Source organism: Hermetia illucens, chromosome 2 (genome assembly GCF_905115235.1).
Source record: "Hermetia illucens chromosome 2, iHerIll2.2.curated.20191125, whole genome shotgun sequence".
Lineage (NCBI taxonomy): Eukaryota > Metazoa > Arthropoda > Insecta > Diptera > Stratiomyidae > Hermetia > Hermetia illucens.
In genome coordinates, this window is record NC_051850.1 from 150431827 (window position 1) to 150576005 (window position 144179).

Genomic DNA, 144179 nt, shown 5'->3' on the forward strand with positions numbered 1-144179 from the left:
CTCAGCTATCCGGACGCACCATTGATCATGATTAATCTGGTACATCTGGTTCATAAATTTTCGGTTTCTCCAAAAAAACACATGTAAAGTTTTGGGTTCAATTCTTACTCTTTTAGCGAAGTCGAACGATGTTCTAGTTCGGACTGGTAAATTCGCGCTGCATTACGGCGATCGACATAGACCTGACTTATGACACTTTACCTATAATTACGTAATTGCGGAATGCCTGGGTGCATCTAAAAATCCCTTCGCCCCTATATTCTACACTATATACATATACTACAATTGATGCAAAAAAAATTGATTCCTTGGACCCAAACCGTGGGATGACTCCCTTAATAGGCGTGAGGTCTTAAGTGGAAATTATATGTACATATATCAAGAAAAATATAAAAATAAGCTACTTTGTTCAAATACATATTATGCCATTATAAATCCAGAATCCAGAATAAGGAACTTGATTTAGGATTCAGTTTTAAACACGAGGAAAGTCAGAAGACAACGAACGTACTTATCACGCCAATGGGGAAATAAATAACATTCAAATACCATTACAAATAGGGTAAGGGGCAAAGCATCCTGATTCATTCAGTGCACCTGTTGGGAAGGTAATCTGTCGGATTATAGGGTACAATGTGATAGCAATTAGACGTTTGAGTTGGTTCTGTTTAGTTACTGCTCTCAAGTGCTTTCAGAGGAATTAGATTCCGGAGCAGACATATCACTTTATGACTTACAAATAGACATTTATCAGGATTATCCATTATCAATTTGTATTAAATTAGAATTTAGACGAACGTGGAGAGATGTGTTGTCTGGAACGTGAGAAATTATCGTCAAAGATGTTTGTAACATTGCGAATGAGAAAGTGTAATATAATTTGGAAAGCAGAAGCAATCCTGGTAGTCGGATCTTATTATTTCATTGCGATAATAACGTCCATGTATGCGTGTATATAATGGTAAGTATTGAAATCAACCCTTAATGTCTGACTCACAGCAGTCAATGTGACGATTATTTGTGTTATAAAATCTCATTGTAAACTCTCATTGTATACTCTCTAGAGTCAAACTCTCTTTTTGACTGAATGTCGACGTTATAAACAAAAAGCAATGGAATTTTCATAAAAAGGAAAGAAATTGAGAGGAGCATCCCCTGTTCCTTCCTCAATACAATACTTTCGAGATGACGAGACCCTCCAAGAAACCTTTTGATTTTAAGTTACAACCACTCTTCTGTATTGTAAATATGTTGTTATTTTGCTTCAATTTCAATTTTGTCGTTTCTATCCAGGTTTTCTAATACAATCTAAATAAAATAAAATAGAATACAATTGATTATTTCCTGAGACGGGATATATTATTTATTTGTATATACCTATTTCGGGCGCAAATTGTGCCCTTTTTCAGCACCTGATCAACTAAGATATCAATTCCTAACTTTTAGGAATGTCGAATTGGTGGACTTCGGCCCAAAACGGGGGTGTCTGGACCTCCTTACGAAGGCAGGCCTAGACCGGATACCAGTTGTTGGGTCGTTGATGATGATGATCTTATAATTGTTAACAGATTACCTAATTGGAGATCGTGCTCGCATTACTGTTGCCGAGTGTCTTACTTGCGACCTCTCTTAGCAGCTTCGATTACACGTTGCCCATGTTGTGGTTCCATCTGTTCCCTTTCCTTCCCCTCTTAGGATCGATAAGCTCTCTTACGCGTCCAACTTCCTATTGTTCCCGCATGCTGCTCATGCTGCTATCATTGATTTCAGCTTTGTGCTTTTCTTATTCTTTCTCCTGGCTGTTTCCGATTCTCTCTCGTGCTCTCTCCAGCGTACCAAAACCAGTCTTTTAATTTGACCCATATGGCACTTCTCACAATCAGGACATGTAACTTTATACGATCCACTGAATCATCCCAACCTGCTTTTGAGCTGGTAAATCATACTTATGGCACCATGTCGATGTTTAGCTCTTTCATTGTTTTTATTAGCTTTGATGAAGCCGGTGAGTGTGTGACCTCTATTCTTCTTTTCCCTTCCAAGTTATTCATCATCATCAACGGCGCAACAACCGGTATCCGGTCTAGGCCTGCCGTAATAAGGAACTCCAGACATCCCGGTTTCGCGCCGAGGTCCACCAATTCGATATCCCTAAAAGCTGTCTGGCGTCCTGGCCCACGCCATCGCTCCATCTTAGGCAGGGTCTGCCTCGTCTTCTTTTCCTACCATAGATATTGCCCTTATAGACTTTCCGGGTGGGATCATCTTCATCCATACGGATTAAGTGACCCGCCCACCGTAACCTATTGAGCCAGATTTTATCGACAACCGGACGGTCATGGTATCGCTCATAGATTTCGTCATTGTGTAGGCTACGGAATCGTCCATCCTCATGTAGGGGGCCAAAAATTCTTCGGAGGATTCTTCTCTCGAACGCGGCCAAGAGTTCGCAATTTTTCTTGCTAAGAACCCAAGTTTCCGAGGAATACATGAGGACTGGCAAGATCATAGTCTTGTACAGTAAGAGCTTTGACCCTATGGTGAGACGTTTCGAGCGGAACAGTCTTTGTAAGCTGAAATAGGCTCTGTTGGCTGACAACAACCGTGCGCGGATTTCATCATCGTAGTTGTTATCGGTTGTGACTTTCGACCCTAGATAGGAGAAATTGTCAACGGTCTCAAAGTTGTATTCTCCTATCCTTATTCTTCTTCGTGTTTGTGTTTGACCAGTGCAGTTTGATGTTGTTGGTTGATTCGTCTTCGGTGCTGACGTTGCCACCATATATTTCCAAGTTATTAACGAGGTTTATTTCCGCTTGAGCCTTTCAATAATCGACGGTTGGAAGCCATTCTTCACTCCGGTGTCATACTCCTTTTCTTTCCTAAATCTTTCAGCATTGAGGGGCACGGTGAACAACCAGTGGATTATGGCATGGAAAGGGGCCATTTTATGTAAATAGGCGTGATTCGAATTTTCTGGTATCGTTCATTGCGTGTGTATAGGCTTCATGTAAATATCAATAGAGATCCCCCGAAACAACGGCGGCTTGATACGCTAGATGGGGATTTAAAAGCTTCAAGATTCCATCCAGATCAGGCATTTGATAGAACCAAATGGTGAAATCGATCGCGACGAGCCGACTCCGCTTTTGAACGGGACAAATGTTGAAAAAAAAAGAAGATCCTTAAATCAAGAAACGGAATTTCTCGATTGTCCTCTATCTCAACGGTAAATCTAAATTTCCGATGTACCTTATTCAGGACCTAAAGCATCTTCTCTATTTTGTCTTCATGGACAATGACGAAAATGTCCTCCACATATCTCGACCAAATCTTTGGGAGCAGGTCTTTGGAATGTAGATCATTTTCAATTTGTCCATGGATATGTCACGCAGCAAAGATGATACGGGATACCCCATTGCTACCCCTCTGGTTCCTTTGTAGAATTTCCCTCTGAATGTCAGGTAGCTCTCTGGCATGCATACCCCCGGAAATTTCATGAGCATTCCTGTTTCTCTTTTCCAAACCAGGCTCGATGATCTTCATCCATATGGATTAAGTGACCCACCCACCCCTATTGAGCAGGATTTTATCCACAACCGTGGTCGAGGTATCGCTTATAGATTTCGTCGTTGTGTAGACTACGAAATCGTCCATCCTCATGTAGGGAGCCAAACCTTCTTTGGAGGATTCTTCTCTCAAACGCGGCCAAGACTTCGCAATTTTGTCTTGCTAAGAACCCAAGTATCCGAGGTATACATGAGGACCGGCAAGATCATTGTCTTGTACAGTAAGAGCTTTGACCCCATGGTGAGACGTTTCGAGCGAAACAGTTTTTGTAAGTTGAAATAGGCTCTGTTGGCTGCCGACAACCGTGCGGGGATTTCATGGCTTATCCTCTTTTGTTGCCGAAATTATCCCCTGCTGCATCTCCTCATCGATCTGATTCTTGGCTCCCACAAAGGTACTGCCGTGATCACTGTATATTTGCGAACATAATCCTTTCCTTGCCGTAAATCGTTTGAATGCTGCCAGAAATGCTTGGCCCGAGAAATCACTGACCAATTCATTACCATGCAAGCAAACACGGAGACGTATCTTTTCAATATAGTCGTGGATCGGCCCTTTTCGCCAAATGACGCCAGTGTCCGTATCCTGTATAGGTTTGTCCCTTGTCGGTCTATAAAGCTCTCGTTGGAAGTTCCTATGACACGGCTGGATATTAATCATCGGAAACATTTTCTCGATATCGGATGTAATTGCGTATCGAAATTTGCTCCATCTTAGCAGTGTATGCGCTAGGTCGCCTTGCAATTTGTGGAAAGTTGTTTAAGCTGGAACCACTCGAAGTTTTTGCAGAAGCATCGTAAACTGGCCGTATCTTGGTGGTCGTGCTTTCCATCTTAATTACAGGATGATGCGGAAGGTAGTACACGTCTCTGTCTTCTCCAACAAAAGGTATCGGTCGCCTCATGTGACCAAGGTCGATGTACTCTTGCATCCTTCCTTTAATTGAACATCCTTCTCGAGTCGTTTTTTCGGGTTGTTTTAGACGCATTAGTGCCCTGTTCCTTGAATTCCCTAGTGACACTACCTTAGGGTCGTCCTTGAATGGTAACGTGACCGCGTATGTGCCATCTGCGTCACGCTGGACCGTGCTTTCGTAAATCACCTCGTATTCGTTCGCAACCGCTACATCATCCTGATCTGCCCCTGTTTCGAAGAATCGTTGGAGCGCCATATGAAACTCCGTTGTTGATATATTAGATATCAGTGTCGTGACTGCAGGTGACTCTATGGGGACTTTGCCCGAGAGAACCCAACCTAATTTCGTCTTTTGGCCCATCAATGGATCTCCTTTCTTTATTTTTGGCTCGATTATCTCTTCAAACACTTCAGCTCCCAGTGCCAGATCAATGCCTGCCTTAACGTTATATTCCGGGTCTGCAAGTTGTAGCTTCCTCATCCATCCGTTTTCGATAATATCTTCATTCGGCAGTAAGGTTGTTAGTGCTGGTAGCACATAAGCCTCAATCACCAGCTCAAAGTTGGACACAAAATTTCGCATTATCTTGAGCTCGACGGTTTTCCGGACAGTCGCCGCATGAACACCACCGATGCCCGATACTGACGCCAATACATTTCTCTTCTTCAAAGCTAACTTGTTTGCTGCCGCCAACGCGATGGAGGATGTCTGGGAACCAGGATCGATCAAAGCCCGAAGTACCGAAATCTTGCCAGTTGGCCCCCTCGCCAATACTAGGACGGTTGCAAGCAATATTGATACCGTGCTTGATTTTCCCTTCGGCTGACAGGCAGAATTCGTACTTACTGCTTTTTTAAGGTGTAGCATGGTATGGTGGTTTTTATTGCACTCCAAACATCGCACTTACTCTTACACTTTCGTGAATCATTATGTGATTGACAGTTTCGACATACCTTGGACCGCCTTACGAAGTCGTTCCTATCCTCGACGGACAGCTTCCTGAACTCGTTACATGAAAACATCGCGTGTTTTCCTTTGCAATATGTGCAACCACCTTTCGTTTGGGCCGCAAAGGCTTTTTTCTCCGGGGGCTGACTTGGTGAAGATTGGGCTTGGATGGACAGAAACAGCTTATACCTCTTCAGGAGCAAATCGCATAACTTACTCACAGGAGGTAACTCCTTGCAACCATCGATGTAGGGTAGGTAGGTAGGTATCAGTGGCCGCTCCGAGGAGCCCAATTAGCGCCGTTTTAATGCCACAAACTCCTAAGACTGTGACTATTGTTATGCAGAGTCCAGCCGGCTCGGATCTTCAGAGTCAGCCCGTAGCATTCACGAAGGAAACCAGCTTTCAAACCCCGGAGCTAGAAATCTCTCTGAGGTCCCCAAAGAAGGGTTTACCCAGTGTCCACAGCCTGACTGTAGCCAGAGCTGGGCAATCGCAGAGAAAGTGCATGAGTGTTTTCCTTCCTTCTCCGCAGCTTCGGCAATGCGAGTTGTATGGTATGCCGAATCTAGCAGAATGGTCCCCTATAGGCCAGTGCCCCGTGCAGACCGCCGTAATCTTGAATGCATTTGCACGCGTCTGGCACAAGAGCTATCGTGATCGGGCTATGTTATAAGCGGGCCAAATTCTCCTTAACTTGGCACAGCTTGTAAGACTTCGCCATATCAGGCCCGTGGCTGCTAGGTAGTACGAGTAGACTTGCCCCCGACACCCGCGAGTGGAACACTGACTGTATTTGCCGAGGGACTGCCAAGATCAGAGCCTTACGTGGCCAATCCGTCAGCCCGCTCATTCCCCTCAATGTACCTATGCCCGGGGTCCCAGAAGAGAGTGACCTTGAGCGTGCCGCCCAGACGGTTAAGCACGGCTCTGCACTGCCCCACCAGCCGGGAAGATGTCGTCGTTGAGTACAAGGCCCTGATGGCCGCTTGGCTGTAGGTCAGAATGGCTATATTACGCTTGGGGCTTGAATCACGCTCCAGCCATCGACAGACTTCCAATATCACCAGTACTTCCGCCTGGAATACACTGGCGAAACCTGGGAGACCATACGACTTGGATACACTGTGTGTATTCGAGAAAACCCCCGCGCCGACTCCGTAGGCCATCTTTGATCCATCCGTAAAGAATGCTGGGTCATAGTCTTGCAACACGCCGCCGGTCTTCCAATTTGCCCTGGTTGGAGGGTCCACAGCAAAGTTTCTCGTAAAGTTCAGCTTGCGTGTAACATAGTCCGTGAGAGATGCCCAGATTTTCCGCGATATTTCATCTAGGATGTTGCTGTGGCCGTAGGACTTCGCTATCCAGCATCCGGACTCACGTAGTCTGACAGCACTGCACGCCGCAACATATTTAATGTGGTGGTGTAGGGGGAGGAGATGCAGGAGTACATTGAGAGCATCCGTCGGGCAGGACTGCAGAGCCCCAGTAGCACCTGCACACGCGGTTCTTTGAATCCTATTAAGCTTCGTTCTATTGTATTTTTTCTTCAAAGTCTGCCACCATACAATAGAGCCATACGTCAGGATCGAACACACTACAACGGTGTACATCCTGAGAACCATCCTCGGCTGGAAACCCCATTTCTTTGCAAAGGTTCTCTTGCAGACATAGAAGGCTATACAGGCCTTCTTAACCCTGAGTTCTATGTACAATCTTTCTTTCGCATTATAATACGGATTATACTTGGGTCCCAATGAGCAGTCGTGTACCCCAAGTTATTAAACTCAACCAAGCAGTTCCGTATCGTCACTATCAAACAAATTGTGCAACGCAGGCTGTTGCGCAATAATTTGCTGATATATGGGCCCGTTTGATGCGTTGCGCAAATGTTTGATAAATTTCAAACATGTTTGAAATCTTTTGCGCAACGGAGCCGTTTGCGCAACGCGTTGTGTAGTGTATGGGCATATTGTGCTTTGTTGCACAATATTTGTCAGATGACGGCTAAAATATAATTTTCGAGAAGGCAGAATTTTCAACCTTGTCTCCGGAGGGGGTGAAAAGTTTATGGAGGAGGAAGGGGATGGTGCCTCCTGTTCAAACCCGGTCAAAACTCAATGCGCTCATCATAACCTTATAAGGTTATGGCCATTCAAAATGGGGTTCCTTTTACATCAGCATGGCCAACTCGAATTTTCAAACCTATCCCATAAGAAGGACATAATGAGGAGGATAGGTAGAGGAAAGAAAAGTTCTCTTTTTCTAACCCCGTTAAAGGACAGTGGCGGTCATAATCCCTTTAAAAGATAGGGTTTAATTTTGAGCCCTATTCCCGGAGTGATAAAGGATGTCCTCTCTCTCAAATTCCCTCCGTCTAATGGGGGGTATTTTGGTATCATCAGTTGAGTCTGCTTCCCATACCCCCGGAGAGTAAGAGTGTAAAAAGGATATATAGAAGGAAAAAGAATGTCCCTTCTTTCTACTTCTGTCAAAGTTATGGCACCCCGAAAAGGGCTTTTTTAGAATCATAAATAAGGTCGAGTAATTATCGTCCCAATGTGGAAGGGGGGCTACAGAGGGGGTCATCCCCACCATTCTACCCCTCTCGATAACAATACAGAGAAATGCAATACCATTTTAATGGCATGTTACTCGTTCCGTTTCCAACTCGTAACTAATGTTTCCTTTCCTTCCTTTCCTTGATGATGCCACAAAAGAACGGAATTTGGATCGACACTAATTTCGGGAGGTGCTCTGAAACCCCGCATGTTTGCCTCTCCTCTGTGTACGTGCCGGCAGCCGGGATCGACGTTAATCCTGCAATGGTAAAATTATCCACATGTAATCCATCATGAGTGGCACCTGATGTGTCGGATGGTATCCCAGTCTGACCACCATCTTCTTTTTCCGTCATCAATCTGCTGCCAATCTGGGCTTGATCGCTCTCGATCAATGCCTTGATCGCCCCAAACTTCGCCACCATCTCCTCCTGCACGCCAAAATACGGGTCGTCTGGCTTGAGGAGACCGAGCAGCTTCCGATGATTCGCCCTGAACATCGTGATCAGGGCTTGAAGTTTCTCGATACTCGGCTGATCTCCGAGATGCTCCATCCTTCCTGTAATTTCTTTCCAGCACCTCCACCTATATAGCAATATTCGTCTGAGAAAGTTTGATTAAGGAATCGGGGATTGGATCAACACGGATTTTATAGTAATTATATCCGGCTCGACGGACCAATTATTGAGAAAACTTTTCTTTTGTACCGCTCCGGTATCTGAGATAAGTTTTCGGGTAGGATAATATTACTCCCAATGGTTGTAGGAGGAAATATTGTTGGGTAAGGGAGAGTGCAAATAGAAATACGAACTAAAATGTTCGTCTGAATTATTTATTCACACTGTCTTAGTACAGTTCACTAAATGCTATTTATACTTAATAAATGGCCTGCGTTTCATTAAAGTCTTACATTGCAATATTTACATTACATTACAAGGTAGCTAATCGTGTCGATTGACGATTTATTGACCTATGTTATTATTTTCCGAATTGAGCCACTAAGCAATCAGGTCGATGTCCATATGACCGTAAAATATTCTAATAATGACTAATTATTACGTTATGAGTTCGTTCATGCAATTTTTCTTGACTTTAACATATACATGTAGAAGGAGTTTATGTTTGTTGTATTGAAAAGATACTTTCTTACTTGACAACTTTCGGATATTATGTTTCTTAGAGAATATGAGATGTCTTAAGGTATAATTTAGCATCAATTGTGATGCCGATCTGTTGAACATGATTCAACAACCACTAAAACTGATCTATTAATATAAATATACAGGACGAATCAATGCATATCCTTTCTACGCATATTCCTAAGATCCTCAAAAGTAAATTTCCATATACCTTGCGTTTTCATAAGCACTACCCCATGCAAAAATAAATTTATAGCCACAACCCTGCTTCCCATTTCACATCCAGGACATCTTTGAATTTTTTATTCAACCTGTAAATGATGTCAATATTGAACCTTGCTTCCCTATGCATCAGGTGAATTACTACTTTCAAGGTGCAAAGCTTCATGTTTATATAATGGATAAAACAAATTCATAATAAACATGGAAATTTTCATGTAAATATCCTGAAGTTCATGGGATAAATGTTCAAAGTTGACATGTATGCATAAATTCAGTTACTTTCTGCTCATCATCGAGAAAGTAGGAATTACCGTCATTGATGATGAATATCAATAGCCAGGAAAGCAGTTCTATAATTCCAGCAGTGAGTATCACCCCCAGCGGTATGAATGATTCCGGTAGTCCGGGTGAAATATCAATTTACCTTCAGATTGTAAACGCTAAAATACACTCTTATTTTCTTTTGTGGTCCACATCAGGAACTAAGCAATAAAAACAAGTTGGGAAACCGGAAGCTGGACGCTTCAGGTACGAAAGGTTTTGTGTATTTCTTAGTACGTAGCACGTAATATACCCATATATTATTTGAGAGTATCCACTTTCGGGTGATATTGACATTCATAGTCTTCAATTTTCAAAGAATCAACAACTTTGACATATTATAACTTCGTTAGTAATATTGCGATTTCCACCAAACTTGGTAAGATCATGGTCTACATTATAGACTACATTATTTCAAAATTTCGGATAAACTTAAGGGGGGTTTCCAGCCAATTAAAAAAAAAATATAGTGATATACTATTATTAACTTTATTTGAATAGATATCGTTTTGGGAGGTATTTTTGAACCTAGGCACCATATAATGGCAGCGGCCTGATTTTTTTCAGATTTTTCGGTTTGGTAGTTTCTGAGAATGGCCCTCTTAAAGAAGTGATCACTTTCAACCCCCGCACTCCCCACGTTTCCAGCAAATCTCAAAATTAAGGCCGACTTCGAAAAGTACTAATCGAGACCTTTGATTTGATACCCAACATGACTATATTCTGTGAAAAGAATTTCAAAATCTCAACGTTGGAGGATATCAGTCACTGCATGTCTGCGGGTCCACAGTTCCCACCTTCTCACCAAATTTCGTGCCAATCGGTATAGCCGTTTCTGAGAAAAGGGCTTGTAACAGACAGACATTGAACCGATTTTTTGTAAACAAAACCTTAAAAAGGACCAACAACGTCCGGGCAGACTCGTGGGAGCGCGCGTACGCGCGGACCGGGCGGCCTTGGTTCAATCACGTATGGGGATTTTTTTCTTCTATTTTTTTTTCTTTTATATTCAAAAAATAATAAAAAATTGTTTGAATTTAACTGAACCAACACGGCGGGACACTTAAGCTTCAAATAGGATCTGTTTTTAGCTGGTTTATGACTGCTGATCGAAATAGAAACAGGTTGAAGTTTGGCTCTTCCCCTTTATTCATTTCTCTCGCTGAATGCTGAATTGGACATTCAAGACGCTCACACTGAATGCGAGTAGAAAGTGCAATTATTGTGTGGACCAATCCACAAAAGTGTAATTTCCAAGCAGGAGCGCGTAGCTTGCTGACAGTACGTTTGCCTCGCGTCACGTGCAATGTGAGGTCGACTCTCATATTATATAACAAATAAAATGTGTTTTAATTTCCAGTTAATCGGTTGAGAAGTGAAGCCCGAGTTCCATCTCCAATTAAAGCGGATAAGTTTGTAGTTATAAACTTATTATAATTTCACTTTTTTGAGTTAAATTACTGCAAACAGTGGAGGAAGCAGAGGACTCCGGTGGGCTTCCCACTAGCAAAATGTCCAGTGGAGAGTCCCCATTGTTACCTTTTAGCGCGAGTGATCCTTTCACTTAATCCGTATGAATGAGGATGATCCCACCAGGAAAGTCTATAAAGGCAATATCTATGGTAGAAAAAGAAGACGCGGCAGACCCTGCCTAAGATGGAGCGATGGCGTAGGTCAGGATGCCAGACAGCTTTTAGGGATATCGAATCGGTGGACCTCGGCGTAAAACCGGGATGTCTGGAGTTCCTTATTAAGGACCAGATACCGGTTTTTGCGCCATTGATGATGATGATCCTTTCCGCAAAATTACTGCGATCACCGCCAGCGAATTCGGCAGAAAAACGCATGTTATGCCATAAGAGTAGCAGCAGTGTAGTTACTGTATTTAAGAGGATTTAATTTAATGGAGTACGTTAACCAACCTAATAATGTACACCACGCGATTAAAGATCAGGTGCGTTCAATCAGGGCAACATACTTCAAGGCCAAAGAGGACGTGAAAGCACGTGCAGAAAAAAACAGTGCCGATAAACCAACAAAAAGCGATAGTTGCCGTAGCAACCCAAACCACGCAGAAGACACTTCTTCCCAAAAAGCTCTTTGCAAAGTGAGAAGGATATCTCGGAAATTCGGAACAAACGACTAAGAAACCCAAATGAAGAAATGCAATCTCCCCAACGAACAGCGAAAAGGAAAAAAGAGAAACAGATGCCGGCGCAACCTAGGAACGACGGAACCTTATCTGGGCATGCGGGAAAGGCCACTAACGGCACCGAAGACACTTGGACTAAGGTAGGACCTAAGAAGAAGCTGCAGAAAAAAGTCAGGCCGGACGCGCTGATAATAACAAAAACCAGTGAGTTGACGTACGTGGATATCTTACGCAAGGTTAAAGCAGATACATCGTTGGCGGATCAGAGTGTAAATGTCACGCGAATAAGACGGAGGCGAAGACCTACGGGAGAAAATTGAAGTATCACTAGGTGCGGCTACGGCGGTCAAAATAAGTAAAGATTCGGTGGTGATCAAATGAAAGGATTTGGATGAAGTCACCACAAAATCTGAGATCTGCGAGGCCTTTCAAACCCAATTAGGATTACAATCAGTGAATGAGTATAATGTGCTATGACTTAGAAAAGCGTACGGTGACACGCAGATAGCATCGATAAGTCTTCCTATTGAAGCAGTGGAAAAAGCGATTACAGTGGGCAAAGTACGTATTGGATGGGTGGTCTGTCGGTTAGGGGAACAGAGTCCAGTGCATAAATGCTATTAGTGCTGGCAGGTTGGTCACATAACGAAAGCGTGAACTAGCTCGCAAGACAAATCAAATCTGTGCCGAAAATGTAGAGAACAAGGCCATTTTGCAAAGGACTGCAACGGAATGCCCAAATGCGTATTCTGGGTGGAAGCAAAAAATAGTGACAACGCCCACATTGCAGGAAGCAGTAAATGCCCAGTGTTCAGAAAGGCGTTCATAAATAAGGTCAAATGAAGTTTATGCAACTCAATCTGAATCACTGTCGAGCGGCCCAGGACCTACTTTCGCAAAGCATATTCGAACACAACATCGACGTTGCCATTGTATCCGAACAATATGAAAATCTGCATGGCGGAGTATGGATAGCAGACAAAACCAGTAAGGCGCGATATGGAGCTGCGGAAACCAAGCTATAGTAGATGCGAAAAAACATCCAGAGGACGGGTTCACCCGTGCCAAGATTGGAGGGATATACATCTATAACTGTTCACGTCATTGCTGGAGAAACTATCCTCCAATTCAAGTCGCTACAATCCCAAAGTAATAGCCGGCGACTTCAACGCATGGGCAGAAGAATGGGGTAGCAGAGAAATCAACGCAAGAGGACGAATATTGCTGGAGACATTCTCACGCTTGAACGTGATACTTGCCAACTCTGGGAGAGCCAACACATTCCGGAGGGGAGAATTGCAATTGGTGGGTGTCCTCACCTTCGTCAGTGATACTCTAATCAGAGACTTGCAGTGGCGTGTCAGCGAGGAGTATACACATAGCGATCATTAGGCTATCATCGCAAAGGAATAATATGAAGCCATTACAACGAATAACGATGAGCTGGATAACTAAGAAATTCGACGCAGAAATGTTCAAGGAGTTCAAGGAGTCTTTTGGAAGATACATTGCTATCGGGAAGCGCACAAAACAAAGTTTCACAGGTCGTGGAAAAATTGCAGCAGGCATGCGATGCCGCTATGCCTTGACGTCGCACTTTCCGAAGACGAAATCCTAATTTTTGGTACAATTCCCAAATTGAGGAATGCCGGAAAAAGTGCCTCAAAGCTAGGAGACGCTCCCAGCGCAGAAGAAACCGACCTGAGTTCGAGGAGTTACATGTGCAGTATCAAAATGCGAGAAACAAATTACAAGTGGTTATCGCAAAGAGCAAATCCGAACATTTCAAGCGGATGTGTACTGAAGCTGACTTTGACCCATGGGGTGGCAAATATAGTTCGGTGATGTCATCACTAAAAAGGGAGCGCTCCCCACCGATTACTTGTCCAGAGTTGTTGCAGAATATAGTGAACACTCTATTCCCAGTAGATGTGGATTGTACAAGTCTGCCTGCAGTACATTTAAATCCCGACAAAGTTCCAATAGTGGTAAATGAGGAGGTTCTAGACGCAGCAAAAAAATTGACTGAAAAAAAGACTCCAGGACCGGATGGAGTCCCTAATATTGCCAGATATGTTTGCAAAAGTTTTCATGGCATGCCTTAGGGAAAGAGTATTCCCCGAGCAATGGAAGCTACAAAAGCTAATACTCATTCCGAAGGTAGGTGAACCATTGGGTGACCCCTCCTCATATAGACCGATATGTCTGGTCAATACCATTGGCAAACTAATTGAACGAGTAATATATAACAGATTGCTCGCTGTTGCGGAAAAGGAAGGAGGCCTTTCCGACAAACAATTCGGATTTCGTAAGGCGAAATCAACTGTCGACACAATCAGCATGTGGACTAGCTTGGCTCAGGCTACAATAGAAGAAGGAAAATGCTGCGCAGTAATAACCCTCGACGTACAAAATGCGTTCAATAGTGCGAAATGGAAAAACATCATCGAGGCACTCGACAAGATACAGGCCCCGAAGTAGATTGTACGCATTGTGGTTGAGTTTCTCCTTGGGTGAAGACTTTTCTGCGATTCGGACGATGGGCTAGAACTATTCCCGACAACTTGCGGAATGCCACGGGTTTCTGTCCTGGGTCCCTTGCTGTAGTTAGTTATGTATGATGGAGTGTTGACGCTACGCCTACCGGAAAACGTGACAACTATTGGCTTCGCCGATGATATCGGAATAACAGTGGTTTCAAAGCATCAAGACGAGATCGAGATCTATGCAAATGAAATGATATGGGAGATGAATTCCTGGTTGATAAATTCTGGCCTTTCACTTGCTGAACATAAAATAGAAGTAGTTCTCATTACCAAGAGAACAAAGAACACAGCTGTGAAAATTAAAGTTGGCGAAAAAAACAATTTACTCCCAAGCATCGCTCAAATACTTGGGAGTAATTATTGACAGAAGACTCAACTTCAAAGACACATTGAGTATGCCGCAACTAAAGCGTCTTCCATCGCTGCAACAATCTGGAGGATACTACCGAACATTGGTGGGCCAAGACAAAGTCGACGTCTTCTGCTCTCTAGGGTAGTTAGCTCTGTGCTACTCTACGCGGCTCCAGTTTGGGCAACTGTTCTGAATAACAAAGTGAACTGCCGAAAATTGGGAATGGCACATCGGCTTAGTGCACTCCGGGTATACAGTTTGTATCGGACAACATCAGGAGAAGCAGCATATGTACTAGCAGGGATGCTTCCCATAGACTTTTTGGCGAATGAACGCCGGCGACTTTACGACAAAACGTATGCACCTGGAGAGTCTAACGCATTTCGCCAGCAGCTGGCACGGTGGGAATCTATCGAAGTTTGGCAAAAGTGATGGGATGAGTCACAAACTGGTCGTTGGACATACCGCATTATTCCGAATATTCGGAGATGGTTTGAACGAAACCATGGGGAATTAAGCTACGAGTTAACACAATTCTTAAGTGGACATGGTGGTTATCGTACTTATTTACATCGATTTGGTCACGACGAATCACCATGCTGCCCAAGATGTGGTAACGTAGCTGAAAATGCGGAGCATGTCCTATTTGATTGCCCGAAGTTCACCGGGCACCGAACAAGAATGGAAGCGGTCGCAGACAGGCGTTTAACACCCGAAAACATTGTGGTTTTAGTGAGTAGAAGTCTCACATAACTGCGTGGCAGGAGCCAGCAGTAGGTTTTAAACCTTTCCCCCTTCCAACGCCGAAAAAAAAAGACAGACAGACAGACGGACAGGCAGACAGTAAACCGACTTTAATAAAGTTTTGTGTTTACACAAAACCTTAAAAAAGAATCTAAATAACCAGACAAAATATATTTGTAAACATTGTAAACAATAGCTTTACTTTGGACTTTCTGTGTTGTCTGACGGAGCTTACCTAATCCGAAAGCAACAACTTTATAATTATATAAACATAGTACTTCGAACCATTTAGATAAGCGCTAATCACAAGCAACTTAAGGAGGTCATCCCGTGGGAAGGCCGTTTTTTGGGCTTTTTTAGAATTTTTTCGTGAAGAACTGGATAAAGATTCAAACATGAATTTTTCACCATAGAGTTAGTAATATCTTGAGCGTACATAGTAATTTTTTCAACCCGATCGCATGGTTCATTATTGAAATTCAGAGCAATTTATACACCCACCTCCGAAAAAGGGGGTTTTTCTGCTGCCACGCTAGATGGCGCTGCGATGATGTTAAAGGAAAAAAGTAAACGGCATTTTAAAATACAGACTTAACTACAGACCGCAAACTAGGATTATTAAAAAATATTAAAAGGAAAATTTTTGGCAGCGCTTTGAACTTTTTTTTGTGAATTTTCGTGTTTTTTCATGGCTTCTTCAATGAATAAAAAAAAACTACTGAATGAATCGCAATTATCCTAGTTTGCGGACCGTAGAAATATGTTCTGAATAAGTCCTGAAAATTTCAAAGAATTTCGTTGGATAGATTTTGGATTATGGTAGCAGCCGATTTTCAATATGCAGTTTCGAGAAAAACGCATTTAAAAAGTAGAATGCGTTTTTTAGCCATAAAACTTTAACTGACCATTAATCTATTATACCTAGTCCATAAACCTTAGGTGTCTTCAAGAAACACATGTACAGCCTTGGCTTCAATTCTTGTCCTTTTAGCGAACTCATTTGAACGTCATTACGGCGATCGACATAAATCTGGAATGTGAGTTATCGCGAGTCTAACACTATAATTTCCGAACGACTCCCAATATCAATAAATCACTTTTCCCATATATTCTACACTATATCTAGACACAAATTATGAAAAGAAAAAAATTCTATTCCGCGAATCCGACACACGGGATGACCCCCTTAAAGTGCTGCTTTCGAAACATATACGAGTATGATAGTCAACTCTATGCCATAATTGTACTGCGCAAGCGTAAACTATAGTTGCCGACCTTCAAATTGAACTAACAACTTTAATCAAGTACTCTCATTATACGATTATCTAACTTTTCTAAGCAGATCCAGATAAAGCAGAGGGGACGGGACATCCAAATGGTAGCAATCATTGCTTATCTCTGCAGAACACATACATACACTTCAATCTTTCTATGAGACTTAGACCGTTAATCTACTATGGAGTTTAGTATCTTCAAATCCATCGAACCTAACGTTAGTGCCTAATCACAATGCAACTAGATTTTCGTTCGTTGTTTTTCATATTTTACGTTTACGGATCAGTGGGCTGTGCTAATATTTTGTATCTGGCAGGGGTTGCGTCTCCTAGTCACGGACTATGGTAAGTATTCCAATGGTAAGGTCGTTACTGAACGACCTTGTTATGATATGAAAACTTCAAGCTGTGAAAAATTGGGGGAAAAATTGGAAAATTCCAATAAAGCTTTTGTTGCTAGAATTGATAGTGATGGGCGAGGTGTTGGAGCCCTACGTGTGATATGTGTAAATTAAGTTGGTTTCTAGTAGTAAAAGGTTCAAGGTGTTACAGTGTACAAATACCTCCCACAATCACCATCTTCGGCTGCGAACTGTTCTATGTGATAGTTCATTTCACGGTACAATCGTTGAAATCAATCTTAAGCACAGAAAGTTGGGGCGATACGTTCGTGAGTCGGCAGTTTTTTTTGCGTATTTTTTTTTACTAATTTCATATAACATAGTCTCAAGAACTATTCCTTAAAGTCGAAACTCGCAATTTTTTTTTTGAAATTTTTTTCTTATGAAGAGAAGTCAGCAGATTTCGTACAAGTCACAAAACACGATCTTATTCATGTGAATTAAATTTGTGGCACCACGCTTTTCGGATACTTTTTGTGATTGATGGGCCGGATTCGACTGATTGATTCTTTTTCTGCTTCATTCTGTAGACCTGTCTTTAAATTGCATTTCCACTTCATAAGTTTTTATATTTCGAATGATCACAAACATCTTCTGAAATTTTGGGCGCGTTACTTTGAAAACACGTTTTTCAAAACTTCTCATTTTTCTCAGGAACTGCTACAGTGGTCAAAAAAAGGTTACCAACAAGGATAAAAAAAATTAAAGCGGGGGTAAAAGAATGAGAAAAATAGGTTGAGTATGCCCAAATTCGGTGACATAGTAAAGGAGCACAACTGAATACACGGGCACAGGATAAAAGAAAAAAATGAAAATCAAAATAACACAGTAATAGGAAAATGAAAACAAAGTCTAAATTCACAATCAAACAAGTCGGAACACCGCAACCTCACGCTCCGAGTATAAAGGTTTTGTGTTCATCTTATGTAAGAACTTCAACGCACATTTTTCTATCCGTATATAGCGAAAAACCAAACATACTCCTTCATCATCATGATCATCAACGGCGCAACATCCGGTATCCGGTCTAGGCCTGCCTTAATAAGGAACTCCAGACATCCCGGTTTTTTGCCGAAGTCCACCAATTCGATATCCCTAAAAGCTGTCTGGCGTCCTCACCGACACCATCGCTCCATCTTATGCAGGGTCTGCCTCGTCTTCTTTTTCTACCATAGATATTGCCCTTGTAAACTTTTCGAGCTGGATCATCCTTATCCATACGGATTAAGTGACTCGCCCACCGTAACCTATTGAGCCGGATTTTATCCACAACTTGACGGTCATGGTATCGCTCATAGATTTCGTCGTATGTATGCCATGGAATCGTCCATCCTCATGTAAGGTGCCAAAAATTCTTCGGAGAATTCTTCTCTCGAACGCGGCCAAGAGTTCGCAAGTTTTCTTGGTAAAAACCCAAGCATCCGAGGAATACATGAGGACTGGCAAGATCATAGTCTTGTACAGTAAGAGCTTTGACCCAATAGTAAGACATTTCCAGCGAAACAGTTTTTGTAAGCTGAAATAGGCTCTGTTGGCTGACAACAACCTTGCGCGGATTTCATCATCGTAGTTGTTATCGGTTGTGATTTTCGACCCTAGATAGGAGAAATAATCAACGGTCTCAAAGTTGTATTCTCCTATCCTTATTCTTGTTCGTGTTTGTGTTTGACCAGTGCGGTTTGATATTGTTGGTTGATTCGTCTTCGGTGCTGACGTCGCCACCATATATTTTGTCTTGCCTTCATTGATGTGCAGCCCAAGATCTTGCGCCACTAGCCGCCTGCTCGATCAGGATGAAGGCAGTTTGTACGTCTCGGGTGGTTCTTCCAATGATGTCGATATCATCAGCATAGGCCAGTAGTTGGGTGGACTTAAAGAGAATCGCACCTTTTGCATTTACATCAGCATCACGGATCACTTTCTCGAGAGCCAGATTAAAGAGGACGCAGGATAGGGCATCCCCTTGTCGTAGACCGTTGTTGATGTCGAATGGTCTTGAGAGTAATCCTGCCGCTTTTATCTAGAATCGTGCATTAGTGAGGGTCAGCCTAGTCAGTCTTATCAATTTCGTCGGGATACCGAATTCTCTCATGGCCGTATACAGTTCCTATGCTATCATAGGCGGCTTTAAAGTCGATGAATAGATGGTGCAACTGTTGCCCATATTCCAACAGTTTTTCCATCGCTTCCCGCACAGAGAAAATCTGATCTGTTGCTGATTTGCCCGGAGTGAGGCCTCTTTGGTATGGGCCAATGATGTTCTGGACGTATGGGGCAATCCGGCCTAGCAAGATAGCGGGCAATATCTTATAGATGGTACTCAGCAATGTGATACCTCTATAATTACTGCACTGTGTGATATTTCCCCTTTTACGTATGAGACAGATAATGCCTCGTTACCAATCGGTATTGATTCTCTGTCCCACACCTTGAACACAAGTTAAAGAACCACTTGGTGTAACAGGTGGCGTCTATATTTAAGTAATTTGGCTGTTATTCTATCGGCTCCTGGCGACTTATGATTTCTAAGCCAACGAATTGTACGGACTGTTTCTCCAATACTTGGTGGTGGTAGTATTTGTCCGCCGTCTTCAGTTGGCCGGACCTCCAACTTGCCGATGTTCTGGTTGTTCAGTAGCTCATCAAAGTACTCAACCCATCGCTCCAGTATGCCCATTCCGCCCCCGAAAAATCGGGGCTCTGTGGAAACCCTGTTCACTTAAGACCGAGCAGATGGAGCGCATTGTAAGGGCACTCTTCCCTGCGCGTCCCGTATGGGATGACGACGTCGGCGCGGAGAGCGCAAAGGACTGGAGTTGGAACAGGCAGTCCTCCCCTTGAAAAGCAAGAAGGCACCAGGACCAGATGGTATTCCAGCAGAGGTATACAAACTGATATTCCAACACCGGCCAGACCTGCTGCTCGGCGCATCTAACGCTTGCCTGAAAGAGGGCATTTTCCCTGCTCATTGGAAGGTTGCGACGCTTGCGTTGATCCATAATCCACTATGTATGGTTTACACCGCTGGAAAGTGACGAAAAGCTCATCAGACGTAGAATCGCAGAAGCGATACGCGCTGCCGAAGATTTATCTCCCCGGCAGTTTGGTTTTAGAGTAGGGAGAGTCACAGTTGATGCTGTCGTGGATGCCATTCAACGAGCGAAGGCACATAGCCGCCGAACTCAACGGGTGGTACTCCTCGTAACACTTGATGTCAGAAACGCCTTTAATTCCGTAAAATGGAAAGACATTCTAGGCACACTAGACAATACTTTCAACGTACCGAACTATCTCTTACGGATATCGAGGGACTATCTGAGGAACCGCTCCCTGCTCTATGAAACACTAGAGGGTCAAAGGTGGATGGAGGTTACGTCGGGGGTAGCACACGGATCCATCTTAGGGCCGGATATCTGGAACACTACCTGTGACAGTCTACTTAAAATTAACATGCCAGAAGAGTCGCGCCTGGTCGACTTTGCAGATGATGTCGCAGCGCTTGTTGCTGGACGCACTGTCGAACAGGCGCAAAGCAGACTCGGCATATTGATGCAACGGGTAAGCGGATGGATGACTACTCATGGTTTCAACCTTGCGCTGGAAAAAACCGAAATAGTCATCCTGACTGAAAGGAGAATTCCAACGCTGCGTTCCATATCGCTCGGCGAGTCGATAATCGAGACAAAATCAGCGGTAAAGTACCTCGGGTTGTCTCTTGACTCAAAGATGAGCTTTTCTGAGCAAATCAAAGCAGCAGCGAACATTGGCAAACATTGGGGGTCCTACGTCTAGCAGGCGACGTCTCCTGATGAGTTCAACAGAGTCTCTCCTGCTCTACGGCGCAGAGGTATGGGCTGGCGCCCTAAACAAGGAGGTATATCGTAAACGTCTCGAGCGAGTACAGAGCCGGGGAGCATGGCGAGTGGTGTCTGCGTACCGCACTGTCTCTGAACCAGCCGTGATAGTGATCGCGGAAGTGATCCCCGTTGCCCTTCTTGCTAAGGAGCGTCAAGCCATATACAAGCGCAAGGGAGATGACCCAAGGGAGGTAGTTGCCCGTGAAGAACGGTAACGCACTCTAGACGAGTGGCAGTTCTCGTGGCAAAATGAAACTAGAGGCAGATGGACTACGCGGCTCATCAGCAACTTGGGTGCGTCGCTGAATCGGAAGCACGGTGAGACTGACTATTTCCTTACCCGATTTTTAAGTGGGCATGAAAGTTTCCAGTCTTACCTGTACAAGATTGGAAAGGCGCGTTCTCCGAATTGTGTGTTTTGCAATGGAGTTGTGGACGACGCCCACCACACATTTTTTTCTTCTGGAAGGTGGAATGGGGTTCGTCAGCAGCTCTATTTAAACACAGGCGATCTCTCTCCAGAAAACGACTGCTGACGGGTGGAACCGTGTTGCCCATTACGTTCGGCCCTTCTCGTTGCTAAGAAGATAGAACTCGATCGGTGGAGGAGCCGGACGGCAGGGCGTTCTTTGAACTGACAGTTCCCTCCCTCCTCTCCCCTCCCGTTGGTAAAAGGAATTCCCTGATTTGAAGGGGAGGGAGTCCAGCACTGTGTGCGTAAACGCATTCACCTACCCCACCCAAAAAAAAAATATGCCCATTCTTTCGGAAATCAGATTTCCCTCTTTGATTCGTCAGGATGAGCATCAAGGTGTATATTATGACTTGTGTATGACTTGTTGATAGAACTTGCGCGCCTAGTGCGGTTGCTCCCTGTACTTTTCTAGTTCACAGACTTGTTGGTTCTCCCAAACTTTCTTTTTCCGTCTGTGAAATCGCTTCTCCGCTCGATGGAGTTCGTGATAAGCCTCTGCGCGTGCCCGCGTTCTTTAAGAAAGCAACATTAGTCGGTATGCAGCATTCTTCCGTTCAGTTGCTAACTTACATTCATCGTCAAACCAACCGTTCCGACTTTTTCTGCCGCTGTGGCCAAGTATCTTTGTGGCCGTATCAATCAACATTTTTCAGGTGGTTGTGAAGATCTTTTGTTGATGCTTCATCTCCAGGACCTTTGTTGACTGCAGTTATTGCGACATCCATTTCCCTCTTATAGGTGTCGCGGAGGGCTGTGTTGTGGATTGCTTCAGTATTCTCTCTCACCTGATTGTCAGAGGGGATTGCTGCCGGTGTCGTAGTTCGAGCTCGGAGCACCATGCCAACGAGATAGTGGTCCGAGTCTATATTGCTTCCCCTATATGTTCTGACTGTTGTTGTTTGGTTGAAAGTGGTCTCGTCTGGAGAGGCCCACGTATGTTTCTGAACCGCTTTCCACGCGAACCAGGTACTTCCAACAACCATTTTGTGCGATACTGCTAATTGAATAATCCCCAGTTCGTTACCATTGGTATCCCTATGTAAGCTATGGGAGCCGATGTATCGCCTAAATACGGGCTCCTTCCCTACTTGGCTGCTGAAATCTCAAACGCATACGCTTGAGGATAACTTTTACGGATGACTTGAATTCCACATTTCCCTAAGTCGAATCTCATCAACTATGTCCAACAGATTCCTTGATATCATTTAAGCTCATCAAGTGTGTCAGCTCATACTCGGCACGAAGGCCAATCTTGATTCCAAAACCATGCCGTTTATAATCATTCAGTTACCATTAAAGGGAGTTCAGTGCACACAAAACCAAAAAGAACTCATTGAATCCTCTGGAAGATACGTCTCCGTATACAACTAGACTCTGAGAACTTGAAACCCTCAGATGGGAAAGTAAACCCTCGCGTAATCGGTATAGCAACTAAACAGTGTTCGTTGACTGTTCTACAACTACCGAATCCATAACATGTGGCTCTTTGCAATCCCTTGATCCAACTCGACAGTTTTTCTGTTCCTCGGTTAGAATGTTGTTGATCTGAAGGTGGATATTGAATATCTCGCTGATGATAGACCTGTGTGGAGAGTGGGAAAGTAATCAGTCTTGTATTTACGAAGTCTTGTACCGTATCCTTCTTAGTTAAACGCATGATAAGCAATGGAAAAACTCCAGTCTCCTTGTTCCGTGCTTTCGGTTTCGGTCATGGATCTTTTTGTTTGGATTCGTGCTTATCCTGCTCTTGTAGATTCTCATTTTCATACAAAAGGACATTATACTAATGATAAAACTTCTTCAATTTCTTTTCAGGAATTTCAAATTAATAGAAGCGCTGGCATCTCAAGGCCACAACCTGACCGTTCTTTCAGTGGACAAATCAAAAAAGCCAATCAAAAATGCCCACATAATGGACATGCAAGAAATCTACTCAATGGTTTATGGCAACGAAAAATATGACATTGATGAATTCATAGGAATGGACGTTTTTAGTGAAATCCATTCAAGTTTTGAATTTATGTATACTTTTTGCAACGCAATCGGTAAAACCGATGGTTTTCAAACCCTACTCAACTACCCTGATGACTTCAAATTTGATTTGGTTATCCAGGATTTCACCATCGTTAGCTGTTTGGCTGGTTTTCTACACAAATTCAACTATCCTCCGCTGATAAATGTGTCACCGTACAAATATATCATTCCGCATGCAGAAACCATTGGAGGACACTTCTATTCGTCTTATATCCCTCGCGCAACATCACCCTTCAATGTGAATATGACACTCATGCAGCGAACGAAGAATCTAATAGCAGAGACCTACGAAATGATGTAAGTATTTATTAAATACAAAGAATAGTTGTAGTATTGTAGGCACTGACAAAATTATACTGTGGATCTGAGAGGCCTCTTTGGCTCTCAACAACAGTGAGTAATCTATTGTAGATTACTCACTCTAGCAACGCCCAAAAGACAAATTGTTATGTAGGAGGTTGGCTCACGGCTGTCGCTTACATGATGCTAGAAATATCCCCTCGGGCATGCACGCTTCAAACAACTCAGCGAACATGTCCGGTCTGGATTTCACGCCAAGCTTGAGGGCCCTATTCGACACGACATCCAGACCCGGAGCTCTGTTATCTCCTATCCTAGTGCACATCTCCACTAGCTCATCACTGGTGACGCGGTATTCCCATCACTTTCAGAGGTCGCTGTCAGTGCCCTCCTCTTACGAGGGTAATGAACGCTAGATAGTTTTTAACAAGACGTAATCACGTAATCTGCGGAGATGAACGGCCTCTGAATGGCCTCATCACGATTCTATAGGCGCTTCCCCACGGGTTAACGTTCGCTTCCATACAGAGCTCCTTAAAGCATTCCCTCTTGCTCCGTTGGATAGCGAGCTTATGGGTTTTGCGGGCTTCCTTATAGGTGCCCTCTTTTTGCCCTTAGTCGATTCTACCTACCACCCTTTGAGCGGCTCTTCTGGTTCGGTGACAGGCTGATCGAAGGCTGGCTAATTCAGTATTCCACCAGTAGTTTGGTCATCTACTGGGGAATGCGTATTAAGTCTGCGATCGAGGTTACCCCCCCCTTTCTGAAAGGTGTTTACATAACCTTCGTTAGCCAGAATTATATCCAACTTTGCAAAGCGTCTAATAGACTGCGACCCCTTGCATTTGTCTCTCTGCTACCCCACTCACGGGCCCAAGCATTGAAGTCACCCCTTGCATCGGGACCAAGACTGTGAAGCATCTCCTCAAATTCGGACAGTGTCAGACTTGGTAGGGCGTTACAGCTGTACACATATACCCCGTTTATTTTTGCCCACACAAAGCCGCTGGCTGTCCGACTTCCAATACATTGTATGGCTTGTTGACCACATGCCCATATCGCTGCTCCACCAGTCGAATCGGTAACCTATACGCTACCGTGATGCTTTCTATAGGATTTGCTAATGATGGCAATTTCCACCTTGGATTCGTATGTGGTCTGCTCGAGTAAATCTTGAGCGACCCTGCAATGATTGAGGTTTATTTGAATAAACCTAATTTTTTCATAGAAGTCAGCGCCTTCCTAAATTCTGGGCATTTAGCATTTCCGGCATTTAGCCTTCCTTCACACAATAAGCATCTGAGGTCCCTATTGTAATATGGCAATATGACCATTTTCCCCACACCCCCTGCGTCGCAATAACCCATCCTATTCGAACCTTCCCGGCCTTTTGCGCTGCATCCACTGGTAATCGCAATGTGGTCTTTTCAATGGACTCCTCGCCAAGTTCCTCCAACTTTAACTGTTCCAACAAGACAGTGCAAATTTCTCCTTTAGATGTCACTTCATCGAGATCCTTGCACTGTATGTATACCTCATGTTTTTGGGTCCGTACTGTGACATTCTCCATACGTGAGTTCTTAACATAAGTTCAGAAATCGTCAGTTTTTCCCAAGCTGGATTTTTTCAGCTCAAACATGAGGTCACCATCCTGGGTCCTTTAAATCTTGCTGACATTTTCGTCTAGATCTTTTAGGTCAGGGTCAATTATCCGTATCTCCGCGTAGGACAAATTTCCCTTGCTGGAGATCTGGGCGAATTCGAATTTTTGCCTTTTTCTTCGTCCTATTCTACCGTTTTCATCCCCCTTGGATTTTGCCGATTCCATTGCCGGAGCTCGCACTTGTGGGACCTGGTTTCTTTCTTCGATGCTTTTAGTTCCGTTTTGCATGGCCGTTTCCCTCTTATATGCTTGATGATTTCCCAGAGGATCAACATCTTTTTCCCGTACTCTCTTCTTTGATGGCAGGTTTATTGTAATACGATTAGGTGTCGCTTAGGTCGCCTATGATACCGTTGGGGAAGCAGATTTCGACTTGTCCTTGGAGTTTTGTTCTTCCTGCTGTGATTTGTTGTAGAGCACTCTAATAACTCTCACCAACTCAACTAATTTGCACCAACCTGCGTGAAGGGTGATTCGTCTGGATCGGGGCTCTGACCTCCATGAGTCCTAACCGGATTACTACTTTTAAATATTCCTTCACATTTGGCGTTCATTGACCTTCCCTCCGTATTGTCTTTTTTGATGTTTGGCATTGGCGGAGATCTCAAAGTTAGCGAACTTCTTCTGAATGGGTCCTTTTCCTGGTCCTGGAGTACCTCCTGCTGTCTCTCTTCTTGAATATGTGGGGTCGGTGTCGTTGCCGTTTTTGTTGACCATCAATCTGCTTTCAACTCATCGTTCTTAGATTTACTGGTGTTCCCGGTAGTGTGGTACTTCTCTTGAATACCTCCTTCTACGGATACAAATCACTTGTAGCATTATATGGCCAAGTGGCCAAGTTGTCCACCACCGAGGCACTGCGGTCAAGGGATATCGATGGCCGGGAACCCGTTTGCTCACTCCCAAAAGCCGCCAGTACAGGAGTTCCGAGCCCCTGCACCTTAAGTTTTCTCCTTCTTAGGTCTTTCATAGTGGTTTTATGTTCTAGGTATCCTTTCCATAGCCATTTTAGTCCGCGCACCAGAGATGAGTAAACACTAGCCCATGGACAGTCACAAAAGAAAAGTGCATAGACACATATTTCCACAAAAATATGTATGCCCCAATTCACCAGCTGAGGTTGCGCCTGATGGGAAATCTGGCCACCTCACCTCTGTCTGTCTGTCTGTTCGTCACACGCATTTTTCTCGGGGACGGCTATAGCAATCGACACCAAATTGGGTGGAAAGGTGGAAAGTGGGAACGCTCACGCTCGGTGTGTTGCATTCTTTTATGTTGAATTCAAGTGCAAAAGGAGGGTGTACATTTTTTTTCCAAATATAGTCATATCGGGTATCAAATGAAAGGTCTCGATTAGTACTTTCCGGGCCTAGTTTTGACATTAGCTAGGAAGAGGGGGAGTGCGGGGGGTCGAAAGTGATCATTTCTTTAACGGACCCATTCTCAGAAACTGCCCTACCGAAAAATCTGAAAAAAATCAGGAGACTGCCACTATATAGTACCTAGACATGAATGTATTTTTGATGAGCGCCGAGTGTTCATCAATATTCTCTGGTGGGACTTTTGACAATTGTGTAGTCTTCGCTGAAAGAAAGGTTTGCCCTGCTTAATGACAACTACATAGCGGAGTCAAGTAATTAATTGCTTCCAACCATGTCCATCCCTATTATGTGTATTTGAGTACTAATTAAATAAATTATCCATTTTCAGATATAGAAAGTACATTTTTCAACCTAGATTCGACAAAATGGTCTCATCATTCTATAACATTAAAAACCTACCCAGCAGTTTCGATTTATCACAAAAGGGCGTGCTCACACTTTTAAATATTCATCCCGCAATAGACTTCCCAGTACCTCTACCGCCAAGTGTTATCGAAGTCGGAGGACTGCAAATTTCCGATCCAAAACCGCTTCCGTCAGATTTTGAAAATTTTATACAGAAGTCCAAAAAGGGATCAGTTCTGATATCCTTTGGAACAAATATCAATAGTGATATATTTGGAGAAAAGAAGCAGAAAATGATCATCGACGTTGTCAAAAAATTCCCGGACTATCATTTTCTTTGGAAATTTGAGAAGGATCCCTCAAATGGCAAGGTGCCAAATTTATTGGTTACAACATGGTTGCCGCAGAATGATATCCTTGGTAGGATTTTTCAGACTTAATTATTCACAACCTTGAATGACTTTCTTTTCAGCCCACCCAAAAACCAAGACGTTCATCTCACATGGTGGAGGTTTGAGTACACAAGAGGCTATTTGGCATGGAGTTCCTGTTGTTGCTGTTCCGTTCTTCCTTGATCAAAACACCGTAAGTGCAATTTCAGATAGTATGCCTCAAGCACACTTAAAAAAAAATCGTTACCAAATTGTAGAACTCATACAGCTTAATAGTAGCTGGCGTTGCAACGTATGTTGACATCAAAAAGCTGACAGCTAAGGATTTAGAGACAGCGCTTCGGACAATTCTAGAAGATCCATCGTACGCTGAACGAATGAAGTTGCAATCATTCCGGTTTAAACAACGACCAATGAAACCCTTGGAAACTGCACTCTGGTGGGTTAATTATGTTCTTAAAGACCCAAACCCGACACATCTACGTTCACCGGTAATCGATTTAGGATACTTCAAGGCGAATTCCTACGATATAATCCTATATGCTTTCACCTTTTTGATCCTTCTTTCTTACATAATTCGACATTTTGTTGCTTATTTATCAAAATTGCTTAATTCCAAGAACTCATCACAAAAAATGAAATTAAACTGAATAAAATGGATTCAGGAGAAGTAATACAAAGGAGAAGTAATCAAACCTATCGATTTATTAAATTCGTCGTTTGCATTTTTTAGCTATAATTGAAAGGCTTACTTTATGGAAGCCAAGCCAGCTTAAAAAGCAGGGATGAACAAGGGTACATCTGACTTCAGGATATCAGACGACAGGAAGGAAGTAGGTCTCAATGGTGCAGGTGCTAAGTGCAACCTGCGCTATTTGAAGGAAAGCTTGAAACCACAGGAGGCTCTTAAGAAGGTTCAGGGCAGACATGAACCTTCAGGATCAAAGTCAAGAAAGCGGGGCCTAGCGGGAAACAGCCCGCAGGAGGGAAATGCTGCCAAGAAATCTAAACACGAGTCCAAGGAAGGGGAAATCAGGCGACGATCAGGGATGAATGCAAACCAGGATACCCGCCATTAGTTATGCTAATGCGATAAAGAGCATTTGACTGCTGACTCACTCGTGAAGAGCAGGAAATAATTAAGGACCTCATTGTCCTGAAGATGTGTGAGGGATGGAATAATGAGTTCGTGTTTACTGGCGTGCAATCGTTCTCAAAATAAACTTCAAATTCATTCATATGAGGCAGTCGTAGCATCAGAACACTTTCCAGGAGACGACACCGGGATACCACTGGAATTAGTCGTTAGAGTGGCGAAGATAAGAGGTGCTATACATCACTCTAGGGAACACTCTGCGACTACTCCAAATGGTGGAGAACGTTATAGACACCTAAATAAGAAGTAACTTTCTAACGCGTAATCCCCTACATTCATGTGAGCACGCTTAGCGGGAAGGACGCTCACGGGATGACATAGAAACAAACGAAAAAGCAACACCCAGACTTTCTAGATGGGCAGAATGTTGAAGAATAGGCAAATAGAAGTAGCGACTCGTACAAATTCAATTGTTGTGAACACTATTCAGGTTGTCCAGAAGTTTGGGTGTTATAATCATAGATGTGCAGCCTGGTAATTGTTAAACGTTCAGGAGACCTAAAAAACATTGGAATGCAGATTCAGGGTTCCTCATTTTTCAGCCTTTGTCCCGTTCACAAGCGGGGTTGGCTCGTTCTGATCAGTTTTGCCATTTGGCTCTATCGAATACCTAATCAGGGTGCAATCTCAAGGCTTTTAAATCCCCATCCAGCGTATCAAGCTACCGTTGTTTCGGCCTGCCTTTTGGTCGTTTACCATCGACTTCGATGTTCAGACCAATGTTGGCAAGTGAACTCTCGTTAGCACGAATTCCGTGACCTTACCATCGAAAACGCATTTCTCGCAGTTTTTCCACGATCGATGCAACCCCATAACGATCGCAGATATCCTCATTTCGGATATGATCAAAACGTGTCACGCCACTAGCCCAACGCAACATCTTCGTCTCCATTACCGCAAGACGCCGTTCATTGTCTTTTATAGTCGGCCATCACTCAGAACCACAGGACGGACGACATTGCGGTAAATTTTAAATTTAGAGACGTTCGTTGATACGTAGATCACAAAGAACACCAGTTGTGGAACGCCACTTCATCCAGATTGCGTTAATGCGTGAAGCAATTTCATAAAGCAGTTCTCCATTGGCTGATAGCATTGACCCGAGATATTTAAATCGCTCAGTTCTGGGTTACGCTGATGATAATGTTTTGATCTGTAGGGGCAAATGTGAGGATACCCTATGTGACAGAACCCAAATTGGATTTCGAATCCCTAGTAATTGGTGTAGAAAGGCGGGGCTGCATATAAATCCAGCCAAGGCTAATATAATATCCCTAAGCTTGATAACTTGGCAGCTATTAAATTACAGGGCATAGAGGTCGACCAAGTAACAGAGGTCAAGTATTTCTGAATCACGCTAGACCGAAAACTACTCTGAAAGACACATGTTGAAAACATATGTCGAAAAGCCCCAAGGGCTCTGATGACTTCCAGCTTCATAGCAAGGAAATAATGGCGATGCACTCCGAAGATGCTCCACTGAATATACACTGCAATAGTAAGGCAAATGATTACCTATGGGAGTTTTACAAACTTCAAAGACTGTCTTCCGTGTATATCAGTGAGGTAATGAAAACTTGCCCAACGACATCCCTAGAGGTCCTTCTCGGATTGATTCCTCTCCATGTGCACATACAGATGCAAACAAGGGGAACTTGAGAATGTCCGGGAGTATCAGTGAGGCATGGAGGAATGAAAATTAATATTTTTTCTAAACAGTCTCACCAATTGTATCCGGGTAGCCGAGTGGTTAGAACACAAGTCTGTCGCACGGAAGGTCGTGGTTCAAATCTCACCGGTGGCAGTGGGATTTGTATCGTAATTCCGAGTCGACTCAGCTGCGAATGAGTACCTGATTCAAATCAGGGTAATAATCTGGAGCAAGCGCAATGCTAACCACATTGCCTCCTACAGTGTACTGTAGCGTACCGTTAAGCTCTTGAATGAAGTGCTCTAACACACTTCAAGGACCTGAACCAATATGGATTGTTGCGCCAAAGTCTGGAGTCTGGAGTCACAGCGCTATACGGCTTAAACCAGCAACTGATTACCTGGTACACTAACGGATGCTTCACAATCAAGTGAGCGGGCACCGGGGTCATTGGTCGAAAAAAACGCACTTTGAACCAATGGGTAAGCACACTGGCATTTCAGGTGGAAATATACACCATAGACAGTCCTCAAGAGCAACTATAGGGGGCGACTTATCAAACTTTACTGAATGAACTTACCATGAATTGAACAGTCCAGGGTCCTCATGGGGGTTATGAACCCAACCGCTTGAATGATTGTTTAAACCTCGCCAAGAAGACCCTCCGGATCATAATGGGAATACTCACTAGTCACTGCAGACTACCTAGGGAAAATAGGGATGTTAACAAACATTATCTGGGCTGGGACAATGTCCGGGACTTGCATCAGGTGTGCCGGAACGAGCAACTTGCGTGTCTTATGCACACAAATGCAAATCGCGATGTCAAACAGAATAGAGGCAAGTTCCCCGGTAACTGCCGTGGCCGTACGGGCGCCGCAGTTTTGGAGTAGAAACCCAGCAGCTCGGTTCCTCCAGCTCGAATCCCAATTCGCTTTGGGCGGCGCCATTCGCTTCGAGCACGCGCTGGTCGAGCTAGATGAGGAGACAGTTGAGTTTGTTTAAAACGTTCTCGAGACTGCTCTTACAAAAGACTAAAGGAGCAGCTAATAAGTGCCTGTCAGTAAGTTAAACGGCTAAACTCTCCACTTACTGACTAAGCTAACGCTAATTAACCGTGCGCCGAGCCAAATGTTGCGTGAAATGAGGAGTTGGATGGTGACAAAGTTGGCACCGAGCTGCTACAGTACAGACATAGTTCATGAGGTTGGCGAGATGTCTCGTGACACACCAAGCCAAGTGGCTCAGTCGCAGCATTGACAGCTTCCGTCTTTGAGTTGGCAGAGGCCGTTGGGAAGTAAGACTAGATCAGGGTTAAGATCCGCCTCCGAATGGGCGATTAATCATCGGGACCTTCGGCAAGTACCAGGACATGGCGAAACCTTCGTTGCTTCGCTAAGAAAAAACTGCAAAATGTTACAATTCCTCCAATTTCTCACCAATAAACAGGCTTAGCAGGAATTCTGACGAATGCTACCTGAAATGTAGCACCACGTCGATTCACAATTTACGACTCCTTGAACCCGCGTGACTACCTGGTCGATACAGGCGCTAAAGTCTCGGTTCCTCCTGTATCCTGTCATCATAATGTAATTCCGCAATCTTATAAACTCGCGACAACAAATTCTTCGTCGGTCCACATGTATGGCTATAGGCAGGTAAACTTGAGTCTAGAACTCCGACGAGCGTTTTCTTTACGCTTCATTATCGCGGACATCAGCATTCCCATATTAGGCATGGATTTCCTGTGCCACTATGGACTGGTAGTGGATATATAGTACATAACTGGTCCCACAACTACCTTTGGGTCATCAGGAAGAATCTCATCCTACTCACCCAACACCCTTTCTATCGTTTCTGAATACGTTGCCGACCCACATATTCGCACCTTCTTCAAAAATACCGCAATATCACTACCGAGTGTAGCCTCTCTGAGTCAGTAAAGCATGATGTTCAGCACCACATCAATAAGAGTTCGAAGAACTTCTTAAGTAGAGTATTTGCAGACTTTCAGACAGTTGTTGGTCTTAGCCACTTCATATAGTCCCTAAACCCAATAGCGAATGGAGACCTTGTAGCGACTGCAGGCGTCTAAACGCTCAGGTGATTCTTGATCGATACCCCATTCCAATCATCTGGGATTTTGCGCACGCAGACTACCGTATTTTCTCGACCTTTGAACTTCGTCAAGGCATATCATCAAAGCTCTGTAGCTCCCGAAGACATCCCGAAAACGACAATACGCAACGTTCCGGACTTTTCGATTTCACTAGGATGACTTTTACACTGTGTAATGCGACGCAAACCTTTCAGAGAGTTTCCTTGAGGTCGGTCCAGCACTTAACGTGACGAAAAGCAAATTTGTATAATGGCAAGTGAGATTCCTCGAACACCTGATTACACCTGAAGGCGCTCAACCCGAGCTAGTCCAAATGTAAGCGATTTCGAGCTTCCCGCTTCGGAAAACTGTTAAGGATCTGAAAAGGTTCTTGGGCTTTAAAACTTGACCCGGTGATAGGACAAGCAGATGCCATCCCCGTACTCGTATACCGAGCAAGATAGCATGCAGATCGTCACCGATAATAGGCAGAAATAATATTGGTTACAGGATGCAACCCTGGCGGCTTTGGAGCTCAAAATCCTCCGAAATTTTACTTCGGCGCAGCACATGACATTTTGCAACATCATCTGTTCCTCTACTTTCTCTGGAATGCCCCTCGTACATAGAGCACTCCAGACGCACTCCCTGTTCACGCCATCGAAAGCTTTCTCGAATTCGACGAAGTGCAGGTATAGTGAAAGATCTAAACTCTGGGCACTGTTCCAAAATGATTCGTAGGGTGTTGATGTGGTGAACCTCGTCTATGTCGCCTGATCAACAGATGTTCTTTGGTGCGTTCCAGAACTATTTTATCTATTATCCTTGCAACAGCAGGGCATGCAAATCATCATCATTAACGGCGCAAGAGCCTGTATCCGGTTTAAGCCTCCCTTAATAAGGAACTCCAGACACCCGGTGTTGCGCCGAGGTCCACTAATTCGACATCCCTAAAAGCCGTCTAGCGTGCTGACATACCACATCGTTCCATCTCAGGCAGCGCCTGCCTCCTCTTCTCCTTCTAACATAGATATTGCCCTTATAGACTTTCCGAACTGGATCATCCCCATCCATATGGATTAAGTAACCCGCCCACCGCAACTTGTTGAGCCGGATTTTAGCCATAACCTGACGGTAATGATATTACTCATAGATTTTGTCGTTATGTAGGATACGGAATCGTCCATCCTCATGTAGGGGACCAAAAATTCTTCGGAGGATTCTTCTCTCGAACGCGGCCAAAAGTTCGCATTTTTTTTACTAAGAACCCAGGTTTTCGAGGTATACATAAGGACTGGCAAGATCATAGTCCCGTGAAATAAGAGCTCTGACCCTATGATGAGACGTTTCGAGCGAAATTATTTTTATAATCTGAAATATGCTCGGTAAGCTGCCAACTACCGTGCACGGATTTCATCGTAGTAGCTATTATCGGTTGTGATTTTCGACCCTACATAGGAGAAATTTGAAGTTGTAGTCTCATATCTTTATTGTTTTCCTTTGAGTAGTGGGATTCGATGTTGTTCGCTCTTTGATTTTTGACGCAGATGTTACCACCATGCACTTCGTCTTCCAGTCCAGCTCCAGTCCGAGATCTTGCGCCACCTGCTCGATCTGGATGAAAGTAGACTGTATATCTCGGGTTGTTCTTTCCATAATGTCAATATCGTCAGCGTAGGCCAATAGTTGGGTGGGCTTGAAGAGAATAGTGCCTCTCGCATTTACATCTGCATCGCGAATCACTTTCTCCAGGGCCAGGTTGAAGAGGACGCATGATAGAGTGATCCTGGTACTTTTATCTGGCCTCGCACATTGGGCTGGGCTTAGTCAGTTCTATTAATTTCGTTGGGATACCGAATTGTCTCATGGCCCTGTACAGTTTTACCTTCGCTATGCTGGCGGCTTCAAAATCGACGAAGGGATGGTGCAAATGATATCCATATTCCAACAGTTTTTCCCACGCTTGCTGTACAGAGAAAATCTGATCTATCTCTGATTTATCAGGAGTGAATTCTCATTGGTATGGACCAATGATATTTTGAGCTTATGGGGCTATTCGGTCTAGCAAGATAGCGGCGAATATCTTATAGATGATACTCAGCAACCTCTATAATTGCTGCACTGCGTGATATCCCCTTTTTGTGTATGGGAGAGATAATGCCTCGTCGCATGCCATCAGGCATTGATTAGCTGTCCCACACCTTAAGCATCAGTTGATGAACCACTTGGTGTAGTTGGTCGCCTCCATATTTAACCAATTCGGCTGTAATTCCATCAACTCCTGGCAACATATGGCTTTTAAGCCGGTGTATCGCACGGGCTGTTTCTCCTATACTTGGTAGTGAAAGCATTTATCCGTTATCTTCAGTTGGCGGGACCTCCAACGCGCCAATATTTTGGTTGTTCAGCAGTTCATCAAAATATTCAACCCATCGATCCACTATACCCGTTCTCTCGGAAACCAGATTTTCCTCTTTGTCTCCGCAGGATGAGCATCGAAGTGTATAAGGCTTCATCCTACTGACTTGCGAAGGGATGAGCATCGAAGTGTATAAGGCTTCATCCTACTGACTTGCTGATGAGACTTCCGCTCCTCATGACTGGTTTCGAGTTCTCAGGTTTTGGTTCTCCTTACCTTGTCCATGTGTGAAGTCGCTTGATAGGTTTCTGCGCGTGCCCACATTCTTTGAGAGTGCAACATTACTCAATATGCAGCATTCTTCCATTCCGGTACTAGTTTACATTCATCGTCAAACCAGCCGTTCCGACTTTTCCTGCGGCTGGGACCAAGTATATTTGTGGCCGTATCAATGATAACGCTCTTCTGGTGGTTGTGAAAATCATTGATGCTTCATCTCCGGGAGATCTGTTAGTTGCGGTTATTGCGGCATCCATTTCCCTTTGTAGATATTCCGGAGGGCTATGTTGAGAGATACACCTCCAAATACCACACTCAAAACAAGTCCCCTTCTTTGGGATCTTGGCGATCATACCCTTTTTCTACTCTCTGGAAAAGATCTCGGAATTCCAAGATTTCTATACCAGTGGAAGCCGCAGATCAGCAGTAACTGCAAACGTAATGATAAATATCTCTACGGGAAGACCGTCAAACACAGCGGCTTTACTTCGTCTGAGTGCTTTGATTACCAAAGTGATTTATCTTCTGCTCCACATGCAACGGTGGCTAGCCATTTCATCCACAAGTGAAGAAACTTCACCGTATGTAATATGATTAAGAACCATGATAAGGTGTTCCTTCTTCCTTTTCAGATGTTCATCATTGTGGATGTGAAGTCGACCGTTGACGTCCTTCACGGGACTACGATCTACGGCATCTTCCTCTTTCCCAACCAGCGCAATAGCAAATTCTCTCTTTTCGCATCGTAGACTACATTCAACTTCTCGGGATTTCGAACGGTATCCAAGTTCGAGGGCGTCATGCCCGTCATCGCTTGCAGCTGTCAGTAGAGCCTTCATTCAACCCCTTCCGTTTATCAGTCTGCTTTCACGATTTCACAGTCACTCAGATTTTATAACGACCCTTTCATTTTTGATGGTGGCCATTGCTCACCGATATTCTCACTCAATATATCTGCCGGCCGATCAGTAAAAATAGCTCTCCTACTATCAAGCAACAACTGACATTCAAGCGGTAAATGTTTAATTGAGGGGTTAGCAGATCTCCACCCCCGCGGGAAGTGGCGGATGCAACACGCAGGTGAACGCAAGCGACCATCAGATGGTGATTTTCTTCGTGGCCGATGTCAGTCTCTCTTGCTACGGACCAACCATTTCATGGGTCAATTTACCACATTCCTATCATCAGTCGAAGATTTGGGCGACCTTCATGTGGTTCACCTTCAAGGAATAATGTCCTATCTGGAATCTTCCAAACGACTTTGATGCAGTTCTGACTGAGGGTGCATCCACCCTATATGCATTTTCGTATTCATTAAAAATTTGCGTTGCTTCAGCTGACGTAGAGATTAATATATCGAATTTCCTGCTGTTGGTAAAGGAGTTTATGCAAGCCCAACATCAGCCAATTTGCGATTTCTCGTCCTCATTTTCACTGATTTTTCAGAAGTTTCACATCAAATTTTGCTAGACTATGGCAAACAACTTGCAATTTACCAAAATTAATGTGTCATCTAAAAATTAAAGTGTCAATTTACCGAACTTTGGTTAGCCTCTTCGTAAGTCTAATTTCCAGCAATATAATTGATTCGGGCATTTCCATAGCAACCTGGATATCTCAAGAGTTTAAAGGTTAGTTTACCTACAAACCATAAACCTGAAGTTGAAGTTTATTTTCTTTTATGACCAACATTGTCTAGGTGTTTACCCTTCAAAACTTCAACACTTATCAGAATCTAAACATTCAGAAAAGAATCTAAATAATCAGTCTGTAAAGATAGTAAACAGTAGTTTGGCTTTTCATTTGATAATTGCCTGGCGAAACTTAGCTCCAGAAAAAACGAAACTCTATAATTATATGAACATAGTATTTCTCAATAATTTAAACAAGTACCAATCACAAGCACGGTCATTATTTAAATTATCGATAAACGTTGTTACTTTGTTGTTTTGTCTACAATTCAAAATAATGAACTTGCAGTAGGAAGTGGTGTTTTCTGAATATGATGATCATTGCAATTCAGCGCCGTCATTGCAACGCGCAATCGTAAAACATTGTCGTTGGCTTCCAGATTGGGGTAACCACTTTAACCATGTACTTCCATTATATGATTATCTAACTTCACTCAGCAGATCCAGATACAGCAAAAGTTACAGCCACTCGCTAGCAATCAGTGCTTATCTCTGTACCACACATTTGAATCTTATCTCTAAGACTTAGACCGTTGATTCGGAATTTAGTATTTTCAAATCCATCGAACCAAGTGTTAGTGTCAAGACAAAATGCATCTAGATTATCGCTCGTTATATTTAATATTTTATGCTTACGGATCAGTAGGCGGTGCTAATATTTTGTACCTGGCAGGCCTCGCATCGCCAAGTCACGGTCTATGGTAAGTATCTACTCCGATCGATTTCAAGCGAACTTATTGTGATGTCGAAACTTGAAGCTGTGCTGAACATGTGAAAAAGTGAAAAAGTAATTGCTTTTTATTAAAAGAAGATCCTTTCGAATAGGGTACGTCGGATGGGAGAACTATTAACTCTAACGAATTTCTAAATTGAGATGATTCCAAAATCCTGCGAAAGGGTCTAGAGCCTTCAAGTATATTAGCATATTAACGCGACTTAATGGATGCTCCAAACTAAGTCAGTAGAGATACCTCCTATAACCATGCCCTGTCAAAAATCCTTTCACTCCACTGCGAATCAGCGAATGTACTCAGAAATCCTTTTGTAGTTACTTCGTCGAAAGGTATCGGACACAAGCCCATCATCAACGGCGCAACAACCAGTATCCGCTCTAGATCTGGCTTAGTGAGGAACTCCAGACATCCCAGTGTTGCGCCGAGGTTCACCAATTCGATATCCCTAAAAGCTGTGTGGCGTCCTGACCTCCGCCATCGCTCCATCTCAAGCAGGATCTGTCTCGTCTTTTTTTCTACCATAGATATTGCCCTTATAGACTTTCCGGGCTGGATCGTTCTCATCCATACGGATTAAGTGACCGCCCATCGCAACTTGTCGAGCCAGATTCTATCCACAACCAGACAGTCGGGGTCGTTATATAGGCTACGGAATCGTCCATCTTCATGCAGGGAGCCAAAAATTCTTTGGTGGATTCTTTTCTCGAACATGGCGAAGAGTTCAGAATTTTTCTTGATAATAGACCAAATCTCCAAGGAATATATAAGGCAAGATCATTTTCTTATCTGGTAAGTGCTTTAATCCTATGGTGAGACGTTTCGAGTGAAACAGTTTTCGTAAGCTGAAATAGGCAAGGAAATAGGCTGTGTTGGCAGCCAACTATCGTGCGCGGATTGCATCGTCATAGTTGTTATCGGTTGTGATTTTCGACCCTAATTAGGAGATATTTTCAACGGTCTCAAAGTCGTAGTCTCCTAACTTTATTGTTTTCCTTTGACCAGTCCGGGTTGATGTTGTTAGCTCTTTGTTCTTTGGCGCTGACGTTGCCAATATGTACTTTGTCTGACCTTCATTAATGTGCAGCCCAACATCCTGCGCCACCTGGTCGATCTAGATAAAGGTAGACTGTAAATCTCGCGTAATGTCGATATCGTCTACGTAGAGCAGTAGCTGCGTGGACTTGAAGAGATTGGTACCTATTGCATTGACTTCTGCATCGCGAATCACTTTCACCAGGTGCAGGTTAAAGAGGGCGAATAATAGGGCATCCCCTTGCCTTAGACCGTTGACGTTGAATGATCTCGAGAGCAATCCTGCTGTTTTTATCTGGCCTCGTACATTGGTCAGGGTTAGCCTAGTCAGTCTTATTAATTTCGTCGGGATACTGAATTGTCTCATGGCCATGTACATTTTTACTCTGGCTACGCTGTTACAGGCGGCTTTAAAGTCAATGGAAAGATGGTGTAACTGAAGGCTTTTTCCATCGCTTGTCACAAAGAGAAAATCTGATCTGTTGCTGATTTGCCTGGAGTGAAGCCTATTTGGTATATATGTCTCATTACTAGTCGCCAGGCATTGATTCGCTGTCACACACCTTAAGCATTCAACCAATTCGGCTGTAATTCCACCGGCTCCTGATGAATTTTAAGCCGATGAATTGAACGGACTGTTTCTTCCGTGCTTGGTGGTGGGAGTATTTTTCCGTTGTCTTCAGTTGGCGGGACCTCCAACTCGCCGATGTTCTGGTTGTTCAGCAGCTCATCAAAGTACTCAACCCATCGCACCAATATGCCCATTCTGTCGGAAGTCAGATTTCCCTCTTTGTCTCGGCAGGATGAGCATCGTGGTGTATAAGGCTTCATCCTATTGACTTGTTGGTAAAACTTCCACACTTGTTGCAGTTGCTCCTTGTACTTTCCCGGTTCACAGATCTGTTAGTTTTCTCCGGTTTCCCTTTTGCGTCTGTGAAATCGCTTCTCCGCCCGACAGAGATCGTGATAAGTCTTTGCGCGTGCCCGCGTTCTTTGAGAATGAAACATTACTCAGAAGCATCCTTTCATTCTGTTGCTAGCTTACATTCATCGGCGAACCAGCCGTTCCGACTTTTCTTGCAATTGTACCACTCTTCAGGTGGTTATGATGATCATTTGTTGATGCTTCATCTACAGGTCATCTGTTAACTGCGATTATTGCGACATTCATTTCCCCTATAGGTGCTATGGAGGGCTTTGTTGTGGATGGCTTTAGTATTCACTCTCACCTGATTTTCAGAGGGGATTGTAGGTGATGTAATTTGAGTACAGAGCACTATGCCAACGAGATAGTGATCCGTATCTATATTGACCCCATATATGCTCTGATATTCATCAAGGCTGAGAGGTGACGGCGTTCAATCCCACTTGGTCAATTTGGTTGAAAGTGGTCTCGCCTGGAGGGGCCCACGTATGTTTGTCGACCGCTTTCCGCGCAAAGAGGGTACTTCCAACAACCATTTCATGCGATACCGCTAACTTTATAATCCGCAGTCCCTTGTCATTGGTATACTGATGTAAGTTATAGGAGCCAACGTATTGCCTAAATACGGGCTCCGTCCCTACTTGAGTGTTCAAATCTCCAATTATAATTTTGATATAAAATTTAGGACAGACTTCGATGGCCCGCTCAACTCGGTTTTCCATGTAGGGTTGTCAGCCCTACCCAACCCCCAACCTGGAGGACCCAAATATATGACTTGTGGTTTTGTCCAGGTCAGAGGCAACTCATCAGACGCTGCCCCACCTCTGCCCTGGAAGCAGCGTGACCGGAGTAGTTACAAGTTGGCATTTGCCCCCTTATATTAATTCAAAAGCACGACATGTGTATGAATTATAATGAAGAGAAAACCGTCTTGTAGAATTTCGGCCTATGCCGGCCGAGACTAAACTAAAATTTTGTTTAAAAATCGAGGGATTCCTCGCCCGTAAGTGGGATTCGCTCCCACTAAAAGCCACCTCCGGTCTCTCCAGTTCCAGGCCCAGGCCTGTAGAACCACTATCTAGGTATAACCGCAACTGCATTCTCCGGGCTCAGGATCCATCCCAGCGCATAAGTTCATATTCTTTTTCAACATCATGACCCTTGCGCAGTGGAACATGTTCTCGATCGTGCGTTATACCACCACATCCTAGACAATTAGTCGAATGACCCAACCCGAAGCGGTGCAGATACTACTTACAGCAACCACCGTATCCCATAAAGAATGGCTAATGTGGTAGTTTGCCCCCCAAACCCCAATGCGCCTTTAATTCGACTGCAGTTGACGGAATTGTATGCATTTTTGACATCCACTAGCAAACCGGCACAGCAGTCACTTGAACTGAAGGCTCACCACTATGCTTATTGTATCCACCGTACGCGGGGTGCGAAATGCATTGCCGCTTTCGACGGTGGATAACAGTCTGTTACAGATGACTCTCTATCTCATCTTCCCCCTTATATCCGACAGGCAGATCGGCCGATATGATGCTAGATCTCCAGGTAGCTTATTGGGTTTGGAAAGCAACAACAATTTCCAATGGACTGGGCATATTTCTTCTTTTAGACACACCTTAGAGATGCTGGCGAAAATATCCAGTGGCTGGAGGTATCACGCACTCGTTGACTTATACTACCTTTTACCTTCCGTTTTTTTTTTTGTGGTGAGTAAACAGTGAGGCAACAATCCTTAAAAAAAACAGTGAGGCAACAATGTCATTCAGAAGGCGTAGACAGATCACATAAAGTGATCTTCAAAGCAATTCCTTTTACTTTTGCAAATCGCCTTCATTAAGCAGCCCCGCAATTGTTTATGCATTTCTTCATGTCATGTTTCGTTATGCTCGTCTCGTGTTTCCGTCACTCATTGGGTGATATGATTGGCTTGTTTAATGGCCGTATTATACAGGGAGCGCTGCAGAGAGCGTATCCCTCTCGAAAGCTTTCGTCGTCCAACCCGGTCTGTATGTAAGCCATTTTTAGGGCCCGATTCGACCTTCATCTGAGTGCAGAATGCCTGGTGGTCATTGTGAGTGCAGCCCCGACTAATTTGCGAAATAACGCTTCTAACAAAAACGGCGCTCACACACACTGTATAACTTAGGCCTTTCCTCTCCAAGTCGATGTCCCAACATTCACGAGATCGAAGCATTCGCAGAGCTGGATGTAGTGTCCAGCTTCCCTCCGCTTTTTCTGCATTGCTTGGACCTATCATCCGCACTGGAGCATGCCTTTACGATGCGCCTGAAGCCAAGACAGTAAGAATAGGACCTGACTCGTCATATTCTTACTGTCGCTGCTGCCAACAGTTTGAGTACTGGTAGAACAATGGCGGCTTTTTGTGCCGGGGGTCAGCGCCCACTCTCCTGAAAATGTCAGCATGTGACCCTTCGTCTTATTTAGTGATGATAATAACCTTACTTCAATCTCTCGCCCACACCCCTTACCGGAATCTTCGGAATTTTGGCTACGTGAGTTTCGCCAGCCATCTTTTTCTTTTTGGAGAGTTGAGCCTTTTTTTCCTTAGGGGTTTTTTGCGCTGTTGATTCGTTCAACCATTCGCACAGCCTCTTCTCCAGTTTCTCCACTCCCGAGTTTTGAGTGGGTATCATTTGTTTTGCCTGACCTACTTTTCTGCCAGATGCCTTCACTCACTGGGCTTTACCGCACGCCAAACTTCAATATTTTTATTTTTTTATTCAGTTTTTACGATTTTGTGTAAAACAAACCTTATTAAAACAGGTTTACTGTCTTTCTGGCTGTCAGACGCATTTTTCTCGGAAACAATGATAGCGATTGATACCAAAAACTGTAGATTTATTAGTTGCACGGCAAGGATCAATATTGTAATGCGAAAACTTTTCAAATTTCTTTCCAGGAATTTCAAATTAGTAGAAGCACTGGCAGATCGAGGTCACAATTTAACAGTTCTTTCAATAGACAAATCCAAAAAGCCAATCAAAAATGCCCACGTAATGGACATGCAAGAAATCTATACAATGGTCTATGGCAATAAAAAATATGATTTGGATGAATTCATGGAGATAAATGTTTTCAGTGAAATTCATGCAAGTTTTGAATTCATGTTTAAATTTTGCAATGCAATTGGTAAAACCGATGGTTTTAGAAACCTACTCAACTACCCCGATGACACTAAATTTGACTTGGTCATCCATGATTTCAGTCTAGTTAGCTGTTTGATTGGCTTTCTCCACAAGTTCAACTATCCTCCGTTAATAAATGTTTCACCGTACAAATACATCGTTCCACATGCAGAAGCCGTTGGAGGACACTTCTATTCCTCCTACATCCCTCGCCCAACTGCGCCATTTAATGTGAATATGACACTTATGCAACGGACGGAGAATTTAGTAGCAGAACTCTACGAAATGTTGTAAGTATTAACCTACTCCTAGGTAGCGGCCTTTTGTTTTTTTTATTTGGGGAGTAGGGTAGGTGAATGCGTTTACGCACGGAGTGTTGGACTCCCGCAACAGCACGCTGTCGAACTACCAACTAAACACCTCCCTGTCATCAGAGAACTTGCCTAGAACCCTTTGATACATTACTTCGGACTATACCTCTCTCTCTCTCTCTCCCTATGCCGGCCAAGTTCAATCTTCTTCGCAAAAAATTTCAGCTGCCAGCGCTCTTCAGCATCTCTCTGACAATGTTGTCTCGAAAGAGCTCCCTTGTGTCTCCATAAAGCTATTGACGAAAGGCGTCCCACCTCTCCCAAGAGAAAAAAGTGTGTTCAGCGTCGTCTGCCACTCTATTGCAGAACACACAATCAGGAGATCGCGCCCTCCCGATCCTGCGCAGGTACGACTGAAAACCTCCATGCCCACTCAGAAGTTGGGTAAGGAAGTAATCAATCTCACCTTGCGTTCTGTTCAACCACGGGTCTAATTTGTCGATGAGCCGCACAGTCCATCTGCCCCTTGCCTCATTTTGCCAAGAACGTTGCCACTCGGTAAGAGTCCTGGCATTAAAATCACCTGGCCGAAAGTCCGGCATCATCCCGTTCGGCATCAGGTAAACGCTAAAAACCTTATCCCTTAACACCGGATCCAGACAAACCCGTTCCCCCGGCCTTCAGCAGGGACACGAAGCCGAAGGTTGTCCCGAACTCAGATGGCAGCGGTGCCCGATAAGTCGAGATGCCATAAGGTATTGCTTCCTAATCAGCACTAGATCAGCATTTACTTCGGCAGCTAATTGTGCTAGCAACTGGTGAGCGGTTGCACTCCGATGCTTGTTAATTTGCAAAATGCGGATCATGGCGTTCGCACCCTAGCCCTCTCCAATTCCGCCCTGAAGATCGGACATCGCCCGAGCCCGCAGTGTGGGCGACGCTCTCACCTGACGCGCCACAATTCCTGCAGAGAACGCAACTCTCGCTTTCATTGCAGGTCTTCGCTTGATGACCCACTTGGCCGCATCTCCGGCATGCTGTCCTCCTGTCCGGACCCTTGCAAGCTGCTGACGTGTGTATATAGTCCAGATAGGCTACGGCCTTTGTGGTTTAATGTGAGTACCTGGCGCGTTGACTTAACTTCAAGATCTTCTTAAGATACGGATTGGTTTTTTGACCACAATCAGAGCCCCAATGAGACAAGCACAGCGGCACCAGTCTATACTGAGTGTATGCCCAAGCATTCATACTGGTGGATGCAAGACCTACCCAATTTCTACCGAACTAAGGAGTATGGTACCCGTGTTGAAGTGCAACGGAATTCGCCTGTGGCATGTGAATTCAAGGGTTATCCCAGTTCCTATGATAGCAGTGTACCCCTGGTAAGGTTTTGTGAAATAAAATCACTTCAGATAAGGTCCCGTGCAGGCTCCGGTTTAACGGCTCTTATTAAGACTTGACGCATTCACTTACTGCATCACGGCCAGCAAATTCTATTGAGTATAGCGTTTCCCAGTGCCACCGCATGGAGGATTTCCTTACTCGGCTTGTCGGATTGGCCGACGACGGACTGTAAGAGAGCATAGCCCAACGGAGACGAAACAGAGGCAAACAATTTAAGGTCGTCTGCGTAAAGCAAATACGGGCAGGTGAGGATGGAGGCGAGGTCATTGATAAAAAGCAGGAAGAGTAGGGGGCCAAGTATAGAGCCTTGGGAAATACCAGAGGAAGGAGAGAAGGAACCAGATGAGTGACCATGAAAAGGAACTTTGCTGGAACGGTATGAGAGATGTGAGGAAAGCCAGGAGATGACTGAGGGAGGGAAGTCTAGTAATGAAAGTTTAGAGAGGAGAATGTTATGGTCAATGGTATCAAAGGCTTTGGAGAAATCAATATAAATAGCATGTACCTCCTGTCGTGAATTCAAGCATTTAGCAACAAAGATGGTAAAGACCAGAAGATTTGAAGCCATTGATCTATGTTTCCCGAAACCATGCTGCTCTTTGACAATGAGGTGACCGAAGTGCGCGGGCAACCAGTCGTTGACGTATCTTTCCAGGATTTTGGATCAAGAGGAAAGAAAGAAGAGAAATGAGGCCGTAGTTCACAGCAAGAGAAGGGTCTCCGCTCTTGAGGATAGGAATGATAAGGGCCTCTTTCCAGAGACGGGGACAGTAGCATTCATCTAGACTTCTGTTGTAGATTATACTCAGGGGAAGGGAAATGTGTTTTCTGCAGTTAAGAAGGAAGAGATTAGGAAGCCCCAGGCGTAAGGAGAGGAATGGCTAGAGATTCGGAGGAGTCTGTAGTTAAGAAAGGTATAGAGGGTGGAAGGCTCGAGGGAGAAAACACTGAAGATAAGTAGGTGCAGAGAAGGTCGCAGGATTGTTGTGGGGAGTTGGCGGTGGAGTCAGCGAAGCTGATAGTAGAAGGAAGACATTGAGTTGGATTACGGGAATTGCGAGCGTGAAATCAAAAGAGTTTCAAGTTACCGCTGGCAAGGGCGATTTCGACACTCAATAGGTATCTTTTACGCGCTTTTCTGACCATTGACTTCACAGTAGAGCGTATAGCCTCAAAATGAGCAAGGTCGGCGTCATTCTTAGAAGCTCGAAACTTCTTCCGCAGTGTATGTTTCAAGCGAATGTTAATAAGAATTTCCGTTGTGAACCAAGTTGGATACGGACGTAGGCAAGGAGGGGAAGAAGGGACATAACAGGAGAGGAGATCAGAGAGAATATTGTAGAAGGTGTTTAGAGCTTGATCACACGATGAGTTGCTTAATATATGTATCCACTTGAAAGACGCTGAAGCTGAGTTCAGACCGTCAAAATTTGCTTTGCGGAAGTTTAACTTAGTGGGTTCACGCTTGGTTTTGGGTTTTGTACGAGGGAGCTCCACTTCAAATTCAACCGCGGGGTGGTGAGCGTCAGTTTTGACATACGGGGATGTGCAAGGAAATAAAGAGAGGTGGCGCTCGGGGGGGTTGGAAAGGAAGAGATCGAGAGTGCGACCGAAGGGCTTTTTGGAGGTATTGAAATTCAGGGCAGAGCAAGTGTATATAAAGGAAGAAAGTGGGAGGGAAGAATGAAAGAAGTTGTTGGAAGGAATTGGAAAGCTAGGATGATTAGGCCAGTGGAGCATGGGGAGGTTGAAATCTCCACAAAGGAAGAACCGGAGAGAAGGGAATCTGACGGTAAGGAGTGTCAAACAATTCTTCATACAGGTGAGAAGGGCTAGCACAGGGGACATATACACAAGAAATAATGAAGGGGAGGAAGTTGGGCGGGGAGACACGAAGAGCAACACAATTAAAAGAAAGCCAGAGGAGGAGAAGACGAGTTCGACGGGGAGTGTATCTTTTATTGCAATTAGGACTCCACCGCCGATGGACTTGGACGAGATGCATCCCGGTCCCTGTCACAGCGGAAAGTGGAGTACCCTTCCGGGAGCTCAGAGTTTAATATGACATTGTCCAGCCAGGTTTTGGAGATACAAATGGTATGGTGTTGCTGAGCCAGCACGGATAAATTGAAGGCCCCAGCTTGGATCTTAAACCCTTGACGTTCTGATAAAACAGACGGACAGTGAACATGGATCCAGTTATATAGTTCGGTGAGGCAGGCGGGTTGCCGCGAAATTTATCCGCGAATTGGGGCGCTTATATGGCTTGATGAATACACCTTCAGGCCAGAAAGAAGTAACCTTGAAAGATGCAATCACCCGGTCGGTATTGTTGTCTTTTGTGAGTTTAATGCAGGCCAGAAGAGAAAGTAAACCAACTTTGCTCCTTATATACTCCAGAATATCGTCCGTAGAAGTCGTGAACGCTAGCCTGCAGATAAAGAGCTGTCTAGGTGGCTGTGCTCCGATTCGTGACTGCTGATATTATTCACCAACCAGCTAAACTGTTTCCCTAAAAACAATCATATATGAAGCAATGTCTTCCACCTCCAAGCATTTCCCATTTTATGTTTAATATTGTTAATTGAATAAATTTTGGATTTTCAGATATAGAAAGTACATCTTTCAACCTAGATTCGACAAAATGGTCTCATCATTCTACAACATCAAAAACCTACCCAGCAGTTTCGATTTATCGCAAAAGGGGGTAATCACGTTCTTAAACATTCATCCAGCAATAGACTTTCCAGTACCTCTACCGCCAAGTGTCATCGAAGTTGGAGGATTACAAATTACCGATCCTAAACCACTTCCGTCTGATTTGGAGAACTTTATACGGAACTCCAAAAAGGGATCGGTTCTAATATGTTTTGGCACAAACGTCAATAGTGATCTATTTGGAGATAAGAAGCAGCAAATAGTCATCGATGTTGCCAAGAAATTCCCGGAATATAACTTCCTTTGGAAATTTGAGAAAGACCCAACAAATGGAAAAGTACCGAACTTATTAGTAAAAACATGGTTGCCGCAGAATGATGTCCTTGGTAAGAATTTTTAGTATAAACTATTCACAACCCTGAATGATTTTTCTTTCAAGCTCATCGAAAAACCAAGGCATTTATCTCGCATGGAGGAGGGTTGAGTACACAAGAAGCTGCCTGGCATGGAGTTCCTGTTGTTGCTGTTCCATTTTTCCTTGACCAAACTACTGTAAGTAGAATTTTGAATAATATATCTGAAGGACACAGAAAGAATTCCAGTTGAAACTTACAGAACTCGTACAACTCAATAATGGCTGGTGTTGCGACGCATGTAGATGTTAGGAAGATGACTACCGAAGATTTAGAGACGGCACTTCGAACAGTTCTAGAAGATCCATCTTACGCTGAACGAATGAAAGTGCGCTCATTCCGGTTTAAAACACGCCCAATGAAACCCTTGGAAACGGCACTTTGGTGGATTGATTATGTTCTTAAAGACCCAAACCCGACACATCTACGTTCACCTGTGATCGGCTTAGGTTACTTCAAGGCGAATTCATATGATATAATCCTATGCGCTTTGGTCCTTTTGCTCAGTATTTGTTATATCATTCGATATTCTGTTATTGTTTTCTGTAAGTGGCTAAATTCCACACGCTCGACACAAAAAATTAAATTAAACTGAATAAAAGCAATTCTGACAAAGAGAATATATAGCTAAAAAAGACTACGGACCCTCTTTCCGCCAAACCGGACCGAGGGGCGATCAACCTAAGGATGAGCTGAAGGCAACGTCCAAAGGCCCGCATCACAGCGATGATGCGTTTTAACGCAAAGTGTGGTTCTATACTACACAGATATCGATCTTAAATGGAAGACAGTACGAATCGAGACTGGAGCCCACTAGGTCAGTTTGTTACCATACAGGACTCTTCGAACTATAGCACAGGTTGCAAGGATAACCGCTTTTTGCATCTCCATGTATAGTCCAGCCCTAAGATCGCGCGTTTTCAGCGCTTTATGCAAATTTTGCGGGACTAATCCCGTCGCTGAAATTACCACTGGGACTACTTCGATATTTTGTAGCTTCCAAGACTGCTTCACATCGTCCGCCAAGGAGCCGTAGTTCCGGATTTTTTCGTGCTATTTTTCAACAATGTTCCGGTCCAACGCTACGGCTACATCGATTATGAAGCACGCTCGTTCTTCCTTCAGAAGCCGAACTAGACCGGGTCTGTTGTGGTTAACACTGTGGTCGGTGGCAATAGTGTGATCCCTCAGTAGTTTGGATGGTAGGTAGAAGAAGAAGTAAGGATGGTAGGTTGCCACTAAGTTATATTTCAACGCAAGATTGTGATGCAGAATCTTGCAGACGGAGCTATGATGATTAGTATACTCGGTACTGCTCAACATCCTGCACGCAAATGTTATGTACTGAATGGTCTCTTCTTCACAGTTGCATAACCTACAACTGGAGTTGATGATTGATGAATCGTGAAGAATGTACCGTTTATAACTTTTTATTGGGGGCGAAGCATCCTGAATTGAAGTTAGGAATGCTTCGGTCTGGTGGTGGTAGTGGCCAAAAGGAGAGAGGTTTCTTAGTTAGCCAAAATATGAAACCTGCTGTTATCAGCTTTGAAAACATAAGCGAACGGCTATGCACTCTGCGCTTGCGAGGCAAGTTTAGAAATATAAACCTCATTAACGTGCACGCCCCTACAGAGGAGGTTGCAGAGTCCGAGAAGAATACCTTTTACGAGGTAGTTGAGCGGACCCTCGAAGCCTATCCCGAATATGATATCAAAATCACGCTAGGGGAATTTAACAGCCAAGTAGAGAAGGAGCCCGTATTCAGGCAATACGTTGCCTCCCATAGGTTACACCAAAATACAAATGATAACGGCCTGCGGATCATTCAAATAGCAGTGTCACACGAAATGGTTGTTGGAAGTACCTGGTTTGCGCGGAAAGCGGTCCACAAACATACGTGGGCCTCTCCAAGACGGGACCACTTTCAACCAAATTGACCACGTGTTGATTGAACGCCACCACCTCTCAGCCTTGATGAATGTCAAAACATATATGGGAGGCAAAATAGAATCGGATCACTATCTCGTTGGCATGGTGCTCCGAGTTCCAATCACAACACCACCCAGAATCCCTCTGACAATTAGGTGAGAGTTAACACTGAAGCCATCCACAACGAATTCACAGACGGAAAAAGGAAGCCTGGGAGAACCAACAGGTCTGTGAACTCGAAAAGTACAGGGAGCAACCGCACCATGCGCGGAAGTTTTACCAACAAGTCTGCAGAATGAAGCCTTATAGACCTCGATGCTCATCCGGTCGAGACAAAGAGGGAAATCAGATTTCCCACAGAATGGGCATATTGGAGCAATGGGTTGAGTATTTTGATGAACTACTGAACAACTAGAACATCGGCGAGTTGGAGGTCCCGCCAACTGAAGACGAAGGACAAATACTGCCACCACCAAGTATAAAAGAAACAGTCCATGCAATTAATCGACTTAAAAATCATAAGTCGCCAGGAGCAGATGAAATTACAGCCGAATTAGTTGAATACGGAGGCGACCAATTACACCAAATATTTCATCGTAGAAGGATACCTTCTACGAGGCAATAGAACGAACCCTCGAAGAACGCGGGCACGCGCAGAAATTTATCACGAACTCCGTCGAGCGGAGAACTCTTTCACTCCAGGAAAATCAGCAACAGATCAGATTTTCCCTATGCAGCAAGCGGGGGAAAAACTTTTGGAATGTGGACATCAGTTCCACCATCTATTCATCGACTTTAGAATCGCCTATGATAGCATAGCCAGGGTAAAACTATACACGGCCATGAGAGAATTCGGTATCCCGACGAAATTAGTAAAACTGAGTACGCTGATCTTCACCAATGCACGAGGCCAGATAAAAGCAGGAGGATCACTTTGAAGACCATTCGACATCAACAACGGTCTACGACAAAGGGATGCCCTATGATGCGTCCTCTTTAACCTGGCCCTGAAGAAAGTGATCCGTGATGCTGAGATAAATGCAAGAGGTACGATCCTCTTTAAGTCCACCCAAATGGCCTATGCTCACGATATCGACATCATGGGAAAAAACCGAGACATACAAGCTGCCTTCATCCATATCGATCAGGAAGCGATTGGGGCGAGATCTTGGGCTGCACATCAATGGAGGCAAAATAAAATATATGGTGGCAATGTCAGCACCGAAACCAGCCAACCCACAACATCAAACCGCACCGATCAAACGGAAAGAATAAAGATAGGAGACTACAACTTTGAGACCGTTGATAATTTCTCCTATCTAGGGTCGAAAATCACAACCGATAACAGCTACGATGATGAAATCCGCGCACGGTTGTTGGCAGCCAACAGAGCCCATTTCAGCTTACAAAAACTGTTTCGCTCTAAACGTCTCAGCATAGGGTCAAAATTCTTACTCTACAAGACTATGATCTTGCCAGTCCTCATGTATTCCTCGGAGACTTGGGTTCTTAGTAAGAAAAATTGCGAACTCTTGGCCGCGTTCGAGAGAAGAATACTCCAAAGAATTTTCGGCCCCCTAAATGAAGATGGACGATTCCGTAGCCTACATAACGACGAATGTGTGGATAAAATCCGACTCAATAAGTTCCGGTGGGCGGGTCACTTAATCCGTATGGATGAGGATGATCCAGCCCGGTAAGGTAGGAAAGTCTGTAAGGTATACGGTATCTATTGTAGAAAAAGAAGACGAGGTAGACCCTGGCTGAGATAGAGCGATGGCGTAGGTCAGGACGCCATACAGCTTTTAGGGATATCGAATTGGTGGACCTCGGCGCAAAAGCGGGATGTCTGCAGTTCCTTATTAAGACAGGCCTAGACCGGATACCGGTGCGCCGTTAATGATGATGTCTCATTTCGAATATACTATGTGCTCCCCCCTCCTTACAATCTATTCTTGCCGATGAGGGGAATATTCCCGACTCACCCTCACTCAACATACTGGGTATTAATTTCTCTAGTAAGCTCAACTGGGCCGACCACATCTTCAGCAATGTGAAAAATACGATGAAATGTTTGAAGTTTCTGAATCGTTGTAAAAGATGTTGTTCACCATTCGACCTAGCGCAGATCTACAAGACTCACGTTAGACCTAAACTCAAATACAACTCTCACATTTAGGCGGGTTCAGGCATAACTGCACTGTCTGCCCTTGATCAAGTTCTATGAAGAGCTTTTAAACTCATCGGTGATGTTTAATTTAGCCCCTTGAGCGCAGACGAATTGTTGGATGTCTTTCTCTCCCCTATTGTTATTAAAATGGTCACTGCTCCCTGAAAATATCGGGTCTTATCCCTCTCCCAAACGCAACACCCGAGTAAGTAACCACTCCCATCCCCGTGCTCTAAGGGTCAGTGCTAATCGCACTATTAAATACCATGAATTCTTCTTATCTCGAACTATACGAATGTGGAACTGACTACCATCTTCTGTCTTAGCCGTCTGACTACACATACAGATGTTTAGGCAAGCAGTGCATCGCCACTTCCTTCACGATCAACCCCTACCCCATTCCAATCCCTAATTTCCTTCCTCCTCGCCACGGTTGTGTTATAGCTTTATAGCATGAAAGGGCATCCCCTGAGCTTTGGCATCATCATAATAAAAAAAATCCACTTAATGGCGGACCGGACCAATTGAAGAACCGTTCATTTCTGCTATTTGTAGTCCACGGATCCCTCTGATCACTTCAGTGAACACTCATAATCGAGCAAGTAGAAATTGCCGCCACAAATGAATAATCTCAATAGACAGAGAAGTATTCGAAATAGTTAGTATTGTGGCGCAGCGGGGTTAACAACATTCGAAATTTATTTCGAATGGTGGAATTAATTCGATTGACAGTCGCCACCACCGGTGTTCTCCGTGGCGGAGTAGGCCCTGATTAGGTCGCAAAAATAATGGAAGTTAGGAAATTAGATTTGACATAATGTTAAAAATAAAAGTGTGTTTCTAGTGCGATGCATTTTTGCTTTCTTCTAATATTCTCGCGGTACTTTAGTATTCGAAAGTACATTCATTGCTTACCCCGTAAAGTGAATCTAGAACAATCTGGTCGTATAAGTTGCGAAAAGGGCTAGGTGTTTTTCCTTATCCTGTAAATATTTTTATTTTCTCCCCCGCATACAATTGTTTCGGAGACCACGTGCCTCCTCTCTTTGGAGGCACTGGAAGCTGCGGCCGATAAGGTACATGAGGGGCACGCGCGTCCAACTATAGCGGCCGTTCAACAGCCTTCCGACGAAGTTGGCGAACTGAAGCGCGAGATGGCCGCGCTTGTGGCCAGTATGGCTGAGATGAAGGCGACGTTGGACACTCAGCGTTCGGGCACCAGGTCGCGAGCTCGCTCGCGGTCTTCTCCTCGAGAAGTGCGATCGGGTAGCAGGTCGTCAGGACAACCTACATACCATCGCAGATTCGGCGAAAAAGTCACCAGATGTACGATTCCGTGTAAATACGCGCCTACCTCAAAAAGCTAGGCCCACGGGGGTCCTGGCGACGGCCACCCAGAACGCAGCGCCACGTCGCCTAACTCAATATGGTCCCTAAGCCAACCGGCGACTAGCACCCCTGTGGGAATTACGGAAGGCTAAACGCGCAAACTGTTCCAGACCCATATCCTATTGCACTCATCCACAACTTTGCGCATCATCTCACAAACTGCCGCATCTTTTCGACCTTGGATTTAACCAAGGGCTATCACCAAATCCGTGTAGCTCCAGAAGACATTCCAAAGACGCAATGTGCACACCTTTTGGACTCTTCGAGTTTACACGGATAACTTTCGGGTTGTGCAATGCGACACAAACCTTTCAAAGGTTCATTCACTAGGTCCTGCGAAACCTCGACTTCTGTTTCGTATATTTGGATGAGGTTTTGGTCGCTTCTTCCTCAGAGTCTGAGCACTCTATTGCATTTTTCAATGTCTCCTTGAGGCCGGCTTAGTCCTAAACGTTGATAAGTGCAAGTTTCTCAAAACACAGGTGATATCCCTCGGCCACTTCATTTTCCCTGACAAAATACAGCCCGACACAGACAAGGTGCAAGCAATTACAAGCTTTCCGCGCCCGAAAACTGTAAAGGATTTGCGGAGGTCCTTGGGCATGCTAAACTTCTATCATCGTTTCCTGCCCAAGGCCGCCCAAAACCAGCCAGTTTTGAATGCGTACTTGTCTGGCCCCAAAACAAAGGATGCACGAGAGATTATGTGGTCTGGAGCGGCTGTCCCCGCGTTTGATAAATCCCGGCAATAACTGGCTGATGCTACACTCTTGGCATTTCCTCGACAAGAGCACCCCTTGCCATTTTATTGATGCCTCTGACATCGTAGTAGGTGTTGCTCTTCACCAAAAGGTGAACCAAGTCTGGCAGCCGTTGAGCTTCCTCTCCAGACAGTTAAACCACGCTCACCGGAACTACAGAACCTACGATCGGGAACTACTCGCCGCGTACATCCGCTTCTCCTCAGAAGGCAGGCCGTTTACAGTGTTCACGGACCATAAGCCTCTCACATATGCTTTGAAAAAAAAGCCCGACAAAGCGTCCCCTCGTCAACTTCGACACCTGAGCTTTATAAGTCAGTTCACGTCCGACAAACAGCACGTGCCCGGCAAGAACAACATGGTCGCTAAAGCTTTGTCACGTATCTCCGAGGTTAACATCCCTGCCTCACTCGACTTCTCGGCTATCGCCAAGGCGCAGGTAGATGAGGCAGTACTTCAGAGCCTCAAATCCAACCCCAAATATAAATTTCGGGAGTTGCCCATCTTCGGATCGAACCTCTCTCTCTGCTGCGAATACTCAAAAAAGGGACCTCGGCCATACATTCCGACCACTATTCGCAAGGAAGTGTTCCGCGCAGTTCACGACGTACTGCATCCAAGCATCAGGACGACAAATCGGTTAGTCACCGAGAAATACTTCTGACCCTGCATGAATAAGGACATCAACTCCTGGGCCAGAGAGTGCATCGCATGCCAGAAGTGCAGTGTCACCAGGCATGTAAGAAAAGAAGTAGGCTCATTTCCCCGCACTACCAAGCGGTTTCACACCATTCACCACGACATCGTAGGACCTTTACGAGACTCGCACGGTTACAAGTATTGCCTTACATTCATGTGCAGGTTTACGCGGTGGCCTGAGGTAATAACTCTGACGGACATTACAGCGCAATCTTGAACCGAAGCCCTCTGTGGAGAGTGGATCCCTCGCTTTGGCGTCCCTGCAGTGATCATCACGGACCAGGGAATGCAATTTGAGTCCACTCTTTTCTCGGAATTAGACAAACTCATGGGATTCAAACGCCAGCGTTAAGTCAATCTAGAACAATCTGGTCGTATCGGACCAAAGTATCACCACCAGAAGAATGAATGCTTGCGGCATCACCTGTTTAACCATAAACCCTGAAATTCATGTTTAATTTATTTTATGGCCCACATTGTCTTGTTCAAGCGATTTCACTGGATTTTCTCCAGCAGCCGCATCTTTGGAGCTAGCCCCATGAAACCCAGTCTGCCTGCGCATTTAACCTCTTCCGTCGTTACATCACATGCTATGCAAATGGCCTGTTTGGACATCACGAGATTCTTTTCCGCCTTTGCATCAGCATGTTACATACCAAATGATATATTTGGCCTCGACATGACTTTCTTCCGTGTCAGCAGTTCGCAGCGCAACAGCAGGTGTCGATTTGTCGCCGACAACCAAATTTATAATAACAAACAAGTGTTATTGTGTTGTGTACAAGAACACTTTCAAAGCACTGTGTAAACACGGAAGGGTCAAACATAGGTGATTTTAAGAATAACGTTACTTTTACTTTTGAGTTGTGTACAAGCCTCTGAACAGAGCTAAAGGGTTCTATCCGAGAACACTTTACGCGCGGGAATTACTTTAAAATCGCTTTTGAGATTAATTAAGTAAAAATTATTAATAAGAGTGAAATAGAATATTGTGATTAGAAAATAAAGGTATGTTGAAGTGGAGTCGCGAGTGTTCTCATTTACTTAAGCCATACAAATCAAGTAAGTATTATTTCTAACCCCTTTAGTGTTTTCTGTTTCAGTGGTGTTAGATTACCCCATCGTTCCGAAGTTAGGTTTCGGCAACCCGGAACGAGAGCAACCACGGTCCTCTAGTTAAACATCCAGGAGCTAGTGCGCGAGCTTGGCCAACGCCAAGCAGGGTAGTTCACTGGAAGAGGCCGTTTAGGAGAATGCTGAAACAGCTGGTCCGTCGAGCCGGATTACGATCCAAAGTAAGTTTTTAAATAGAAATTACTATTATAAAAGTAATTTCTCTTGTGAAAAAATATATATAAAGTGCGGGAAATTATAGTGATTGTGTTTCGTTTACACAACATAAAACTTGAACGTCAACGTTGGTGTGCATTGTTTTTTGTGTTGTTGATCCGTGGGCGCGTTCAAACCCAAGGCAAAGTTCCTTATAGCGTTGCGCCTCCCACGTTTCTCTAACGACATTCTATCATCGTTGGTGTGAATTTTTGTGGTGTTGTTGATCCGTGGGCGCGTTCAAACCCAAGGCAAAGTCCTTAAAGTGTTGCGCCTCCCACGTTTCTCTAACGACACTCTAACAACGTTGGTGTGATTTTTTGTAGTGTTGTTGATTCGTGGGCGCGTTCAACCCAAGGCAAAGACCTTATAGTGTTGCGCCTCCCACGTTTCTCGAACGACACTCTATCATCGTTAGTGTGAACTTTTGTGGTGTTGTTGATTCGTGGGCGCGTTCAACCCAAGGCAAAGTCCTTATAGTGTTGCGCCTCCCACGTTTCTCGAACGACACTCTATCAACGTTGGTGTGATTCTTTGTGGTGTTGTTGATCCGTGGGCGCGTTCAAACCCAAGGCAAAGTCCTTATAGTGTTGCGCCTCCCACGTTTCTCTAACGACACTCTAACAACGTTGGTGTGATTTTTTGTAGTGTTGTTGATTCGTGGGCGCGTTCAACCCAAGGCAAAGTCCTTATAGTGTTGCGCCTCCCACGTTTCTCGAACGACACTCTATCATCGTTAGTGTGAACTTTTGTGGTGTTGTTGATTCGTGGGCGCGTTCAACCCAAGGCAAAGTCCTTATAGTGTTGCGCCTCCCACGTTTCTCTAACGACACTCTATCAACGTTGGTGTGATTCTTTGTGGTGTTGTTGATCCGTGGGCGCGTTCAAACCCAAGGCAAAGTCCTTATAGTGTTGCGCCTCCCACGTTTCTCTAACGACACTCTAACAACGTTGGTGTGATTTTTTGTAGTGTTGTTGATTCGTGGGCGCGTTCAACCCAAGGCAAAGTCCTTATAGTGTTGCGCCTCCCACGTTTCTCGAACGACACTCTATCATCGTTAGTGTGAACTTTTGTGGTGTTGTTGATTCGTGGGCGCGTTCAACCCAAGGCAAAGTCCTTATAGTGTTGCGCCTCCCACGTTTCTCTAACGACACTCTAACAACGTTGGTGTGAATTTTTGTAGTGTTGTTGATTCGTGGGCGCGTTCAACCCAAGGCAAAGTCCTTATAGTGTTGCGCCTCCCACGTTTCTCTAACGACACTCTATCAACGTTGGTGTGATTCTTTGTGGTGTTGTTGATCCGTGGGCGCGTTCAAACCCAAGGCAAAGTCCTTATAGTGTTGCGCCTCCCACGTTTCTCTAACGACACTCTAACAACGTTGGTGTGATTTTTTGTAGTGTTGTTGATTCGTGGGCGCGTTCAACCCAAGGCAAAGTCCTTATAGTGTTGCGCCTCCCACGTTTCTCGAACGACACTCTATCATCGTTAGTGTGAACTTTTGTGGTGTTGTTGATTCGTGGGCGCGTTCAACCCAAGGCAAAGTCCTTATAGTGTTGCGCCTCCCACGTTTCTCGAACGACACTCTATCATCGTTGGTGTGAATTTTTGTGGTGTTGTTGATCCGTGGGCGCGTTCAAACCCAAGGCAAAGTCCTTTTAGTGTTGCGCCTCCCACGTTTCTCTAACGACACTCTATCATCGTTGGTGTGAATTTTTGTGGTGTTGTTGATCCGTGGGCGCGTTCAAACCCAAGGCAAAGTCCTTATAGTGTTGCGCCTCCCACGTTTCTCTAACGACACTCTAACATCGTTGGTGTGAATTTTTGTGGTGTTGTTGATCCGTGGGCGCGTTCAGACCCAAGGCAAAGTCCTTATCGTGTTGCGCCTCCCACGTTTCTCAAACGACACTCTAACATCGTTGGTGTGTATTTTTGTTATTGTTGTTGTTACGTGGGCGCGTTCAGACCAAAGGAAAGATCCTTATAGTGTTGCGCCTCCCACGTATTTTGTGTGTCACTGTCCGTACCAAACGGAAATATTTAATTCAATTAAGTGACAACCAGTTGAAATAGAACCAAAAATGGAGATCCAGGAGATCATTGAAGCTCAGCAAAAGCGGGTTTTGAAAGTTGAAGAGGTTCGCGAGACGCTATGCAAACTGCGGCAGGAAAAGCGAACTAAGGAACGCTTTGAAACCGCGTGGAGTGAGGTCCGGCAGATCTATTTAGAGTTCATTGCAGAACATAAACGGCTTCTATTATTGAATCCCTCGGCAGATTTAATATATTTTCGAGAGAATAAGCTGGGACTCATGCAATCAGTTTATTTGAAAACAAAGGAGTTCGTTGAGAGAGTTCATCCCTCTCTTATCCCTGAGGAGAGACAAACAGAGGTCGACCCGTTAACTTTGGGACCAGTTAGGGAGCAAGTCCCTAAACTCCCGCCAGTGACTCAAAATTATGTAGATCCCGGTGAAGGAAGTTCGAGTAGGGGGGCCGTCCCAAGACAAGTTGAAACAGGGTTATTAGAACGAGACTTGGGCATAGACGTCAACGACAGACTCCAAGGTGAAGCGACAGCTAGGGATCTGCCCAGGAGTTCAAGCAGATGTGAAGTTGCATTTGGAGGGGCATGGGGGGCCTGTGATAAGGATAGACAAAATTATCCAACGTGGAGAGACGAACCGCGTACATCTAATCTTGGGCCCTTCCCCACCCATCTACGACCGGACTATTTATTAGATCCTAGTCAGCCCCGCCCAGAATATTTGCGGACTCCTGGACCAAACCGCTCAGAATTCTTCTTGGATCCCAGCCACACCCGGCCAAACCATTTTGGTCCTTCGAGCCATTTTTCCCCTTGGAACTCAGGATATCGTTTTAGACCCGCCCCACCCATCCCAGATATTCCAATATTCAATGGGGACATCAGTCAATACGAACCATTCAAAAGCCTCTTTAACTCTGTATACGATGGTTCTGAAATCGGTTTTGCGGAGCGCTTAATGATGCTTCAGAGCAAGTTAAGAGGCGATGCAAAACGTGTAATCGACCATTTAGGGATATACGGAGAGAATTACCAACAAGCATGGGTTCTTCTTGACCGAAGGTACAGTAATCGTCGGGCCTTAATAGAAAAGGAAATTCAGGCGTTAGTTGACTTACCTCAGATAAACCAAAGGGAGGCTAGAACGCTGGGAAGAGCATTGGACACCATGCGTTCCGCAGTTCAGAACCTACGGAAAGCAGGATTCAATGCAGATGAAGGTATTCCATTCATTCCGTTCGTCCTGACGAGGAAAATGGATATGACAACTCGGAGGGAGTTCGACTTAACGTTACGAGATCCAAAAATGCCCGTTACGATAAACGACATCGACCAATTTCTAGAAAATAGATATGTGGTCATGTCCCCCGGTTGGGATGGTCTTAGTGGGATATCCAAGGCGGAGGATCTTGGGAATAAGAGAAAAACCCAGAAGGAGATAGCCTTGGTCTCCAAGTCGGAAGGTGAAAAGGGAAACTGGATTAAATGCTTCTTATGTATGGGGAAGCACTTCACAGCCCAGTGTCCTCAATTCATTGAAAGTACCGACAAGGAGAAACTGCTCCGCCGTTATCATGTTTGCATTTACTGTCTCTCCCACAAATATATCAGGGGGGAAGCGTGCAATAAACGCAAGAATCTCCAATGCGAAATATGCAAAGGGCAACATCTTACTGCCATGCATCCGTGCAAAGGGGATAACCCGTCTTCTGCTGTTCATCATGCCAAAAATTCGACAGCATTGTCATGGTCCGGAACCGTTCTTCCAACAGCTGTCGTTAAGCTAGAGGCAAGAGAAGGACATGCCGTTCCAGTTCGGTGTTTGATCGATCAAGGTAGTCAGAGCAGCTATATAACCGAAGATCTAGTACAGAAACTTCGGTTAAAAAAGAAAAAGACCAACATCGAAATTTCAGGAGTAGGTGGTGTGTCAGCAGGGAAAGTGTCAGCGGTTGTGTGTCTCACCCTTAAATTGGACGATGGTTCCGAGGTCAGCACTAAAGCGTTAGTAGTCAGACGGGTAACTAAAGGTTCCCTTCCACAGGTACCGCCGCAAGTAAAGGCATTGTTTCAAGGGAAGAAGTTGGCGGATCCCGTAACGGAACATGCATCTCACGTTCCAGTTTTATTAGGGTCTAGTATTCTTCCACAACTTTTCGTGAATGGAGTAGAAACCGTAGATAGTTTCCTGCTCCAGAACACGAAATTGGGATGGATTGTGTCTGGTCCGGCGGAATCCTCGGTATCGAAGTTCACCTCAACACATGTCACTATCAAGGAATGGGAACAGGACTTAAGGGCTTTTTGGGACATGCCCCTAAGTAGAGATGAATCTAGTCGCATAGATGACGAAATTTGTGAGGACCTATTCGTAAAGGGTCATTACCGAGAGAACGATGGCCGATACGTGGTACCGACCCCGTGGCGACAAGATAATATTAAACTAGGAAACTCGTACCACAAGGCTGTGCAGCACTATCTCGGTCAGGAGAAAAGGTGGTTGAAAAACAAAGACCACAAGCTCAAATCGGATGAGTTTATGGAAGAATATTTTAATTTGGACCACATGGCTGAAGTTCCAAAGGATCATCAATCTGACACTAGCGGCGAAGTATATTATATCCCGTATTTAAGCGTGGTTCGCCAAGAGGCCACGTCGACGAAATTGCGGAATGTCTTCAATGCTTCCAGTCCGACATCAAATGGTGTGAGCCTTAACGAGATGATCCATCCCGGTCCAAAGTTGCAAAACCATATTTTCGACATTGTCACTAGAATACGCAGGTTTGCGTATGTATACTCTAGTGACATTACTAAGATGTATCGGCAGATACTTTTGAGACCGGAGGATCAGATCAAGCTTAGGATTCTCTGGCGGGCGAAGCCTCAAGAACCGATAAGAGAGTTTTACTTGAAAACGGTGACCTACGGGTTAGACTGTGCACCCTGGCAAGCAATTCGAACGCTTCACCAGGTGGCAGACGACAATGCTCCTGATGAGGAGATCAACTGGATCATCAAGAACGCGTTCTATATGGATGATCTGTTGTACGGGGCGTCCAGTATAAAAGAAGCTCACAAGTTGTGGTTCCATGGACCGCAATTCTTGCAAGGGGAACTCCCTCGCACGGAGGTCGTCGGTTCTGGTGCTGAAACAGTGACCCATCTAGCAGAAGTTGCTTCCGAGCCTACGCCTGATCCAGATTTCATTCAGCGATTCTCAAGTTTACCTCGATTGATAAACACAATCGCGAGATGCCGTCGATGGAGATCGGGAACTTCCGGTACATTCTCAGCTCAGGAGTTGAAGCAAGCGGAGTGGGCAGTCGTCAGGTATCAACAAAAACTACTCTTCGGGAGGCAAATTTTCAGAATTCAGAAGGGATTGAATATCGAGAAAAACCATTGGCTGTCCACGCTAAACCCCTTTGTCGATCAGGTATCTGGGGTTCTCCGAGTGGGAGGAAGATTAGAGCAGGCGCTCATCCCGTTTGAGCAGAAACACCCTATAATTCTCGGGAAGTGTCACCTAGCTGACCTCATAATTCAACATGTTCATAAGTTTCACCAACATTGTGGAACAGGACTCACAATGGCTATCATCCGAGAAAGATATTACATTCCAGCGTTGCAGCAGAGAGTGAAGAAGTGGATTAGGGGATGCGTTAGGTGCGTTCGAATGCGAGGAGCCACTATAATCCCGAAAATGGCAGACCTTCCTCCCGAGCGAATCAGGTCATCCGCTGTTTTTGAAAATGTGGGAACCGATCTGTGCGGACCATTTCAAATAAAAGCATCAAATTTACGGACCACAAAATCTATGAAGGTCTACATAGTGGTCTTCGTATGTATGTCTACTAAAGCGATACATTTAGAGCTCTGTACGGATCTTACCACAAATGCATTTTTGGCTGCGTTTCAAAGGTTCGTAAGCCGGCGAGGCCAGCCGAAAATGGTTCGCTCCGACAACGGCACAAACTTAGCAGGGGCTTCCAAAGTGCTCAGGGAAGCCTGGGGAAAGTTGACCAGTGTATGCGAGGAGAGGTTGGCTCAGCGTCAGATCGTATGGCATCATAATCCCCCAAGAGCCAGCCACTACGGAGGGCTATTTGAGGCAGCAGTGGGGAGTCTAAAACGCTACATAAAGCGGATGCCTTCAATTTCCAACCTGACATATGAAAACTTTCAAACTGCCGTCTGCACATGGGAAGCAATATTAAACAGCCGACCATTGTATCCGCTGGCTGATAATAGTCATGACCTACAGGTACTAACTCCTGCACATTTCATCATTCAAAGAAGCCTATTGTCACCTCCGGCTGGGGAAGGTCTAAATGAAAGTCTCCCAGCAACCAAAAAATGGCTTCAGATCCAGGAACTGCAGAAGCATTTCTGGGTCAAATTCGAGACTGACTATTTGGGGTATCTACAGAAGCGGTATAAATGGAAGGCCCCCGGTAGGCAACTGAGGCCAGGTGAACTTGTGCTAATCAAAGAAAGTGGTCACAGGTCATTAGATTGGAAGACCGGGCGAGTGTTAGAAGTTTTTCCAGATCAACAGGGCACCATCCGTCAAGTAAAATTAAAAACTGCTGGTAGGGACAATATACATCGTGCTGTGCATCAGCTCGTTCCCCTTCTTCCAGAAAAGGAAGCTGAGCCCTCTCAAGCGCAGGAAGCAGATGATAATGTGTTAGAACCGGACAAGGCTCCACCTAACATTCCCTCCCGAACGCGAAGCGGAAAAGGATGGAAGCCGTGGTCTCTAGCACAAGTGGCTACTCTGCTGTGTATATGCCTAATGCCCGCCACAGTGGTGTCCTGGGCAGTGGACCCGGTTTTGGAAACCAGAATTTTGGAATTGGGATTAGTGCAGGTAAAGGCATTTGACCTAAAATATACTATTGCAACCTCAGTAAACCTCACGCGTGATCTCGACACAATGTCGCAACAGTTGGAAAAGTTCCATAGGATATGTGAGCGGCAGATGGTGGAGGAAGTCCAAGAACATTGCAACGAGCTGAAACTTGCAAGCGAACTCCAAGTCGCTGATGTTAATCGACGGTTGACCGCTTCCTATAAGGTCAACCGAGTTAGGCGGGCCTTTGGTATAGTCCCCATTATATGATATCAAGTAGTTTATTGAAAACAGGTGCTAAGTATATCCCAGGTCTCTTAGCGGCGGGGACAGTAGCTTACCTTAGTTACCGAGACATAGCTATTCGCGAGGAAGTGAAAGCTCTTAGACATCAACAGACAAAAATCGCAGCGTTAACGTTAAACATCACGGACCTAGAGTACCATCAGGTGGAGAACCAGATAAATCAGCTAATGGAGCAGCAGGGGAAAGAAATGTTAAGGCAGGAGCTGTCGGAGTTCTCCCTAGGAGTTAAAACATTAATTAGCGAAATCGTTGCCAAACATGAGCAATTACGAAACATTCGACCTACCAAGGAACTGGCTGCTTTTATAAGCCAGGTTAATAGGGAGGTCCCTGGGGTAGTCCTGCCGAAACAAGATGAGCCAGAAAGAGTGTTCGAGGTTAATCCAGTGTCTGCATGGCTTCAGAATGATCTCGTTACGATCGAATATACAATTCCTCTTGCGTATAAAGAGGAATTTAGACAGGTAGCAGTTATCACCCCTCCAGATTCTAAAAATAACACTTGGGACTTGGGGACAACGATACCATTCCGCATCCTATTCGTTGGGCCCAATGCGGACAAGTTTTTCTTCGAGGAAGAGTCTACAGAGATTCTGCCTCGTCTATATGAGACAAAATTGTTACGCTCTGGACCATCATGTATTAAGGAAATTATACGGGGAGGCCAACAATTAAAGGATTGGTGTTCGACCACGCGGTGGAGCAATGAGACCTACATCGGTCGCATTAGCCCCCATGTTGGAGTGATATTCAAAGGGCAAGTTGATAAAATACCAATCACGTGTAATGACACTCAGTTAGAAATTCGGTTTCCTGTTTCTCTAGTAGAGCTCGACTATTGTACCATGGGCGAGGTCCCCTTCCAGATAAAAGAGATTCCACGAGCCATTACAGTAAACTGGACAAAGGTGTATGAAACAGTCACTCCTCGGTTTAATCTCCCATCAACCGAGATCAGTCTCGTCCGGGACAACAAGCACCTTATAGCCACATTAAAGAGAGAACTCGATGGAGTAATTAATGACGATAATGTGTTCAAACAATACATTCCCCACGGTTGTACTTTGGCAGGGTTATTAGTAGGGGCCGTTATCGTAGGTATTTGGGTACGGTTAGCCAGAAAGAAGCGAAAGGGGGATGACGATCACCCTACCTTTATAAGCCATCTAGCAACAGCGGATCGGCAGCACGGGAGATGGGGTCAAGAATCGACAAACCCTATAGGTATCATGTCACCCGCAAATTCCTCAGTCTAAAATTCCTGTGTATACATTCCCATGTAAAAAAAAAAAAACAAACCCGTAGTTGGATCCGAAATTGTAATGTAAATAAATGAAATTAAATAGTAATCACTAACCTACGTAAAATTCTTGTGTATGAATGGATTGTAAATAAGTGACTAATACAAATTAACAACAGACCGGCGGCAAAAAAGTCACGGTCAAGAACAGTAGCATGGTGTCAAGGTATCAGATTTGTTTTGATTGTTTTTTTGTTTTTTGTTATGTTGGGTGACAGTCGCTGGATATGTGTTGTTGTTGGTAGCATGAATGCAAGCAAAAATGAATGCAGACGCGTGCAAAAGAGATTCAATGTCTGGGGCAGCCGGCGCTCTGATTTCAAATGTGCAAAGTCAACGCTTGATGGATCACATTTCTTTACCGTGGTACGTCATCGTGAAACTGAGCTGATGAGGTATTCCCTAGGCATTGAATCGCTTTCGAGTAATTTTGATTACTACGCGTGTAGTTTAATTACTACCAATAGGTAGCACACTTAAGTGCACAATGAAAAAAAACGAAATATAAGTAATCTGAGAACAATTAACTGAGAGTAAAAATATTGCAGAAATAGTAAGCAAAAAACGAAATGTGGTGATCTTGTGAAGTATGAATATTTTCTAAATCAACACTAGAATTAACTATAAACACAAAATGCATATGAACATAATGATAACTACATCATATACAAGCAAAATAGTATCCAATTAAACGATTCAAGTTTTCCAGGCGTTTATAAAAAACGACCAAGTATTTATATTTGTGTAATTATTACATTCTTCATTTTCATCCTCTTGTAACAAAGTCCTAGGGTTAAATAGCCTTTTTTATTATAATTTTTAAAGAGCAGATTCGATTATAAAAGAATAATGAACACAATGAAGAAAATAAGAACGATACATTTAAGAACAAACAAAATTGTGGACCCTTCCGCAAAAAGAAAATTAGGCATAAGCTTTGATATGTATAATACTAACAAGACAATCGACTTCATCGGAAAAAAACAACACATCAACACCCGGAAGACAATTCTGCATCAATCGGAGATCTACCAGGGGACTGGCTATTGATGGAAGGGGTTATTAAGGCGCTACGCACTACTTAGGGGTTTTTTCGATTTGGGCGCCATCATTTCGATCGTTAGAGGTAGAAGGATGGCCTTACACCCTTAGAATGCAAGCTGGCAACGAGTGACACCAATACAAGAGTTTCCATATCCAGAAACTTGGGACCGTTTGCCAATAGATAACAGTCCAGGTCCAGGCAATTGGACTTTCTTTGCGCGGGAGGATGTTCAAGCGATTTCACCGGATTTTCTCCAGCAGCCGCATCTTTGGAGCTAGCCCCATGAAACCCAGTCTGCCTGCGCATTTAACCTCTTCCGTCGTTACATCACATGCTATGCAAATGGCCTGTTTGGACATCACGAGATTCTTTTCCGCCTTTGCATCAGCATGTTACATACCAAATGATATATTTGGCCTCGACATGACTTTCTTCCGTGTCAGCAGTTCGCAGCGCAACAGCAGGTGTCGATTTGTCGCCGACAACCAAATTTATAATAACAAACAAGTGTTATTGTGTTGTGTACAAGAACACTTTCAAAGCACTGTGTAAACACGGAAGGGTCAAACATAGGTGATTTTAAGAATAACGTTACTTTTACTTTTGAGTTGTGTACAAGCCTCTGAACAGAGCTAAAGGGTTCTATCCGAGAACACTTTACGCGCGGGAATTACTTTAAAATCGCTTTTGAGATTAATTAAGTAAAAATTATTAATAAGAGTGAAATAGAATATTGTGATTAGAAAATAAAGGTATGTTGAAGTGGAGTCGCGAGTGTTCTCATTTACTTAAGCCATACAAATCAAGTAAGTATTATTTCTAACCCCTTTAGTGTTTTCTGTTTCAGTGGTGTTAGATTACCCCATCGTTCCGAAGTTAGGTTTCGGCAACCCGGAACGAGAGCAACCACGGTCCTCTAGTTAAACATCCAGGAGCTAGTGCGCGAGCTTGGCCAACGCCAAGCAGGGTAGTTCACTGGAAGAGGCCGTTTAGGAGAATGCTGAAACAGTCTAGCTGTTTACCTTTCAGGGCTCTGATTTCAACACATGCTATAAAAGTCTAAGCCATTAGACAGACTCATCTGCAAACATTTTATTGTAATTGCGATTATCAGTAGTCTTACTTTTCATTTCGTAATTTGTCTGAGAAAACTTATCTACACCAAGAACAAAAACGTCTTCGCTACCAATATAAACATTTTGAGTACTACTCAACCACAGAACCATCCGATCAACCGATCAGAACCATCAATCAGAAACAATGTCAATCTTTATATAAAATTATCGATAAACGCTGTTGCATGTCTACAGTTGCAAATAGTACCCTTGGGCACTAAAACAATTTATTATAAAGAGGGAAACTAATATGATAGTCATTGCAACTAAACGCCATAATTGCCATGCCCAAAAGTAAACTATTATATTAACATTCGCCTTTAAATTAGTAAAATTACCTTGACCATGTATCATTACAGAATTATCTAAGTATTCTCAGCAGATCCAGATACGGTAAAGGTTACAGCCACTCTGTGTCAATCACTACTTACTTGGCAAGATCTCTGCAACATAGAATTCAGTTTTATCTGTGAGACTTATGCCTTTGATTCGGAAGCTGTAATTACGGATTTTAGTATCTTAAAATCCACCAAACCAAGTGTTAGTGCGAAGACAGAATGCAACTCGACTTCCGTTTTTTATATTTCATATTTTATTTTTACGGGTCAGTGGGCTGTGCTAATATTTTGTACCTGGCAGGAGTTGCGTCCCCCAGTCATGGGCTATGGTAAGTATTCCAATGTGGTCGATATTAAATGAAACTCGAAACAGTGACACAAACCAAGATATCTTCATAGTTTTGTATCAAATAAGACCTTTTTCTGAATGAGTATATCCAGAAACGGTCGAATTTAGGGTTGAGCATGAAGGATGGCCAAACTAGCAATCCTAACGCATGCATAAAGGGAGATAATTTCAATCTCCTACTAGAGAAGTATTATTATTATTCTGTTAAGGGAAAGTCGCACCGCGTCCTTAAAGAACTATTGCGCCCCTTTTACTGGTTATAGTGACCAATAGGTGTCATAGTATCTCAAGCAGGCCTATAACCGTCACGTTCCCTACTTCCAGATCTTTCAGCTTTGCATCTGGTATTAAGTGTTCTCCCAGATGCCTCGACCTACTTTGAAGTGCCGGACGCTGTCCCACGACGTGTATAGAGGTTTCGTCATACTCCTCAAAAAACCTGCAGGCAGTGTCCGTAGATATCCCTAGCTTCCCTAGATGATAGTTCAGCCGACAATGACCAGTGAGAATTTCCACTATGATTCGGAGGTTCTTTTTGGAGAGGTTTAAGGTTCGCATCCCCTAATAAGCACCCTGCACTGCTCCATCCCTGGTATGCACGCCCAGTATAGGGAAGAAGGGTTCTGGCCCGTGTAAAGGCGTCCCTGCTCCCTTTTTGGTTAGATCGTCCGCTGCATCGTTGCCTTCCAACCCAGCATGGCCTGAAACCCAATGTATCCAGACCTTGTTGGACGAGGCCTGGAATGCGAATGATATAGCGTTGCAAAATGATTAGGCGATATGATAGATTAATTCCTGGTTGAAAAAGTCCTGCTGAACATAAAACGGAAGTAATCCTGACCAGCAAAAGAAAAAAGGACACAACCGCGAAAATTAAATTTGGCGAACAAACAACAACAAATTTACTCCCAACTATCGCTTAAATACTAAGGAGTAATGATTGATAAGAGGCTCAACTATAAGCAACGTATTAAGTGCGCTACATCTCGAGGATACTACCGAACATTGACGGACCAAGACAAAGTCGACATCGTCTTATTTCAAGGGTACTTAATTCCATGCTATTCGACGCAGCTCCAGTTTGGGCAACTGTTCTGGAAAACAATTCAAACTGCGGAAAACTAGGAATGACATATCGACTAATTGCACTCCGGGTATGCAGTGCTTATCGAACAACGTCAGGAGAAACAGCATATTTACTAGCAGGGATAATCCCCATAGACATCTTGGCAAATGAAAGTCGACGTCTCTACAATAAATTGTATGTAATCGGCAAGTCTAGCGTATTTTGACGGCAACTAGTACGGTGGGAATGCATCGCACAAACTGTCCGTTGCATCTACCCCATGATTAAGCACATTCCAAGACGGATTGATAGAAGCTACGGGAAATTAGGCTACTAGTTAACGCAGTTCTTCAGTGGACATGAAGGTTAGCAGGCTTATCTACATCGATTTAGTCACGAAAAGCCACTATGCTGCACAAGATGTGGTAACGTTCCCTAGAATACGGGACATGTTGTATTTGATTGCCCTAGGCTTATCGCGCATCGAACTAGTCATCAACACCTTGGGCAAGAAGGATTGCGAAGAAAACAAGAAAGAGAGGGAACCATAATGAGCCGTAGCTAAGAACTGATCCTGCCCCACGATGCAATGCTTTATAGTAGTCATGCGGGGAGAGTGGAAGGAAAAGGAGGAGGTTTTAGTGTAGTAGAAGTCTTACATAACTGCTTGACAGGCACCAGTGATAGCTTTCGAGCCTTTTCACTTTCCAACGATGAAAAAAGTTGTATTAGCCTCCATTCCACGAGTGCCTGGCATTGTCCCACAATATGTGTTTCTTAACTCTCTCCAAAGAATCTGTGGACACTATCATTCCTTAGCATCCCTAGATAGTAGCTTAACCTACAAAGACTCAAAAGTATCCCCAATATGATCCTAAGGCTCTTCATTCCTGCGAGCGGCCTAAACAGTTCTATTTCTGGAAAGTTCTTGCAACCCTTTATCTTTCAACCCTGTTGTCATGGCATGAACCCTTTCTACATTCCGCAAAAGTGCTATGATCCATATAGGCACGTTTCCGCTCCGTTCCCAGCCACTTCATTCCCTGCTTTATTTCTTGAGCCCAGAGTGTCCAAAACTTATTAAATGAGCTGGCTTTATTCAGTCTGTTAAGGAAGTTTTGCTATGTGACGCTTGATATTTCAAACTTATTTTGAAATTTTGTTTGGCCATAAAAATTAATGTAATCTTTTCAATTTTTTATATATTATGATTGGGGTTCAATTAACGAATTTGAGAATCGTTTTTATTTGTCTTTTACGATTAAAGTGGGTTCTTCTATAAAAGATAGAGTTGAAAAGAAAAATCTTCGAAAATTGTCAGCAACGTCCCGAAAGGGCGTCATAAGATTGGTTGAATACGAGGTTTAAGGCTCTCAGAGTGACGCGAGCGTGTGGCAATCGGACTCCGATACTGAGTAAAATCCCGTGAAGGTCAGCGTAGTCTCCGCCGTGACAAGAGAGGATTTGCTACTGCGCTGGTCATGGAAGATGCCATAACATGTACCCCAGGCTGAAAAGGTGGAAAAAACACTTCACCACAGGTGTTAATCGTAACACATTCTGCCATGTTCCTAATTTTGTCCATGAAATGAGTAGTCATCGTAACATACGGATACCGACTGTTCCTCCAAGCAGAAGAGAAATCAAGTCGTCCATCAATGCACTCAAACGAAGTAAAGCCGCTGAGCTCCATGGTCTCATGCAGTTACTGTAGATTTGTCACTTCCACTCGAAAATCTTGTAAATTCGTAACGTTTGCCAGAGAGTGGAAGAAGGCGATGATAGTTAAGATTCCAAAGAAGGGCACCCGTTTTGACCGGTGGAGAGTATCTGCTTGCTCCTTGCCGTCGCAAAGATAATAGCTAAAATAATCTTGGAACGTATTAAAGAACATCTCAAAAGCTTAGTCGACAACAAGAAGGCTGGTTTCCGCTGCAGATCGATACGGTACGAATCACTTGGTCTACATCGACTTTAAGAACGCTTGAGATAGCCTGAACAGGCATGATCCACCCAGGAAGGACATTCCGGAGAAAGTAATAGGTATTATCAAAGCTACATATTAAGGCGAAAAATGTCCCGCGCTACAGTAAAATCTCAGAGTATTTTGAAATCGAAGCGAAGCCCGTCAGGGTTGAATCTTGTCACGCTACATTATGTCTTGTTGTTATCAGTGAAGTTCTCCATGCTGCCTTGTCCGGAGGACGTAGAGGAGTTCAATGGTCGATGACATCTTTCCTCAAACACGCTGATGACATCTGCTTGCTCTCTCCCTAGGTCATGGATCTTTGCTAAAGAAAAAAACAAACAAAATTAAGGTTCTCTGCCAGAGAATCATCGTACTCTCCCTATCTGCGTTAACGGGCAGAGCATTAAAAGCGTTGATTAACTTGTATATCTAGGAAGCATGGTTTGTGCGGACTGTTGCACCGAACTGGATGTTGGTGACGCCTTAATAGTACTAGATCCACCTTTGGCGCGTTGTCCTAAACCCCAACACCAAGATCAAGTTGAAACTGTTCTGATGTTGCTATTGGAGGTAGCACATAGAAAGTGACCCTCCGTCAACAACTTTCTGTGTCATACCATCGGAGCACGCTGCGCTGATAATATTGCAAACAAAGAACTTGGTCGGCACACAGGTCTGACACTCATACACGATGTACCCGGAAAGCAAATACGGCAGTAAATAGATTACACATTAAATAGAGGCGACAATTGCATTGCTAACTACGCCATACAGTGGAACCCACTCTCCTAAGATGGCCGACGACTGGGTAGCCTGAAGAACACATGGCGCAATAGAGAAGGAGTACGAGCACCTCGGCAAGTTCTGGGAGAGTTGAAGCGCATTTCAGATAACTGTTGCCGTTCTATGCCCTACCAAGGGCTAATGGCAACTATATATACAGCATTTTATTTCACCTTGTCGACGCTAAATTCATTCCTCAATGTGAAGGATCAGTGGAGGGATCTAAACACTCTTGATTCATTGAGGAGTTGGTTTGAATTTCGAGAAATCTTCTGAATATGATATTTTATGATAAGCTCTCGTCAAACCTGGCAAGAACACGATGATGCTGTCCTGGAAAACTGTCAGTCCTTTACCGTGGCAGGGTTGGGTTTCCGTTAAACCCCGTGAGAGGGCCGTTCTTAATTTGACTTGGAAACCATGTTTCTCAGAGACGGCAAGTTCCCTTCTTCAACACGAACTTGAAAGTGAATTTGAGGGTTCCCGGGGTCACCAGAACGGCATTTTTGTTATCCCTCAAGAAGTGGGACATGAAAACCCTAGTAGGGCTTTACGAGACACTGCCCCTCAAACTACTATAGGAAAAGATTGAGGTGGTGGTTTCGGCTATCAGCAGCCAATGTGAGAAGGATGGGGAGATGACCCTGCACTTTTTATGCAGCTACCCGGCCTCCTTAGATCTCAGACGAAGGCACCTTGGTAAGGTTTTCTTCAATGAAGAATCTGTACACTGTCTGCCTCTGGAGAATGTTCTAAGATTCGCTAAAGCCTGCGGACACCGTAGGCGGGCAGCCATTGAATAGGCGATTTACGGGGATAGTACAATGGGCCTAACAATGGCCTGAGCATGTAATTTGGATGGCCGCTATAATATATGGTGCAGTGACTTTTCTCCAGGAGACCGGTCCCTGTCCAGTGCATCTCCTGTACCGCTGTTTCATCAACCCTATATTGGGACAGGGTAGCTGCTCAGCAACTTCATCTCTGTATAGGGAGCGCACGTTCCATGAGAAAACGCGCAAATCGTTATTCCATTGTCGTTACCGGGTTCGTCGTTATGTTATCGTCCAGTACGAGGCTCCTGTTGTGACTTCGTAACAAGTTATTTTCCGTGTAGAATTGTCAGCCCTACCCAACCCCCAACCTCAAGGACCAGTTGGTACAATTTGTCCCGTTTTTAGGCGCAGGAGACCCTTCTCTGTGTGCAGCTTTTCGTTAAGAAAGAGCCCCCAGTGGTCACCACGTGGAGGTGGAAATAGGGTTTGGTAATAGAGCTGTTGATGTCGGTTCAGCAGGCGATCCTTCAGTACATCTATAGTGGAACTTTAAATAGAGTGCCTTCCCCTTTCCATCTCGCGTCGTTTTACAAAGACTGAACCGAGATTACTATCAGTCTTGCTAGCTAAACATAATTATCTCTAGACTATAGCAGGAAATATGACGAATTTAAAAATTTCTTTCTATCTTTCTTTCTTTCTTCACAGGAATTTCAGATTAATAGAAGCGCTTGCTGATCAAGGTCACAACCTGACAGTTCTTTCAGTGGACAAATCAAAAAAGCCGATCAAAAATGCCCACATAATCGACATGCAAGAAATCTATTCTATGGTCTATGAAAGTGAACAATACGATCTGGACGAATTTATAGAAACAGATGTTTTTAGCGAAATACATTCAGTTTTCGAATTTATGTATAAATTTTGTAAAGCAAGTGGGAAAACCGAAGGCTTTAAAGCCCTGCTACGCTACCCTGATAACTTCAAGTTCGATTTGGTCATCCACGATTTCACTCTCGTCAGTTGTTTGGCTGGTTTTCTACATAAGTTCAACTACCCTCCGTTAATAAATGTTTCGCCGTACAAATACGTCACACCGCAGGTAGAAGCCTTTGGGGGGCATTTCTATTCGTCCTACATCCCTCGTGCAACCGCACCGTATAATGTAAATATGACATTCATGCAGCGAACGGAGAATTTAATAGCAGAAGTCTACGAAATGTTGTAAGTATTCACCTAGCAGAAAAATTAGTGTTGTTGCTAACAAAGTAGAATATTTTACGAGGTCCCTCCCCGAAGCAAAAGGAATCAACTATTTTTTTGGCTGATTTATAGAAACGAAGATCCGCGGGAACAAAATCTTGCCATACTATATGTTGATCAGCAATGTTGATCCTTATTCTCACTAGCCCTCTTTTCTACGTCAACCCTTACCAATTCCTTTCAGGCCGGGTTTATATATTATACTCAAAAACTAGAACTAGGGCGTTCACTCCAGTCATCTTTTGTTCGATTTACCTTGATCTTATCCAGTTTAGTTTTGAGTGCACGGAAGACCTTGTTTGTATTATATAAAGTTGAAAGTTTTCAGATTGTTCTTTGTCGACAACCACAGCTGGAAGACATGCAAGCCAACCCAATTGAAAAATTCTTTACAATGTGCTCCGAAAACATCATCTGCATAAACCATTATATACGGCGCTTGATGTTGGAGGTCCTTTATGACAGTGCCCATAATAAGAACAAAAGGTAATGGTGAGGGCTCTTCTCCAATGCCGGAGTGTTATCTTCCTTCTAGAACATGACACTTCTCTGCGTTTCCTGTCCACCGTCACTCCTGAAAGATTCAGATCTAAATTATCCAGCTTCATCTTTTCGTTGGGCAGCTGGTCCTTATTCCTGCTTGGTATTTCAATCTCTTTCGGCTTCGCGATTCCTTAGGGGATCTGGGTAGACTCTACTTCCGATATCTCCACCAAAGTATCCTGCCCTGTTCACATGCCAAATTTATAGTTAATAAGGCAGTTCATCGTTTCATTCCCTCCAGGATCGGTCATCTGCCCGGATCGTGAGAAATTTTCCTTTGCCCTCCATCTTGCTACTAAAGACTCTTCATAATCGCTTATGGAGATCATTATTTTGAGCAATTAGGAGGCCAAATGTCCCTCCGTCTTCAACGCTGCTCCATTCCACAAACTCCTCCATCGCGCAATCCACTAGTATAAGGCCTGGTCGAAAGAGTATATCGGTGAACACGAGGTCCGTACTCTATCCCTTGCATATCTACGAGGCGGCGATGAGGACTTCGATAATTTACTGCACCTCACGGGTGGGTATTTGGGGTGGTTTACCTCTGACTTATTTGGGCCTTTCTCCACGTTAGGTCCAGATTTGGGTTTCTTGTGACATTCCCCCTTGTAGCTCTTCACAGCTTCGCTCCTCCTTGGTTCCGCTTTTGAAGACTTAGGCCTATCCTGAGGCTTCTTAAGAGCCTCTTTGGTTTCCTTAAAATAGCACAGATACTATTTGGCACCAAGTGTCAGTACAAACGGAGCGTTTTTATACAATCAGCTACCCCGACTACAAACTATCCAATGGGAATGGTTCGCATAATCCTTATATTGAGGAACGAAGGTCTTTTGCTACTCCTCAGTCTAAATTCCTAGCGTTTTGATAATAGTAGGGCAACCCCGTACAAAGGCCATTGTGTGAGTAAATGAGAGTCTTGGCCCCCAGAAAGTCTATATTCGGCTTCAGTCTATCCTGCAGTCCACTGTTTGACCCCCCGTCCTGTTCTTTCTATTATCATTTTTATGAGGGATGCCTAATTTTTCTTTTGATCACCCTCTTTTCAAATATTATAGCTTGCATTATTAGGCACTACTGGGAGCTATATGAATACCTATCTATCTTACTGATTTCATCGTTTGATATTATCTCAGGTCAGAGTACCCAAATGACATGATACACACAAGAGTTGATGAAAGTTTGAAGCTTTTGAGTCTCAATAGAGGTCGAAGAGAGAGCTTCGAGGCATCAAGTAATGAAGATACGAACAGTCGACGATTTCTGAATTCAACTATGTCTCCTTCTTTAAATCTGGAGCCGTTCATAAAAAGCGCAAATACCATTACTTAAGGAACAATATCATCAACCATTGAATTCCGGACGTCCGGATAGCTGAGTGGTTAGAGCGCAAGGCTGTCGTACGGAAGGTCGCGGTCCAAATCTCACTGGTGGCAGTGGAATTTGTATCGTGATTTGACGTCGGATACCAGTCGACTCAGCTGTGAATGAGTATCTGAGTCAAATCAGGGTAATAATCTTGGGCGAGCGCAATGCTGACCACGTTGCCTCTTAGTGTGAAGTGTTCTAACACACTTCAAGACCCTGATCCAACATGGATTGTTGCGCCAACGATTATTATTATTATTGTCAACTCCTCCAACTATGGCAACAAGAAGGCTTCGCTTGAATTTAAAGTTCCTTGTGGAGATCGTCAAGCCCAGTGGATTTACTCCGTCTGCCCTGGGGATAACTTCATTTTCTATTTAGAGGATATAAACTCCACGCCTTATAGTGGCTTAACATTTCATGTATGGTAAGTAGAATTTCATCGGATACTATACTATACTCTACTATACTCTTGGGAATCCCAAGACCTTACTAAATCCCAGTCTCAATAAAGTCATCATAGGCCATAATCACATTTTCATGGCAAACTTAATTCCGAAAAATTAACCAAATTATATTCATCCACTATTATTATTCTGTTAAGGGAAAGTCGCACCGCGTCCTTAAAGAACTATTGTGCCCCTTTTACTGGTTATAGTGTACCTTTTGATCATAGTATCTCAAGCAGACCTATAACTGCCAGGAACTTTAGTATGTTCCCCACTTCCAGATCTTTCAGCTTTGCATCTGGTATTAAGTGTTCTCCCAGATGCCTCGACCTACTTTGCACAAGTGCCAGATACTGTCCCACGACGTGTATAGAGGTTTCGTCATACTCCTCACAAAACATGCAGGCAGTGTCCGTTGATATCCCTAGCTTCCCTAGGTGGTAGTTCAGCCGACAATGACCATGGAGGATTCCCTCTATGATTCGGAGGTTCTTTTTGGTGAGGTTTAAGCAATCCTTTGTGCGTATGGGTTCGCATCCCCCAATAAGCACTCTGGACTGCTCCATCCCTGGTATGCCCGCCCAGTATAGTTCCCTCAACCGTTCCTCTTCATTTGTTAGAGTCATAGCCATGAAACCGTTTCCGATTCCACAGAAGGGTTCTGGCCCGTGTAAAGGCGTCCTTGCTCTTTTCTTGGCTAGTTCGTCCGCTGCCTCGTTGCCTTCCAACCCAGCATAGTCTGGAACCCGAACTATCCAGTGTCCTCTCAAGGCATGCCGACACCAGTTTAGAGTTCACCTGGTTGGACCCAAGTGCCTTGACCGCTGCTTGGCTACCGGTGAGAATAGCTATGTTCTGCCCCCTATAGTTCCTTTGCAGATTAAAGGAGGCACATTTGTCTATGGCGTATATTTCCGCCTGGAATATGCTAGTATACCTGCCCATTGGCTCACAGTACATTTTCCTTGGACCAATGACACCGGCATCCGCTCCCTCTGCTGTGAGGGATCCGTCAGTATACCAAGTAATCAGTTGCTGGTTTAAGCCGTATGTCGCAGCCATGCTCTCCCAATTTGCCTTGTTACTCCAACGTGTTTTAAACTTCTTATCGAAGTGAAACCTCCTTGTCATGTTATCCCTTGATATCAGTAATTCGGGAAACGCCTGGAAAGAATATCAATCTTCCTTCGATTTAGGCAGCTCCCCAGCTGAAAGATTTAGGGTGAAAAGGATTCTTTTTACCCGCTTTCGGAATAAAGACCACTTTTGCCCGTGTCCATGCCCTTGGTATGTATCTCAGTACCACGCTCCCCCGTACTACCCTCAGAAGAGACTCTAAGATAATTCCTAGGCGTCTCTGGATTAGTACTGAAAAAATGCCATATACTCCGAGAGATTTCAGTGGTTTAAAAGTTCCCACTGCCCACCTTAGCCTAACTTCTAAGCATACTTCTTTTGCTAGTTTCCAGTTCTCCTTTCTTCCCCTTTTATTCGTTGTTGGGATGTCAGGCAGAATGTTGTCGCCTGCCACCGTGGGGTAGGACCCCGGGCAATCAGTTCTAAGAAGCAGGTGTACCTCTTCATTCTCGGTAAATGTCCCATCTTCCTTCTTCAAACAGACAGAGGATATTCCCCCATCTTTGACTACAGCCTTTTATAGCCTGGTTGCTCCTGTGATCTGTTCGATTCCTTCACAGAATTCCCTGAAGCTGTTCCGTTTCGCTTCCCTGATCGCGTTGCTATACGCAGTCAATGCATTTTTGTACCTCTGCCAGTTCCCGATTTTTTTTGCCGATTGATGGCCTTTCGTACCTTTGTTCTCATTCTGGCCAGGTTCCTGTTCCACCATGGTACATCCCTTGATGGCTTAACTCCCTTAGCCAGACAGCTGGCCTCATATGCGTCAATGACGACTGTGTTGAGGTTTTCTACCACTGTTTCTAGTTCCAGTTCGCTCCTGATGTCACCGCCCCCTTGAAGGTGGGCAATATTGTTGCTCAAGTGCCTTGCGTAGGACTCCCAATCCGTTCTCCTGGGATTCCTTATTATTCTTTCTGTTTCGGAGTTATCCTCAATGTCGAATCTGATTATCCTCTGATCAGACATAGAAGGTTCATCTGACACCCTCCAATTCCTGACCAACCCATTCATTAGAGTATTTCCTAGAGTTATGTCTAGTACCTCCTGTCTAGTGCTGGTCACAAATGTTGGAGTGTTCCCTAAGTTATATATTTCTAACTTATTGCTAAGAATAAATTCAAAAAGGTACTCATCTCTACGATTGATGTCGCTGCTTCCCCAGACTTCGTGGTGGACGTTGGCATCGCAGCCGAGGAGAAGTGGTAACGCCCTCTTCTCACAATACTTCATCAGTTTTGCGACTTGTTCTAGTGGAGCTAGGATTTCGTCTCCTGGGAAGTATCCCGATGACACGACTGCCTCTCGAGTGCTGCTCCCGGCTTCCAATGAGACTTGAATAGCCACAAGGTCCCCGGTTAAGAACTCAGAATGACACATGTATTTTAAATTACGTTTAAGAATTATGCAAGCTCTTGGTTTTTCACAAGAGGAGTGTCAAATTACCTGCATGCTTCCTCCTTGTAGACCGCGAATCTGCCCCCGGCACACCCAGGGCTCCTGAGCCAGCACTATTCCAATGTTCTCCTTGGAATTTGCCCTTGCAATTACTGCAGATGCAGCATTCGCATGGTGGAGGTTTATCTGTGCTATCTCAGTGCTGGCCATTGGCTCCGTTATTGTTTGAAGCTCTTCTCCACTGTCGGAGTATCGCCCTCCTAGTTAGGTCGTCCAGCTTCTGCTCTTCAGTGGGCAGCAGGTCTATTACCCTAGTTGATCCAGTCCTTCCGCCTCTATGGCTGTCGAGACTTCTTCGGGGACCTCGGTATGTTTTTTACCCGGTGTCTCTTCCACGATATCTTTCCTCGGCTTTCCCTGTGCACATGCACGGGTATGTTGCCAAATCGGTAGTTGATATGGCAACTCCAACGTTTGATTGCCTCCAGGGATCGGTCATCTACCCCGATCGTGAGAAGTTTACCCTTGCCCTCCACCTTACTTCTGAAGACTGTCCATAGTCGGGTATGGAGATCTTCATTCCGCGCGATTAAGAGGCTCATAATGTCTTCCGTTTCTATTGTCTCGGCTTTTGGCAGAAAAACTATCACCATGTAGGCTCCTGGTATATCATCCCCAGCAAATATTGACAGTTCCACCCCTTCCCAGCCAGGCAATCTAGGAACTATGGTTCTAATTCATTCTGCAGTTTCCTCCGTCGCGCAGTCCACCAGTATAAGACCTAGTCGAAAGCGTATCCCGGTGAACACAAGTTTCGAAGTCCATCGCTAGCACATCTGCCTGCCTCCTCACGAGTAAGTACTACATTTGCTCGGGAAACATTTTTGGCAGTATGGCCAGTCGAATGCCCTTGACCGCACTAGCATAGCTAATTGCAGGCTTCCTAAGTCCTGCCTTCACTCCTGACCTGTCCGGGTTTTCTCCCCCTTGTGTTCAGGTTTGGATTTTTTGGGAACATTCCCTTCATGCGGGCTTATCTCTGCTGCTCCCCGCTTTCTTGGCTCCGGTAGAGACGGTTTAGGTCTGCCCTGAGCCTTCTTAAGGGCCTCTTCTGGTTTCAGACCTTCCTTCAGATTGCGCAGGTACCATTTAACACCGGCGCTACTGGGACCAGTCTCCTTCCTGACGTTTGTTATATTTATCTCAGACGAGTTTTTGCTGGTCCCTGCTTTTTGAGCAGTGGCGTTCTTTGGTTGTTGTGCACGTAGTATACCAATGTTAACCTTGGATCCACTGCTTGACGTCCCAGACGAGAGACAGCTCATCCTAAGAGAGAGATAGGTTGGCCTCAAGGAGTTATGTTCCGCGTCAGTCTATCCTGCAGTGCACTGCTTGACCCCCATCCACTAACAGGTTAAACTGTTCCCTTAAGCAAATCATAAAACCTTTTTAACCTTTTTATATCAGAAGACTACCAACTGTTTTTCATTTCCATTACAGATACAGGAAGTATATTTTTCAACCTAAATTCGACAAAATGGTTTCATCATTCTACAATATCAAAAATCTACCCAGCGGCTTCGATTTATCTCAGAAGGGTGTACTCACATTTTTGAATATTCACCCAGCGATGGACTTTCCAGTACCTCTAGCGCCAAGTGTCATCGAAGTTGGAGGTTTGCAAATTTCCGATCCCAAACCACTTCCATCGGATTTAGAGAACTTTATAAAGAACTCCACAAAGGGATCGGTTCTGATATCTTTTGGCACAAATGTTCGCAGTGATCTTTTTGGCGATGAAAAACAGAAAATGGTCATGGATGTTGCCAGGAAGTTCCCAGACTACAATTTTCTTTGGAAATTTGAGAAGGACCCGTCAAATGGAAAATTACCGAATTTATTAGTTAAAACATGGCTGCCACAGAATGATATCCTTGGTAAGAAGTTTCAGTTGGCATTACAGGCAACTCTGAATGTTTTGTTCTTCCAGCGCATCCAAAAATGAAGGCATTCGTCTCGCATGGGGGAGGATTAAGTACCCAAGAAGCTACCTGGCATGGAGTTCCTCTCGTTGCTGTACCATTTTTCCTTGACCAGAATACTGTAAATCAAATTTCAGATAGTACTCCTCGAAAGATATTTGAAAAAACTTTCATTTTAAACTTACAGAATGCATACAATTCAATTATGGCTGGTGTTGCGACATATGTAGACATCCGAAAAATAACGACCAAAGACTTAGAAGAGGCAGTTCGTGCAGTTCTAGAAGAGCCATCGTACGCTGAGCGAATGAAGTTGCGCTCATTCCGGTTTAGAAACAGACCAATGAAACCCTTGGACACTGCACTCTGGTGGATTGATTACATTCTTAAGGATCCAAACCCGACGCATCTACGTTCACCCGTCATTGATTTAGGATACTTCAAAGCGAATTCCTTCGATCTTATATTATATGCTTTTACCTTTTTAATCTTCCTTTATTGTGTCACTCGATATTTTATAACTTACCTGTTTAAGGTGGTAAATTCCACCACCTTGACGCAAAAAATGAAATTAAACTGAATAAAGAGATTCAGGGATAAGAGGCTATAGATTCGCTATCTATATATGGCTCCCTCATATTTTATGTTCAAAAAGTCCCCGTAATTTTTAATTTAAGGGAACCACGCAAGGAAGCTGATATGTATGTCAATATTTTAAGCCCCAGTAAATAATTAGTATATGCCTGGCATGTTTTTACATTAGTCAACCTTTTATCTTTCGTCGTATTTTAAAATCGATAGTTTTGTTCAGCAAAGATTGAAAATTCTGTAAAAAGGCTTTACGGAGACTGCTCTGTCGGAAACTCGGATATATGTATGTGTGGTAAGAGAACTTTAGAGGTAGCTTCGTCCCATACTCCTATCCACATCAACCACCGATGGAAACGTCGAAAAAGTCGAAAAAAAATTGCTCGAAAATTGTCATAGCAGGCTAAGAGAGTACTAGCGAATTTGGCATTGCCTAGACAGCTGTTTGCGGTACAAATTTTTGCGTATTACATTGTCGCACCCGGCTCATCTTAACAGGTCTGAATTTCTTGGAAAAGCAGCAGCAAAAGATGGTTGATGAGCGCATAATTTCTGAAGCGAATAATGAGACGCGGATCTATCAGTTTGACATGAAGACAAGCCAGCAATCGTCGAAATAGTGTTTCGAAAACCAACCGAAGCCGGAAAAACAGAATAAGATGAGCGAGCTAAAGACCATCCCTATGGCGACCTACTAGCAGCGCAGCGGGTCTCATTTAAATTTTGAAGAGATGTATTTATACGTGAGAGGAGAAAAACTAACTGAGGGCTACCGATTGAAATACCAGAAAGGGCAAGGTCGGGCGCCGCTTCCTTGTTTCAAGGCCCGATCCTAATATGTATATTACATGCTCAGTGTGGGCGCATGCACCGGAAAAGAAACTAAATAGGAATTTAAATGCACTCCGCACATGTCGCGCCTATTGAACAATATTTGACGAAAAGGCCTGCGACGATCAAAATTGATATTTTGTCGAGAAAAGGACGAGGCCTTATCATCGAACGCATCTCACAGGAGAACCGTCTGCCCGTCGGTGGCAATTTGCACGGAGTGAGATTATCGCCGAGTGGTAGGAGAACGAGTTAGACAAAGGCCAATCATCATCATCAACGGCACAACAACCGGTATCCGGTTCATACCTGCCTTAATAAAGAAAACCAGACATCTCGGTTATGAGCCGAGGTCTACCAATTCGTTATCCCTAAAAGCTGTCTGGCATCCTGACCTACGCCATCGCTCCATCTCAGGCAGGGTCTGCCTCGTCTTCTTTTTCTAAAATAGATATTGCCCTTATAGACTTTCCGGGCTGGATCATCCTCATCCATACGGATTAAGTGACCCGCCCACCATAACCGATTGAACGGGATTTTATCCACGACCTAAAGGTCATGGTATCGTTCATAGATTTCGTCATTATGTAGGCCACGGAATCGTTCATCCTCATATAGGGGGCCAATAATTCTTCGGGGCATTCTTCTCTTTAACGCGGCCAAGAGTTCGCCATTTTCCTTGCTAAAAACCCAAGTCTCCGAGGAATACATGAGGAATGGCAAGATCATTGTCTTGTACAGGAAGAGCTTTGACCCTATGGTGAGACGTTTCGAGCAAAACAGTTTTTGGTAAGCTGAAATATGCTCTGTTGGCTGCCAACAACCGTGCGTGGATTTTATCATCGTAGCTATTATCGGTTGTGATTTTCGACCCTAGATAGGAGAAACTGTCAACGGTCTCAAAGTTGTAAGCTATCTTTGTTCTTCCCATTTAACCAGTGCGGTTTGATGTTGAAAGGACACGAATGTTATCCAAAAATTAGGGCAAAAAGTATTGAGGATAAAACGAGTTAAGAGGACCCTTTAATAAATCAAATAATTTCAAGGGAAATCCACCAGCACAAACAGAAATACTAAAACAACCAATCAAAGATCCGTGAAACAGAAAATGAAATAAGACCGGCATTTTGGTCGCTTACCATCGACTTCAACCTACTAACCAATCTTGGCAAGTGAATATTGGTTAACGCGAATTACGTGAGCATACCGTCAAAGACGCCTCTCTCAATCTGAGGCCATGTTACATGAGGGGATCACTTCATTTTGGCCACGTTCCTCTACATAATTTGTACTATTAGACGCCAGGAAGACATCATCTACATAAAGCAGTGTATAGAGCGCTGGACGTTAGATATCCCGTGTAAAAGTATCCACAACCAGAATAAAGAAGAGTGGTAGAAAGCAGCATCACAGAGACACGAAGCGGTTTTGATACACCCAACACACTTCTCACTTCTCGGATAGTATTAGAGCAATTGAACCCACGTAGGAGTTCTTCTGGCACTAAATATTGTTGTAGAGCATACCAGATGAGTTCGTCTGGCGCACGGTCCAACGCTTTCTTCAGATCCACAAATCCAATGTAAAGACCGCGAGGTTCCTCACGGGGTTTCTCCATGAGTAACCGCGCAACGTGTATTGCGTCAGTAATTCTACAGTTCTTGGCAAATCCATGATTCACGGTTATTTGAACAACTCCGTGAATACGGTTGTCAAGAATACGTTCAAAAATCATCTTCATCTTAATCACCTCCTTCTCCTTCCACTCTCCCCGCGGAACTCCCACTTGCTATTACGTCGTGGGGCTGGATAAGAATTTATTCTGTGCTTATGTTAATATTCGTGTTTCTCTTGCGTTCATTCTTTCCGATGACTTCTTCCTGCCTAAGCTTCTTTCCGATGGCTGCAATCACCTTTTCGACTTCGGTCCATATCCCCTTTGCTTTCACCATAAGTTTCATTATATTTTTGGATGTAAAGTGCTCCCCGGCTGTAGCTTCCAATGTAGCCCTTTGGGCTTCGAATCTGGGCAATGAAAAAAAACGTGTTCTGCGTCCTCTGCAATATTTGGGCACTTTAGGCAATATGGCGAATCATCACGCCCAAATCAATACAGATATGCTCGATAGCGTCAATGTCCGCTCAAAAATTGGGTTAAGTCGAAACCTACCTCGAGTGGGATCGCTCGATCCATTTCCGGATATCTCATATGATTTTGTGAGTCCAGCAGTTTCAGTTCGTGCGAACTGTCGCCGACGAGCAGGAAATTCTCCGGTGAGATAGGCTCGCTCGTGAAGTAGTTGTATGTCTTTCGCCAGTATCTCAATCGGAGCCATTCCTGCTATCACGCAAGCTACTTCATTGGATATTGTTCTGTAAGAGCAACATGCTCGGGGTACACTTATGCGATACGCAGCTCCAATCTTATTCTTATTTGCTATATTTTTCAGTGCATCTGCCCGAACTGACCACCCAATAAGGAATCGAAGGCTCGGCCTTGGGCCACCTATATTTGGTAGCATCCTCGTAACCTCGATGTTATATGCCTTGGTTGCTCCACCCTCCACATGCAATCTGAAGCTTAACCTCTGGTCAATCATTACGCCTAAGTACTTAAGCGCAGGTTTGGAATAAACTGTGTGCGTTCCAAATTTGATCTTCATGAAAGTGCACTTTCTCCGTCTTATACCCTCCGAGCTGTAGACCAGCATTCTCTAACCAGGATTTAATCTCATAGACTGCTTCATTTGCATAAAGCTCGACTTCTTCGAGAAGGCGTGCAACAACTGTCACACCAATATCGTCCGCGAAACCAATGGAGGCCACACCAGTAGGAAGGTCTAGCGTCAATACCCCGTTATAAATAATAATCCTCAAGAGTGACTCTAGGACAGACCCTTGTGGAACTCCGCATGTCGTTTGGTATAATTTCATTCCTTCATCTAATTCGCAGCATAGAGTCCTATTGATTAGGAAGTCGGCAACGATATGCACCAGGTATTTCGCCACGCCCAAGTTGATTAGGAACTCAAGTATCTGGCTCCATCTAGCGGAATTGAAGCTATTCTTCACATCAACTGTGATCACTGCACAACATTTGTCCTCGTCAAGTGTGATGTTAGCTGTGTTAGCTACTAGGGCAGTTGCATCCGTTGTAGACCTCCTCTTTCGAAAACCGAACTGATTTGCGAGAGACCGCCATTCTTTTTGGCAATTGGAAGTAATCTATTATAGATTACTCGTTCGAACAGTTTGCCAAGCATATCGGCCTGAAGGACGAAGCTTCCCCCAAAGGTTTGTTTGGCTTGGGGACTAGTATTAATTTCTACTTCTTCCATTGTATCGGAAATTCTCCTTCTTTAAGGCATGTGGTGAACGCCTCGGCAAACATATTTGGAGCTATTTTCACTGCTGCCTTGAGAGTTTTATTGTGAATGCTATCCAAGCCAGGCGCTTTATTTCCAACTACTTTTTCCGTAGCTTCGCCAGGTGCTTTATTTCCAACTTTTTTTTCCGTATCTTCGAGAACCTCCTTTTCACTTACTATGGGAACTTCGGGGGTCTATCTCGACAGTGTGAAGGTTAGCGGCACTCACATTCTGTGGGAAAAGAACCGTTACTATTCCATTAAGCAGAGTAGGGCAAGAAATTGGTGGGGAGCGTTTGCCCTTGACTTTCAATATTATTGTCTTATAGACGCCACCCCAGGGTTTCGTGTCAGCTTCCTTACACAGTCGCTTAAATTGTTCGCTTTTATTTTTTTATTATGGCCACATGTAATTTCTTCCGAGCGTTTTTGTTTTTTTCATGTAACTGTTCCGCCTTGAGGCAGACCTTATGGCATTCTCCGATTTCAGAGTTCCATCAAAAGTTCGGAGCTCGCTTATGGGATACAACATACCTTGGCCTGGAGACGTCACATACTCGCCGCAACTTTTCGCCGATCTGTAAAGCTTTATCTTCTGCGCTTCCTTCGAGCGCTGTATTTTGGTGCAGTACTTCTTCGAAAATCTCCTCGTCAAACTTATTAGCTGCCCACCTTTCAGCTCATGCCCAAGATCATTTCATTCGTTTACCACGCTTGATTTCAAAAATGATTCTTCGCTGACATATCACTGGAGTTCTTCAATCGTTTAAACAAGGAAACAATCCCGGCACAATCGACGCTTCGACACACCAATATATCAAAAACAATCGAGGAGCCGACTATACATAGTATTTTTGACCAACCCCAGCTAGTTACCTCGCACCTAAACTGCATATATGGAATCACACTTCGTGCCGCCTACAAACTCGATTCTCTTCTTGCATGTAATCTTGCTCTGGACTAACCATGTCGAATAAGCCGGGCTTTTGCTAAGTTCAGGAGACTAGGGCCAGGAATCTTTGATCAATCACACAAGCTATACTCACAGCAAAAAGGGAAGAACTGCTGAATTTTAAATGGCGTCAGATTGAGGCACCTAGTCTAGGTCGAACATGTTTCTAGAATTTCTGAAGCATCCTTGTTAAATGGGATCGTTCCTTCGTTGTTAAGGTTTTAGAAACTAATACTTTTACCATAAACTGGCCAACTTCCAAACTAACCACCGTTTTAAGCAGATATGCCTGCCTGTTGGGCATTATGGGGAACTCCCTATCAAAGAATATATTGAGTTGGGGAAAAAGAAATGTCATATTTTGTCAATAGATGGCGGTACTTAAACATATCTTGTGTTGTACTTATCGTATCAGGTCATACTATATGGCGTGCTACAAGTGTCTCTTTGACAGTGTTGTGATTGTACGTTTCAGTCTCAAGTTATAGCGCATCAAAGATGGAGTCCACCAAGTAAGAAATTTGTCACATTTTACGTTTTTACTACCTGAGAGGTAGAAATGCAACGAAGGCGACTGAAAAAAATTCATCCGAGTAGATCGGCATGTGAGCATTCGCTCAATTGGCCAGGAACTGGGTATTTACCATAAAACCATTTGGAACCAATTGCAGAAGATTGGAGTCCCAAAAAAGGTGAATGTTTGGGTGCCACACGAGTTGACGGAAAAAAATCTCTTAGACCGAATCAACGCCGGCAATGCACTGCTGAAACGGAACGAATTCGACTCATTTTTGAAGCGGATGGTGACTGGTGATGAATAGTGGATCACGTATGACAACCTCAAGCGAAAAAGATCGTGGTCGAAGTGTGGCGAGCCAGCTCAAACCATCGCTAAGCCCGGATTGACGGCCAGGAAGGTTTTGCAATGTGTTTGGTGGGATTGGAAGGGAATCATCCACTGTGAGCTACGCAACTCAATTCGGTCCTCTACTGTGAGCAACTCGACCATTTGAAGCAGGCGATTGACCAGAAGCAACCAGAATTGGTCAATAGGAATGGTGTTGTGCTCCACTAGGGCAGCGCTCGGCCTCACACATGTTTGATGACCCGCCAGAAGCTACGGGAGCTCGGATGGGATGTCTTATCGCACCCACCGTATAGTCCGGACCTGGCACCAAGTGACTACTATCTCTTCTGGTCCATGCAAAACGTTCTTGATGCTACTAAGTTGGCCTCAAAAGAGGCTTGCGAAAACTGGCTGTGTGGGTTTTTTTTGCAAATAAGGAGGGGGGTTTTATAAGGGGCGGATAATGAAGTTGCCTTCTAAATAGCAACAAGTTTGCGAACAAAACGGCGCATATTTGACTTAAATCGGATAATTCTAAGTATGTTAAACAAAGCGTTTCTTGGTCTTAAGATAAGAAGTCAACAGAAGAGACCAAGAAAGGTTCAACATGATAAAATTATCCGTACTTCATCCTTTTCCATTTATTTTCCAACTCGCACTGCTTTTATTTTACTAACAACAGTATTGGTCAAGCCATTCTCTCTTATCTAGATTACAGACTAGAAAGTTATAAGAGTAACATGGCATAATTGATTGTTTCATTATGTTATGTTTTATTAAATCGGGTCAGACTTCATTTATATTTTGTTCTAGGTGGTTACTGAATTCTTATTTATTTCTTGTCTTAATTACAGAAGTTAACTGATGAAGCTAACGTACACCAAAAATAGAAATATAAAGACTGAATAATTTCTACAATTGGAAATAATGCACTTACGACAATAGACCAATTTGGAGACTAAAATGTATTCTGAATATAATAACAATTGCAACTACTCGCCAGAACTGCAACACGCCAGCAAAGAACATTGGCATTGGCCCTCAAGATATAATAGAATAATCACCTACAATAGTATCTATACTCTGCACATCCAAATCACAGCTAGAAAGCAAAGCGAACGCACACAATTTTAAATTCCGGGGGTTGTAATGAATTTAATTTAATTTTTTACGTCTAAAAAATAAAAATGTTTTTACTAGTTTATATTTAGCTATATAGAACTTAATTTTTGCAATTAGTCACTATTACAATTGTTTGGCCTACACGACCTTTCCTGAATGTTTCATTAAATTTCTATTATTACTCCATACATCGATAAAAGTATGCACTAACAGGCTAAATTCGCCCATTTTCACTGCGTTCTGGTGAATATGTAACGATTTTTGTACCCCCTTTTGACAACGGCAGTAGTGCCAGAACAGCACAATTTTATTGAATAAAACAATGATATTGCCAGATGGGAAGAGGTCATTAAACTGGTTGGTTAACAGGAAAAGGCGGTCGCTAATTTTGAAAAATTAAAATAATTGCAAATTTTAAAGTTTTCGAAAATTTCTTCTAGCTTTGAACCAGATACAACTACTTGGTATCTAGCGATGCCAGTGCTTTCCTTTTGTTAAAAGTGCGACTGTTTCAGAGATATGAATATTATTTTTCTTTCTAGCACTTTACAGTTTTGTTTCCTACGACACTGGTAGCTCCGATCACTACTTTGCATAATCTCTGAAACAGACAATTCAATCTTATCTGCTAGGCTTATTCCATTGGTCTAGTAGCTGAGATCTCGGAATTTAGTATCTTGAAACCCATCTCACCGAGTGTTAGTGCCAAAACGAAATGCGGCTCGATTTTCGTTTCTTATGTTTCATATTTTATTTTCACGGATCGGTGAACTGTGCTAATATTTTGTATTTGGCAGGCCTCGCATCTCCAAGTAACGGGCTATGGTTAGTATTCCAATGCGAAAGTTATATTACAACAAACGAACTTATTTTGATGTCGAAACTTGAGACAGTGAAACAATGAGAATCATTTATGTAGAAGTTTGCATTATCATAATTTTCTGTTAGAAGAAGGCACTATCCAGGAACCAAGAAGAAGAAGTGAAACCCTAGATTATTTAAATGGTAATACACAAATTATCAATCTTGACGCATCTGTACATTAAGATCATTGCGTAATCTTGGGAAGTTTATATATAAAAGTGTTGCTCAAAGAAACAAGCCACCCTGATGTCTATTTTCGTAAGTGTAGGTCCTGTAGCCACGATATCTCCGAAATTTTATCAAGTGGTAGTTTATTTTCGTATGCCCACAACAAATTCATTCCTCGATATATGGAAGAAGTGAGTCTATCCAGTGACAAGTTTGTGGTTCATTCTATCGTTGAAACCGGTATAGGCCGCACTGGCTGAGTATCAGCCCCGCGAACATATGTTTCAGATTCGACTCCTGGTTGCGTCATAGATGTTTTTGTTTGCTTCTTTTCCTGCCGTTGCTATGAACCTATCACTTACAAATTAAAAACAACGTCGTTGAAGATCAGATTAGAAAGAAGTGGCTAGGTAAATGCCCCATGCTCCACAAAGGAAGGATCAAGAAATATTCACCTCTTGATGTTCATCAATGTTCCGAACTGGCCCTGAAAATGCTGAATACCGGTATGTCCTACTACATAGTAAACTAAGTTCTATCTTTTTTCGATTATTCTCATATTCATTACAGACAGGTGTTGACCTATAAAAAAGTATGGCAAAAACCTCCCGTAACATCACCTCCCAGGCATAATATGCAGATGCCCCTTCAAAATGAACTTTACGTGGATCATTACCCCATGGTATTTACTTCAGACCAATCCGAGCACTGACTGTGTATCTTTTCCTAAAATTGATGATCAAAATCGGTTACGTCTTTTACCCCACCAAATCAAGCTAGACCAGCTTGGTTCACTTTTTTGTCACTAGTTCCATTTTCGTATTTCTCAACGACTCCTGATGTTATTTCCTGATGACTACCACAGCCAAGTTATCTTCAAACGCGATTATGCTTTGACCTCCTTCAAAACAAGGATAGCGGGAACCTTATGATATACCACACCGACGCCGACGCCAAACTTCACTTACCCGTAATTTTTAGCGAGCAGCCACTATTTCACATTCATACCATTACATATATGGTTGCCATTTACCCCTCGATAGGGTATAACACGTTCGCGGTTATCTAAAATGCTTTTCAGCTCCTTCAGCACATCCCGAGACGATCGTACTCCTTCTCTACCGATCTGCGACAAGTGCTCTTGGGGCGACCCACACAAAGCCCATCATGAAAGACTAGATTTCACTGCATGGTGGACCCACCAATACAATTGTGTGACCTATCTACTGCCATTTCCGCCTTCCGATCACATCGCGTACGGGTATTAACAACATCCAGTTCGACAGAAACAACGCTTCATAGATATGCAAATTGATCAACGCCTCCGATGCACTGCCTACTTATGCAGATAAGGAGATTGTGATAATTCGTTAGACTGAGAACCTAGATTTTGTTGGTGTTTATCATTAGTCTAACCCTGCGTCTCTTTCCAAATTCAGAGCCATTTGGCCAAGATCCATGGCCCGGTGAGATAGCAAACAAATGTCATGAGCTTAGTCGAGGTTGTTGACGAAAGATATCATAGTTAATTAAACTCCTCCGCCTCCCCCGAACAAGGCAGTGTGAAAAACGTCACCGAAAAGAAAAAGAAATAATATTGGTGACAATATACAACCCTGGCGGAATTTCACTTTGATACAGCACGTGACAATTGTCGAAATGAAATTGATTGGACAGCACGTGGCAATTGTCGAAATGAAATTGATTGGACAGCTGGGGCGAGACGTCTGTTAGCCATGTTACTTGTACCCTGAGTAGGCGTGTTTCTAAGGCCCGATCCTTTTCCGTGTTAGCAAAGTCACACCTCTCTCTCACTCTTTTTTGCTAGTCGCTCCGCGATCTTATCTTTCTAATGCCTTTTGGAGGGCAAATGTCATCTCGAGACAGTAGCGTTTTCTTATTTGCGGTGTCTTTTCTACAGACCAGGATTTGACGCAACTTCGACTCACTACTGTAGTTAATGTACGATTCGCAGACTATGGCCACTGTCACGGTCTTTAAGGAGATGGCTTGTGGGTTTCGTGCACATTCCCATTCCTCCTGCATTCCGCAGCCGTACGGAAGGTCGCGGTTCAAATCTCACTGGTGGCAGTGGAATTTGTATCGTGATTTGACGTCGGATACCAGTCGACTCAGCTGTGAATGAGTACCTGCGTCAAATCAGGTTAATAATCTCAGGCGAGCGCAATGCTGACCACATTGCCTCCTAGTGTACCGTTACGGTCTTGAATGAAGTGCTCTAACACACTTCAAGGCCCTGATCCAGCATGGATTGTTGCGCCAACGATTATTATTATAATGGTATTTGAGAGAACGCATCGGTTAGACATACCCTCTGAACCGACAAATAACCCAGATAATACTTACTTTTCTATACAAACTCCGCCATGTTATTAACATAGTATGCTTGTCCCAAGCCAAGGTAAAGGAGGAGAATTTTAGGCAACGTACTTTGTACCATCCTCAGTAAAACAAAAATAAAATGCTGAGATCAGTGAAAGACATAAATAGAGTATAGTTGGAGGTATTCCACTATGCTAAAAAATACTTGATCTCTCTTGGTGACAGGTCCCGCGGCAGGCCGACCAAAAAAAGCATACAATGGTTTTTGACGCATGGACGGCATCAGGACGTAATCAAGTTACTCCGAACAAAACAAATATGTGTCTGCACGCTAAATTTTGGCACCCTAACTGGAAAGACCGGGGAACTCACAAGAGCCCTTCGGAAAAGGCGCATTCATATCTGCGCTTTGCAAGAAACCCGATGGTCTGATGCCAAAAACTGCAACATTGAACGCAAACACGGTAAAAATGGCTACAAACTTCTCTATTTTGATAGCTCACATACTCAATATGGTTTCCGTGATGCCATTAAAGATGCCTGTAATTGCCGTCCTGCGAATTAAGCCAGCGGTAAAACAGCGCGAGGAACGCACGTGCCCGCAGCGCATTAAACGGTGGCGATTTTGTGAGAAGAAAGACGAAATGATCTCACTTACCGACCATTATGAATGTGGAGGAATTGTGTTCGAACTAAATGAAACACACGATCCACAAAGCGGCCTCTGCAACCCTCGAGGTCACCAAGCCGGATAAGCGATACATCAACCGAGATACTTGGCTTTGGAATAACGATGTTGAGATGAATGTCCGTGAAAAGAAACGCCTCTACCACAAATTTCTCGACGATAAAACACTGGCGAATTGACAAGCCGGGAAGCAAAGAAAGCGGTCGCTGTCACCCGAGCGGACCATTACAAACATTTTTACGATCAACTGCACACTCGGGATGGCGAGAGAGATCTGTATCGACTTGCCAAAAGTCAACACGAACGCACACAGGATATCGAACACTTTTGTTGCGTTAATGACAAGAATTTGTTCATCTCCACTTCCACAATCATTGCTGGCATTTAGAGCAGCTCCACCTGTCACCGCAACTGGTGCTCAGAGGTGGCGGTGAGGAAGACGGGGCGGCAACCCTGTCGGCTGAACCACAACCAAGTGGCCGAGGAGAACCTCCATAGTGGTCGCACCGGGAGACGCTGTACTCACTTTGGCTTGCCGGCCGTGATGCAGTAGGCGAATGCTCCAAAGGCTTAATTGAGGCGATCAGACCCGAGTCTGCACGGGTACTCATCTGAAGTGGCAATTGGTCACGAAAGCTTACCAAGAGTATACCGGTACCATGGGAACCGGGATAGCTCCTGGACTCTCATACTTCGGGTGAACTTCCGTTGTATGTGGGTACAGCTCGGTTGTTTGCGGTTGGCCCCCTAGTGGGAGCTTCATGGGGGTTGTTGGCTTGCTCAAGCGTGTTGCGTTTCAACACGGGTGCCGTACTCCTTAATTCGGTAAAGGTTTAGGTAGGTCTTGCATCCACCAGTATGAATGCTAAGCCATGCACTTGATATAGACTAGTACCGTTGTTGCTTGTCACAGCGGGGCTAAGATTGTGGTCACAAAGTCAATCCGTGTCTGAAGAAGACCGTGAGATCTTCCAGGCAGGTGCTCACGTAAAACCCTCAAGGACTCATTATCAGCGCAACTGAAATCGAGGAAGCAATAAAAAGAATGAAACCGGAGAAATCCACAAAACCTGACGACTCGCATCTGAGCTCTGGAAAGCCAAGAGCTGGGACCCAACACTGTAGCTCAGTGAATTCTTTAATCGGATAAACCAGGAAGGAAGAACACCATCTGCCTGGCACGAAAGTACCATTGTTGCAATATGGAAAAAGAAAGCTAGTCTAACCGAATGTTCAAATACCATCCGATCCGGTTACTTTTCCATACGGGCAAGATTTTTGGACGCATTCTTCTCAACCGTATTCGTGGAAACCTTCAAATAACCGTGAGTCAAGGCGGCTTTGTCAAAAACTGCGGAACTACTGACGCAATACACGGGTTACTTATGGAGAAACACCGTGAAAAGCATCGCTCTGTTTGTATTGCATTTCTGGATCTAGAGAAAGCTTTTGCCTGTGTGCCACACGAACTCATCTGGTATACTCTACGACAACATTTAGTGCAAAAAGAACTGGTGTGCTAATTTCAATTGCTCTACCATGATCAGAAAAGTAAAGTTCGAAATGTGGCGGGTGTATCAAAACCGCTTCGTGTCTTGGTTTGTGTTCATCAAGGAAATGTCCTCTCACCACTCCTCTTTGTTCTTGCTATGGACTCTCTAACACGGGATATCCAGCATCCAGCGCCCTATACACTGCTTTATGCAGATCATGTTTTCCTAGCATCACATAGCAAAAATGATCTCGAGCAACTTGTCTAAAAATGGAATGATCGCCTCATGCAACATGGTCTAAGATTAAATCTAAATAAAACTGAATTTTTGACGATCGATCCCCACGAAACAGGCACAATCACTGTCAGCAGCACTGACCTCCCCAGAACTGAGCAATTTAAATATGTCAGGTCAATGCTATCAGCCATTGAAGAACTGCGTAATAAAATTGCTTTACGGATTAACGCAGCCTAGATGGATTGGCGTTCCACAACTGGCATTGTTTGTAATCGACGTATCAACGAACATCTCATTTCTACAATTTACCGTAATGTCGTCCGTTCTGTCGCACTCTATGGTTCTGAGTGTTGGCCGACTATAAAAGCCAATGAACGGCGTCTTGCGGCTTTGGAGACGAAGATCTTGCGTTGGACTAATGGCGTGAAACATTCTGATCACATCCGAAATGAGAATATCCGTGATCGTTATGGGGTTGCACCGATCGTGGAAAAATTACGAGGGAGACATCTTCGATGGTATGGTCACGCAATTCGCGCTGACGAGAATTCACTTGCCAAGATTAGTCTCAACATCGAAGTCGATGGTAAACGACCAAAAAGCAGGCCAAACAACGGTGGTTTGATACGCTGGATGGGGATTTAAAAACCTCGAGATTGCACCCAGATCGGGCATTTGATAGAGCCAAATGGCGAAACCGATCACGACGAGCCGACCCTGCTTGTGAACGGGACAAAGGCTGAAGAAAAAGAAAGAAGATACTTACTTTTATATCCACCAGCTGTGTGAGCGCCACTGCCGCTAATAAGCTAATGACAATTTAAAAGTCCAAGAAAAGCCTAGAATCTTATAATCTGACGCGAGGTGCGTTTTTAGGGCCGGGTGTTCTTCCTTATAGTGACGTCTCCACTTTGTTCTTTCATTGAATACCGACTTACATTCTTCTAACGCTCCCTTAAGCCCGTTCCCTCGATGAATTCTCAAAGTTGCAAAGGATGTCTTACCGGTCGATTCCTTCTTGGATTCTGCCGTCGTTGTATCTTCTTGTTGTTAAATGATGATGATAATTAAGGAAGCTGTAGCTAATTGCTTTGCAGGTCTGATAGGAAATTGTTCTTCAGAAAGGTTTCTCACATGCACTTTGGCTGGAGCACTCAAGCAATATATTTTGATGATAGGTGTTCATTAAGATTTGAAATCGGGATGCAGGATCGATCGGCAACTGAAAGAACAACATCGACCTAATATGGTAGATGAGACTTCGCAATTGCAGTGCTTTCCAGACTAAGGCAAGGTGTACATGGATTATTCGCATGCAAAATCAATAAGGGTATATTTATCTCTAGCAGGAAAGATGCCTCCCATCAGATAACTATCGTGAATGGTGTAACGTAAATCCATGATTGTGATAAATGCAAACGAATCATATAATTGCAAATCCACCAAACATTATTCATTCAATGAGACTATAAGATCTAGGAGCAACGTTGCTAAAAAGAGTTCAGGGGGAATGAGACAGTGCGATGTAAGAGTTCAGTTGTTCCTGGTTCGAAGCTTAGTTTAGTCATGGATGTTTATGTTTGACTTTGTGCTTATCTTTCTCTTCTATGTTCATTTCTTTCACACAAATAATAATATAATACTTTGATTCTAAAACCCCTCCAATTTCTTTCCAGGCATTTCAAACTAATAGAAGCGCTTGCATCTCGAGGTCACAACCTGACAGTACTCTCAGTAAACAAATCCAAAAAACCAATCAGGAATACCCACGTAATAGACATGCAAGAAGTCTATTCAATGGTCTATGAAAATGAGGAATATGGGCTGGACGACCTCATGAAAACGGATAGCTTTAGCGAAATCCATTCAACTTTTGAATGCGTGTACAGATTCTGTGAAGCAATTGGCAAAACTGATGGATTTCGAACGCTACTAAACTACCCTGACAACTTCGAGTTCGATTTGGTCATGGACGACTTCACCGTCGCAAGCTGCTTGGTTGGTTTCCTCCACAAGTTCAACTATCCTCCGCTAATTAACGTTTCGCCATTCAAATACATCGTTCCGCATGCCGAAATGGTTGGAGGACATTTCTACTCTTCCTATATTCCTCGTCCAACTAAGCCACTCAATGTGAATATGACACTCATGCAGCGAGTGGAGAATTTTGTGGCAGTAGTCTACGAAGTCTTGTAAGTATGTATTATCTTAGTACAAGTAGTTATAAAATTGTAATATTTAGTAAGCCCGGATAAAGTAAATCATTGGTATAAACTGAAAAGGAAGATGAGGGGATTCTCGTCCTGAGGAAAAAAAACCAGTGATTTTCACGCCTAAAGTAGAACAATCATTCATACGATAGTAACGGCAGCTTACCTCTGTAACTTCGCACACACTCTGCGGATTGTTTAATATTGCATAGTGATATGTCGACCCTTGCCAACTTCCCGCAAACATATCTCAGGGGCCTCTTGAAATGAACCCCGACAATCATTTACAAGATCTCAGCAAATTTTATTCTATCAACCTCGGTTTTCAAGAACATCGAAGGTCCAATTTGCATTATATTTCGAAGTTTCAAACTATTATACCTTGTGTCGGAACCACAACCATAATAATGTCAAGGTGAAAAGGCTTGGACTTTGTAGTATTCTTACAATTATGATATAGTGAAATACACACACATAATACCAGGTTTCCCAGCATAATAAATTCTTATCAAAGCTGAAACAAGGAGACAAATTTGGATACCAAGGTGATGGGTCATCCTTATGCTTTGCAAAGTGTTCTCCGGCAGGCAGAAGTGATGAATGCAAATAAAAAAAAGTCAAGCGACGACGGCTTTACGGTTTCTTACCAGGGCAGAGGCAAATCGTCAGACGCTGCCTCACCTCTGCCCTGGGAGCAGCGTGACCGTAGCGGCTCGCAGATGTTGAATGCTCCTTTATATAATTCGTAGAACACGACATGCCTACGAATTATATTGGTCCGGTCCTGCATCAAGTTGATGCGGACTTAGGACCCCCTTCATTCTCAAAACGAGAATGCAAATAAAGCTAAAAAACATGGTCAAATTTGCTTTTCTACCCAATTTCGGATTTTTTTGACCCATAAAAAGAATTATTCCGAATTTACAACCATAGTTGAAAGAGGGGCGAAGACGGCTACGGTTTCATACCAGGGTAGAAGCAACTCATCAGACGCTACCTCACCTCCGCCCTGGGAGCAGCGTGACTGAAGCGGCTCACAGGTGTTATACGCTCCCTTTTATAATTCGCAAAACATAATGGGTGCGAATTATATCCAACGGAAATCCGCTCGCAGTTCGGACCAAAGTTTGGCCGGAGCTGGACAATTTTAATTTTGCGAATTATACGAAACCGTAGCCGTCTTCGTCCCTGTTTTAATTTTTGAACTTTGCGTGTTAAACACAAAAGGAGGAGTCCTCTATTTGGTCTGGTCCAATCCCTAAACAAAAAATTACAAGCATAGGTTAGAAAATTTCCCCGATATAAGAGCATGAAGGAAGATATTCTATAACGTGCCGGGCTGCTGTTGAACTCCATTGGTGCCGATTCCAAATATATTTAGCATGTTCAGTGGTGTCAACACCGAGCAAGTGGGTTTATGAGAAGTTAATAACTTCCTTGAAAGACCGCCTACTCAGAAGCAAACTCATAGCAAAGCATCAGGCAATCTTAGAGTTCCTAGATACCTTCAGAAGCAACATGAGATGTTGACGTTTCATCCTCCATGTTATGACAAAACCAGAATTGCTGAAGTTTGACAATCGTACCCGAGAAAAACGATAACCTTTGAGGCTCTAACGACTCAAATAAGCTTGCCCTGAAAACGCTAACCATTGAAACTATGAAGGGCGCGAGGACCACCTAAATTCAAACGCAATCAACATTAATCAGGGCAGCACCTTCCTTTCCTTACCTTTCTAAGAACAGCACAGAAAACGAAATACCTCACACGCTGTTATGAAGTGCAGTGTGAACACAACAGCATTTAGATCATTGGCGTTTATCAGAATTATCAGAAAGTAGAATAGAACTACTCCTACTTAGATCGAAAAAGCTTGGCAGTAGTCTTTTTCGTTCGCCATTTTGTCTAATACAGTTTTGTAAGAACCTTCAAATTCATCACAGATAACCAAATATTAGCTAAAATTTTTCTCGTAAAGATTCCACCGATGACTGCAGAAATACTTCAACATATAAGGAGGCAATATTGATTTTGAAGCCAAATTCAGAGGTGGAACGTTGATGGCTGTCCAAAGCACCGATTAAGATGATACAATGATAATATTGAAGAATCGGTTTCTCGAATTGTAACACAAAGCTCAACCTTGCAATCCGCTGGAGAGGTCCAAACTTCACAGTTGACAATTGCATTATCTTCAGAATTGAATGTGTTGTGGCTCCGGAGAAACTGATAGTCTGATAATGAAAGAGTTTGATTGAACGCACTTGGGAATATCGAAGATAAACCAGCTAGCACAGTAGTAATGGGCTTGGACGATTCACGAAAGATTGCGTAGTCTGCTTCAACATCACAAACCGAGTTCCCAATTCACCCTGGAACGAACTAGTAGAAAAGTAGGACCTGTCACTATACACTATATCCTGATCACCATATTCGCACAGTTCGAAAGAGCGCAGATCAGATCGAGCACATCAGTTCCATGATTAAACTCCAGAATGACACAGGATGAAAGGAATCTTCAACAGGTATCGTGAACAAGGAGACATACGTCCTCTCGGTCCCTACGATCCCGTAGGCCTTGGAACCGAAATACTGCGAATCCCCTTGGATAGGAGGCGACTAGTATTTGCCACCATCGAAGACAACTGAGCGGGACGTTCTCATATCAGACAGTGCGTCAACCTTCACGAACTTAGAGTTCACGAGGTTTGCAGCTAAGTCCAGCAACTTATTGCACCATCCAGACGCTAAAGGTTTAGCAAAGCAAAAAGCACAGATTTTTCTTTTTCTCTCCTAACTTGATGCCTTAACATTTTTCAAGTTTCAGGCATCCAATTTACCTATCCGAAAGATGGGACTCCGTTTTGGGAGTCACTGCTACTGCAACAGCAAAAATCTGTTGCAGCCGTAGCGACGCAGTTCAGCCTCATAACGGCCTTCAGTTGAAATGCCGCATAAACCAGTTAATGGCCTACCGTGAGGAAGGGAGGGGGAGTGATGAGGAGATAATTCCTCGCAATCCTTAAATCTCCTCGTTAGCCTGGAACTTTAATAAATTAAATATTCATTTTGATAATATTGAAAGGACATTAATTATCATCGCCCCGAATTTTCCCTCTACTGAAAACTAGGATACATGTAAGGAAGAGCAATTTCTTTATGAGGTTTTGCCCAGTTGGGTAAGGTACTGCTCGAGAAAAGTTATATACCGTAAATACATACTCAAAAACAAGATCTGTTACAGTTATGGGACTGAAATTCTTTGGCGCTGCGTTAGTCCGTAACATATCTTTGCATTTTAATAAGGGTTATTCCCGCAGAGGCCACCAAATAAGTTTATTTCAACTATATTGGGAGCCAATAGGAAAACTGTGCAGACAAAATGCGGTTCAATGTGAAAATGATGCATATTCCCCAGCAGAAGACCTAACTTCTGGTAGAATAGTCCACTGTCTAACCTTCGCTTGACTAAGGTAGATAAAATTGATCAAGAAGAAAGGGACTAGGAGTAAACTACAGAAGAGATACGTGGCTTCCTTTTAAAATATTCAGGCCTTGGAAGAGGAGAGAAGAGGGAGGTGACGTACCGCAAATCTGGAATTTTCTGGGGAACCGAAGCATGAAAACGGAATCTACAACCAAAAATGCGGAAACTGCGTGAGAGTCATTGATAATGTTAAACCTAGCCACCAGGGCTCGACATTCAATTGGCATTTACTGGGAAAATCACCTACTATTTTTGCAACAGTAGGGTTTACTACATTACCTTTCTCCATCTAAAAAAAAAGCATTCAGCCGCGCATCTTGCAGGCTCATCTGATATGAACTGTGATAAATATTAGTATCAGTCAAACATATCCACTAAGTGAAACTGCTCAACCCCGTTCCAAACAACAGATTTAAAAGTGTGGCATCCAGCGATCAGCGCTCCATACACTGATCTTTGCAGATGACGTCGTCCTAGTATCTTACAACAAAACTTATTTCCGGAAACTCGCCAAAAAATGAAAAAATCGCCCCATGAAGCACGGGTTGCTACAAAATATAGGGGAAACAGGATTTTTGTCAGAGAACTTCCAGGCCCGCATTGGCTTGTTCAGATCAGTGATGGCTTGACTTGCTAAATATTATTGCGCAGCCGCTCTACTCCATCCAAACCAAAATTTCAATCAAAGAAGTGACGATCCCCATCCTGATAAACCCAGGCAGGTGTCAAACAAGACAAAGGACGTAAAAAGGCAACAAAAAGAAGGATGAGTTTTTACATCATTTACAAAGTTTCTTTCTTCTCCGGGCTTTTTCTACCCTCGAAACTGTCGCAATCAAAAATAGTGTAGGTCTGCCACATATTATTATCATTCATAACTCTGCAAATCTCCAACTCTTCCTTATTAAATGCGTATTATTACTATAACTACTTTGAAGATTGGCCTGTTCCACTTCACCATTCCTTTCCCCAAATAACTCGCCGTGTCAAATGCTATGCTGAGCTTATTTCTACTCTCGAAGGATATCGAACCACTAAAATATAATATTAATTTTTCATCTAACATATTCAATTAACTTTAATGGTATTCTTCTAAATGCCATCACTATCAAACAACACTCAGCTTGGAGATAAGTTTTTCCCCCAATATAAATATGACAAAATCCTTTCTGATAATAACAACACTTTGGCTTTACTTTGGTTTACACTTTTCTTTATTTTACTACTTTTCTAGTGACTGTTTCGTTCCGCTGGTGGTCTAGTCAAGAGCTTCTGCCATCTTGACATTTTTCGCCCTGGTCTTCTATCAGGCCGTCAGCTGTTTTCACGGCCGTTCAATGCGCCGGCAGAGGCAAATTCGCGGTGGCATTCAAGTTCGCGCCTCCGATGTGCCGCCACACAGCTATGCACAACTAGACACAATTACCTTCTTAAATATGTTCAATAATGTCATGGTTACAATTACAATAATTATCAAGTTAAGAAGTTTGAATTACCCCCGGCCCCAGCAAACCTATGAGTTATATTCGTATTCATATTGGAAAATTACTTAAATTTCGAATGGATAGTCAATTTATCCTTAAATTTCAAATATCATTCAGCAACAGGCTCAATAATTGGCCTAAAAATAATCACTTCATTTTCAAGCTTGTTCATCCAAATTAATAAAGAAGTTAATAAAATGATCCTTTTTCAGATACCGAAAATACATTTTTCAACCTAGATTTGATAAACTTGTCTCATCATTGTACAATACCAAAAGCCTACCCAGCGCTTTCGATTTGTCGCAAAAGGGAGTTCTCACATTTTTGAATGTTCATCCCGCAGTAGACTTCCCTGTGCCTCTACCACGAAGTGTAATCGAAGTTGGAGGGTTGCAAATTTCCGACCCCAAACCAATTCCATCGGATTTGGAGAATTTTATACGAGACTCCAAAAAAGGATCAGTTTTAATATCCTTCGGCACCAACGCCAATGGTGATCTATTTGATGATAAGAAACAACAAATGATCATCAATGTTACCAAGAAATTCCCGGAATATAATTTTCTCTGGAAATTTGAGAAGGATCCGTCAAATGGCAAAGTGCCAAATTTATTAGTTAAAACGTGGTTGCCGCAGAATGACATCCTTGGTAAGAATTTTCTTGATTAATTTTTCGCAACCCTAATGGTTTTTCTTTCAAGCCCATCCCAAAATCAAGGCATTCATCTCGCATGGAGGAGGGTTGAGTACCCAGGAGGCTACATGGCATGGAGTTCCTGTTGTCACTATTCCATTCTTCCTGGACCAGAGAACTGTAGGAGAGTTTTGGGGAAGTATACCACAAGGGCACATTAAAAATTTTACTTTTCAAATTTGCAGAATGCATACAATTCAATAATGGCTGGTGTGGCGACGCATGTAGACATCAAAAGGATGACAACCGAAAATTTAGAGGGGGCAGTTCGAGCAGTTCTAGAAAATTCATCCTATGCAGAGCGAATGAAATTGCGATCATTCCGGTTTAAAAGTAGACCAATGAAGCCCTTGGAGACTGCACTTTGGTGGATTGATTACGTTCTTGAGGACCCAAATCCGACGCATTTACGTTCGCCTGTGATTGACTTAGGATATTTCAAGGCAAATTCCTTCGACATAATCCTATATGGTCTTACAATTGTGATCCTTCTTTGCTGTATCATTCGGTATTCTGTTGCGTTCTGTTGAGTTCCAACGATTCTACAGGAAAAATGAAAATAAATTAAATTAATAGATTAATAAATTGATAGAAAAAAGTGCCTTTCGCCCATGAAGATAGTGGTTTCATCCACTGCATGCCAATCGAATCCTGGATATTTTCTGCATATTCGAGTTAAGAATGTCGACTTCAACAAGGGCAATCCATGATATTTTTTGTTATTATTAGATAGCTCCCTCAGACTAGATTTTCCACATAAAACATTCCAGATGCTAGAACTTATAATGCTGTCCAAGGATACTGCAAACTTAATGGGCACCAAGTGGTGCAGATATCCAAATTCCCTACAGCCCTCACCGAGATCAGTTAAAAGTTAATTAAGTAATTGCAGATCTACAAAGTATTACTGGTGTAGTAAATTCTGCTTAAGTTGTGGCGTAAATATTCAGATTATGCTATCAGTGGAGTAGTGATTCAAACTTCCATCGTTAGTGTACCTTTGACTGGACATTCCCCTCCTTTTACATGAGAGTCCTCATCGATGCAAGAAGGCATGAATCTTACCACTTCAAAATAAATAAATAACAGCTAGAAAACTCCGCGGGAAACTGGCCCAAAAACTGACAATTGTTATTGTCAGTCATAAATGGATAGATCTCCTGTAGACATTCTGAGTTTGCAGAGTTCGAAATGGTAAGGTTGTTGCAATGGTTCAGCTGTAAGCACAGGGAGTCGGCGGAAACCGATCAACCTCGAGTTGACTCGAGTTCTCTCCATGCCCCTAATGAACTCAGAGTAATCATCGGTGACCGAGGTCGAAGTCTTCCACCAAACAGGAGAATAACTTTACAATGATTGATCTTTATAGGAATACCGGTGCCTCACTGTAAACGAAATTGTTTCTTCAGTAGGCCTATGCTACAGAAGTGCACCTGGGCTTATCAGTCAGGAATTTGATTTTCTAAAGATTTCAGCAAGTTGGGATCTTCATCTTCATTCTCCTACAGTTAAATAAAACTAAACTGAAACACAACTTCACTGGAATCAGCTGCCAATTCTACCACAGAGTGCGAATTCACCACCACCATCTGCTTAGACAGTTGAGTTAAACTCTAAGGTTTCGAAGACCCATTAGCGATAAAAATTATTAAAAGATAATGAGAAAGGCCACTGGTCTGTCAACAGTATAAGAGGGTAAACAGACATCAAACATTAAGGGATACTACAGAAAGAGCTCTGACACTTATCGCAAATCACCAGATGGCACCAGATTAAAAAGGTATTGAAAAGATCACCGATGCGACAATTTTAGACTTGAACATAAGAAACCTACAAACTGTCAGCTCGTTAACGGATCTTACTAAATTCACAGCTACAGAGACCCATCACGAAATCACACCACGGTGGAATCACTCGAAAATAAATGTTATCGTGCTCTTCTACTTTAGAAGAAATTCGCACAATGACAGGTAATCTCTCGATACACCGCCCTTGATACTTATGAATGGGTTACGTTCGTCACCACCTAGCATTATTATTGGTAGATATTACCTTTTGCGCTCTTGAAGGGTGAAATGCATGGGGCTGATGGTCTTATCCAGTTGAGCAATTTTTATATTATGTCAGAACGCTGCTCCGTTCTACATTACATATCAGATTCACTCCCTAGCATGAACACACACATAGGCCGTTCAAACACTATTTAGTGGACCAATACTGCCAGAAGGGAGAAGTTTGATTTTTAAGCAGTAGAGCCAAGGTCAAAATTGGCCTACTGCGAAGACTGCAACCAACAAGAGGACGTCTGAAGTCATTGGGCCTCAGTGGCGCAGGTGCTAAATGGTATCTGCACTATATATGGGGACCCTGAAAGTAAATGACGACCTTAACAAGGCTCAGGACGGACCTAAGCCGTAAGCCTAACAGCCAAGAAAGCAGGGAACAACGGAGATGAGCCCACAAGAGGGAATGCTCCCAAAAAAACTAACCTGAACCATTAGCTACGCTAATGCGGTAAAAAAAGGGAATAATTGAGGACCTCATCATCATATATCATGTGTCATACTGTTTCGACCGGGTCTTACTCTAGTAGATTGCGCAGCGGAGGACACGCCGGACTGGCTTAGAACTAGGGTCCTCAAATTGCCAGGATGGAAGGGAGCGGAACTGTCGACATGTGCTACACCATACACACCTATGGTCCAAAGTCGCAGCGCTTGAGACGATTAAGAGATGTTTCTCCGCCTCCCTATCATTCAAAAAATGGATCACGACACACAGTTATGGAGGGTTTTTAGAAGCACGGAGTAGATGACCAAATCTTGGAGGCAAATAAACGCCGTAACTACCTCTACTAATTACAGATTTGGTCGCATATCTGTCCCCGAAGGATCCCTTCGGGGTCATCGACGCTGAAAAGGCAAGACTGAGTTGCCCACAGAAGCGGAGGAGCTGAACTTCCTAGACCTAAGCCTTTTAGCACTCAAATCAGATAAAAAAAAAAGCAAGAACGTACCATGTTGGAGGAGGAGAATGATACTCCGACCTTAGAGAAGAGCTCCACGCACTAATGGAGCCAACACTACAATAGCCCAGGTAAACCTTCATCGTGCAAAAGCTACATCTACTGTAATTTCAAGAGGAAGTTTCAAGGATTACATTGGAATAGTGCTGGTTCAAGAACCCTTTGTGTACCGCAGATTTGCGGTTTGCACTAGGGAAGCATGCAGATTATTTCGTATTCCTTTTATGAAAAACCAAGAATTTGCATCATTGTCAAGCCAAACTTAAAAATAGATATATTTATCTTTCAGAGTTTCTAACTGCAGATTTCGTGGCTGTCCAAATCTTACTGGAAGCGGAGCGAAGAACTCGAAAGGCAGTCGTGCATCAAGATATTTGCCAGGAAACGACACCCGGATCCCACCGGCGTCAGACTGATAAAGTTCCGCAATAAAAAGTCCTCAGGAAACTGGGGTACGGGCTTTATCCCCGAGAGTATACCCGTTCCTGACTATTGCGGCCCGCTCTCTTGCGCACGATGCGCTGGTAAAAACTTAAATGGCGAACAAAAACAGAACGAACGAGGAGTCGAAAGCAGAGTAAGTTGGCTACGTTTATACGCAGCACGAAAATGCATCGCTCGCTCCAGCGCCCAGCGAAAGACGCAACAAGGGCTGAAATACTCGACGAGACATCGGGATGCGCAGACGGAGAGGAGGATTCGCCGCGGAAAAACTTATTAAGAAATGCGCGTCAGTTCTAAAGGGCTTGCCATCTGCGACGTTCCTCCAGAAAAACGTCAGCAAAGGGGTGCAAAATAGGCTGACGTAGCTAGGGGAGGTGCGTCCCGATGAAAACACTACAAGTACCAAACAGATCGCAGAGCAAACTGGGGAAAAACGAAAGGAGGAAAGGGCATCTGAAGGAGACTTCACCCAGGTACTCTCCTTAAAAGAAGGAGGCAAGGAGGGGCAAGAAATAACAACAACGCCGCGTCATCAGAAAACCCTCTGCTTAAAATTAAGGTGCGCACGGTGCACGGAGCACCAAAAGAAAAGATGGGGAGACGAAGGACGACTATTAACTGCTTATTAAATCGATGGAAGGCAAGAATTTTGCTGAAGTCCTCAGTGAAATCCGTTACAAGACCAAACCAAGAACTGCGGAGCAGAAGTGTCTTTCATTCGTAAAACGAAGGGTGGTGGAATCCTAGTCGACTACGCCCGAGAACAACAAATAAAGTTACGTTCTGTGAAACAGGCAAGAGGCTTCTGGGAAAGAAAACTTTGTTTTCCAACCTGGGACCCACGTGTTTTCTGGAAATCCGAGACCTTGACTGCCTCACAGAAAAGAACGAGGTGGAGGAAACTATCAAATGCCAATTTCCGCAGGTAGCAAATGACCTAATTGGTATCATCTCTGCGAATTTTCCAGGCGAAAAACCCGCTGTGGTGGAAGTTGCTGATCAAAACGTGAGAAAGCTTCTAAATAGCGGGAAAATCAGAATTGGTTGAGTAGTGTGTAGGATACGAATCCGGGCTGCCCTAACCAAATGCTAAAGTGGTTTGGATTATGGGCACGCGTCTGCAACCTGTCGGGGGCCTGGCAGAAGGGCAACATGCCGCAAATACGGTCAGGCCATAAAGTGAACACCTACGCGTCTGATAAGAACGTAGCGCATACTGCGGGCTCGGGGCGGTGTCTATTCTTCAGAGCAAAATTGGAAAAAGCTAGGACGCGGTCAACATGATTCGCATCCTGCTAATCAATATGCACTGGAGTGCAACCACTCACGAGCTGCTAACGCTGTTCGCTATGCAGACCAAAACTGATTTAATATTCATCAGTGAACAGTAGCGAAAAAGGACCCAGTTTCATAGCACCCTGACATATCAGATACCGCTGCCATATGGGTTCGGGAGCTCAAGGCCGAGGGGACGGGTTTGTCTGGACTCGGTGTTCAGGGACAACGTTTTCCAGTACCTATCTTACGCCGAATGAGACCATTCCGAACTTTCCACGCAGGCTTGATGCTTTGGAGGACGCTATCTTAGGCACAGATGGGCGGATCCTGGTCAGGGGTGACTTCATTGCCAGGGCACTTAAATGGGGCATGCCTCACGTAGGTTCCAGAAGGAAACAAAATCCAGTCTTCAGAACAGAACTGGTAGTTCTAAACACTTGATCCGCCCCAAGATTTCGGCGCCCGGGCTGCGAGGGAAGCATTCCAGACGTAACCTTTGCGTCAGAATCACTGATGTCGCTGGTGGACGCCTGGCGAGTTCCTGAAGACTTCTCGGCATGCGGCCACCAATACATTACCTTCGAAGTGGTGGACAGAAATTCTCGGTGTGCACCACGCCGGCGCTCTTTCTGTACATGCGTTGCGAAAGTGAACACCGGGAGGTTTGCCGAAATTCTTGGAACAGGTTGGGCCGCGCTGGAGGGTACTCCTGGGGGTGGTGGCGCTGCGGCCGACAGTGTCGTAAATTTAGCTATGGACCTGATAACGTCGGCCTGCGGAACCTCCTTGCCCAGGAGGTCATCGAGACGTGGCAAATTTTCTATGTATTGGCAGACGGTGGAAATTGCAGATCTCCGGAAGGTGTGTCACAGGCTCCGCCGCTTAACACTACGTCTAAGCGACCGGGAGGAGGCATGTACCATAATGACGGAGTTCAAATCAGCCATCCGCAGCACAATACATAAGAGCAAAGCTCGCTACTCGCTGCCTTCTTCATACCGCCCACTTTGTATGCTTAACACTGCTGGCCAGTCCATCAGAAGTAGACTCGCTGAGGCGATACGCGCTGCCGGAGACTTATCTCCACGGCAATTCGATTTTAGAGCAGGGAGATCCACAACTGACGAGCGAAGACAAATAACCACCGAACTCCACGAGTGGTGCTCCTCGTAACGCTTGACGTCAGAAACGCTTTAATTCCGTAAGATGGAAAGATATTCTAGGCACACTCTTCTGAATATTGAGCGACTATCTGAGGAACCGCTCCCTGCTCTGTGAAACGCGGAAGAGGCAGAGGAGAATGGAGGTCACGTCAGGGGTAGCACAGGGATCCATCCTAGGGCCGGACCTCTGGAGCGCTACCTGTGATAGCCTTCCACTACATTCGATGAAAAAATTATACACCCCCTTTTATATATAAGCACTCCTTCCGCCTTTAATTCATCAAAATAGCGAACCCGTTTTATTAAGGTTTTATTTGATACAAAACTTTAATAAGTTTACTTTAATATCGCATATGTTAGTATTACAAACGAACTTTAATACTTTTGTTTCTTCAATTTCAAAGTTAACTACAGTCTCGGCAAAGGCACTCTCTACATTTAGCCTACCACATTATCCCCCAAAACGAAATTCCCAGAAAATTAACTACCCCCACAACATCCACTGCCCTAACCATCACATCCCTCTCAAAAATGAAATGATGTCCTCTAAACTATACAATAATCCCTTCATTAGCCCGAACTCGAAAATAATGCTGGTCATCGAGAGTAATTTACAACTTTTGCTTTTCACTTTGAACTTTTCCACTACTATGTGTAAATGCTTTTCAAAAGTTGGCTTCTATTATTGTTCGTCTAATAACCCACAATAATTTATTGTTGTGTCCAGCTTCACCCTGGCCAAGGACGATGGAGGGTCCAGGATGTAGTGGGCCACTAGAGAGCTAAACTTCGGCCCCGGTACTGTGCGGAGTAAATTTGGATTAAAGTTTAAAGTGGTGGCAATGTATTATGTAATTTTATGGGGCTTCTGTCATGGTTATCCGGTGGATTTATGATTTTTGAATTGCACTGAAATTGGAATTCCAAAGAATTAGGTTCAGTTGATAACGGTGAGGGAAGCCTTTCTTTTAGTTATGAATGTTGGTGAAAATGTATTTCTCTCTGCGTGGCATTATAAAAACTATCCTTCACTTAAAAAAGCTAGATCGTGACCGTGCATGAATGAAAGAGAAATAAAGAAAAGTGGGACTACTTTTTTCCAGCATGCTACAACAAATAAGGACGCGATCAGACAATGCAAAGATACATCCCTTAAAACTACAAAGTTCTTCATAGGAAACTGCCTTATCAAAAATATATGCCAAGACTTTTAACAAGTCGGGAAAGCTTCCGGGCACAGGTATGAACGGTTTTGTGTTTCCCTATTTGAGAAACTTTGAGTGAGCAGATATCATGTAAGCCCCCTATTTTTTTTTTTTTAAATTTTACATTGGATCGTTTCCGAAAATGAGTCCCGTCTCACTTTAAGTGTGCATTTTTCAGATTTTCGGTTAGATAGGTACTGAGATTCCTCAGAAACTACATCAGCACTAATTGAGTCCTTTAATTTCGGATGTCACGTGCCTATATTTAATAATAATAATAATCCGCCGCAGCCGCTCCCAAGCCCAGTTGTGAAAGGAGGAGGAGTAGATGGTTTCAGTCTGAATGGCTGTACCACACCTAGCAATTAGGTATAAAACGCAAATCCAAAAATGGGAAGAAAGGGGATTTGGCGTCGGGCTCCCGTAATGGACAGCACGGCATCGAAACCGCTAATCGTGGTGAGGTTCGACGTCTAGGCACCACGATGACTAGCAGCATTGCTCCACCTGCTGCAGCTTTTTCGCCACAACCTTTGGCGAACACTTCAGCAAATTCATGTAAGCAGCGATGAAGTAGAAATATAAACCTCTTTATCATCCGCTTCAACTACGAAATAACGTCGGAGGCAGGTACAACATCTTACCATCCCTTGTAACACCAGAAATTAGTCGAGCGTTTCCCGTAATACGCATACATGGCTGTGCAGCGAGTTGCAGACCAGGTACTGCTTTATTATTCGCATTGACACAATCCCGGCCATCATTAGGGAGCGTGTTCAACTTGAGGTCATCGCAGAAACTGTTGATCAAAAGTCGATGGGGCAGGGATGATGACATTAATAACAATCCGCCGCACTGCGGGCAACAGTTTCAGTACTCGCCGAAGCACTCCTCATCACCGTCTGGCTGAAGTCTCCGCTAATGCTCGGAACGAATTCCAAAGAGCGTGTATACATTTCTTGGAAATGGATCCTTTGCATAAACCAGGTAAACTTGTGTAATATCTTGCTGTTGCGGGTGTCAGAATGCACTGTCACTGTCGCTTTCGCGTTATTGGTTTGAGTGACCGAAGGCATGCAGCATGGAAAATTTATCTAGAACGTCGACATGACTCACTAAGACAGGACATTGCTAGGCTAACTCGAATCAGCTCTCATAATGCCAGCAGCATTTACTTTACCGGAACTACGCCATCCCCAGGAAGTCACCCGTAGTAGAAATTCAGCATACACTAAAGCAGAAACTTTCTGTCGTATGCAGTCGATTGCCGCGGTATGGCGAAAATTACTCCAGATGTGTTCAGAATGCAACGTATGCGAGGAACCAGCGGAGCTTTTTCTGATCATTCAACGAATCCCAACGGGACATCCAGACAGTACATTTTCAATAACGAACGCAAACGAGTATTAGATTGGAATTTGGGCATTTCCCGCCCAGGATGTTGTGTAGATTACCGCTGAAGACACTATGCATGAATTTTGCGGATGTTACTGAAGAAGTTTGACGAGTCATAAACAACTCGAAAGACTTGAGGCGTCCTGGTCTGGATCGGGTGCAAAATTTCTGGTACAAAATGTTTACCGGTATACATGATCGATTGGTCCACAACATATACCAGGTTTTTAACCGGTCTGAAGAATTTCCACCTTTCCTCACAACCGAAATTACCTACCTTCTCTCCAAAAAGGACACGGTGTAGGTCCCGCAGACATAACACTTGCTTAGTTACTGGCCTACCAGCAATCTACAAATTCATAACGTATATTATTAGTGGAAGGGTCAATGCGCACCTTGAAATGAAAAATATTCCGTCCAAGGAGCAGAAGGGCTGCTGAGTCGGCTTAAAGGGTTGCAAACAGCAACTCATTATCGACTGGGTAGATGTAGGCCAAGCAACTAGAGGTCAAAAAAGCCTCTTAAATTGCTATATCGGTTATAACAAAGCTTTCGACAGCATCCCACATACCTGGCTAATCGATGTACTACATCTGTATGGCATTGATCCCAAACTAATAAAGTTTTTGGCGACAGTCATGGAAGGGTGGCATTCCACCTTATCAGTACGTTCATCTGAGGGTGCTAATACCTATGCATATCCATATACGCACAGCGAGCGCAATGCTGATCACATTGCCTCCTACAGTGTACTGTAGTGTACCGTTATGGTCTGGAATAAAGTGCTCTAACACACTTCAAGGCCGTGATCCAATACGGATTTTTGCGTCAACGATTATTATTATTATATCCATATACGAAATGGCATCTTCCTAGGGTTTTCGTTGAGTCCCCTTTGGTTTTGCATGACACTGAACTATGGCTACTGACTCATGGTTTTACAATCAAATATAACCTACGTAGATGACGTAAGTGCTAAATTTTTAAACTTCAGTTCTTGTTACATTTGAATCAATAAATTCTCCCGAAAACCTGTTGTTGAAAGATAGCAACCAATGCACCAGGCAAATTTTCAGACTTCCATTCGTGTAACACATCAATGGATCCTATAGAGTTCCTCTTGTCTTCATTTTGTCACTCAAGTTAAATTTAAGCAGCTGGCAATGCTACATCATCAGAAGTATTTCCCATTTTTGTCGGTAACTTCAACCTCCAAAAATTTAAGGATAATCGTGACAATTGTAAATCTTAACACCTTAAATTTTAATACCTTGATGCATACAATCGCCAATTATGGCAATTCCCAAACAGTCAGCTCCCTTACGCCAGCAGAACAAAACTCGTCCGCGACCAACCTCCTCGTCAAGCAAAACGATCCCCTATCCCATCTCCCGCTTATCAGTCGTCTCACTAATCAGCCGGTCCCGCCAAAACTTGCCTTGAACTTCAAAGTTCATGCAAAAAGACAGGAGAAAACGAAGGCATATGGCATATTATCAAATGCATTCTCTCGTCAGATTATCCCCGGGCAAGGCAAAGAAAATGTTGTCAATGGCACTTAGTGCTAGTATTAGGTAAAATTCAGCATTTGCTGGAAATGTGGCAACTCAGATTTATGGCGATAATCGTTGGCGCAACAATCCTATTGGGTTAGGGCCTTGAAGTATATTAGCGCACTTCATTAATGGCCCTAGCAGTGCACTACAGGATGACAGCACCTTGTAGGAGGCAATGTGATCAGCATTGCGCTCACCCATGATTATTACCCTAATTTTATTTAGGTACTCATTCATAGCTGACTCGACTAGTATCCGGCGTTACGTCTCGATGCAAATCTAACTGCCTCCAGTAAAATTAGAACTGTGAGCTATTCGATGGCGGGCGGTGGAAAAAAATTAAACCCCCATTTACTTATATAGGGATGTATACCCCAGTGAGAAGAAACTTGAAGTCAGGGTGCCACAGGGTTCCAGGGGAAAAATTGAGTAACCTATATTTTACAAAAAGTATGCACCTCAAACTTTGGTTCAGAAGAGAAGCTCTCGATGCTTTCGGGTAAGAAAAATAATTATCAAATATAACAACTGAAAGAAAAATCTGATCGAGGGTGGCGCAGAGGCACCATTTTTTCAATAGTACACATGTCAACCTTCGTTCCAAACAGAATTATTGGCATACTCGGGTAAAAAAAGTTATACATGTATTCAATAAAATAAGATAACCAGTGAAGATACATATATCCCTCAGTAGCAACTTCATTATAGGCAACAGGGCTACCAAAAAGGAAAATCCACGAAGAGAGCACTCCATAAGCTAATGGCAAAAATTGAGAAGGTAAATGTCCGATAAAGAATACACCTTAGGCGTATTTATGGACATCGAAGGCGCCTTCAAATATGCCTCATTCGCGGCGTTTTATAACGCGGCAAGACAGCATGGAATCGAACTGCTGTTGATCAGTTGAATCCTTCACATGTAAGAGAGGAGAACGATCCATATATTGGTTGGACAGAAGTCTATTGAAACAGGGGTTGCCCAAAGGAAGGGGTTCTCTCTCCTCTGTTATGGCTCCTGGTAATGGACACTTAGCTATGGCTTCTGGAGGGCACAAAGGTTCTCGCAGAAGCGTTTGCAGACGACCTAGTCGTAACAAGTTTGCGGGCACAGTATGTGACCGCCTGAATGCAACACTTCATATAATCTACAGTTGGTGCCTCCATAATAAAAACACGGTAAACACTAGGAAGACTGGACTAGTTATGTTCACTAAGAACGCCTGGTGGGGCAACTACACGCTACCCACATTAAGGGGGGCGGAAATCCAACTGGCACAAACAGTCAAATATTTAAGAGTACATCTCAACTCTTAGTTAACGTGGAAACACCATATCCGGGAACAATACCAGAAATTCTGCAGATTGCTCTGGTGCTGTGAGACTGCGGTAGATGGGAGCTGGGGACTTTCACCAGAACAGATTCATAGGATGTATACATCCATAATAAAACCGAACCGAATCGCACAATTCGAATCTATTCCGAGAGTCGGATAGCATTATCAACACTCAGGTACTGTTGAAACTTCGCCGACATAACGGAACATTCCTGATGTGGTCGCCAGAGCACTAAAGCATCACTGGTAATGAAAAAGCTGAGAAACTGGCTTGCCAGGATTCTGAATCCACAGTGGTGGGGCCAGCTTTTGGTATCCAGCCACCCATTGTCAAGTTCACTTTGAAGGGAGAAATGGAAAGGATTCATACAGCCGGACGGGGAAATTTGAACTTCCGCCAGCAGGCGAAAATCTTTGCGAAGGAACTCGGGGCCGCTAGAACGGCATTTTTGTTGTCCCTTAAAAAGTGGAACATGGAAAACCTACTAAGGTTTTTAATGGGATCCCGCTCCTTAACCTACCACATGGAAAAAAATTAAATGGGAATCTCTGTTATATGCAGCCGATGGAGAAAGAAGAGGCGGCCTTGCCCTTCGTATGCAGTTGCCCGACCTCAGAAGAAGATACCTTGGTAAGGTTTTCTGTGTATTCTTTGTCGGGCGATGAATGGGCGATCTCCGAGAATAATACAATAGGCCTAGCAAAGGTCTGAATGCTTGGACCTGCGGCTCCCCCTTAACTAAACTAGCACAACCAGTGAAAACAATTTCGATGGGGTTGGAACAGCTTTGATAGATTTTGCCCGACAGCCCGACAGTTTATATATATGTATGAAGATGGTGGATATAACATGCAGGCAAAATTGGCTTAAATAAATGGTGGCTCCCTTTAGATCTCGGATAGTACTACTCACATACTAAATCTTGTTCAAGTTTTTTATCCATAAGATCTGGATACAGACATACTGTGAGGGAGTGGGTCATTTATGAAATCAAATCAGATAACACTCAAGCCCTGCTATCTGCCTAATGGAAAAACTTAAACTTTCCTCTTAAAAAATTATTATCAATTAGTTAGGAAAGCAAAGCTGAAAACTCAAACTTTGTGAAACTGGGGCGCCTACTACGGGAAATATATATCTACAAAGAGATTTCACCAGATAAAAAATATTTCATCGGCAAACTGCCAAAAATTAACAATTCTATGATACTTTGACAGCGAATGCTAAGTACAGCTATTCATCATCTTACACTAGTTTAGCTAAATTAAGAAGAATTACGTATCAGAAGAAAGTTCTGTTATCCAATGTTTTGAAAATGGTACACTTGGGCTTGCTTCGTAAGGAAGTTAAAGTGAAACTACATAAATCCTACAACTCAAATATGCAGCGCTACAGTCATATATAGATTTGTATCTTTACATTTCGATACAAGAAGTTAAGTTGTTTTCATTTCGTTAGAATCTTTCTTCTTCGATTTATGTCATGAAGCATCAAACTTTGTCCTTATACTTTTTAAAACTAAAGGATTAGTTGCTGTTTGCATCTGAATCTTTGAAATAGCAAAATCAAGTACTGTTCACTTTTAAGTATAAACAAGTCGGGAAACCGGAAGCTGGACGCTTCAGGTACGAAAGGTTTTGTGTATTTCTTAGTACGTAGCACGTAATATAAGCATATGTCCACTTTCGGGTGATATTGACATTGATAGTCTTCAATTTTCAAAGAAGCAACAATTTCGATGTATTATCATATAAATTTGTTAGTAATAGTGCGATTTCCATGAAACTTGGTATGATCATGCTCTACATTATAGCCTACATCATTGCAGAATTTCGTGCCGCTAGGATGAACTTAAGGGGGGTTTCAAGCCAATTACAAAAAATATAGTAATATACTATTATTAACTTTCTTTGAACAGATACCGGTATGAAAGGTATTTCGGAGCCAAGGCACCATACAGTGGCAGCCTCCTGATTTTTCTCAGATTTTTCGGTTTGGTAGTTTCTGAGAATGGCCCCCTTAAGGAAATGATCACTTTCAACCCCCCGCACTCCCCACATTTCCAAGAAATGTCAAAACTAAGACCGGCTTCGAAAAGTACTAACTGAGAGCTTTAATTTGATATCCCACATGACTATATTTGATGAAAAAAAAATTTACACCCCCCTTTTGCATGTATGGAGACCCCCCCTTAAATTCGACGTAAAAGGATGTAATTCACTGTATGCGTGAGCGTTCACAGTTCCCACCTTTGTACAAAATTTGGTGTCAATCGCTATAACCGTCTCCGAGAAAAATGCGTGTGACGGACAGACAGACAGACAGACAGAGCTGCTGAGTTATACTCAAGTGAGGCAATCGGTGCTGTTAAAAGTTGGCTAAAGAGCTCTGGTCTGACACTTGCGGAGGAAAAAACGGAAGCGGTCCTCATCACTAAGCGCCGGAAGAGAAATTACGCCTGTATTAGAATCGGGAATCATATCGTCACTTCCAAGCCGACCATCAAATACTTGGGAGTGGTGATAGACAGGAAGCTTAGCTATAAGCAACATGTGCGGTATGTTTGCGATAAATCATCCACTGCAAGTATGGCCCTGGCAAGGATGATGCCGAACATTGGAGGGCCACGGCATACCTCTAGGTTACTTATAGCCAGGGTGGTGACCTCGATCATGCTCTATGCAACCCCAGTTTGGAGGGAGGCGTTGTGGATGTCAGGGAACGCTACCAAACTGAGTTCAGTCTACAGGAGGATAGCCCTGAGGGTATGCTCTGCCCTCAGGACTGTCTCAGATGATGCAGCATTCGTCATCTCCGGAATGATGCCGATTGACATCTTGGCAGATGAGATGGCGAATATATACAATGCAAAGCCAACCTCTTCCTCATCGCGGACGAGGAAGACGGAAAGGGAGAGATCCATAAATAGATGGCAAGAGCGGTGGGAACGCTCGGGAAAGGGCCGGTGGACGCACAGGCTCATTCCTGCCATCAAGGAGTGGTTGGAGAGACGACACGGTGAGATTAATTATAATCTCACCCAGTTTCTCACGGGGCACGGAGGATATCTCCAATACCTTCACAGGTTTAAATTGGAGACCTCACCCGATTGTCCAAATTGCAATGGAGTCCCAGAGGACCCAGAGCATGTATTCTTCCACTGTCCGAGATTTGTGGAAGAAAGGAGGAATCTAGAGGAGACTCTAGGGGAGGTGCTGGTACCAGAAAATCTGGTGCCGAAAATGCTAGCACATCAAGAGAATTGGGATGCGGTAAACTCCATGATCGCATCTATCCAAAATAAACTGCGAAAAGCAGAGGAGAGGAGAAAAACGCGGTCACGTGCGCCGCGTATAGAAGAAAAGTGACAAAGCTAGAGTGAGCTGACTCCGCCCCGTGATGTAATACCTTATGGTGGTTCCGCGGGGCAGGGAGGGAGTCGGGGGTGGTTTTAGTGGGTAAAAATCCCACACGCTGGTGTATCCAGACCAGTGTCTTTTTGAAGATTTCCTCCTCCTCAAAAAAAAAAAAAAAAAAGACAGACAGACAGACGGACAGACAGACAGACAGACAGACAGACGGTAAACCGATTTTAATAAGGTTTTGTGTTTACACAAAACCTTAAAAACTAGAGCTCAAGTTTAGATATATAGTCTGTGAACTGTTCACTTAAACAAAGAAACTGTTGTGCATGCGCCTCCATTTTTAAGGTTTTGCTGAAAACAAAAAAAAAGGATCAGTATCTCTCTATCTATTAAACCCACTTTTCTCAGAAACAGTTACACCTGTTGACACGAAATTTGGTACAAAGGTTGGAACTATGAACCCCCACACATGCGGTGAAATACATTGCTACACGTCGAACTTAGAAGGGGTCCCCATACATATAAAATACGGGAGCATAATTTTTTTCTCCCAATACTGGCTGTATTGGGAGAAATGAAAGGTTTCTATTGGTACTTTTCGAATCAGGTCTTAGGTAAAAAAGAGGAGTGCGGGGGTCCCAAAAGGGACAATTACTTTAAGAACCCATTCAAAAACTACGCTTCAGATAAATCTGAAAAAAATAATAGTGGGTGTAGCGTGTCCCAGACATAATACTTCTAATCCGAAACCCTCAACGTCGGGGGATCCCTCGAAAGTGAAAACCGACGAGAACGTCGGTCGCCGGAAACCGGCTAAGAAGCGAAGGTCCACTGGTGTCCTGCTCAAGAGCCAGTACCAGAAGCAATCTTAGCAATCTTAGAGGCCGGTACTGACGACGAGCGGCGTGAAAAAAACCCTGCTAAATACCAGGCGATTGTTGACGAATACAGTAGCAAACGCCTGGCAGACATGCAAAAGGCGAAGCGCGAGGCGGCAGACTAGCGCCAGAGGTGTGGACCTGTGTTTAGGCCAGGCTGTCGGGCATGGTCTGTGAGCATCTCCTAGACACCGAAGGCAAACACGCGGGACTCATCCCCTTCTTTGATTCCTCTCAGGTGATCCGTAGGTTCCACGTTATAGCTTGCATGGACCAGTCCTGTAGGGACTTGTGTTGCTACGACCAGCGACGCCTGGGAGGGCGTAAAGCTCAAGGTCATCGCTTACGACGAAATTTCCAGGAGACCGGTCGCTCGCATCTGGTTGCCGAAGATCCGCGTGGATAAGAACAAGCTCGTCCAATTCCTGCGCCGTCAAAACCCCGGGATTCCCATGGACGACTGGGTTGTTATCAAGGAGAAGCAACCCCAGACAAACAGCCAAACTTTACTTCCCCGTATAAACGAAAAATCTCTGGAGGCACTGGAAAAGACCGACTATAAAGTGTGGTTCGGAGTCAGGAATGCAAAGGTAAAAGTGTCCCGCTCTGCAAAACCGGACGACGTCCTATATCCAATCGACGCCGTCAACTAGCTGTTGGAGGAGATGACGATCGACGGTCCGACGGTCCGGTCCTGGAGGAGCGCACAATTGGTTTTCATACTGAAAGTGGGCAGGCGCGGTCATGAGTCCGCGAAGACCCTAGAGCGCGTCATAGACATTCACTTAAAGACGATTATAAAAAGAACGCCTTTCTCTAAGCCCAGGCAAACCTACCTCAAAGGAAAATCCACAGAAACCGCCCTCCACGAGGTAATCGGTACGGTTGAGCGGTCGCTGCAGTACAAGCAATATACCCTAGCTGCCTTCATGGATATAGAGGGAGCTTTCAACAACGTTAGTACCAGCGCCATCAAGGAAGCCTTGACCCGTATTGGATTGGAGGGGTATCTCACGTATCGGATTATATCCATGCTAAGTACTAGGATAATCCAGTTGGATCTGGGAGGCAACCACTTGACCAGAGCTGCGAACAGAGGCACGCCCCACGCGGACTCACCATAAACCCAATCAAAACGCAACTGATGCTATTCACCAGCAAAACAAGGATACCTGAATTCAATCTACTACGGCTGAATGAACAAAGATTGGTTCTTTCCTCTAATGCAAAGTATCTGCGTTTAATACTGGATCCAAAGCTAAATTGGAGATTGAACATAGAATTGAGGATTAAGGAGACCTGTATAGCCTTCTATGCCTGCAAGAGAACCTTTGCAAAGAAATGGGATTTCCGGCCGAGGATTGTTCTCTAGATGTACACCGCTGTAGTGCATCCGATCCTAGTTCAAATTTCTCCACTCGGCTGCGTGAAACCTTAAAATTTCACCCTTTAGACAGAGGATGGTCTGATTCCAAAAGCTGGTTCTAGCCTCACCATTATGGATCCAAGCCCCCGGCGAGCTAGTCTGTCAGCCTGCTAATTACCAGCGACGTTTGAGTGCCCCGGCACCCACATCAGGAATGTTTCGTTCAGTCGGCCAAGTTTCAATAGCACCTGATGACAACTCGACACCAATTGACTTGATGGCTGCCCGACTGTCGGGACAGGTTGGAATGGTGCGACCCCTCCATTTTTGCCGCAGACATTCTTCTGTTGCTAATGAAATGGCATATCTCTACACCTGGAATATGGTCGTAATTTTTCCGAGTGGTCGCCTTTCTCCTTAATTATACCGTGGCCTTTTTTGAAAATGACGACTCAAGAGATTACAAAATTCGTCTTTTACTGAGTCTTCCCTCTCTTCCATTGGAGCATATCGTTGATTAACCATACATTGGGAAAGTTACTTTTCACTCGAAAAGGACCAATTCATTCATTGATTGGTCTGAAGTCAATGATGTTAGTGGAGCGTTCTCACGTTCCAGTAATAGCGATAATAGTATCCTTTCGAGAGTCAAATACCTCACTGACTAATAGTCTCCCTTCGTGGACTGCCAGGACATGTATCTTGTAATATGACCAGAAGCGCCAGTTCTGAACAGAAAGCGTACGTCTTTCCCGTTGTCGTCGCCGTCGTTGTATTTTCTAGGCTCAGTTTCGGCTTCCAAGGCTATTTTGTACTTTCAAAATATTCTCAGCCTGTTGAAAAAGCCCTAATTTGGGGAACCATATCCGTTATACGAAGCTGAGAGCCGTTCACCATCTCTTCTCTACTGCTTTGCAATATCCAGGGTCTACGAGCGTGAAGGTGGGAAGAGAATTTAGTAGTTTGAGTAGGTGTTAAATCAGTTTTCCGACTCTGGAAATCCACCCTACCTTTAATAAATTCTCTAACCTCGCGCGAGGAAATAACGTATACTAATCTAAAAACGAATGATTGTTTAAATAGGCAAGCCGTTTTTACTTGAGGACTACTAGTGTGGACAAGAGAATTGACAGAATCAGCGACTCATGTAGTCCAAGATGCCGCAATGGTAAATGGCAAAGCTTCGTTGGAAAGATAATTCAACGCGTTAATTACTTTCGCTAAATCAAAGTTGATTGGGACACTGTTAACAAACTACAATCCGGTTTTTTCTTCGGAGTTTTCCTTTTCCCTACCCCTTATTTAGGGCACTCTAATCACGTCCTGTATGACGTTATGAGTAACTTACTTTTCCTTGATAAATTCAGACAACGCAACCGTTTGACGCCAAGCTAAATGTTGTTTTCATGAGCCTTTAACGAATTGTTTTTCTTCACGCCCAAAACAGCCCATCCGACTTTTCCTTTTAAATTTCTTTGACATCGGCAAGAGAAATTAGATATAACCATAAGATGCACCAAATATTTGTCGACCCTGATGTCTCCAAAATAATCAAACTTCTGAAGTTGTAGTGGAAAGGTCAACTTCAACGTATTGACGACACTTAGATATCTAAAAGGGTATTCGAAGGGTGAACAGAAATGGAGAAGCTCCGAAAGCGTTGGGCACTGGCGAAGACACCGCATCACTGCTTGAATTTCGAAATTGGATGACGCCATCAATGGATCGAAATTATTGAATAAAAGACATCCTAACCCAAAATAGCCTGAAAAGCCCTGATGACGAGCAGGACAACTTTAGAATCGGACATTAGAATAGTCCTAAAAACTTTTAACTCAACTTACATTGTCAAACTTTCTTCACTTGCCATGTAATCTGATGTCTCTCAAGTGTTCAATTTTGCGCTCGCTAGTGAATGGTGCTATGTTGGTCTTGGCTGAATTTATAGGCAATCCTGCCTTCCAAGAATTACTAGTAATACGCAGTTCACTTTGGATTTTGTTACATTGGGTATCGTCATATTTGCCCCTACAGATTAGAGTAATGTCATCAACGTAACCATGGACCTGTAATCCCGTGTTTCTTTGCTCTCCTAGTCAACTACCGTGGACGACCTTGGGTAATATTCACGACAATGAAATTTATACCTGTTAGTACTTCTATTTGCCTACTCTCTAATATTCTGCCCACACAGAAGATCAGAGTATTTCGTATACCAGGCATCTCGTATCTTTGTGTGAGAAGTATTATCAAACGTTCCTTTGTTGTCCAAAAACGCACACAGAGCCAATTCATTTACTTCAATAATGCCTCGCAGATTCGTCTGAACGATTTTGGTTGGAGAGAGATCCATTTCCGAAATAAAGACTCCTTTTGTCCACCTCCATGCCCTTGGAATATATTCCAAGGTTATGCTTCCCCTTACCACCCTCAGGATAAATCGCAAGAAGATTTCTAGGCCTCTCAAGAGTAGTGCCGGGAAAATGCCACCTGGTCCGGGTGATTTCAGTAGTTCAAAGTTTCCCCCTGGCCATCTTATTATTATTATTCTGTTAAGGGAAAGTCGCATCGCGTCCTTGAAGAACTATTGTGCCCCTTTTACTGGTTATAGTGTACCTGTTGATCATAGTATCCCAAGCAGGCCAGTAACCGTTAGGAACTTTAGTATGTTCCCCACTTCCAGAAGTTTCAGCTTTGCATCTGGTATTAAGTGTTCTCCCAGATGTATCGACCTACTTTGCACAAGTGCCGGACACTGTCCCAGGACGTGCATAGAGGTTTCGTCCTCCTCCTCACAGAACCTGCAGGCAGTGTCCGTAGATATCCCTAGCTTCCCTAGGTGGTAGTTCAGCCGACAATGACTAGTGAGAATTCCCACTATGATTCCGAGGTTCTTTTTGGTGAGGTTTAAGCAATCCTTTGTGCGCATGGGTTCGTATCCCCCAATAAGCACCCTGGACTGCTCCATCCCTGGTAGGCCCGCTCAATATAGTTCCCTCAACCGTTTTTCTTCGTTTCTTAGATTCATAGCCATGAAACCGTTTCCGATTCCACAGAAGGGTTCTGGCCCGTGTAAAGGCATCCCTGCTCCCTTCTTGGTTAGTTCATCCGCTGCCTCATTGCCTTAAAGCCCAGCATGGCCTTGACCCCAAAGTATCCAGACCTTGTTGGACGAGCCGAGTGTATTCAGTCTCTCAAGGCATTCCCATACCAGTTTAGAGTTCACCTGGTTGGACCTAAGTGCCTTGATCGCTGCTTGGCTATCGGTGAGAATAGCTATGTTCTGCCCCCTGTAGTTCCTTTGCAGATTAAAGGAGGCACATTTGTCTATGGCGTAAATTTCCGCCTGGAATATGCTAGTGTACCTGCCCATTGGCTCAAAGTACATTTTCCTTGGACCAATGACACCGGCACCCGCTCCCTCTGCTGTGAGGGATCCGTCAGTGTACCAAGTAATCAGTTGCTGGTTTAAGCCGTATGTCGCAGCCACGCTCTCCCAGTTTGTTGTTACTCCAACGTGTTTCAAACTTCTTATCGAAGTGAAACTTCGTTGTCATGTTGTCCCTCGGTATCAGTAATTCGGGATACCGCCTAGAAAGGATATCAATCTTCCTTCGATTTAGGCAGCTCCCCGCCTCACTCATGCTACCGGCCATCCTCAATATTGATCTCCTTGCCTGCATCTGTATGTGCAGATGGAGAGGGGTTAATCCCAGAAGGACCTCCAGGGATGCCGTTGGGCATGTCCTCATTGCCCCACTGATACACACGCAAGCCAGCCTTTGGAACTTATGTAATTCCCTGGCTTGTGTGCTGAGTTGGGTTCTTTCTGCCCAGATTACCGCTCCATAGGTAATCATTGGTCTTACTATTGCAGTATATATCCAAAGTAGTATCTTCGGGCTACAACCCCATTTTTTTCCTGCTATGGATCTGCCAGTCATCAGAGCCCTCGTGGCTTTCCGACAAGTGTTTCCGACATGTGTCTTCCAGAGTAATTTTTGGTCTAGCGTGATTCCCAAGTATTTGACCTCTGTTTCTCGTTTCATCTCCATATCATGTAATGTTATGGCTTTCAGGTGATCCAGCTTACGCCTCCTAGTGAATGGTACTATGGTGGTTTTGGTTGGGTTGATCCGCAGTCCCACCTTCCTGCACCAGGCACTACTTACCCTTAATCCAGTTTGGATTCTATCACATAGGGTATCTTCATATTTGCCCCTACACATTAGAACAATGTCGTCCGCGTAGCCCTGGACTTGTATTCCAGTATTAGTTAACACGTCCAGGAGTTCATCCACTACCATACTCCACATCAGCGGCGATAGTACTCCGCCCTGTGGACAGCCTTGTTCATAATAATAGAATTTGTACCTGTTTGTACCTCTATTTGTCTGCTTTCTAGCATTTTGCCCATCCAGAGTGCCAGGGTGTTTCCCACTCCTTTGCGGCTCAGGGCATCCTGTATCTCTGTGTGCGATGTGTTGTCGAATGCTCCTTCGATATCCAAAAACGCGCACAGTGCAATTTCTTTTGTTTCAATGGCGTCCCGTAGTACCTCTGTCAGCTGATACAGAGCAGTTTCAGTTGACCTTCCTGCCCGGTAAGCGTGTTGACAGTGATGTAAGGGATTACGCTTTAGAATGTTAGTTCTAATATAGTTGTCTATGACCTTCTCCACCGTTTTGAGTACGAACGATGTTAGGCAGATTGGTCTGAAAGATTTAGGGTGAAAAGGATCCTTTTTACCCGCCTTCGGAATAAAGACCACTTTTGCCCGTCTCCATGCCCTTGGTATGTAACCCAGTGCTATGCTCCCCTTACCACCCTCAGAAGAGACTCTAGGATAATTCCTAGGCCTCTCTGGATAAGTGCTGGGAAAATGCCATCTGCTCCGGGAGATTTCATTGGTTGAAAGGTTCCCACTGCCCATCTTAGCCTAGCTTCTGAGCATACCTCTTTTGCTAGTTTCCAGCTCTGCCCATCTTACTCAAACTTCTGAACATTCCTCTTCCGCTAATTTCTAATTCCACTCCTTTCCTATCCTGTCCGTCTTTGGGGCGCTGGATGTTCTGTATGGTGGTATCCATAACAAAAACAAATGATGACAAGGCGCTTCCTTGATGAACACCAACAGAAGCAGGAAGCGATTTTAATACACCCGCCACACTTCGAACTTTACTACTCGGATCGTGGGAGAGCATTTGGAACCAGCGCACTAAGTGTTATCATAAAGCATACCAGATGAGTTCGTGTGGCACACGTTCAAACGATTTCTCCAGATCCAGAAACGCAATGTAAAGAGGACAATACGGTGTTCCTCCATGAGTTACCGCCCAGTGTGTCTTGCGTCAGCAGTGATTCACGGCTATTTCAACGATTTCGTGAATACGATTGTCAAGAATGCGTTCACAAATCTACATGTTATGGGAAAGTAATTGGATCGAACGAACATTCTGCTGGACTACCTGTCTTTTTCCATATTGGAACTGTGATACTTTCTTACCAGTCAGATGGTGTTCTTCCTTCCTAACCCGATTAAAGAATTCACTGAGCCACACCCACCCAGCTTTTCGCTTTCCAGAGCTCAGATGCGATGTCTATAGGTCCTGTTGTTTTCCCCGATTTCATTAATTTTATTCCTTCTTCGACTTCAGTTACGCTGACACTTACCTCACTGTGCTTTACGTGGGTACCTATCTCGGGGATTTAATCCCACGGTCTTCTTAAGACACGGATTGTTTTTATGACCACAATCAGAGCCCTACCGCAGCCATCTACAACGGTACCAGTCTACATCCAGTGCGTGGCTGAGCAATCATACTGGTGGATGCAAGACCTACCTACATCTCTACCGAACTAAGGACTACGGATCCCGAGTTGAAACGCAATAGCACGCCCTGGCCCGAAGGTCTCTGTTCGCTTGAACGTAACCAACAACCCCCACCAAGAATTCTCCTAAGTATGTGAATTCAGGGGCTATCCCGATTCCTATGATACTAGTACCCGAGTGTCCAGTAAAGATTTTTGTAATGGACCACTGGGTGACAGCGATCGCTTTCTTCGCTTCCCGATTGGCATTCTTATAAATTTGCCAATTGGGGAACGTTTTATCATCAGAAAACTTGTAGTAGAGGCTTTTTTTTTTCACGAACCTTTATTTCAACATCGTCATTCCAAAGACAAGTATCTCGGTTGTTGTACCGCTTGCCTGACTTGGTGACGCCGAGGGTTGCAGAGGCCACTTTGTGGATCGGGTCTTTAATTTGGTTCCACGATTCTTCTACATTTGTAATGGTTGGTAATCGCGTAAGTGAGATCATTCCTTCTTTCTTTTCATGAAATCGCCACCATTTAATGCGCGGCGGTCAATGTGTTCCTCCCGCTATTTTACCGGTGGCTTGATTCACAAGACGGCAATCAAGGGCCTATGTTGAGGTGCGATAGTCTCATAGGAAACGGATTTGCAACTAGTGACGGAGGTAAAATGTCGGCATCTTATGAGAATATAGTCGATCTGCGTCTTACTTTTCTAACTATAAAATGTAGCAAGATGAGACAATCTTTTGATGAACCATGTATTCACAAGTACAAGGTCATGAGTGCCTCTGAGATGGCAATGCCAACACCGTATTGAGTGTGTGGGCTACCAAAATTGAGAATTTTATGGCCATTTTTACCGCGTTCACATTCTATGTCACAGCTTTTGGTACTAAGTCATCGAGTATAAGCGCTCCGAAGCCCAGGGTCCCGGACCAGCCTATTAGCACTGACAATATCTTTGAAGAGGACTTTCACAGTCCTCCAACTGGCCTGTACAGAGTGGAACACATTCTGAATATTTAGCAGTTTCTGCAATCTTAATTCTTTCAACTAAGACCAGATAACATTTCCTCAGGATTACGAGATCATACAAGAACCGAACTTCCGCTCCGCCTGGTCCACAAAATTTTGGGGAGCTAAACGTCGAGCTGGAGCATAAAACCTGGCAAACGCCTGCTGAACCAACACCAACAGCTCTACTACCAAACCCTATCTCCACCTCCACGTGGTGACCGCTGGGAGCTCTTTCTTGACGAAAAGCTGCAGACGGAGAAGGATGAAGGCGAGTCTCCCGCGCCTAAAAACGGAACAAATTGTACCAACTGGTCCTCCAGGTTGGGGGTTGGGTAGGGCTGACAACCCTACACGGAAAACAACTTGTTACGAAGCCACAACAAGGGCCTCGGATAGGACGGATTTTAAAACGACGGACCCGGCAACGACAAAGGAACAACTATTTGCGCATTTTCTCATGGAACGTGCGCTCCCTGTACAGAGATGAAGCTGATAAGCAGCTAGCCGATACCCTGTCCCAATATAGGGCTGATGTAACAGCGTTGCAAGAGATGCGATGGACAGGGACCGGTTTCCTGGAGAAGAGCCACTACACCATATATTATAGCGGTCATCCAGTAAACCATGTGCTCGGAGTAGGTTTCTTAGTCAGACAAAAAATGAAACCTGCTGTTATCGGCTTTGAAAGAATAAGCGAACGGCTATGCACTCCGCGCTTCCGAGGCAAGTTTAGAAATATAAGCCTCATAAACGTTCAGGCCCCTACAGAGGAGACTGCAGAGTCGGAGAAGGATACCTTCTACGAGGCAGTAGAAAGAACCCTCGAAGCCTGTCCCAGATATGATATCAAAATCATACTTCGGGATTTTAACAGCTAAGTAGGGAAGGAGCCCGTATTCAGGCGATACGTTGGCTCCCATAGCTTACACGAAAAAACAAATGATAACGGACTGTGGACTATTCAATTAGCAGGGTCACACGAAATGGTTGTTGGAAGTACCTGGTTTGCGCAGAAAGCGGTCCACAAACATACGTGGGCCTCTCCAGACGGGACCACTTTCAACCAAATTGACCACGTGTTGATCGAATGCCGCCACCTCTCAGCCTTGATGAATGTCAGAACATATAGGGGGGCCAATATAGACTCGGATCACTATCTCGTTGGCATTTTGCTCCGAGCTCGAATAAAAACACCACCCAGAATCCCCTCTGACAATCAGGTGAGAGTGAACACTGAAGCCATCCACAACACAGCCCTCCGCGACACCTATAAGACGAAATTAATAAGACTGACTAGGCTGACCCTGACCAATGTGCGAGGCCAGATAAAAGCAGCAGGATCATTCTCAAGACCATTCGACATCAACAAGGGTCTACGACAAGGGGATGCGCTATCATGCGTCCTCTTTAACCTGACCCTCGAGAAAGTGATCCGTGATGCTGAAGTGAATGCAAAAGGTACGATCCTTTTCAAGTCCACCCAACTACTCGCCTATGCTGACGATATCGACATCATGGGAAGAACCACCCAAGACGTACAAACTGCCTTCATCCAGATCGAGCAGGCGGCTATTGGCGCGAGATCTTGGGCTGCACATCAATGAAGGCAAGACAAAATATATGGTGACAACGTCAGCACCGAAGACGAATCAACCAACAACATCAATCCGCACTGGTCAAACACAAACACGAACAAGAATAAGGATAGGAGAATACAACTTTGAGACCGTTGACAATTTCTCCAATCTAGGGCCGAAAATCACCACCGATAACAACTACGATGATGAAATCCGCGCACGGTTGTTGTCAGCCAACAGAGCCTATTTCAGCTTACAAAGACTGTTCCGCTCGAAACGTCTCACCATAGGGTCAAAACTCTTACTGTACAAGACTATGATCTTGCCAGTCCTCATGTATTCCTCGGAAACTTGGGTTCTTAACAAGAAAAATTGCGAACTCTTGGCCGCGTTCGAGAGAAGAATCCTCCGAAGCATTTTTGGCCCCCTACATGAGGATGGACGATTCCGTAGCCTACACAATGACGAAATTTATGAGCGATACCATGACCGTCCGGTTGTGGATAAAATCCGGCTCAATAGGTTACGGTGGGCGGGTCACTTAATCCGTATGGATGAAGATGATCCCACCCGGAAAGTCTATAAGGGCAATATCTATGGTAAGAAAAGAAGACGAGGCAGACCTTGCCTAAGATGAAGCGATGGCGTGGGCCAGGACGCCAGACAGCTTTTAGGGATATCGAATTGGTGGACCTCGGCGGAAAACCGGGATGTCTGGAGTTCCTTATTAAGGCAGGCCTAGATACCGGATACCGGTTGTTGCGCCGTTGATGATAATGATGAAGCGTCGAGCTTCCACTGGGACAGATTACGAAGGTGAAGAGACAATTCCTTGACAGGAAACGTTGTCAATGTTCAGGCTTGAGGTAAGTACAGAGATTTCAGAGGGTGGCAATAAACTTTGATAGTTTTTAAGCGGTTGACAACTTCATCCGCCACCATAGAATTCGGGGCAGCAGTCGTCGGCTCACTGACTACAACTTTAGAAATTAGATTGGAAGCAAGGCCCACCAAGACAGTGTCAGGATAAACCTTCTTTGTGCAGGCGTTGGGCTCGGATCAGTAGCCTTCTAGTTTTGAGCCATTTAGCACCGGTTTGACTTTGACCACCTTTCCTCCCTTCTTAGGATTTCGCAGAACCCCAACCGGAGTCCTTTTAGGGCCGGCGTTCCTGAACCTCCATTCTTCAATTGTTTGTCAAGAAATTTTGAAAAAATTCTTAACTACATAATGCAAAAGTCAAAAGCAGAACCAAAGCAAGGCAGAACCAGATTATCTACAGTTACCTGAGAAAAAGCCTCAAAAGCCGATACACTAACGATAGAACCTACTACGCGATTAACGGCCCTTCACCACCCCAAACAAACACTCTTTATCAGAGAATGCCAAATGGCAGATGTCACAGGTCCCTGTTGGTACTTGGCCAATCTGACTCAAAATTTCTCTTGCAATTCGAAGCGAAGCGTGAACGTCTCCCAGAACAAAATAACCAGAAGAAGACCCTTGAATACTGTAATGTAAAGATTGAGGATACCCCGATTGATGATGCAAACAACTCTAAGCAGACTTTTATTTTCAACAAAAATATCTTTTAGAAATTAGTTCCCAGCAAATATTATCCACTGATTCGTTTAATTCATATCATTTTGGCAGTTTATTCGCCCTTAAAACATAGAATAACAAGACTTCTCTCCCTTAAAACACAGCAGCCAAAGCTTGCTCAAAAATTTAACATTCATTGCATGCACGAAATTTAAATCCACCCCCACTAAACTAAGAATTGCCAATCAAATTTAACGGCTAGTATCTAGTGTTTCTTTTTACGAGCCCCTGCTAATGTTTATAGCGGACTTAGCCAGTAGTTTTATGCATAAAACGCGAGAGCTTCAGTAACAAGCTTCCAAATTAAATGGGCCCATCAGAAGGACATAAAAATACCAGCAAGAGTGAACAAAATAAAAGACGAATAACAATAAATATAAAAGTGTCTAGTGATAACAGCCCGCGCGATTATTCCTTCTTACAAGAGGAGCTCACCCCCACCGGTTTAAGGATATTTCAAACTGGGGGTGGTGGTCATTTGGCGGCAAATCGTGGCTTCCCCATGGCCGCGGATATGTGTTTGTAGAGCAGTTTTATGAAACTATTATTTGTTAATTTAAATTCAGCGAAAAAAAACGACAGTTCGATGTTATGACCACCATAAAGGATATGGTCATTGTATTACGTTCCGACAAACGCACATGAATAAATTAGGGAGGTCATTCGATGATTAATGACAATGAATAATGCATAATTGTCGACTTTTACATTATTTATGCGTAGAAGAATTATTCGGGATGACTGATAGCAAATAGATAGGCAATTAATTCCCGTTTGTATGGCATTGGGGCAGGCGTGACGGGAATGGCATAAAATTACTTTGGCCTGAAGCAAACTGATTTTTCAGGATTTCAAGAGAGCGTCTATAAAAAAACCCGGAGTGAAAACGCACTCTTTAAAATCATCATTTGAAGTGCCTTTCGATAGTACCGAAATGCTATCTCGCCAAAGAAACAACCCCTTCCAGATAGTGGCAGCCGAGCAACGGGAGGCCGCAGTTGTAAAAAATTGTTTTCTTGTTGAAAAAGGGATGCAAAGCGCGGGTGAAAACAGTCTTCAGAATCAGTAATTCTCACGACAAAGCAACAAGAACGCTCGCCTCATCTCGAGCTGGAATCCTTTTTTCCACTCCAAGCCGTTTCGATAAAACACTGGATGGTATAATGAATTTGGAAATAGATTCGCTAAGCTCGCGGATTTAAGTGATGTTCAAAAAGCTTTTAAGTAAATTTCATTACAATAGCATTCAGAAGGCGGGCGGTATCAACCGTAATACTCCCTTCAAACCAGCTAAATTCGCACCCGCTCCCTGTGCCCAACGTATGCTCTCTTGCATACATTTTCGTGGTATAGCTCGGCTTGTACTTAATGCTGCTATCTAGTATTTTTCTTCTTATATTTTTTCAACCCCGTCGGTGGTGGTGTCGCTATGCGAAGTAGCATTCAACCCTGAGATTGTTTTTATATGCCACTTTCCTTCGTCGCACCCGGGCTTTGCGGGAGGACATTTCGAAGATGTGAAAGGATTGCAAAGTGACTTAAATCCCAAGTGTTGAGCTTCTTAAACCTCGAATTGTACACTTTTGTAAAAGAAGCGATGAAGGGTAGTAAATAGAGAAGGAGGCAGAGAATTGTTTTTTTTTTTTTTTGCAGTGAGAAACAGCAGGGTTGAGCCCAGGATTTTAACGGAGTTGTACAGCCACTACAGAAAAAACTGTGCACTCGGAATACTTCAGGAGGTTGGTTGCTCTTTTTCAAAATCTGCTTATTGTTTACGTTTCATTGTTTCTTGGATCACTTGAGCTGGAAAGTATGAACAAATGCAGGTCTGAATGACGGAGCCTCGCCTTTAACTGTCTGGTGAATGAATTGAGTAATTCCAGACGCAGCATCAATAAACGACTCAGCTTCATTAAAAGGGTTCGTCCCAGAATAAACTTCTCGCTTTTGTCCTTCCACGGTCATCTCCTGGGATTCTCCCGACTATGCAAGTCCTCGTCAAAATTCTGATCCAAACATTTTTTATAGGGAACTGTTAACAATACAATCACACTAGCAAAGGAAAAATAATCAACCCTCATCTCTATTGAATCGTTTATTCGCTCTCTTATTTATTTTGGCTCGAAAGGATATTGCGGTTGACTTCAAATGTCTCTCTAACAATCCACCCCCGCCTCCATTTCGCCGGCTCACTCATTCGCTAGCTGCTAGTGTAGAAAGTAGACTTTCCTTCCATAGAAGGATTTTCTCGATTTCCTATTAGTGTTGGTTTTGTCTTTGTTAAAGATCTGAACTGTACCATTCGCACGAACGATTTCTTCGATTATCTTCTCTGAGTGACATTCAATGGTTCCTGCAACGTCTACATCTTTTTTCGGGGCATGATTATAAAATTTTGTCACGTAAGTTTTTCCCATCATTTCCGTGAACTCTATCGTCCGTTTTCATGGTTCAGTACATTCATAGGTTTCGGTTTATTCTCAAATATGGGATATGTCACAGTAAGTATTGAATTGGAATGTGTGACGACGGTGGCGAATGAAAAGAAAACAGAAAGGTACGGTCATACCATAAAATTCGTTCCAATTTACGACGGTTCAAGAATTTTACGAATATGCTATGTGACCTTACGTCCGTAATATTTATATTAAATGATATACAGGCAATCTGGAATCAAATCAATCAAACTACTCTGCGTGGCCGATAAAAATGCAGGGAGCGTACCGCCTTACCTAGCATTAGTCAAGGAAGCCGATTTTGATTACTTTTTGACCCTCATATTTAATACATTATCATCTCTGACTTAGAATTTATAGCTTTGAATTGCCTTTGGAAAGGATAAGCCAGACTGCACCTCTAATTTGCCAGAATTAACCAGATCCCTTTGTTTTTCTAATTCATCAAAGTAATAGACAACTTCATGTTTAACTCAACAGCCAAGCCTCCTCTGAGGTCACCTACCTGGTCGCAATTAGAGGGCTCATTAAGGGAGCTATCTTAGGAAGCCGCTTAGAAGGAAAACTCGGAGCTAAGAGGTCATCCAAACTCAACCCGAAGAGTAGTGCGATCCTGCCTATAAGGGTCAGGGGCGGGGGGGTGGTTGGGTGGTAGGGGGTTGCAGATGGCCAACCATGCTCAAACGCAACGGGGGAATGCAATGAATCAACCGTAAAGCCTCACTCGGTTCAATGTGAGATAAACTCCTAAGCCCAGACAACTGAGTGAGTTCAGAATCCCGAAAATCGTGTTGAAAGCGTGCAGCGCATAGAGGACAATATCGGGGATGCGTTGGACAGGGCCCATACCAAAGAGGCTTCACTCCTGGCAAATCAGCAACAGATCAGATTTTCTCTCTGCGGCAAGCGATGGAGAAACTGTTAGAATATGGACAACAGTTGCACCATCTGTTCATCGACTTTAAAGCCGCCTATGATAGCATAGCCAGGGTAAAACTGTACACGGCCATGAGAGAATTCGGTATCACGACGAAATTAATAAGACTGACTAGGCTGACCCTGACCGATGTGCGAGCCCAGATAACAGCAGCAGGATCACTCTCAAGACCATTCGACATCAACAAGGGTCTACGACAAGGGGATGCCCTATCATGCGTCCTCTTTAACCTGGCCCTCGTGAAAGTGATCCGTGATGCTGATGTAAATGCAAGAGGTACGATCCTCTTCAAGTCCACCCAACTACTGGCCTATGCTGACGATATCGACATCATGTTAAGAACCACCCGAGACGTACAAACTGCCTTCTTCCAGATCGAGCAGGCGGCACGTGTGGCGAGATCTTGGGCTGCACATGCTGCAACGTCAGCACCGAAGACGAATCAACCAACAACATCAAACTGCACTGGTCAAACACAAACACGAAGAAGAATAAGGACAGGAGAATACAACTTTGAGACCGTTGACAATTTCTCCTATCTAGGGTCGAAAATCACAACCGATAACAACTACGATGATGAAATCCGCGCACGGTGGTTGTCAGCCAACAGAGCCTATTTCACCTTACAAATACTGTTCCGCTCTAAACGTCTCACCATAGGGTCAAATCTCTTACTGTACAAGACAATGATCTCGCCAGTCCTAATGTATTCCTCGGAAACTTGGGTTCTTAGCAAGAAAAATTGCGAACTCTTGGCCGCGTTCGAGAGAAGAATCCACCGAAGAATTTTTGGCCCCCTACATGAGGATGGACGATTCCGTAGCCTACACAATGACGAAATCTATGAGCAATACCATGACCGTCCGGTTGTGGATAAAGTCCGGCTCAGTAGGTTACGGTGGGCGGGCCACTTAATCTGTATGGATGAGGATAATCCCACCCGCAAAGTCTATAAGGGCAATGTCTATGGTAGAAAAAGAAGACGAGGCAGACCCTGCCTAAGATGGAGCGATGGCATAGGTCAGGACGCCAGACAGCTTTTAGGGATACCGAATTGTTGGACCTCGGCGCAAAACCGAGATGCCTGGAGTTTCTTATTACGGCAGGCCTTGACCGGATACCGGTTGTTGCGCCGTTGATGATGATGTTGGACAGGGACCGGTTTACTGGAGAAGAGCCGCTACACCATATATTATAGTGGACATCCCGTCAACCATGTCCTCGGAATAGGCTTCCTAGTCAGCCAAAAAATGAAACCTGCTGTTTTCGACTTTGACCGCGTGTTGATCGAACGCCGCCACCTCTCAGCCTTGATGAATTCCAGAACGTATAGGGGGGTCAATATAGACTCAGATCACTATCTCGTTGGCATGGTGGTCCGAGCTCAAATAAACATTACCATCTAGAATCCCCTCTGACAATCAGGTGAGAGTTAACACTGAAGCCATCCATAACACAGCCCTCAGCGACACCTATAAGAGGGAAATGGATGCCGCAATAACCGCAGTTAACAGAGGACTTGGAGATGAAGCATCAACAAATGATCTTCACAACCACCTGAAGAACGTTATCATGGATACGACCACAAACATACTTGACCCCAGCCGCAAAAGGAGTCAGCACGGCTGGTTTGACGATGAATGTAAGCTAGCTATGGAACGGAAGAATGCTGCATACCGAGCAATGTTGCATTCTCAAAGAACGCAAGCACGCGCAGGGACTTATCACGAACTCCGGTGAGCGGAGAAGCGACTTCACAGACGGAAAAAAGAAGCCTGGGAGAACCAACAAGTCTGTGACTTAGAAATGTACAGGGCGCAACCGCACCAGGCGCGCAAGTTTTACCAACAAGTCAGCAGGGTGAAGCCTTATACACCTCGATGCTCATCCTGCCGAGACAAAGAGGGAAATCTGATTTCCGGCAGAATGGTATATTGGGTTGAGCACTTTGATGAGCTAGTGAACAACCAGAACATCGGCGAGTTGGTTTTTATGGTCCCGCCAACTGAAGACGACGGACAAATACTGCCTTCATCAAGTTTAGGAGAAACAGTCCGTGCAATTCATCGGCTAAAAAATCATAAGTCGCCAGGACCCGATGGAATTACAGCCGAATTGGTTAAATATGGAGGCGACCAGTTACACCAAGTGGTTCATCGACTTGTGCTCAAGGTATGGGACAGCGAATCAATGCCTGACGATTGGCAACGAGGCATTATCTGTCTCATACATAAAAAGGGAGATATCACACAGTGCAGCAATTATAGAGGTAACACGTTGCTGAATACCATCTATAAAATATTCTCCGCTATCCTGCTAGGCCGGATAACCCCATATGTCCAGAACATCATTGGCCCATACCAAAGAGGCTTCACTCGAGGCAAATCAGCTACAGATCAGATTTTCTCTCTGCCGCAAGCGATGGAAAAACTGTTGGAATATGGACAACAGTTGCACCATCTATTCATCGACTTTAAAGCCGCCTATGATAGAATAACCAGCGTAAAACTGTTCACGGCCATGAGAGTATTCGGTATCCCGACGAAATTAATAAGACTGACTAGGCTGACCCTGACCGATGTGCGAGGCCAGATAAAAGCAGCAGGACCACTTTCAACACCATTCGATATCAACAAGGGTCTACGACCAGGGGATGTCCTATCACGCGTCCTCTTTAACCTGGCCCTCGAGAAAGTGATCCGTGCTGATGTAAATGCAAAAGGTGCGATCCTCTTTGAGTCCACCCAGCTACTGGCCTATGCTGATGATATCGACATCATAGGAAGAACCACCCGAGACGTACAAACTGCTTTCATCCAGATCGAGCAGGCGGCTAATGGCGCGAAATCTTGGGCTGCACATCAATTAAGGCAAGACAAAATATATGATGGCAACGTCAGCACCGAAGACGAATCAACCGACAACATCAACCCGCACTGGTCAAACAGGAAGAATAAGGATAGGAGAATACAACTTTGAGACCGTTGACAATTTCTACTATCTAAGGTCGAAAATCACAACCGATAACAGCTACAATGATGAAATCCGCGCACAGTTGTTGTCAGCAAACAGAGCCTACTTCAGCTTGTGAAAACTGTTCCGCTCGAAACGTCTCACCATAGGGTCAAAGCTCTTACTGTACAAGACAACGATCTTGCCAGGCCTCATGTATTCCTCGGAGACTTGGTTTCTTAGCAAGAAAAATTGCGAACTCTTGGCCGCGTTCGAGAGAAGAATCCTCCGAAGAAGTTTTGGCCCCCTACATGAGGATGGACGATTCCGTAGCCGACACAATGACGAAATCTATGAGCGATACCATGACCGCCCGGTTGTGGATACAATCCGTATGGATGAGGATGATCCCACCCGGAAAGTCAATAAGTGCAATATCTATGGTAGAAAAAGAAGACGAGACAGACCCTGCCTAAGATGGAGCGACGGCGTAGGCCAGGACGCCAGACAGCTTTTAGTGATATCGAATTGCTGAACCTCGGCGGAAAGCCGAGATGTCTGGAGTTCCTTATGAAGACAGACCTATACCGGATACCGGTTGTTGCGCCGTTGATGATGATGATCTTGTAAGACAGTGTGTGTCATCACGGGACCCTTGTATCTTCCAACTAATGAGGCGCACTGTCTCTACCAGAGAAGGATGGCGAATCCACCTAATGAGATTGCGGATTTCTGAAAAGCCATTACAAAGGAGCTGTACCGAAAAAGGCAATAACTGTGGGATAATTCCGGCGGATAGACCCATACACTGGTCGTGTAGGATACAAGAAAAGCTCCAGGAACTGGATCGGGCCCGGGAGCCATGAGAGATGCGTGATTTAATAGTGCTTTATAGACTCCTCACAAAGTAGTACTTCACCGTATTCTGGCGGGATAATGGGAAGAGAAGTGGGGATGGTGACCTGGTGCAGTAACGTCGTCTTCCTTCATCCGATGAAAATAAAAATTGACAAGCGAAAGTGCGTGCCCTGCATACTTCCTCCAATGTTTTGGAAAACCAACAAATTTGCTTATTTCTCTAAATTAGTCCCGATTATAGAACCAAACTACATTAGAGATATTTCAGAGGCTCAACATAAGTGGGGATAAGTGCCTTCTACTTCACTTCTTTGTCCTTGCTATATAATCTACCCACGGTAGTAAGGGCTTTTGTTAATAATTTGTGAAGCAAATTAAGGTCCTTTTTTACTAAATTGCAGAGGTAACAAAACAGCTGAAAGTATATTACTTCTGACCAACGGCTAACACAATCACTCTGCTTTATTTGGTTTTCCTCATCAAAGTAATTACAATTTTGAAGAGAAAACTCATCCCCATAAATTTTAATGTTGAAATTATCATTTTCCAATGTTGCCAAACGAGCGTTCACAATAAAATCGTCGACACATATTCATATCCTCACTAGAACTAGGTGAAAACACGGCTCTATTCATTCGTGCACATTAAAATTGATGCGCTAACTTTTTTACGATCAATCGTAAAAATTTCTTAATGCTCTTCATAATAGCTTCCAGAATCAAACTATCCTTTTGCCATCCCCGTCCGTATCCTATTCAATCCAGTCAACGCTCATAAAATCAAGACATAGAAGCATGGGAACGATATCAGTAGGCAGTCGTGATCTCTCACTTTCAGTCCCTTCTTTCGATGCCTTAAAAAGCCAAAATATATAAATATTAAACTTTGCTCCGCCATCCCAGCTGAAATCCCCCTGAAAATCCGGAAACCTCATCATCCTATGCCGTGCTTATCCCCGCCATGTATTAGGGCAACGGAAAAAATACTATTCCAATATGAGAGGCAAAAACACTTGAAATCCGATACCAGCCATGAAAAACGGAAATCGGTCCCCACGGAGCCTGTTGATATCCTTTCGAATATTTCGAAATATCAGGGAGCCAGGGGACACCCCATGCAGCTTGTATATGGCATTTGTATTTAACTCTCATCCTTCCCAGGGAAAACGAGACGCAAGAAAAAATTTAGGCCAGTAATCGAGATATGGTTGTTGCTCTATTTCACCACACACCCATACACACTTCCACCAGCAACTTGTTCTCTATCTCATCCCTAGATAATTTCTATCAGATTCCTAATAAATATCCTCCCTATCCACCGATATACACAGAAAAGGATATCTACAATATTGGCTGCGATAAAGCGGAGGAAAAAAAAGGGCACAAACAAGTCCTGATACAAATTTCATTCCGTGCCATTTTGATGGCACTTTGTTTGGAGAGTCACGTACGTAGGCCTAAGCTTAAGTCGGTCAAGATTAGATACGTTAATCGCTTCTATGCAACCAATAATAAATTCCTAGCTACTGAAATCTGGCCTGAAATCCCGAAAAATTGAAACTAAGGATCGAATTCACACTCTATATTCCCCCAATGGGACTCTCTTCAGTTCTTTCGATGGAAATAGTGGAAAAGTTTTGTCTTTCTCCATTTCACATTGAGGATGGCAAGAGTGTATTGGTTCTGTTTTTCTGGAGGAAAATGATATCCTTGTCCAAAGCTCATTGATTTTATTCAACTTTTTTTCGTGGGATGTGTTTTCATAATTTTTTCGTCCTTTGCAGACTTGCGGGGGTGTTGGAATTGAACCGGATTTGTTGTGATTTACAACTTATTTGCATGCTAAACTCGAGATGCTATCCTGAACCTTATCTATAAACAAATTGGAAACTTGCTTCAAGGACAACGCAAAGATTGCAATATCTTTTTCTCAGTGGGCCTTCAAAATTCCTACTATCTTGGTCCAGGCACAGTGTTTACTGCCAACTTTTGCCCAGATAAATTTGACCAATGCTAGCCTAGCAACGATCTGGATTAACCCAAGGAAGGGGTGAAAATTATGTTCATATTTACATGGAAAAAACTTTTTCTGCAGAAAACAGTGGTCATTTTTATGATAAAGTAGCGACCATTATGTTTGTTTTATGAACGACGGGCTGGCTTGACTTCGAGGAGCTACATTTTCATAAGGAAAATATGGTCTTGTTTGTTAACCATTAACGACCTCCTCCTTGGGGTGAATTATTACTTGTTTGTTAACACGTGTTTGATAAAGAAAGATGATTTCTTCATTGACCGAGTCGCTTCCAGAGCCAACCCTTCCTGCTGTTTCATGGTACCCCTGTTTCCAATCTTAGAAGCAATTATTAAACCAGATTTACCATTGATTTCCTTATTTAATCGTGGGGATGATATTAGATGAATATAAGATTTATTACCGAAATCTTTTTCCCAATCGTCCATAGACTATCCCCAGGCCGATAGAAGTCAGATATAAATCGAGAATGGTTCTCTTCATTCAATAACAACAAAATTCCTAAAAGGTAATAATAGCCTAAAAGGTAATAGTAACGCTATCGAAGCAAGTTGCCCCGGGTTCGAATAGAGCCATTATGCCCCTTTGATGGTTCTAATGGTCCTGCATGCTGATCAATTTTATAACCGACAGGAATTTAAGGATGCTCCCAACTCCCAAATGTTATAGCCCAGCGTGTGGTATTAAATATTCTCCTTTTCCCTACTTTTGACAAGCGTTCCGAATACATATGAAGGTTTCATCATTCTCCCCACAGAATCTGCAAACAATGTTCTCAGATATTTCACCTTCCCAGGAGATAATTTAACCTGCAGTAACCTACGAGAATTACCACTATCATCCTAGCACCCTGGACTGTCCCATTGCTAGTAAGTCTAGTTCTCTCAACCATCTTTCTGCTCCATACAACAATCTTTCTGCTCCCTTCCCGAACAGATCATCCAATACCTCATTTACAAAAGACAACAGTTCTCCCACCCTATAACTAGGGATCTCTTTGAGGCCTCAAAAAATGGTTTAACTAGTGTCCTTAGCCTAGCTCTAGCTAGGGTTGAACAATACCATACAAGGTGCCTGAAGGAGGTTTCTCCTCCTTTTCCGCAACTAAGGCAATGCAAATTGTAGGGTACACCGACACTGGCGGCATGACCCTATAGGCTAGTGCCCTATGAAGACCACCTCAATCTTATACGTATTTGCACGCGTCTCACCGAAAAGTTCTTGCTATCGGAACTTATTATAGGTGGGCCAAGTTTTCCTTGACTTGGCACATATGGTGAACTTTCGCCGTCTCAAGTGAGCAGCTGCTAAGATTCGCTCCTGAAAGTCGCAGCGGGACGCCTACTGTGACCAATGAGGAACTGCCAAGAGCAGAGCGCAGCCTATTCGTTAGTACGTTCATTCCCTCAACGACCCTCCGCATTGACTCCACAGACCACCTTTGATCTGTCGGTGAAGGATACTGTTTCCCAACACTTACAACACGCCGCCGGTCCTTCACCCTACCTTGGTTGAAAAACCTATAGAAAAGTTCCCCGTGAAGATTGAATTACGTATGGCATAATCCATTGGAAACACCCAGAGTTGCAAAAATGCTTCATCTAGGGTACTACTACTTTCAACACTCACATAATTTAACAGCACTGCAAGCTACAGCATCTGCCGGACAGGAGCAGCACCTGCAGATGCGGTTCTTCGAATCCTGCTAAGCTTTATTCGATTGTACTTCTTGCTTAGCGTCTGTCACCATATAATAGAACTGTACGTTGGATGAGACGAACCACGACTGTGTCCATCCCGAAAGCCATCCTTGGCCGAAAACCACATTTCTTTACAAAGATTTTCTTCCAGGGGTAGAAGGCTGAATAGGATCCGGATGTATATTCGAGAAAATAACCAATCTTGATTTATTTAACCACGAAAGGTGGAATTCGGGTACTGGCGGGGAATAGCATCAGCTCCGTCTTGGTTGAATTTACGCCGAGTCCGCATACTGCAACCCACAGGCTGCTCTGTGATTTCAGTCATAACGGAGAGGAGCATTCCTGACACCAATATCACCAAGTCGTCGGCATGCGCCACCATTATCAATCATTATCAATCAGAGCACTGCAAAAGAGGCGCAAACCTAGGGGCTGCCCCAGCACACAGCTCTTGTCAAGTGACTATCTCACAGATCAGACTGAATTATCCTAGTTCTAAGCATGGATACGTTCCAATACGTAAGAAACCCGTGCAATCTAATTCCTTGTAAGCTTTGGTAATCTATGTCCAGAAAGGCAGCTAGAGCATATTGTTCACACTATAACGATCGCTAAACGGTACTAATTCCCTCGGAGAAGGTGTAAGTAGGCTCACCTATCTATAGCGTCTATTTCCGCCGCTTACCCATTGATTCAAGGAACTTTTTCCTTGGACCAGCTACTACTACCCCCGCACTCTCTATAGTGAGGACCCGTCAATGTACCAGGTGATAAGTTGCTGGTTTCAGCAATAAGTCCCTACCATTCTCTGTGTTATTGGAGTGAAACTTCATTGTCATTCACCATGCTTCAACGTCAGTAAGTCGGATTGTCGCCTAGAAAGAGTGTCAATCTTTTTTTCTTCTTTATTCAGGAATCTCTCCATCTCGGTGATACCTTCGGACTCATTTAAGATTGCCCTCCTTACCTACATCTGTGTTCGAAGATCAAGAGATCCAATCACTGAAGGACCACGAGGGACGCTGTTGGGTAGGTTTTCATGCCTCGTGATACACCTACAAGGTATTGCAATGAATATGATTTTCCCTCACCTAATAACCGTCCCATAGGTAATGATTGGTCTTCCTAGTGTCGTATATGTATATCCAGCGTCGTATTTTGGGTGTGCGCCCGCATATCTTCCATGCTACCGACTTGCAAATCATCAAAACTTTTACAGCTTACCTGCATATGTCCTAATAGGCTTGAACTTACGAATAAGTTCAGTTCAGCTCTTCCCTGCCTGTAGTAAAAGATTACTAAAAGGAATACCAGCCCGCAAATTATATTGCCAATGAAACGCCAACAACGCCTCGTATAGAGACTAACTTCACGGCTACGACCTTAAGCTAAGCGAGTACAAACTATCAATGGTTTCTGGAAAGTGCAACGGTAGGGAGGGTCCTCCGAATGCTCGCTTCCTCCAACTTGAGCGGGAACTCCAACGATTGAAGCTGAACATTGTGAGCCTAAGCGAAATAATGTGGTTTTGCACTCTGCAAAGTCGAGTGATAGCAGACGCGAACCCAGCGTCGGGTTATTTCTGACGGCTACGGCAAAGCGCGCTCTCTTAACCTGGCAACCAGTTTTTTGCAGACTTCTAATTGGAAGATTCCGGTCCAAGTGTCAAAATTGAGCTGGGCTATGGACCAACGGAGACTACCGATATTTGAGAAGGATGCTTTCTACAAGGCTGCCTAAAGGTGACATTGTGATCGTGATGAGTGATCTGAAGATGGGATCTGACAACAATTTGCTCGGACATGTGATGGGAAACATGGCCTTCGCAATCTTAACGAAAATCGTGGGAGCACAGAGCTTGTCATAAGATCGCTGGATTTCAGTTGACTGTACGAGCCATCAGATCGATCACTTCACGATCAGCAGTAGATTTAGAAATTGTCTCCTGAATGTAGATAACAAGAAAAGCGCTTATATCGACGCAAAAAGGACCCACCATCTGATGATCGCTTACCTTCACTTCCGTATTGCGTTCGCCACTTCTCAGAAAATTAGAGAGCTGCGACTTCCCAAGTTCAATATCGACAGTGAGTGAGCTATCTTGCTAATCGGATGGCAGATACCCTGAGCAACCCACTGGTAATAGCTGCTCTTTCCTCGAGTACTACGCAGATCGTCGGCTACGTCGTGAGGATACGTCATAAGATCTGGTTGACGGGGGAATCGTGGAAGCTGATCGATGAACGGAAGAAATTTAAGGCTTTATTGACCGATGCATGGTAACCTTGGGGAGCTCGAGCTGCCGAAATCACCAAGTTCAACGTAGTGTGCGCCAAAACAAAAGGGAATTTGTTATTGCCTTGATTAGTGAAGCGGAAGATGACACTGATCGCAATAATTTCAAAACTGCATACCGCATTCAGAAATAACTTCCACGTAGACCTCGTTGGATTGTCCAATGGAGAACTGGAAGGCACACTTTACCACGGTTCTAAACCGTATCACATATGATGAAGTTCGATTACCTTATTTGCCGTGGTGAGGGAACTCAGTAAGGAAGATTTTTTAGCACATCAGAGGTAACACTTGAAGCTAAGGGTAATCATCGTTTAAGATGTAACCGTGAACGGTGAACTCTACGTATCGGGCAACACCTAGGTTCAACTAGCACCGTCTCGGCAAAGACGGTTCTGCCGATATCGAGTTACTTTCCTCGCAAAACTAAGGCCATAGCAGCCAATTATATCAAATCCACAAAACAAAAACTGAGGAAGGAGGCACGTGGTCTCCGAAACGATTGTATGCGAGAAAAAATAAAAATATTTACAGGATAAGGACGAAAACCTAGTTTTTTTTTCAACTAATAAAAAAGAAACTAAAACAAATTTTGATCGTAACGATCCAACCCTGAGTGAAAGGGCAATCCTAAGCTCATCGAAGGAAAACCTGAGTCTAAGCTCAGATTCTCCGCTTATTCAAATAGGAACCAATCCGATAAGGACCCAGTCCTTGAAGGACGAACCCAACCAGACCTCTTCTGTCAATACTCCTAACCCCGGGTTCCAATCGGCGCCACCTACTGAGACTAAAGTATTGCCTATTGATAATCATCCGCAAAACCGCCTCCGGGCAAATCACGGCTCACGGGCTATACCAAGATTGGGAGGAAACGAGCATCCGAGGCACCTGCGGCAGAGGGACTCGGACGATCCCAACTTTTTGACACAAAAGTCAACAAAGAGGGCTCGTCCGGCAACGGTTAAGCATTCATTTGCAGCTAAGGTTATCGATGCTAATGGATGGGTCTTGCATGACGACATTAATTCGTCATACGATACTGAGCAGTGCGAACAGCTTAAGATGAAACTCTTCCTAGCTGTAAGGACTGCATTCTCGTAAGGCATTAAGCCTCGTTTTGAATCGGTAGTTGTATACCGTAAAATAATACGGCTAAACTTCGTCGACGAAAACAAGGACGAGTGACTCAGACAGTACTGCTTCTCCCGCAACGGTGTGTGAGAAAGTGCGCAATTTACATGAAAAGGGTATCTGAGTTGCCATCGTTCAAAAATTTCTTCATCTGGCTTCCAAAAGAGAACGTAATGATGCTAAGGTTCTGGAACAACTTGCTTTCCAGAATAACCTCAACACCTCCACCTGGAGACTACTAGGTAGCAAAACAGGAAAACTTTCCTTACAAACGAGCTGCTGGTTCCATATTTCTCAAATAAATTTGCAGCATTGTCAGTCGTCGGATCAATAGCGACACCACAACGGCCAAACTAACTATAAAAAGTCACTGAGGAAATGAAGAGATTCTATGATGCATTGCATATTTCCCCTATTGCGCAGAAGAAGTTCCCAGTGAAACATTCATCAAAGCTATCCAATATGGCAAAAGCAAAGTTGTGAGGGTAATCGCAGTATGTGATGTTAACGCCCACCACATATCGTGGGGAAGTTCCAGTATCATTGCAACCGATTTTCAAATCCTCAATTTGGGTAATGAACCCACCTTATCCAACGTTGTCATGCGGGAGGTCATCGACATCACGGGGACATCCCCTGACATTTCGGATCTTGCCAAGCTTGAAGAGTAGCAAACGAAATCACAGTCTCAGATCTCAGACGCATGATTTCTTAATGGTCATTGATCCACCTCTAGCCACTCCATTTCGAAGCTGCAGAAGACAATTTGAGCGACGTATGAAATATAACTAAACACCAGAGCGACGATCCCTGGTAAACGTATCAAATCCATTGATTGAGAAGACAACCTAGATGATCACAACTAACACGAGAGAAGCTTTTGAAAAAAACTGTCCCCTTAAAATGCCAAAGAAGGGCAAAACATCATGGTGGAACCCGGATTGGCAAAACAGGGGAGAATGACGTGAGTGCTCCTCAATCGTATTAAAAGACCTAATTCAGTCGCTGGTTGGAATCAGTATAAACAGGCGCAGAAAGCTCTGAAGAAGGACATAATAGCAGCTAAACTAGATGAAGAAACGTCAAACCATTTGCTTGATGTGCGCTTCCTAGGCAGCATCCAAAATCTCATCTCGGTGCCGACAGGTACATACAGCCCTCAACTGAGAGATGTGGAATCAAGCATGGAAAGTAGTATCACGGCAACGAGTAGAATGGACATATAACCTTTTCTGTAGATACAAGTCCGTAGGTCCGGATGGCATCATTCCTCCACTAGTACTAGAGGGAATGGATCCACTATTTCTACATATTCGGAACATATACCGGGCATGCCTAGCACGCGCTTCCATTCCAATTAAATGCGGGATGTTAAGATGATATTTATTCCCAAACCAAGAAAACCGCCTACACGGACGCAAAAAACTTCCGACTTCCACTAAAGGGCTAAAAAGGCTAACAAATAGGTTCATAAGAGATCCACACATTCCTAAGTGGCTACTTCACTAGAGGCAACACGCCTGCTAGGAAGGTAACTCCAAAAAGGCAGCACTCCATGAGCTCATGGTAAA

At 43.9% G+C, this 144179-nt stretch overlaps 4 protein-coding genes across 4 annotated transcripts; 3 read left to right on the forward strand and 1 right to left on the reverse strand.

The window, feature by feature from the left end:
• Positions 1 to 4222: 4222 nt before the first annotated feature.
• On the reverse strand, positions 4223 to 5068 carry LOC119648588. Its single transcript, XM_038050357.1, has one exon. It carries the CDS (start codon positions 5066 to 5068, stop codon positions 4223 to 4225), a length of 846 nt encoding a protein of 281 aa, XP_037906285.1.
• Positions 5069 to 16848: 11780 nt separating this feature from the next.
• LOC119648589 (UDP-glycosyltransferase UGT5-like) lies at positions 16849 to 48086 on the forward strand. Its single transcript, XM_038050359.1, has 9 exons — positions 16849 to 17090; positions 23294 to 23809; positions 27186 to 27622; positions 27675 to 27787; positions 27852 to 28243; positions 42455 to 42970; positions 47003 to 47439; positions 47493 to 47605; positions 47669 to 48086. The coding sequence occupies exons 1-9, from the start codon at positions 16981 to 16983 to the stop codon at positions 48059 to 48061; spliced, it is 3027 nt and encodes a 1008-aa protein (XP_037906287.1). The 5' UTR covers positions 16849 to 16980; the 3' UTR covers positions 48062 to 48086.
• Positions 48087 to 66827: 18741 nt separating this feature from the next.
• Positions 66828 to 80492, forward strand: LOC119650284 (UDP-glucosyltransferase 2-like). Its single transcript, XM_038052911.1, has 5 exons — positions 66828 to 67083; positions 72406 to 72921; positions 79356 to 79792; positions 79846 to 79958; positions 80025 to 80492. The coding sequence occupies exons 1-5, from the start codon at positions 66974 to 66976 to the stop codon at positions 80415 to 80417; spliced, it is 1569 nt and encodes a 522-aa protein (XP_037908839.1). The 5' UTR covers positions 66828 to 66973; the 3' UTR covers positions 80418 to 80492.
• A 7721-nt stretch (positions 80493 to 88213) lies between these two features.
• LOC119650359 (UDP-glucosyltransferase 2-like) lies at positions 88214 to 101786 on the forward strand. The gene is made up of 5 exons (XM_038053046.1): positions 88214 to 88369; positions 95014 to 95529; positions 100732 to 101168; positions 101221 to 101333; positions 101399 to 101786. Exons 1-5 carry the CDS (start codon positions 88260 to 88262, stop codon positions 101741 to 101743), a joined length of 1521 nt encoding a protein of 506 aa, XP_037908974.1. The 5' UTR covers positions 88214 to 88259; the 3' UTR covers positions 101744 to 101786.
• Positions 101787 to 144179: the final 42393 nt, after the last annotated feature.

What these genes read in the sequence shown, in the direction of transcription:
- LOC119648589 (XM_038050359.1), top strand. Translation starts at nt 16,981, where the DNA reads ATGCAACTAGATTTTCGTTCGTTGTTTTTCATATTTTACGTTTACGGA. An exon ending in GCCGCAGAATGATATCCTTG is followed by an intron (nt 27,623 to 27,674) that starts GTAGGATTTTTC and finishes CTTTCTTTTCAG; the next exon opens with CCCACCCAAAAACCAAGACG. An exon ending in CAAAAAATGAAATTAAACTG is followed by an intron (nt 28,244 to 42,454) that starts AATAAAATGGAT and finishes ATTTCTTTCCAG; the next exon opens with GAATTTCAAATTAGTAGAAG.
- LOC119650359 (XM_038053046.1), top strand. Translation starts at nt 88,260, where the DNA reads ATGCGGCTCGATTTTCGTTTCTTATGTTTCATATTTTATTTTCACGGA. An exon ending in GCAGTAGTCTACGAAGTCTT is followed by an intron (nt 95,530 to 100,731) that starts GTAAGTATGTAT and finishes ATCCTTTTTCAG; the next exon opens with ATACCGAAAATACATTTTTC. An exon ending in GCCGCAGAATGACATCCTTG is followed by an intron (nt 101,169 to 101,220) that starts GTAAGAATTTTC and finishes TTTTCTTTCAAG; the next exon opens with CCCATCCCAAAATCAAGGCA.
- LOC119648588 (XM_038050357.1), bottom strand. Translation starts at nt 5,068, where the DNA reads ATGCGAAATTTTGTGTCCAACTTTGAGCTGGTGATTGAGGCTTATGTG.
- LOC119650284 (XM_038052911.1), top strand. Translation starts at nt 66,974, where the DNA reads ATGCAACTCGACTTCCGTTTTTTATATTTCATATTTTATTTTTACGGG. An exon ending in TCCCCCAGTCATGGGCTATG is followed by an intron (nt 67,084 to 72,405) that starts GTAAGTATTCCA and finishes CTTTCTTCACAG; the next exon opens with GAATTTCAGATTAATAGAAG. An exon ending in TTTTCCTTGACCAGAATACT is followed by an intron (nt 79,959 to 80,024) that starts GTAAATCAAATT and finishes TTAAACTTACAG; the next exon opens with AATGCATACAATTCAATTAT.